A 120,572-nucleotide genomic window follows, 5' to 3' on the forward strand; every position below is an offset into this window, starting at 1 on the left:
TGACAGTTTGGGACGTCTCTACGTCATGAAATGGGTGGCCTGCCTCTCCCAGTCCCTGCCCGTAAGTGAGTGTCTCATTTCCAGAGTGACTCATCATTCACAGGAGTTTACACTCCCTTTCTGAGCCTCTTGCCCACTCTTTAGCACTTTATGCAGTGGGTGGTGTTAGGCTTGGAACCTGTCAGGGAGAGGTCATTTTTGGTGCATTGTATCATAGTATTTCTGCTTTATTACAAGCTATGTTCTTATCGACAAGCATGATGTAGATGTGAAATGTAGTGATTACATTTGATATACGTAAAAAGGTAAGTGAAATAAGTCATCTTGATTTATTAACCATAGGGCTACATCAGCCCCGCCACTGAGGACAAATAGACTCTCTTACGGTCCCATAAACTACTTTGAACATATCTCTCCAAACCTTATCACAGTATGGGCCACACCCTTGGTCACTGGCACTAAACCTACCCTGTATTTTATCATGGTACAGACATGCTCGCCTCAACCTGCACTCTGCACACTGCACGGGGGTACAGTAGTAGCATTATAGGCTATGTCAAATGCAATTCTGCTTTATAGGCAGCGCACAGCGAGACATGAATGTGTAAGGACATGAACACAGGAATGTGTAAGGAAGGTGAAGTCAAATGAAATACTATTGGTTAATGGTTAAAGCCATTGCTTCCCATTTTTTGATTCCTTTATAGCACCACCTATTGGATACAGGAAGTTGGTCCTATTTAACTACTGTGAGATGTAAAATGTGAAACATCTTCTATTGAGTCCTCCATAGATTGGCACATTTATTGCTGCTTGCAACTGTGTTTTATAAATGGAATCATTCAGATATTTTTTTTGTCAACTGTTTTATCAAAAACATGCTCAGAGCATTTGAACTGTTTGTAGATGGAAATTGAATAAAAATTGGAATCTTTCCCATTTCAGAAGTCTGTATTGTCTATATTTAACATATTGGGAACATTTAATTAGGATTTAGATCTGTGCATTTCCAGGGTTATGTGCAATTAGCAAAGAATACCTAGTGTGCAAGCAAGACTGTACAGGGCAGAGCAACTACCTATTATGACCACTAGTGTGGTCATTCATTTTGCAGTGGTTTAAATGGTTTGGTTATAAATGGTTTGCTGGATACAGCCAGCTTACATTTGGACTGTTTAATGGTATTTTCTGTTGTCGGATCACTTCCAACTACTGACCAACAAATCTAGGCGTCCATCAATTTCTGTCCAAACCACCTATGTTTAAAACAAGCACTATATTTAAGTATATGCATGACGTGTAAAAATGACAGGCCTTCACCCCTGCAAAAGAAGCTATAAAATGCATAAAGAGGGGGGCAATAAGACATGCAATAAATGACAAACAACTGCTATAGGAATTTTACTGTCAATATATCTCAATTTTGAAAGCACAACAATGGCAGGGATGTGTTTATTTCTCAGGCTTAAGATCCTACAATACAGCCAAGTAAGCCTAGAATCCTCACCAATACCTCACTGTGCAATTAAGGCACCTGTCTTCCAGATAGAAACTAAATTGAGTAAGACTCGATTTTTTTAAAATTTCTCTCTCTCTCACACACACACACACACACACACACACACACACACACAGAGACATAGTACACTGGTTTACAAATGTCCATGAGGTGAGGATTTCGATTCTACCTCATTGAAAAGTCTTTTAAAAACATTTGACCATTCCTGAAATATTAAGTATTAAATATTAAAGTAGACCATATGCCACCAACTCTGATCTCCATGTCAACCATTAACTCATATTGATATATTTTACCATAACCAGAAGAGTAAATATACAAAGTATTGATAATACCTAAGATTATGTAGTCTATATGTACCCTGTGTAGCCCACTGACTGATCTCACCCCAGTATAGTATTCAGGATAATGCAACAAACATATCCAGGTGTTCTTGCCAACAAAAATGCAAGCTGTCCCTTTCATTAGTACAGTTCACTCAATGGCAAGACAAATGTATAAAACATCTCAACAAATTATTACTTCATCAGTATTTAAACAGGATGCTCAATCATATTACAAAACAGTCAGAGGGAATACAAATCATACATCTTTTATTGAAAAGAACAAAAAAAAAATGTATAGGCTAGGCTTTACCAGTCTCAGGAATGAAGGTCTACAACATATTTACAAGATGCAACCGAGTCATACCAAAAAACTGACTGGGTACAGGTCATCACCTAAGAACATCACCACAAAAACACACGGCAGCGTAAAAAGGAAAGGAAATCTGGGCTTGATGTCCTTCAGGTTTTCTTTTTTCTTTTTACAGGCGGGCCCTGGTCAGAACTGCTGCTGGAGGAATCGGAATCAGATTCAGAGCTGCTGCTACTGCTGCTGCTGCTTGAGGAGGACGAGGAGCTGGAGCTGCCCTCGCTGTCACTGCTGCTGTCCTCCGATGAAGAGGAGCTTGACGACTCGCTGCTATCAGAGGAGGAGTCACTTGAGGAGCTGTCCGAGTCACTGCTGACACCAGTGGAGCTACTCTGGTCTTTATCCCTACAAAAACAAAAAGAGCAATGTCAAACATCAGGCTAGCCACATGATGCAGTTTTAGAATGATTTGTCAAATGAGAATATCTCCATTACTTTTTTCTCCTCTTCTTTTTTCTTTTATCTGTGACTTCTCCCCCATGAGGGCTGTGAGGAAGGACAAAGAGTAGCAGGGTGAATCACGATTGAACAAATCCAAGACCGTTACAACAATACAAGTCTCAAGACACACACACACACACACACACACAATATACTCACGTTATATTTACTTGTTTGTTTTCATTTTCCTTTAGAGTCTTTTTCATCTCTGCAGTCCTAGAGGGCCGGTACAGGTACTTCCGTTTCCCTTTGCACTCGTAGCTCCAGTGCCCAAGTTCTAGACACTTCTGACATTTAACGTTTTGCTTGTTTGCCTCTCTGTTTTAGAATTAACGGGGAATACATAAAAACATAACATATGTTGAATTGGTACCGTTAAAACCTCTATAGACGTTTGCTACACACCACGAGTTTTACCATCAATAATAGGATATCTCGGGTTGCAAAATTATTCACGTCTGTTAACTTTCAAAACATTTCACCAATATATTCAAAATAAATAATGCTAGCTTAAAAGCTAACACTTTCAGGGTAAGGCATTTGGCAAATTTACCAGTGCTTATAATAAATAGATCCTTAAGTAACGACGCACAAAGAGCGGTAACTGTGAGCTGTCCAACTGGTTAGCTAAGAGGCTATTAGCAGTTGGTCCAGTCTTTGAAACGCGGCAAGGTGTAGTATTTCCTTTACAACAAATGCGACACAATATTGCTTACAAAGTACAGAATAACACAGTTGACTACCTGACAAAGAAGGACGTTAGGATACTTTAAAATAGTATACTTACGCTAGCCTTCTAGCAATCAGCCGATGCATTGGGGTCGCCATGTTGACAAAGTTTCGTTTGTGATCCTAAAGATTGTAAAGTAATGAATGAAAATCTCTATATCGCCACCTACTGACTGGGATGAAACTGGCTTTCACACGCTAGTATTTGTAGTAAGTAACATTCTGTAATGTAAATCAGTAGCCTCTCTCCCGGTGTGGGACACCTTATTATAGAACATGAAAACTAAGACTTAAACTAAAACTGGCAGTGAAAAAATTATTTTGTTAACTGAAATAACAATAAAAACGACATTTCTCAAAAACACGAAAAAACTACAATGATCAATGCACCACAAACTAAAACGAAATAGAATTGCAGGTAAAATCAGATTCGTTTTTGTTTCTTCCCTGCAATTGCACTGTGGTTGCTATACCCTTTTGCTCTTTTCTGTTTATCCTATCTTTTTCAGCTTCTATTAATCAAGGCTTTCCTCATAATACCTGAAAAACTAAAACCAACTGTAAAACGAATTAAAAACTAAACAAGTTCCTCAAGGACCTCAAGTGGGAGCTGAACATCAGCTCCCTCACCAAAAGAGCTCAACAGAAGATGCACTTCCTGAGGCAGCTGAAGAAGTTCAACCTGCCAAAGACAATGATGGTGCACTTCTACACCTGCATCATCGAGTCCATCCTCACCTCCTCCATCACCATCTGGTACGCTGCTGCCACTGCCAATGACAAAGGCAGACTGCAGCGTATCATCCGTTCTGCTGTAGAAGGTGATTGGCTGCAATCTGCCATCTCTACCTGACCTGTTTGCCTCCAGGACCCTGAGGCATGCAGGTAAGATTGTGGCCAATCCCTCCCACCCGGGTCACAAACTCTTCGAGGTACTTCCCTCCGGCAGGAGGCTGCGGTCCATCAGGACCAAAACCTCACGCCACAAGACCAGCTTTTTCCCGGCTGCAGTTGGCCTTATCAACAAGGCCTGGGACCCCCACCTGACTTGGACTCTTATCCCGCCCCCACGCCCCCCCCATTAACACACATTACATTGCACATTGCATATTGCACATTACACATTGCACTCCTGTTTTGCATTTTGCATTTTACTTTACTTTTTTATATATCTTTTATTTTATATATTGTTTTTCTTATGTGTAGTACTTATTGTGCTTTTATGTTTTATGTTTATTGTATGCACCTATATACCAAAGCAAATTCCAGGTAGGTGTAAACCGGAAATTAAGATAAATTCTATTTATGCACTCGTGAAACTAAACTGAAATCAAAAACCGAACTGAAAGACTAAACAAAAATAAAAACTTGTGAAAATTTACAAACTACAATAGCCTAATTCTGGTCCGGGCCTCCAGTCCAATCCCTTGAGATGTATTTCAGGTCCACACCTATCAACAAGGACATGTATTGGTAAAAATGTATTTCCAGACCACCAGAATTAGTGAGACAGAACGTGACCTGGCTGTGCAAGGCTTTGCGTCCAGGCCTAAAACATATAGAAAGAAATTACAGGTTACTCCAACTTAGAAGCAGCAGACTAGGGGAGTACTGGAACCGAACAACTTCTGGTAGAAGAGGGTCCTTTGTTAACATTCAAATGAATGTAAGTGGCACCCACCCATAGATGCAGAAAAATGAACCACAGAGTTCTATGCCCAACACTCAATATCTTGTGCCTTGCATCTTACAGTGACTAAACATTGATACTATTTACACGGTCATTCAATTATTAGCTACAATACATAAAACTAGCTAAAATATATATATATAAGGTTTCATATAGGGAACCAAGGTGATATAATCTTACAACGGGACTCAATTTTGTCTTTAGAAAAAAGGGGTAGCACATGATACAAATCATTTTTATTTTTTTGTTCACATTAATGGTTGGTTTTTCTCTCCATGGTTGTTTCCCATTGATTGGACGTGTACCAATCACGAACGCAGATAAACTTGTTGTACCCCTGCTGGACCACTGAATACACTGTCGAAGCCGTGGTTCAGCACGTGGACCTATCGTTGTAGGTAATTTAGAAAGCAGGAGGCGGGCATCGCTTCCACAGGGCAACTGTCACTCGCGGAAGAGCGAGTCCAAAGGATCCAATGAGATCACGCCGCGTCCTGGGCCCAATGGTTAGGTTAGGAACAAGCCGGTGAATGCTAAGGAAAACGCAAGAAGTCCGTGCAGGGAACCTTCCAAGAATAGTGAACGAATGATATGTACCCAACAACACCGAGACTGGTTTTTACTTTAACACGATCGAGATATAACTGCTGAAGGGTATAACAAGGCTCGGACGTTATTCATCTGATTGTTCAGGAACATACAAAGCCAGAAATAACCGGAGTTCTGTAGTCAGTCAAAATCAAAATAACCTGGGTCTTTAAGGTAAGTTCCGACATGTCGGTGTAGTTTGAATGTACACTTCTTTACATAAGACTCATTCTCAATTGCACCATGTTCCTTTTCATTGCACGACTTAGTTGTGACAGCATTATGTGTGTGACAGTGTAGCTAGTTTGCTCATTTAGCAAGTCCGCTAGCTCGCTATCTAAATGAGTGACTGATCAGATGTGTCTAGCCTATTAGCATAGCTACCTAGCTGTAGCAAGAAGGATGGATGGTCTAGTTGTGAACTGGAAGTTATAACTTAAAACACTTTTCATGTGACTTGTAGACGTTAATAGACATGTTAGTGGTTAAAGTTAAATGACTTTGGCCTACCTATTAAGTTGGGTTTAGAATAATGCTGGGTAGTTAGAGGAAGCTAGCTATCTACAACGTCTCACGACGTGACTCTGGCAATCAACGATTCACACGTCGGTGCCGAGAGACTAGAAATTTCTATGCGCATCTGAAAGGCTGCACTGAAGCATCATTGTCTGAAAAAACGTTTTCATTTTATGAACCGAACATTCGAGTGGTTGCTTCAAACAGCTGTGTGACAACGTCGGATTTGCTACTACCAGAACATGATGTTACTGTTATGTCTGAGAACACCGGTAGTAATTTGCAGTGGTAGGTTTAATTGACTGCATCCTTGCAGATTGTTCAGTAATTACTGCCACGTGTATTCAAGCCTTTGTCCACGCTCATGGGCGGGATCATTCACCGTTACACATAAAGGGACTTGAACCTGATGGTGTACCTGTAATCAAGGTGAACTGTCCCCACCTACAGTAGAGGGATTGTACTACTGTCCCAAGGGTCCTGTGGGTACCACATGTATTATGATGGGACACGTCTTCTTGACATGGTTACTTCTATATTCCAACCAAAGGATATAAAGAATACTTTTGTTGAATGCTGTGTATGTTAACTGGCTGACCTTTTTCCGAGATTAGTTTCCAGTACAAGCTCATTGTGTGTGTTTACACATTCTTTCTTCCATAGGTCACCATGAGGAAGATGACACTATGGACCCTATTTTGCCTTGCACTAGCACTCTTGCCTTCTCAAACAGGTGAGATTTCCAAGTGCCAACTTGAAGCCAACGCACTGTCCATTTATATGGTATAGTGTAGCATGAGTATAGCGGTGGAGCCGGAAACCACTGTAACAAACCATATCTGAGAACAGTTTCACTTCCTATTTCTCTGAGTTTACTGTGTGTGTGGTGGTTTGATGCCATGTTTGCCTCACTCACCTGCAGACTCGGTAGCTGTGATGTCTATAGACCTGGGGAGTGAGTGGCTGAAGGTTGCTTTAGTCAAACCTGGTGTGCCAATGGAGATTGTCCTCAACAAGTAAGTTTGAACAGAATGAAGCCTTAATTCCTGATGGTTAAGCAGGAAAACTTTGAAACTGAACATTTTTAAACTGAGCTGTCAACTATTTTCTTTCACCCCAGGGAGTCGAGGAGGAAAACGCCGGTTGCTGTTTGCCTGAAGGACAACGAGCGTCTCTTTGGAGACGGTGCCGTTGGTGTAGTAAGTTTCACCATTCCACACATTTCAATCTCCTGGTTTGACATATCGGCTGTTTCGTTTCTCATTAGACAGTATAGAGATCACTGATGCAAACCCAAATTATTTGTGTGTTGACAGTCTGTGAAGAATCCTAAGGTAGTGTATAGATACATTCAAAACCTTTTGGGGAAGCGTGAGGACAACCCCCAGGTGGTGCAGTACCAGCAACACTTCCCTGAGCACCTATTGGAGAAGGACGAGGAGAGGGGCACTGTGCTTTTCAAGCACTCGGAGTAAGTTGCCCTTTTATGGATTACGCAAACAAACTGGTGTATGAGACAATTCACTTTGGAGAGGGGTTGCATAGTTGTGCTGAAAAAAATATTAGTTGACCAACTGGTTATATCAGTCAGTTTGGAGCTTCACAGTCAGACCTCAGGTACAGATAACTTAAGAAAAGACATGCTTAGATGATAGTTCTGTTCAGCTGGAATCTCACTAAACAGATTGTATGGGATGCGTAGAGAGTTAAAGCCATTCTGAATGGTCTTTCACTTGACTAATTTCTCCACCATGCCACCTAAAAACGCCAAAAAAGACGACGAGGGGTCAAACTTAACTTCACATGAATAACAAAATGACAAACACAGAGGGAATTGCACATGCCGCCATCAAGCTCTGTACGTTGCTGATATGAAGTAATTTGAGGCTGGTAACTAAATTTAAATGGCACAGCAATTTAAGGTATTGTCAGCGGTTTTGGTAGTCAGTTGTTTTGAAACTCAACAGTGACTACTGTATAAGACCAGTCGCGGAGTTTGAATTTTTAGACACAGGTATAGATGTTGAGTCTAAATGGTTCTCATGTACGTTCAGTGTCTAAATCTGATGAACCACAGGGAAGAGTTATCCACTCTTTTTGCATTATCCACTACATCCTTAACTGCAATTTACATTTTCTCAGTTATAGTAGCATACCATTTTTAAAGGCTAACAAACTATAGGTTAATATATTAAAATGTCAAAACATAGGATGCATTGAAGATAAAACTAATACTTTAATAAAGTAAAGACTATTCTATTAAATAAAAGCACTGAGGGTCCAGTATATACATGTAACAGTAATATACCTTTGGGAAAGTATATAATATATATTGTATAAGTAACCTAGCCATCAGAATGCATATTAGATGCTCTTCATGGCACTGGGGGATCTTTGCATATATTTTCCGATGGCCGCTGAGTGTCGAGTGCATACTGATGTTGATCTCTGCTGTCCCACAGGGGGATTGTGTACACGCCAGAGGAACTCCTTGCCATGGTGTTGAATGAATCTAGTGCTATCGCTCAGGACTTTGCAGGTTTGTTTGTGATGCATTTCCAGTGGTAACTGATCTTTACCGCCACTCTCTGGATATTTTAGATCTGACGTGGGACTCTTTGTTTGTTATTTTTACAGAGCAACCCGTTAAAGATGCAGTGATCACGGTTCCAGCCTTTTTCAATCAGGCAGAGAGAAGGGCAGTCCTGCAGGCCGCCCAGATAGCAGGCGTGAAGGTCCTTCAGCTCATCAATGACAACACAGCTGTGGCTTTGAACTATGGCGTGTTCAGGAGGAAGGACATCAACTCGACTGCACAGGTAAAGACTTGGTCAAACTCCTCTGAGTGAGAATACTCAGCAGGAATTGTGTTTGAGAAGAAATTTCAGTACTAAGCAGAAGTGTGTAGCGTACATATCCCACCCCTGTTTCCCTCACGTTACTCATATATGTGTGTGTGTTATCTCCGCACAGAATGTAATGTTCTATGACATGGGCTCTGGAAGCACGACAGCCACCATTGTCACGTACCAGACTGTGAAGACTAAAGAGTCCGGAACACAGCCCCAGCTGCAGATCAGAGGAATAGGGTGAGACCCCACATTAATCACTTTCTCATTTTTCACTTAATAGCTGAGACGGCAAAACACAATAGCTGGTGTTTTTGTCTGTTCTGTCTTTTTATTTATTTGAATAATCGATGTAAAAAATTGTTTTGTTTGTTCATTGATGTACATTTATTTTCTAATCAAGGTTTGATCGGACTCTGGGAGGTTTTGAAATGGAGCTTCGTCTGCGAGACCACTTGGCCAAGCTGTTTAACGAGCAGAAGAAGTCCAAGAAGGATGTGCGGGAGAACGTGCGGGCCATGGCTAAGCTCCTCAAGGAGTCCCAGAGGCTCAAGACTGTGCTCAGTGCCAACGCTGAACACTCGGCTCAGGTCAGATGACGGGCCGTGACACACTCGCACGTCGTAGAGGAACAAAACGTTTTGTACTGAATTAGGGAATTGATCTTGAAAACCATGATCTTGCTTAAGTTAATCCCCAGTGTATCTTCAAAATATTATTTCATATTGTTGTGAAATAACAAAAATCAACTCTGTGGTTTTTGCAGGTTGAGGGGCTCATGGATGATATTGACTTCAAGGCGAAGGTGACTCGGGTGGACTTTGAGGAGCTTTGCCAGGATCTGTTTGACAGGGTGCCAGGGCCCGTCCAGGACGCACTCACCTCAGCGGAGATGTCTCTGGTGAGTGCACCTTCACAGGAGCCCCGGCCATCCTGCCTGGAGGTGGATGTGTACATGCAAGTGGATGTACATGCTTAATTGCCTTTTTGTTGTGGTGCGGCAAGAGTTCGCTTTTGACAGATGAGACCTAGTTGTAGTGTTGACTTATTTAGTGCCAGCTATTGGAGTCCAGTTCCAAAAGGTTGTGATAATAGTGTCAAAGTAAAGCTGCTGATGTGTTTGGTCAGTTCAGCTGGAATAATACTAAATAGAGGGCCAGTTGAAGAGGGACACCCATGTCGTCTAAGCACTTCTGGGTAGGCTTACTTTATGGTGCTGGTCTTGCAGAGCTAAATGTTAAACATCTTTTATGTACAGGATGAACTTGAGCAGGTCATCCTTGTTGGAGGAGCAACTCGGGTGCCAAAGGTACAGGAGGCCCTGCTGAAGGCTGTACGCAAGTATGTCCTCATTGTCAAGGGTTTCAGAATGATTTCAGAATAATAATAATAAAATAATGAAAACAATCTGGATTGAAACTGTTAAAACATAAGAAAACGTGGAAAAACAAGTGTATGTAATGAGAATAATATTGTATTTATAAAGGGTTTATTCATATTTCCAGCATGTGATGTGTTCAGCACAGGTTCCGAACTGAATAAAGGACTCATGAAGTTGAAATGCGTGTTTATGTAACTGTAATACGCCCCGACTCTGTTTCAGAGAGGAGTTAGGGAAGAACATCAATGCTGACGAGGCTGCTGCTATGGGAGCCGTGTACCAGGCAGCGGCCCTCAGCAAAGCCTTCAAGGTCAAGCCATTCATCGTGCGAGACGCTGCCGTGTTCCCTATTCAGGTAGGGGTTTATTGTCACGTCCACATGAGTTGCTAATTGCAGTTTTGACCAGACACAGTAGCTGAAGCCCTCCAAGGGGTAGTTATGTGTGCAGTCAGAATGAAGGACATTCCAGGAAGATATGTTTTGTCTAGGATATTTGATCTTGGTTGAGGAAGCTGCAGACTTCATGCAGACCTATGAAAACGCTGAACATGCGACGGTGTTGCTTTTGATCTTCAGGTGGAGTTCAGCAGGGAGACGGAGGAAGAGGATGGGACGACGAGCGTGAAGCACAACAAGCGCGTCCTGTTCCAGCGCATGTCTCCCTACCCCCAGAGAAAGGTCATCACCTTCAACCGCTACACGGATGACTTTGTTTTCAACATCAATTACGGCGACCTCAGCTTCCTCAAAGAACAGGACCTGAGGTAAGCCGTTTTAACGGCATGCATGTGAACAACACAAGAGCACACAAAACCACGGCCAAACTTGATTTTTAAAGAAGTATTATGGAGTCTTTGTCTAAATCTAGCCAGCTACCTACCATGCATGAAAAAAACGTGCACCAAAAAACACCACCAGCAACACAGTTGGCACTGATGAAGGCTTTCTTACATGCTTACTGGCATCTTTTTGGTGATATTGTTGGCGATGTGCTGTGAAGGCTTTTCTTACATTTTCGCGGAGTGTTCCGACCCAAACCACTAAACTACATAGGGGACAGTTCGAGAGCATGACAGATGTGTTTATCTGTCCTTCACATGACCATATTCCATCAACATGAATGTGAAGATGATGCCAAAAGTAATTGATCATAAAAATAAAAACGATGTTCATGTAGTAAACACACATGGCTTTGACAAATTATGTATTTTTTTCTCCTTTAAATACTGTTTTGAGCCGTTGTAGTGTGGGCGTGAAAATGATGGTGTTTCTCTTGTGCAGTATGTTTGGCTCTGTCAACCTGACCACAGTGAGGTTGACCGGAGTGGGTACCAGCTTTCAGAAGCACGGCGACGCCGAGTCAAAGGGAATCAAGGCGCACTTCAACATGGACGAGAGCGGCGTGCTCATGCTGGACAGGGTGAGTTCCAAGAGCTCTCCAGCCAATCCGCTGCCATCTTAGTGTCTTATGGTGCCACACTCTACTTTCTACTCTAGTTTCCGCTGGGAAGGGTTTATGGCACAGATTTTATTATTATTATTTCTTAATTTTTTGGTTTGGTGATACTGGATCACAGTAAGAGTTATTGTATCAAAAATGACCACTAAATAAAATCAGATGAGTTATTTGTCAAATTTCAAAAACATGGAGAAGGAGGTCGTTATAATGGTGTTAATGACTGCTCTCTCAGGTGGAGTCTGTGTTTGAGACGATTGTGGAGGAGAAAGAAGAGGAATCCACTCTGACAAGTACGTTCTTTAATTCCTCACTGAATAAAATCGTAATACACCGTAATTCACCAGCCCTCTCATTCCTCTTTCTGAACAACGTAATTCACCAACCCCTCCAGGACTTTGTGATCTTGGCAGTTTTCTTCTATTACCACAATATTTCAATAAAATAACAGTAATGGAGTTTCTGCATTATTTGTGATTCGATTTTATCCAACTCAAAATAACCACATTTCTTGAGAATTTCCACTGCAAATTCAGTTACTTTTTGCCACAGCAATCACAACAAACCCCCTTCTGGAGGGATTGTGTAGTGCAGATATTGTAATGAAAGTGGGGTCTGAAGCTGGTGCACGTGTGCTTCTCTGAAAGAAGTGACTTTTTCAGCTCTGTACCTCTATAGCAATTATTACAGCAGTGTTGATAAGAGATGATGATGATGATATTGGAGAATAAGCCATGATCACAACTATTATGTTTTGCACACTTTTGTTTCAGAACTTGGTAACACAATTCAGAGTCTGTTTGGAGGCGGAGGCTCAGAAACCAGTCCAAATGTGACTGAACCCGTGCAGGTGAGGTCTCACATGGAACGTGTGTGTGTGTAACAATCAACCCCCAAATGTGACAGAACCCGTGCAGGTGTGTGTGTGTGTGTGTGACCATCTAACAATCAACCCCCTAATGTGGTTCCAGGACGAAGAGGAGGTTCCCCCTGAGGCCGGTAAAGAACCAGAGGAGCAGGATCAGAAGGAGCCCGTCGTGGAGGAGAAGCCGGAAGCTGGAGAGCAGACCACCGAGGAGCCCAAGACTGAGGAGAAGACCACCGAAGACGGGGCAGACAACGCCTCTGAGGTAGGCTTCTCCTCTGGGTCTGTCTTCGTCTTCTCTTAAGGGTGCAATGCCATGTTTTGTTCCATGGATAGTGAGGTTTTATAGCTTACATTTCTCCCCAAGGAATGACCCCAACCTTTTTTTAACTTGTGAGGGTGTGCAAATGCCAGACACCTGCCTTGTGACCTGAAAAAGTGTTGCTTTCATGTTGCATGACACTTCAGAGTGTATGCTTTTATTTTAATCTGTAAATCAATCATCACTGTTTATAAGCCCCTGTCGAGTACATTTCCTGTTTGAAATCATGCCGTGCTGCTCGTCGCTCCTTTAGTTAAGTTAACCACCGTAAAGTTTGACAAGGTCTGATGTCCGACACAGAAACCTCGTTAGTTAACAGCTTTAAAAGTTTCCAGGCGTATGACATTGGAACTTGTGTTGAACAGGCAGGCAAGACTGAAGAGACGGAGGAGAAGTCTGACAAGGCCCCCGAGGGAGAGCAAGCTGAACCTAAGGATGCTGAGGAGGACAAAAAGGCAAAATTGCAGAAAAAGAGCAAGATCTCTGTAGATGTTGGCGCAGATCTCCAGGTGAACGACGTATTGGACCCCAGCATAGATGCCATCGAGTCCTCCAAGAAGAAGTAGGTGTCTGTTGCTCTGCCTGTCTTCATTTCTCCCCTCTCACTGTAAAATGACCTGATCGTGCAAGATGGCGGATCTATTAAAGACCGATGCCATGTCAGATTGCAGGATCTGACTGATCGGGACCTGGAGAAACACGAGCGGGAGAAGTCTCTGAACAGCCTGGAGGCCTTCATCTTTGAGACGCAGGTATGGAGTGTGTGTCCCCCCCCCCCCCCCCCCTCAGTCTCCGTCTTTGGGTCACATGGTTGTTTGTTTGCACATGTTGAGTAGAGGCAAGTATGGAGAGAGGAAGTCTCCTCCTTACAATTACTTTGTTATTAAGCAGACAGTGTTGGGTTATTCTGTCATTTAAAATGTCTTGGTATTTGGCATTACATTTGTACTTGATCACTCACTACGGTGTTCTTCTTAGTGTTTGGCTTTAACTTTAAAAACATGAGCTTTCATGATGGGTACATGGTAATAAAACTCTTTCATTCAAGTTCAGTTTCGGTTAATAGGGAGAATGTGCCACGTCATATGACGTGACGTGTCTGTCCCCCCTCAGGACAAGCTGTACCAGGACGAGTACCAGGCCGTGGTGGCCGAGGAGGAGAAGGAGCAGCTCTCGGGCAAGCTGAGCGAGGCCTCCGGCTGGATGGACGAGGAGGGCTACACGGCCGGCACCAAGGAGCTGAAGGAGAAGCTGTCGGAGCTGAGAAAGGCGTGCAAGGCCATGTTCTTCAGGGTGGACGAGCGCAGGAAGTGGCCAGACCGCCTGGCCGCCCTCGACAGCAGGCTCAACCAGTCCACCTTCTTCCTCAAGTGAGTGGAGGACACGCGGATCTGGAGGCAGTGTTAATGCTGTGGCTCAGTTTTTCATTAGTGCTGTGGCTTGGGCTGTTTTAAATTGGTTTTGTAAACAAAAGCAACCGTTTGCTTTTAATCTCAGAGCCAGATAATCATCATGAAGGAAATTAATTACAGGCTCTTAACGGTTCAGACTCTGATGCATTTCATGAGTGTCCCTTGAGTAAATCTCTTTGTTACTCAACACCCATCATCACTGCTCTGTTGAGTCAGTCCATTAAGAGCAGTTCCTAGTAACTTGAGAGACTTATGCTAACGAGTTCACTTGGCAACATTACAGCTCTGTTGATAGACTTATGCGTTTTTCTTTTGGGTCCACGGTTGCTGAAACATTGGTTGCACAACAGGGAACAATATTTTTCTTCATAAAAAGTTGTTTTGGTCTTTTGGAAAATTGTATATTTTACGCCTAACCTCTAAAATCTTTTGGGATTCCTTCTGGTCTGACAATTGAAATGCTTTTTTTTCACAACACAATCACGCAAATGAAATGAAAAGTTTCTGGAAAGATGTTTTGGAGTAATCACTTTCCCTTGTCTTTCCTATTCAATCTCAGGTTCACCTTACACACACTTATTCTCCCATGCAGATTAAGCTTTATGCAGTTCTGCACCATCATGTCTGCCATGCAGTTTCCTTAACAGCTAGCCCAGAGCACAAAGCATGGTTTTCTAAATGCCGAAATTATTGTGTGTGTTTTTTTAATTTTTTTTATAGTTATTTTATATGTTTAGTTATTGCTCAAGCCTCAGGGTGGACCACATGAGGAAATGCACTAAGAAAAATAAATCTCTCACTTTCTTTCTTTCTTTTTTCTATTTTCTCCCCTGCAGAGGCGCTAAACTCATCCCTGAGATCGACCAAATCTTTACCGATGTGGAGCTGAAGACTCTGGAGAAAGTCATAAATGACACGACTGTAAGTTCTGACATGGCTGATGGTTAATAGTGTGACGTCGGAGCTTGTGCCATTTCATTGATCTGTACCACCTCCTTCAGGTTTGGAAGAATGAGACCGTAGCGGAGCAGGAGAAGCGGTCCCCCTCAGAGAGGCCTGTGCTGCTGTCCAAAGACATCGACGCCAAGATCGGCCTGCTGGACCGGGAGGTCAACTACCTGATCAATAAGATGAAGTTCACCAAGCCCAAGCCCAAGCCCAAACCCAAGGAGAAGAACGCCACCAGCTCCGAGAGCAGCAAAGCCAACAGCAGCTCAACGAGCACCGAGGATAAGCCAGGTGAATATATCTTTCTTTCTTTCTGTCTCTCCCTTGCTCTCTCTCACTCACCTACACACACACACACACACACATGCAGGATACGTTTTGGAAGATGGTGTTTGGCTTAACGCCTTGACTCTGTCTTGTGTTCCGTTCTGCTAGTAGAAGCTGAGGAAGTGGTGAAGCCCGCTGAAGAGCCGCCTACAGCAAAGAAGGAGGCGTCCACAACAGAAAAGGAACCGCACACGGCAGAAGAAACGACGACAACCGGTAGGTGTCAGGAAAATGGATTTACATCTTTTAACAAATGTTTGAGAAACACCAGGTTTTTCCTCTCACTACAAACACAGCACTGAATTGGCATGTAGTACATCACCATTTATTTAGTGACAGTGTCATTTTACTCTTAAGTATGGTGTTCCATATTGAGTGTCCGTGCCTAACAGGGCTTTGGTTACTCAGTAGTTACATAATGCGTGAACAATGTGTACTTGCTATGGGCACATATGCAAGTACATGTATACCCATGTATATACATGAAGAGGCTTAGTACAAACATTTGATCCTCTTAACTGGAGATTTTTTCGATATTTGATGCCACAGAATAAAAATATCCCTAGATCTAAACAAACACTTGAATCCAAGAAAGTACACGGCAAACAGAACCATACAGACAACTTCAATCATTTCAAATGGTTAAACAAAAGAATAACGGCTGATTGTTACCACAACTGTTCAAAATGATTGATCGGCCATGTTGGTGAAGGACCATACCTTTCACCTCCTCATGTCGGGTACTAAATGGTATGTGATGTGGTTCCGCTGTAACAAGGCTGCTTCGGGTGGTGCTGGGAGGGGGGGACTGCATGAACACGGGCCGAGGTGCAGGCACTCATGGGGAGGCTAATCAGAAAGGGACGTTTTTGATTCAATTGGCTAATGGAGAAGTTAGTGTCTTAGCCCTTTTTTTACTTTATCTCACTCTTCAGAGAAATATTTGCACAGCAGGAGAGATACGGAACAGTTGTAACACTTCTTACTCAATTGCACAAAAGGTAATGTGACCCAAAAGCTTTGACATTCTTATTGAATGAGCGTCCATGTGCTTCCACACTTTCAGTCTTGGGCTGCCTTTCCCAAAAGCTCCGTTGTGCCCCCGCCATTGAAACACTCTCTTTGGTTGAGATGGTCACAGCACAACGATACTTTGGAAAACACAAGCCTGACCTGGTTCTTGTGTTACAAGAGGTTCACAAGAACACAGCTTTTTGCATGCTGTCAGAAAATACCATTTTGCACTTTTATTTAATGGTATTTATTTATTTGTACTTTTTATTTATTTTTTTACTTTTACCTATGATTACTAATAGACTTTTTTTGCTTCCTCTTTCATTTACAGATAAACCAGAAGACAGCAATTCAAATCATACACCAGACGAGTTATAACAACTGGAACTAAAGTATCTCTTTGTATTTATTGACCGTGTAATGGTTCAGGTTTACTTTGTCAGCCCGTCATCGTTTTTTTTTTCTCTCTCTTTTGGCGTTCAGCAGAATGTGGTCACTGGGTCAGATTGGACGCTGTAGAGGTGTGCATTTTCCAGCGTCATCCGAGATGGCAGGGAATGCGGCAGAAACCGATCTGGCCCTGACCGGCCTCCTCTCCTCTCCTCTCCTCCCCTCTGCGCCGTATCAGGGCCAGATCCGCCTCCTCTGACTCCCGTGCCATCTGGGGTCCCCCTAAACCACTTTTGTTTCCCTCCCCTTCCTTAGTCCCTTTTTATGTTCACCAAGTTTGTGAACAGCAAGAACCCCCCCCCCCCCCCCACACACACACACACACACACACTGTCACCAAAAGAATGTAGAAACATTGAGAAATAGTTCCAGAACTGGGTGGAAAGAACGTGGAACCCTTGTAATGAGAGGCTATCATGGTTTCAGCTTATAAAAATAGTTCCACCGAATCTCTTCATTAGCACTCTGCATAGACATCAATGCTGTGCGTGCTGAGTATGTAAGATGCTGACGCGTCAGGCCATTTTATTAGCTGGAAAGGTTGATGGATCTTCAGTGTACAGTGGTTATGTTATTTTTATATAAATATATATACCGATGAAGCATGATTTCAATCAGTAGTGCCTAATTTAAAATGAGCTTGTTCTGTGAATTCTGTGTAATTTGGGGGGCATCCGGTTCCATGGCAAAAGAAACCTGAATCTGTTCAGCAAAGCGTTTTTGAATGTTCTCTGGACTGCTGTGGGACCTGTCTGATGTTCTTGCTGTTTACTCTCCTCACTGGTGTCCTGACCCCTTTGCATCTGGCGTGTGTTGTGTTGATGAGTAAATGAATATTTTTTTGCAGTATCAAGTACATGAAAATAGCCTGACACCGTGTGCTTTCTGCATCGTCTTGTCATTGACCACGTCTCATCGCACACAAAGTACTGCACTCTGTCCCCCCCCCCCCGCCCCGTCTCCCATGATTTGTTGTTTTGGTTGTACTCCCATTTCAGAACTGCTTACCTGGTCCGTTCTTTTCCTTTTTTTTTCTCAGAAAGCACTTGTTCCACACCATGAAATACACAGCCACCCTAACCCATTCATTTCATGTCCTGTTCGTCTGTTTTACATGAGTTTGGGTACTTCTGTGGAGGGGGAAACCGCGTTGGGCTTGGAAAGGGAGAACATTTTTTTTGTTTTATTTTTTTTTTTGTTTCTGAATTGTTAATAAAGTTTTTTTTTTTTAAAGAAACTTCTCTTTGACCCTTTTTTTCCATTTCCAGAAACCGGCTGGTTATTTATGAGGGTGGGAATGGTAAGTGGGTTGTGTGCAGTATTTTGGAGATTTCATCAGCCAGGTTTTAGGAGCCAACCTTGTGCCCAAGTTACTGCAGACTCCAGATGAGTCTAACTCACTTCTTATGCTTGTTGAAATTGCAGTGAAGTACCAGAATTAGTTTCAAGTTATTGACATTTAACACATATCCTGATGACCGCTTCACTGGTCTTGCAAAGACTGGATACCATGCTTAGAGTTGTTGCATTAGAATGGCAAATCAATTAGTTGTTTCACCCAAACCTTCTTGAAATTGTTTCTAAAAATCCTTACATTTGATGTTTCCAGAAGGGTCAGCAACCCTGGTGAAATCACCATTATCAATTCACAATAAAATCAAATTATTCTGGACAATAAAATGGTTCCCTTATATTTTAATAAAAACAATATTTAAAAACTATTATGTAGAAAATGGAGCCATATGTTGAAAATCAAGTATCATATGCCCCCCTCAAGCTTTTCAATGCAATACCATCTGTACGGATAATGAATTACACTACATGATGCATGAAAGTTTAAGCTGACACTACAAAGCTCGCTTAATTCCCTAAACTTCTGATTACTGATGAATAAGACATGCATTTCATTAATACAACCATGTAAACTGTAATCTCATTTAAACCACAAGAGCGGAAAGGAGAGTGTCTATGCAGGAGACTAGCACGCGTTGTATTTGATTGAGCACAGATATATGCTTGTATATGTTTATATATGATGCAAGTGGTTTTGTCCTTTGACCTCGACCTTGTCCTTTGACCCTGACTAATGTTGTCCGCTGTCCTGTCAGTCCACTTGCTTCAGGGGTTTCAGCGACCTCCGTTGGCCCTCTGTGGCAGAAGGCTGTCCTTGTTTTTAGTGAGACGGACCCAGTAAAAGATGGCCCCCAGGGTTGCCATGCCGATCACGCCAATCACTGCCGCGGCTACCGCCACTCCTAGCACTGGGCTCTGCCCACGGGACGGATTGGAATCTGAATGACAGTCACAAAGAGATCACCTGCTTTCACCTGTTATCATCTATCGCCTACTCAACTTGATAAAAAGTCTGAAATCCCTGACATTTTATTTCCATATGAACATATGTATACAGTCGTATCAGATGTGGTTAGGATTGTTTTTCATAGTTAGATGGTTCAACCATAAAACCTCAACACTACATGAACTTATATAAATACCTTCAGATAAATGTCCTGCAGCCACTTCACCTGAAAATGAAAAACACAAAAAAAAATTATCAGTAATTCATGCGATTAATTTCACCCAAATATTACGTTTTGTGTACTGGGAGTCTCTGTAACCATCTTGGTGCAGTACATTTGTTCTCGACTCTGACTTCCTTTCTATTTTCTCAAGAGAGGAATGAGGTCTTGAGGACTCCAGAAGCAATGTTATCAGAATAGACGTATGTACCTAAATAAAATTGAAATCATAATATTAAATAATTAAATATCAAGATACTTGGTGCTGCACGATAATATTGTGCCAAAACATATTGTGATACTACACTATCGATTTTTTTTACCTTTATCTTTACTTTAAGACTCCTTAAGATCCACTAAACATATACTTTTAACTCTATTATTTACTTTATCTACTTTATTTCATTAATCAGGAGAGCCATCTTACCAGTGTCAACTTTAGTGATGACTGGGCCGGAGCTAACCGTGGCCATGTCACTCACTGAGGTCCCCTGGGCCGTCATGACCTCCCTCTTCCTCCTCGAGCTACTCGAACAGTTCTAAAAGGCAGAAGGAAAGCACATGACCTCCCTCTTCCTCCTCGAGCTACTCGAACAGTTTTAAAGGGCAGAAGGAAAGCATATGACCTCCCTCTTCCTCCTCGAGCTTTGAACTTGAACTAAGTTGCTCTGTGTAAAGGCATCTTCTAAATGCATTTATGTTAATGTAATATTGGGGTTTCAATGCGATGGGCATATTACATTCTCAAAGTATATCCACTCATGACAAACAATTTAGACAAGATCCACAACGGTAACAAAGCTCTGCGTGTCCTGATGTTAAATGATCAATCCTACAGTAGCACCACCACAGACATCAAGTGAGGTGTCACCTGTTGCAGGGAGCTGCAGTACGTCCTCTCACAGAGTCTAGTCTCACAGTGCAAGTAGAAGGTGGACACCGTCTTATTCTTATGCTCCACGAAACGGAAAGCCTCAAAGGAGAAATGTGCTTCTTGTCCGTCCCCGTTCACTCCCATCACTGTCTGCCCGTCACGAGTACACCTAAAATCAGAGACTTAGAGGCTAAAAAATGGGGAAAATTGGTCTATTCACATTCTCGACTTCTCATATCAGGCCTGGTGTTTTTAGTTTACGGATGTACGTCCAGATGGAGCCACTCACCCAACGAAGAGGTCGTAGTAAGTGCTGTTCATTGGAGAAGGGCTGGTTGTGGCATAGCATCGATCCAGCAACACATTAAACCTTAATGAAGAGGAAAGATTCTAAGGTAAACTGAAGTCAAAACCAGTTTAGCGTGTGTGTCGTACTCTTAATTGTGTTCGTATGATCCACACAGTAGTCTCTTTGTGCCCACCATGTGCTTCATGGGACAATAGCTAATTCCACAACTGGGATATGTTATTTCATCTAGTTATTCTGCAAGTGTTTTGGTACTTATTCAGAAATGGCATTGTAGTCTTGTATGTCATTAGATATTATGCATATTCTCACCCATATGTTATTATATGACATGTAGGTTCATACCCATATGATATTATGTAACTATGTTCATACATATGACTAGTAAAGAGTGTTTTATAATCACTTCTTCATACTCATGTTATTGTGGTGATACCCAGATCCAAAATCCTGATTATTGAAGGTGTCATATCTAGTACCTTGCTGTGAGATTTGTAGCCTTAACTTGGACAAAGATTCGAGTTTTCAGACTCAGACCACTGTCAGGGACCATGAGCTGGGATGAGTACTCTGGATCCTTGGAATCACAAATTGTCCAAATGAATTACTCATCATAAGTATTGTCCATTGTCCATGTCCATTGTCTTCGTATGTGTTTTGTGTATGTGTGTGAGCTGAGGTCCTACCTGGAATAGACGCATACTTAATGTACTGATGAAACTCCCATTGTTGTCCTTGATTGCCAGGCTCACACCCGATCTGTTGCAAAAAAAATAAGCTAGGTGTGACCTTTGATTGCGCAATATCCTGACATGTTTATTCATGTTTAGACATGTTTATTCATGGTCTTCATACTGAGGACTGGTGCTCATTTACTGGGATGGAGAACTGCTTTAAAGCATAGCATATCTTTAGAAAGCTCTCTGGATATACATGATCTGTTCTGGAAAGTTCTGGAAAGGAGAAGAGAACCTATGCAGCACTTCCGTAAAGGGCAAGAGTTGCCTTCGTTTTCTCTCCTTTTTCTGAACTTTGAGCAGTACTGATATCCAGTGGCGGAACAGTTGATATTTCTCATAATTTTGTTCTGACGTTACTTTTGTTAACATAACAAATAAAAGCCAATTTTGTATTACCAATAACTCCTATGCAGTTACAAATGCTTTGCCTATATTCCTTTATTAGTTTATTCGTTTTTTAGAGTGACAGAAAATGAAGAAGCTGACTAACTCACACACTCATTTCTGTGTTGTTCACCAGGTACTGCAATGGATAGCGGCAAGAGAATAAATACATCATCTCTTTACGGTAGGTGATGGTGCCGGCACCGGGGTCCAGGGAGTTGATTATCCCCGAGATGTTGACAAACTGAATGTTGGAGTAGTCGGAGAAGACACCGGAACCCACTTGTTGAGTGATCTGTGAAGTTAAGAGCTTTTATGAGGGGCACCCTCAAACAAACATCCAAGTTAGGATTTCATCAAATGACATTCACTGTCCAGAGGAGGTCAGATCATGGGAAAGGGTTAGAGAGAGGGAGAAAGAAGAAGGGAGAGAGGGAGGGAGGGAGGGAGGGAGACAGACAGAATGAGGGAGGGAGGGAGGGAAGGAAGAAGGGAGGGGGAAAAGGAAGGAGGGAGGGGTTAGGGTGAAAATGGGACTGGGACAGGCAAGGAGAGAGAGAGAGAGAGACAGAGAGAGAGAGACTGAGAGAGAGACTGAAAGAGAGAGAGAAAGTGAGAGAGAGCGCGAGAGAGAGACAGAGAGAGACAGACAGAGAGAGAGAGAGAGACAGAGAGAGAGGGAGAGAGAGAGGGAGAGAGAGAGAGAGTGAGAGTGAGAGAGCAGACTGCCTGCTGATAATGTACCACTTCTCTGCGTGTTACCGTGAGTTTGTTGGAGCACTGGGACACAGCCTGCTCTGTGATGGAGAAGTTGAAGTTCAGCACAGGAGGGTCCGCGTTCAGGTCAGGGGTGCCACGGCAGTTGGGGTTGTCGTAGCGCGCATTGAGCGCCATCAGGGACTCGTTGTACCCTCCGTAGTACACAGGACAGAGCAGGATCTGGAGTTCCATTCTCTCCGTACCACACACTACAGTGATATCAGAGTTCCCTACCGAAAGCAATAGACAGTGGTAAAATAAAGAAGTCTATTAATGAATTTCTGTGACTAGCGTCACCACATCATTTTCCAAAGGTTTACATCAACTTGCTGTATATAGCAAATGCATCTATTTATACTCAAACATAATTAATATAGAAAATGCATTATTCCACAGCAAATGTGCGTATGTAAATAAGTAAGAAAGTAAAGTAAGATAAACGAGTTTACACATTTTAATCAGCATGACAGTTCACTGGGCCTTGGCCTTCTTAATTCCCTACCTCAAAATTGAGCTGCACACACACAAATAAAAACATTTGTCTAGGTGTAAACTGGGTGTCACAGGCTAACCGCATGCAAATAAGGTGTTTCTAGGGCATGAGTTATCATTTAATGCCTTTAAGGGAGAAACGCAGAGGCTCGCCGACTCATGTTGCTGGGTGTATGCAGCTGTGCTTTCTCAGGTGTGAGGAGGAGGAAAGGTGAGCTGCAGGTGCCGCGGTGGGAAAGACATAGTTGCCGCGGCGAGCTCGTCCACTCACCTGGCTCTCGGAAAGTGGAGTGGGAGCTGCATATGTTCTGGGCCTCGCCACGGAGGACGAGCACAGCAAACTGATACACAAGCAGGGACAGCCACATTGTCCTCGCGCTGCAAGGGGAAACCCGCCACAACCATAATCTCACCTTGACCTCATTTTGCGTGTAACACTGAAAAGCACTGCTTTGAAAGTTATAAAATTTGTTGTGAAATGTTGTAGATGTAGTAGTCTTGAGAAAGTGTTAATATTTTTTTTTCTAAATTAGAATTCAAAATTGTTCTAAATATTTTAACAACTTCAAGGATGTTTTATAAATTACAAATAAAATGTCTTACCACATTTTTGAGGTAATAATTTCAAACAAAACTAGTAACCCAGTAATAAACCCCCACATTCATAAAAAACAGAAAGCATAAAACATAAGAATCCAAGATTACTGTTTGAAAAGTTTAAAAATTAAATCATTGTTGGAATTATTCAACTGAGTTATTAGAAATGTACCTAAATCATACTAGTTTTCATGTAAAGAAACTCCAAAATGCCTTGATAATTCACATTTAAGGTTGCTAATTGACTGAAGTATTTTACCTTGTTTAAGTCTGCCTTCGGCTCTGGCTCCTGTTCTCTTTCTGTGCCTGATGTGGTGTGTGGACCCCACCTATTTATACCAGCCTCCTTTCTGATGAAAGGCGTGAAAGGACCTCCGCAAACAAAACAGAGCTTTAACAGGAGGGTGGGGGGTTGTGCAAGCAAAGAGAGCAACTTGAGTGTGTTTATCAGAAACGCTATATGCTTAAGAGCATCTGATACGTCTGGAAGTGACTGTTTTGCCCCTGGGTATGGACTGGATGGGTATGGATGGTTGGCTGTTGGTCCTCTCTTTTACCCAGATGTCAGATCACAAGAGATCAGATCACATTATGCATATGATGTTATGATGTATATGGAGTTTGGTAGGAAATCGGATTGAAGCTTTTACAGCTACCAGGACGTGATCGATTTGAATACCATGGCCATTCTCAGGCGGAGAGGACTCAGAGGCTCAAGCCCTCTTTACACAGCCATACCGTTGAAATCGACATGAATTTCATACATGACAAAAATTAGCTTCTAATATTTACTGAGGAATCATCAGCATAGATCTGAATGATAAACGCTACATGACATGGTGATCATCCATGTGGTTTGTTCATTCCCAGATTATCTTTACAGTTAAATACGACACCTCTTAAAATGTATCAGAATTCTAGCTGCAGTATTTGTGCACATTTAACATTAATTGGTACTGCACATAGCTATTGATAGGCTTCCCTTCAACGTTTTCAAGTCCACACTTTCATATTATGAGATAGATATATTTCTCCATATTAATGGACACTTCCATCTTTTTGTTTCCCTACCCCACTATTAAGGTGTTTGTGTTGTACTCTGTAATTGGTAATTGTAAGGAAAAGACGTACATGACATACGTGACAGACGTACAATAGGCTGCTAATATAATGCCTGAAGAGAATCCATTGAAACTAACCAAGGGCAATCAGACACTGCATTAGTGACATGCACATGAAACACTATGCCACTTATGTCGAAGCATACGTGTTACTAATCTTATCTCTAGGCATAGGGTCTTTGTGAGAAAATAGATCCCTACAAACACCCTGCCATTCCATAAGAATGGAATCACTCCAGCGTCAACAGCTCTCACGCCAGCGCTCAAACCCTGAAGAAACCTCACGACATGGGCCTGAACAATAGACTGTGTGTCATCTCGCAAACCTCTATTGTACAGGTGCGCTGCATCACTGCCTCCTGTAAGACATCAGTGATACCCCATTGCTCATAATTGCTTGTGGCACAGGTACAGATTGTTCAGTGTGGCTTTCTGGTTCACTGCAGGTGAACTGATATATTTCTATATTTTTATATTTTCTTTTTTAGTTAACACTTCATATGGCATGAAAGGAAGAAAGAAAGAAAAATTTGCATTTTTCACATTTCTTCATGCAAGTGCATCATTTTCTTTCTTCCTTGCAAAGTTTTGATTTTAATTTAGGCCTTGCACTCTAACAGACTGTGAACAATATTGAGTGCAGCCCGTTTCTCCACCTCTGAATACTTCATATGGTTACCAGTTTTTTTTTACTTGAAACATTTTAGAGGCTTAAGACCTTTCTGTAATGATATGTTGACATACTTATGAAGAAAAAACTTAGTCGTATTACTTGCATAATTACCTCTGATTGAATGCCCTATCTTTTTTCCTGATTTTCAGGTCAGATATAATGCTGAAACAGCGGAGACAATGTGAGACTTTGATACTCAGTTTCTGCATCCGATTGGAATGTTCCATTTGGTTTTGTTTTCATCTCCTGAGGGTAGGGAGTTCTTTAATAGTCTGCTTAGACATGATTAAGCCTAGTCCCCTGCATTGTATCTTTTCGTAACATTACCTTCTTAAAAATCACAGGGAACAACTTCTTTTTGTTAAGTACAATTGCCCTGATTTCAAAGACATCCGAGAAGAAACGTATCCACAATCGGATCACAGGTAGCGTACTGAAGAAGCAAAATAATGCATGCGTGTACAAGTGTTGTGCATGTTTCCGCCACACACTCCTGCCAAAACGAACATGATGTTGACAACCAGTTTATTTAAAGGCCCACTCAGGTTGTACAACACAACACGATATTTAATATGAAGACTTGCCCCGATACAGTGGACGGAATAAAAGCATATGTCAAATCTCTTGTCAAGCAGTCTGCAGTCAAATGACACCTGTCACAGGGCATCAAGGTAACGGCAACTACAACTGATGAGACACGAACTCCTCCCTTTCCCAGTGGAATAGGCTACAAATGAATTCAGACATCCAAGAAGCTACAGCAATTATATAAAGCGGTTTTTTTTTCATTTATGAGCCAGACAGTAACAGCCAGATAGTGAGCCAGATAGTAACACCAAATAATTAATTGATTGTTCGAACAGCCTTGAGTTTTTTTTGTACATTAACATCAATGTGGCACTGGTACTAACGCGTTATTTACGCCTTATATCCAGTCTGATGGGCAGGAATTGTGGCTGAGGCAACAGTTTGTCGATCAAGTGTCCAATCTTCTGGAAGAGAATCAAAAGTCTACATATGCTATCTTGAGCTCCTTGTCTTTGCCCGTTTCACTTGGAGCTTGTGTACTTCGTTACGGCTTTGGTACCTTCAGAGACGGCGTGCTTGGCCAACTCCCCGGGCAGAAGCAAGCGCACCGCAGTCTGAATTTCTCGGGATGTGATTGTCGAACGCTTGTTGTAATGGGCAAGACGTGAGGCTTCGCCTGCGATGCGTTCGAAGATGTCATTAACAAACGAATTCATAATGCCCATTGCCTTAGAGGAGATGCCCGTATCTGGATGGACCTGCTTTAACACTTTGTACACATAAATAGCATAGCTCTCCTTCCTTGGTTTGCGGCGCTTTTTATCTCCTTTCTTCTGCGTCTTTGTCACGACCTTTTTGGATCCCTTTTTGGGAGCAGGGGCAGATTTAGCTGGATCTGGCATCGCTTCAGCGTTGGGAACACGAACTGAAGCCCAGCTTCTTCAACTGCCACCCTATTATTTATAGTAACATCATGCAAATGTAGCTACACAAAATATGCCTTGCCATTGGCCATTGGGTTAACGTCATGCATTTGACACTCTATCATTGGTGAAAACTGTGCGATACGAAATTACCAATCAGAGAAATCTTAGCAGTATATATACCAATCCCAGTTTACATCATTGTTGGAGTTGTTGTGGGGAAGCTCTGTGTACCCGAACGTGAATGACCGTTAAATAGTCCAGTAACAGCAATGTCTGGGAGAGGTAAAACTGGGGGGAAAGCCCGGGCCAAGGCGAAATCACGATCGTCAAGAGCTGGTTTACAGTTCCCTGTTGGCCGTGTCCACAGACTGCTTCGTAAAGGTAACTATGCCGAACGCGTCGGCGCTGGAGCTCCAGTGTATCTGGCTGCTGTGCTAGAGTATTTGACAGCTGAGATCCTGGAATTGGCCGGCAACGCTGCCAGAGACAACAAGAAAACAAGGATAATTCCGCGCCATCTGCAACTAGCCGTGCGCAACGACGAAGAACTTAATAAACTCTTGGGTGGCGTGACCATCGCTCAGGGAGGAGTACTGCCAAATATTCAGGCCGTGCTTTTGCCCAAGAAAACGGAAAAGCCAGCAAAAAGCAAGTGATCGACACCACTGGGCATAAAGTCCTGCGCCTATGAGAGAAGACACACTTTGTTAATGTCTCCAAAAGAACATTTCATACGCTGTTTTGGGTCGTAAACGTTTTGTGTAATTTGTAAATTGTGTAAATTCATTTTCGTTTGCTCAAAACTCAAAAGAAGTGAAATTGTCTCGGTACTGTAGGCCCATTTGACGCACTCCATGAACAGCACCAGAGGTATGGAGCACAACGATGAACAGCCATTTTGGATCTCTGTGTATTGTAAAGTGAAGCAGGATTCTTGCCATGAACTTGTCACTCGCCACCAGTGACCGACAGTTTGGGATACAATGTATGGCTAGAAGCAAACTAATGTCAGAGGTTTTATTTTTGCTTCATTCATCGTGATGAAATGTGAGGAAATATGTTTTGAATAAATGTTTTGTTATGATATTTTTCTGTCAGCTTCTTCCCGCACATGCAAAGTAAACAGCACACAATCATCTGACACTTTTATGCACAGAGTAGTGAAATGATCTACAGATACAATGATATCCCAATGCAATACGGAATAGTCTGACATCCAGAGGACATTTTTTGTCATTGCAGCTACAACGTCTTTATCAAAGCGTTTTAAACGTATACCCCCAAAACAATTACATTAAGAGGTGACCATTTAAATAGTACGGGTAATTATACCGTCAGTATATAGTAGTTATACATAGTTGTGTCATAGTTATGCATGCATGTGTCAGTATGCAGGTATGCATTTACAGTTGATGAAGTTTATCAGATCTTTGTCAAGGATCATGTTAAATTAAGTGGAGATGCGTCAAGTTAAGACAGATCAGTTAGTAAGATATACTAGACTGTTAAACCATTAATTAGCTAATGAAAGACTAGTAAAGATTGGACCACACCGTTCACATGACATTGTGCACATGAATGTGGCATGTGTATGAAAGAGGTGAGTTTAATATTGCATTCCTTCAGATGTTGAATTCAGTGTAAAAGTTGCGACTCGGCCAATAAAATCCAGTGTTTTTCACTAATAATGTTGCAGAGCTAAAAAAGAGTTAAATAGTTAAAAAGTGGACCAAAATACATAAGCTAAAGAAGTTACAGTGAATGTGTCATGATCAGTAAAAAAACACATTTAATAAAGGGGAACATATTACAGCTCCCTTACTACATTATAGGTACGCCGTAATGAGTAACACTTTGATACACTGTAGTAACATAATCTTAGCCCCACATTTGATATAATTAGAAACTATCAATGAGCTACTACTTATCTGTTACTAATCTATTCTGTACATTTAGTGGTGCAGTTACACTGAAGTCAGTGCTTTGTAGTATAGTGGTAGAGGTGCTATCATCTGGGGCGGTTGTGATTTGGACAGTTTTCAGACAAAAAACAGTACATTATACCATTAGTTTAATAGATAAAACAAGATAGAAAACTGAAGATCTGAATAAATACCAAAACTAACAAATTTAGAAAAAAAACTTAAGAGACTCAAATCAGTATCATTGGGGCAGATTTTTAATAGTCTAGGATTCACAGTCAGGCTCAGTGTGTGTACAGTATTAGAGTCAGTGCTTCCAACATGGCATGACCTTTTAAGTATTTATCAGACATTGGATATACACTTAACGTGTTTTGGGGTACAGAGTATTAGCCTTTCTTGTTTAGTCGACCTCCTCGATGGTTGGTCCGGAGGATCCACCGCCACCCGGTGCAGCACCAGCTCCAGGGAAGCCGCCAGGCATGCCACCGGGCATTCCTCCTGGCATCCCGCCGGCACTCTGGTAGAGCTTGGTGATGATGGGGTTGCACACCTTCTCCAGCTCCTGCTGCTGATGCTCGTACTCGTCCCTTTCAGCAGTCTGGTAGTGTCAAAGGTTAAAGTACATTACTTTATTCTAAGCAGGATATTTGGAAACATTGAAAACTCACGCGTTGACTGTTAAAATGATTTCAACGCAAAATATTGCTTACCTGGTTCTTGTCAAGCCAGCTGATGACCTCGTTGCACTTGTCCATAATCTTCGTCTTGTCCTCATCACTGATCTTGCCCTGCAGCTTCTCATCCTCCACTGTGGACTTCATGTTGAAGGCGTAGGACTCTAGGGAGTTCTTAGAGGACACCTTATCACGCTGGACGTCGTCCTCGTTTTTGTATTTTTCAGCCTCTTGCACCATGCGCTCAATGTCCTCCTTGCTGAGACGACCTAATCAGGGGTTGACAGAGGTTAATTAAGCAGAGTGAAGAAAGGCAATCTCATGATGAAAAAACAAGCACTTCAACATTTTAATAAAGCTTGGCGAGCACACTCAGTTCACTAGTGTGGTATGAATAGAAAGTTACCTTTGTCGTTAGTGATGGTAATCTTGTTCTCCTTGCCAGTGCTCTTGTCAACAGCGGAGACATTCATGATGCCGTTGGCATCAATGTCAAAGGTCACCTCGATCTGAGGAACACCACGAGGAGCTGGAGGGATGCCGGTCAGCTCAAACTTGCCCAGCAGGTTATTGTCCTTGGTCATAGCACGCTCACCCTCGTACACCTGTGAAGATGACAAATGTTATTCATAACTGACATTATACATTCTGACAGCTGAGGAAGGTGAATACACAACCTCTGACCTTACGACCTCTGACCTTACAGTCTCCAGTATAAATCATCAACATCAAAGCGTGACAAGCCACTGTGGACAATTCCTGGTCCAACTATCCTCTTCAGTGACTATTTCAACTGACCTGAATGAGCACACCAGGCTGGTTATCGGAATAGGTGGTGAAGGTCTGGGTCTGCTTGGTTGGAATGGTGGTGTTGCGCTTGATGAGAACAGTCATGACGCCACCAGCGGTCTCGATACCCAGAGACAGAGGAGTGACGTCCAGAAGCAGCAGGTCCTGGACATTCTCTGATTTGTCACCAGAGAGGATGGCAGCCTGGACAGCTGAAAAGGAAAGAAAATGGTTGTATTCCTCTAGCCCTCCACTGAAGGTACAAAATAAAGCAAGTTAAAGTTCTCGCTCAGACATCCAAGGAAGGTACTTGTGCCATCATTGGTTTGCCAACCTCTGGTGGAAACTGCGAATGGCTGGACATCAACTTCATCACAGCGTTAACAACTATTATACTACATAGTATATATAATGTACTTACCAGCACCGTAAGCAACAGCCTCGTCAGGGTTGATGCTCTTGTTGAGTTCCTTGCCGTTGAAGAAATCTTGCAAAAGTTTCTGGATCTTGGGGATACGGGTGGAACCACCGACGAGGACGATGTCGTGGATCGCGGACTTGTCCATTTTGGCGTCACGGAGGGATTTCTCAACTGGGTCCAAAGTGCCACGGAAGAGGTCAGCGTTGAGCTCCTCGAAACGAGCCCTGGTGATTGAGGTGTAGAAGTCGATGCCCTCATACAGGGAGTCGATTTCAATACTGGCCTGAGTGCTTGATGACAGGGTGCGCTTGGCTCTCTCACAGGCGGTGCGGAGACGGCGGACGGCTCTCTTGTTGTCGCTGATGTCCTTCTTGTATTTGCGCTTGAACTCTGCAATGAAGTGGTTGACCATGCGGTTGTCAAAGTCTTCGCCACCCAAGTGAGTGTCTCCAGCAGTAGACTTCACTTCAAAGATTCCGTCCTCAATGGTCAGGATGGACACGTCAAAAGTGCCACCACCAAGATCGAAGATGAGGACATTCCTTTCAGCACCAACCTGTTGCAAATGAAGAACGTTTTGGTAACGTTATCTTCTAATGCAACCCCTCAAAGAAGAACGTTTTGGTAACGTTATCTTCTAATGCAATCCCCTCAAAGAACAAGCTGAATGAATAAGGAAAGATGCAATAAGCAATCCACAAGATATCAATCAGGGTAGACACTCTCCTCTTCCCTTCAATGAGCATTGCTGATGCTAAGTAAACGGCTGATAGGGATGCCAGTTTCTTTGGAAATCTTATTGCTTGCTTAGTTAATACGCCCTGACATATCAAGGGCTTATTTCAGAGCATCTATCTCCATGAGAGCTATCACAATAATAATAACAGCGAGCAAAGGCATCATTAACTGCATCTCAAATTAATTAAACTTAGAAAATTATGTTAAATGAATTAAGTCAAATTGCCAAATTAAAGGTCTCACTTTCTTATCGAGTCCATAAGCGATAGCTGCAGCTGTCGGTTCATTGATGATACGGAGAATGTTGAGACCTGAGATGGTTCCTGCATCCTTGGTAGCCTGACGCTGGGAGTCATTGAAGTAAGCCGGGACCGTAATTACAGCATTGGACACTGACTGCAAAACATTTGCAAGGTTGAAAACATTTTTTAAAAAGGCCACATTTGAGTGCTGGGAAAGAAATGTATTTGTTTCAGTTGTTTTCATGCGGATGTGTTCCCCCCCGAGACTCACTTTTCCCAGGTAGGCTTCAGCAATCTCCTTCATTTTGACCAAGACCATGGAGGAGATCTCCTCGGGATAGAAGCTTTTAGTCTCACCCTTGTATTCCACCTGGACCTTTGGGCGCGAGCTGTCACTGATGACGGTGAAGGGCCAGTGCTTCATGTCTGACTGGACAACCGCATCTTCGAACCTCCTGCCAATCAAACGCTTGGCATCTGAGGGGGAAAATTGGCATAAAGATATTCAATTTATTATTCATTGACGTAAAACAGTAATAAGTCAATGAAAGCTTTCTTTTCATTGGTCAAAACTGTACGTTACTGTAAGTAGTTATTTTGGCAAGTTCATTCAATATGTTTGAAACTTCATTCTTACCAAACACTGTATTTGTGGGGTTCATGGCAACCTGGTTCTTCGCGGCATCTCCAATGAGACGCTCCGAATCTGTGAAGGCAACATAACTGGGGGTGGTTCTGTTGCCCTGGTCGTTGGCAATGATTTCAACTTTGCCATGCTGGAACACTCCCACACAGGAGTATGTGGTCCCAAGGTCGATGCCGACTGCTGTTCCCTTGGACATGGTTGCTGTTGCAAGGAAGGGAAAAAAGTAATTTACAGGGAAATGATTTATTCAAAAATGAATAAAAAGAACTACATAGGGTATGAATTGGAAAATGTTTTAGATATCATGTCACTAGACTACTTAGGACATCATATAGAACGTTTATTTTTCCACAACAGCCTTGTTTGTTTGCTACAGCACAGGTGTGTATGTTCAAGTGCACAGTTCATTATCTGCCTGTGAATGTCTAGCCTGCTCTTATTTTATGAAACCGTTTTAAATACCTCATTGCCTAAAACTAGGTCAGCTGGCATCAATAATTTAACTGAGGTTAAGGTACTAATATATGTATCCCATTGAAGCACAGCAGGCTTGGGTGACAGGGTCAGAATATTCCTGTCCTTCCCACCATCTTGATCCTATAGATTCCGTACTATTTAATGCACATCGAAATATTCTTAATCAACGCCATGGCATCGGATGTGGGCTATCGTGCGCGTTTCGAGCCATAATGCGATTTGACAGGGATGATCCCATGCCATCTGGAACTGAACGCCTGCGCACTCCTCCAACTGCGCTTCTGAAGGACGAAGTGCTCACTGCGGTAGGGCTTGCGCTCTGTCTACATCCGAACGTCATCAGCTCCCGGCGCCAGCCATTTGCCCTGTACTGACTGCAGTGCTATACAGCATCTGGTTAAGCTGACATTAAGAATATTGACTATTTCATTGCTGATAAGTTGCAAAAATAAAATACTCTCTATGTACTGACTTAAGCAACATAATTGTCACTTTGTTCCATTTGGCCTAAAAATCACCAAATAGTAGGCTAGGATGTGATAATAATCTAGGTTACATGATGACTGGTAAACTGCTTATTGTTACTGATTACTAATGAAATTATATAAAGAAATGACAAGATGATGGCAAAAATCCTTTACCTGTATTTGGGAGGATGCCTCAGCTAAGAGAACCGTTCGCTGTCTCCGACACTGCAGCAGAGCGAGCGGTCGCTGAAATAGTCCCTTCCGGAGCTCCGCACTCTGCTGTAAACCAATCAGATTCCTCACTGCACAGAGGGCTCCTCTGCACCTGTCAGAGGAAATGTACAAGCCTTCGAGTACTTTCCAATGGGGTCTTTAAAATAACTCCTCGAATCATAAATTCGTATAATACGTCTGTTTTTTTGTGCTTCACGAATAAATAGCCACGTGAGCCTTGTTGATGCACAATTTTGGAAAAAGGGAAAAAAGAAAACAAAGAGGGTTACCTAAAGAGAGAGGTCAGGCAGAGATTAGACCAAAATAGCCTAAGACTATTCTACAGATGTCTTCACTTCCAGTTTACGTGATTTAAATAGCCAGTTTGGCCTGCTCTAGAATAGCCAGTGGAATATTCTAGATTATTACTCAGAAAAGCCGGCTACAATCAATGCATTTTTAATCATCATCGATGGCGATGAGAATGACGATGAGGATAATGGTAATGGTGAGTTATGCCCAGTGACCTGTGACAAGTTAACAGGCCAATAGGAGAGTTTATTGACCTACAGAGCAAGTTACACATTTAGCCTGTAGCCTAGTCCTATATCAGGAAACAGGCTATCTGATTTGTTTGATGCCAGGTTTTGGCAAATAATGTCAAAAACACAATTTATACAGCTTCTCTTGAGTCACATGTGTCCAGCCTCAAAGTGATGGCAGCATTACTGGTCACCACAAGATGGCACTGTGTAGCCTATCCTGTGTGCGAAAGAACCATGTCCTATGCTTTTTGTCATATTAGTCACATGGTAACAGTAGAGGGGTTCATGGTTTGGTCACCAAAAATCTTACTATATTATATTAGTATAGTATATTACGAACATGGGGCTCACCATGTATCTTGGAAAATTATAAACTTAAAGGGCAAATATCTGCTATCCATATTAGACCGACATGATCAAATCTGCAGCCATCTTCAGGCCATCACAGTCACGTCAGGATATCAGATTCTAAATCTCACAGCAATGTTACCAGACTGATTTATTTTATTGTTTATTAAATTTACTTGACAGAAGACCCTGTTTTAAACATTAGCTGATGCACTAGAGTAAACTGGACTTTTCTGGACAAAGCCGTTTGTGTGCTAGTGTTCTTAACATACTTGGATACTACAGGGCATCTAACCCTAGGACTGGTACAAGCAACGACAGGCATAAAAAAACACATGCCGACAGGAACCAGCATAACCACAATGTGACAACATTTAGACAGCACTGCCAAACAAACATGATTCAGGCCAAGCTAAACCATCTCATGTTAGTCAGTCTTTTGATCACCAGGCGGGTACAGTTTAAGGTGTCTGGTCCCCTTGAGCAGCGAAAATTAAAGTAAAAAGTCAGTGAAAGTAAAACTAAGACAAGACTCGGTGTTCCTTTATGTAAAAAATAACTATTTATAGTGTGCCAGTAGACTCATAAGCAAATCATGCATGGCTTTCCTCATAGGTTTCAGTTGTGAACATTGTGTCTAACTTCATCGTACAGTACGGTTAAGCGATGAACGCAGATCATGAAGTTCAAAGTTCAAAAACACGGATTGGTAATAGAACTGTAGCCCTGGACAATATGTGGATTCTCAAGGTTTGGCAGTGTAAACGTGATATCACCTGCAAATCAAACTGTACCAACAGATGTATGAGCATTACACATGAACAGACTAGGCATGTTATTGTGTTCATTTGAAAGATACACTATTTTGGCAGTAACGACTTTCAGGTAGTCAGCAACTGTGACAAGCTTAGTAAGATGGTACACTGTATCAAATGCAGCACTAAGATCAAATGGGCCTATTCAGAAATATGTTCTTAATTAGAGGCCAATAGAACATCATTTATAACTCCATTAGAGCAGCGTCTTTAGAGGCACACTTACACATTTACAGTGCCCTCCAGAATTATTGGCACCCTTAGTGAATATGAGCAAAACGGGCTATAAAATAAATTCTTTACTGTTTATCCTCTTGGTCTTTCACTCAAAAATTGTTGAAAGAAAAAAAGAATTTTGACATTGAATAAATATTTTTCTCCAAAACATGTGTGCCACAATTATTGGCACCCCTAGAATATCTTATAATTAAAATCTAACTGAAGTATATTTCCAGTCATGTTTTACATTTTTAAGGTCACCTGTTTGATTAGGAACTCTTAAGTGGTCAACCATGACTTGCTGTTTCACTGGGCTATAAATATGAGGTGACACAAGCCAAATTACCTTAGTCATTCAACACTATGGGAAAGACCCAAGAACACAGTGCAGATGTGCGACGAAAAGTTGTTGAGCTTCACAATCAGGAAATGGACATAAGAAAATGTCTAAATAGTTGAAAATACCCATTTCCACTATCAAATCATCAGAGATGTTAAGAGTCAGCCTGGAAGAGGACGTGTGTGAACATTGACCCCACGCACCGTGAGGAGGATGGTTCGACTGGCAAAAGAATCTCCAAAGATCACAGCTGGAGAATTACAGAGGTTATTTGAGTCTTGGGGTCAGAAAGTCTCCAAAACTACCATCAGACGCCACCTACATCACCACAAGTTGTTTGGGAGGGTTGCCAGAAAAAAGCCTCCCCTGTCAATCAGCAACAAACTAAAGTGCCTACAGTTTGCCAAATGTTACTGGGACTTTCAATAGGACCGGGTTATATAGTCAGATAAGACCAAAATAGACCTTTTGGCAACAAACATCAAAGGTGGGTTTGGCGTAGACAGAAAGATAGCCATACAGAAAAGCATCTCATACCCTCTGTGAAGTATGGTGGCGGATCTTTGATGTTGTGGGGCTGTTTTTCTTCCAAAGGCCCTGGACATCTTGTTAGGATACATGGTATCATGGATTCCATCAAATACCAGCAGATATTAAATTAAAACCTAACAGCCCTGCCAGGAAGCTTAAAATGGGCCGTGGTTGGACTTACCAGCAGGACAATGATCCAAAGCACACCTCAAAATTTACACAAAAATGGTTCACCGACCGCAGAATAAAGGTTTTGCTATGGTCATCACAGTCCCCCGACCTAAACCCCATAGAAAATCTGTGGGATGAGCTGAAGAGGAGAGTCTACAGGCATTGACCTCCGAATCTGAAGGATAATGTACGTATGTAGGAATGGTCTCAGATCCCGTGCCATGTGTTCACCAACCTCATCACGCATTATAGGAGAAGACTTAGAGCTGTTATCTTGGCAAAGGGAGGCTGCACAAAACATTAAATGTTCCATGATAAGAATGTAATGTTTCTTTCAATTATGTTACTTCAATTAAAAGTTAGATTTTTGTGAATATTTTGAATGAAAGATCATGAGAATAAACAATGAAGGGTACCAATACTTCTGGAGGGCACTGTAAGTTAAGTAAAATTTTAAGTTACGTTTTTGAGCTGTAAATGAAATGATGTGACGATACTGTGATCACAACATCAATGCAGGTGTTAATATTGGCAAAATTATAAAATTTTAATAAAAATGGTCATTTTATGGGTTGAAACTAGCCCAACATACTATCTACTGTTTAAGATCATCCTGAACCTTGCAAGGCTGATGCTGATGTAGAGTCAACCATTGTGGTAGTTCTCTGGGTCATGAAATGGGCGGCCCACCTCCCCCAGCCCCCACCTGTGAGAGTGTTGCTGATCAAGACTCATCACAATAGACATATATTAGACATATACAGTATGTCATCAGCTCAACCTCAATCAGGACTACCCCCTCCTCAGTCCCACGCACTCCCCCCCAACTCTCCTCAGTCCCATGATACCCCCCCCGGTCAGTCCCTTGGCCACTTTTTGGCCTTTCTTCAAATCTATGCAGTAGGTGGTGTTAGGCTCTGAGTTGGGGGGGTGAGAAAACGGAACAGGAAACCGCTCTAACACAGCTTCCTGTAATCTGGAGAGATAGAAGGGGACTCAGTGATGGCGGTACAGATAAAGACCGGGGGCCAAAGGCAGACGTCTTCTTTAGGGCCTAGACACAACCCGTTTTTAAACTATTTTAAACTCAGAGACACAGATAAAGCTACCTGGTCCTTACTTACCCTTTGACTTGCTTTAAGAGAAAACAAACACACATAAAAAACACAAAACTGACACTAAAAATAAACCATATAAAAAAAGACATTGGCTCTTTCATTTACAGCTTCAAGTCAGTGTGTAAGTCATCTATGCGCTACAAAGCCACACAGAGTAAAAATTTAAGCAAAATTGAAAGGATTTAGAATGCTACGATGACTTGACAATTATTAGTATTAAACTGGTAACGGTAAACAGTGTCAATGAGTTAATAATAGACAGAGAAGTAAGTGTCTGGATCGGATTCCCCATGTAAGGTTATATATTTAAGTGAGTGGAAAACCCAAAACCTTTTTATGATGTCATGGGAGGTAGGTCTAGTACGCTATAAAAAAGCCTCAGAGAGGAAGTGCTCACAGATCAAGAGCAACAGTATGAAGATGACAAGCGCGGCAGATTTCGGCATCATTGTTTTAATACTTTGTGGTGAGTAAAATCTCTTTTCAACATCAATTCTTTGATTCAAATCTGAACGTAGTGTATCCTCCAATGCACAGTGATGATACTGAAGTGTATTCAAAGTATAAAGAGCACAGAGAACCTTACCTACGGATCATATTCTAAAAGATTCTAGAATGGTGTGTCTTAAAGTGTAGGGTTTATTTTTTATGTTATATTTCTTTTGTATTTGCCTGTACTTTTTTCTTATCAGTTATTTGTAAATGTACTTCATTTATCTATGTCGAGATGTATTACATTCAAGAACTCTTCTGCTTCTGCTTCTGCTGTTTACTGTCAGAGTGTTTCTCTGAGAGGAATTCATGAGAAAATGTTTTCAACAAATTAAATTAGCTTGACTTTTCTTTGAAGATGAAGCAATTAAATCGATGAAATCAATAAGTCACAGGCCAAATTGACAAGGTGATGAAACAGATTATGATAGAATGTAACGTCAATGGTCACTGCTTTATTTACATTACAGCTGTTTAGTTAGCAGAAGTTTTTCTTCAAAGTGACTTGCTGTACATACATAGTACATTTAATCTGTGTACTCCCTGGGAATAAAACCCATGATCTTGGTGTTGTTGACACCTTACTCTAGCTGTTGAACCACAGTAACACAACAGATAGGGGTCTGATTGAGCAGAGCAAAACCATTGTCCACAGATCATGGCTGGTATGATTGAACGCGGATATCTGGTCTGTGATATGGCTCGCTAATTTTCATCTCAGATTAATTTAAACCATAGCATACACACTGTGATCAGTGTATCACACACTGTGTGCTCATAGACTAAAGAGGCATGAATGCAGAGGAAATGATTGCTTTAACACTCTATCCCCCCACCCCCACCCCAACACCCGCCCCCCCCACCCCAACAACTCGCCCCCTGTACTTTCACTTTATGCACTCTTTCTCACCACCATATTTCCTGTGGAGAGACCTTGTGCAGTTGTGCAGGTTGCAGGCGTAGACTATCATTACCACCACTCTGAGGGGCAGACTCACGTTCTCACACGGCCACCCCTACTTTCCTTTTCCACCCCCAGCCACGGAAACTTGCACCAGTTGAGTCAGAGTTGTGTGAAGAGTGGTCGTCTCTCCGCCATTGCATCTTTCCAGTGCCCCCTTCTTTACCTCTCCCGACCCCAGAGTTTAAATGAATTACTATTCACCCACCCTCACACATCCACACATACAGTATATTTGGCACAGAAACTTGGGTTGACCTATTTTTTTGTTTCACCCTTTGAGCGACCTCCTCACTCTTGTGCATGCATATCATTCTATGAGTGTAAAAACAATATAAAAAACAAAAACAAAGTGCGCACATCCAAACAAGCTTCGTTCCAGTCGGAAGAGATTAAAGGAAATTAATATTAGATGTACTAATACATATATATATGGTATCGACATGTTTATTGTGAAACATTTACAACCCATTAAGGCTTTCGTCAAGCGAATAAGGACAACTATCAGTGTGCAAATAACTACCGTGGTTCCCATTTTGAATTCTTGTGTATGATATTCATGTTATCGTCCTTTATTGTGTCCCTGTATCATAGGCATGGAGGTGTCTTTAGCTGTAAGACACGTCACTGTGATGGAGGGTGAAAGACTAACCTTGCAATGCCCGGAGGCCCCAGGCAATATGGACTGGCACCGAAAGCAAAATAATAAAGATGTTACACTGTTTTTCGACCACATTAAAGGTAGGATTCAAAGACAAAATCTGATGAGATACTGTAAGAAGACAGGTTACCATGTTGAATCAATAATAACCATCATAGCATCCTGTTGGGATATCCCCCCATCTGATTTGTACTGCTTAACATGTTTTTTAAACAAATAAAGCTGATGCTTTCTAGTATAAGAATAGTCACCACAAGGAAGGAAAAGGACAATATACAGTAGCAATGCCAGTTGTGATGAATGATATGATGAACGGTAGTTGTGCCATCCTGTAGCCATCCTAATGTGAACACATGTGGCAGGTGGGACAGCAATGTGGCCAAAGGGCAATGCATTAACAGTGTTTCTCTCATCTACATTTACAGCCTACAAGGACAGTAGATACAGCATCCACAACTTTTCCAGTTCAGACTACACTTTAATGGCGTCACCTGTTTCACTGAAAGATGAGGGCATGTATGAATGCCACCATTATCACAACACAGTCGCAAACGTCACAACAAAGCGATTCAATGTGACAGTTTTGGGTACGTTATTTTGTTCAGGTTATCCACAAAACGTCAAGATGGCCTCTTCTGTTTATTGGAATTTGGTTTATTTTTGGCATAATTATGGGATGTCTGATGTTGTCTTCGTTATGAACCCTACAGGAAAACCTAAAATTACGTACACCGAGCATGAAAACAGCACTATTGTCAAATGCTCAGTAAATGGAAGAACTCCACTCAAACTGTCCTGGCGGTATAAGGGTGGAATCGAGGTTGAAGGTAAGAGCCAAGCCATATCTTCTATTCTTGTCTCATTTCAGAGCTTGGTCTGGGGTCCCAATGCATTAAACTAGCATACATGTGAATTTGAATGGAGTTTTAATTATGAGCAGTTCTGAAGTTGGAAAACTCTCCACATATGAAATACTACTTATTTCATTTTTGTTTGTGCTACTTATGCTACAAACTCCATGAAAATATTGCTCTACACAAATAGAAGAACTAGATATTTTTTATGGAAATTCCCACCACAACGCTCTCACTTCCCACCTCAAAGCTCAAAGGTCAGGGAAGGACAGTGGCCAAACTCATGGTTCGCGCTTTGTTGTCATGAGTCGTCACACATGTGACTCAAGTTGCGGTGGTGTATCAGGCATGTCACCAAAATAACTTCTTTTCACTTAGCTCAACCACAGCACACCCAACAAGACAAAACGGGGAGATGGACCACGGAGGATGTCATTAGGATCAGAATCCTTAAGAGGAAAATTATAGTAAGATGCATCCTTCATCATCCTGGGCTGCCTCATGCTGGTGGAGTCACATTTGAGACCATAGAAAACAAAAGTAAGTATGATTACGTCTTTCACACCAGTGACTCCAGATGTAATGCTAATGTCAGAAGCAACAGGGCCATTGTGATAAAAACTATATAAAAGCACAAAACCGTAAAGGTGAGACTATAACTTGGTGCACTCCAGCCACTCTACCTGAGTGAAACTTGCTTTGCATTCCCACGGTGATCAGCCAATTAAAGATTGGAACCAAAGCCACTCCTCTTTTTGTAAGGGTGACACTACAAACTGATGCCAGGGCTTCTCCATTTTTGGCCAGTTGGTCTTTTTGAGAAAAACAGGAAATGATATATTTGTGTTCTGTAATCAGAAGAAACATTCAATGTGGACCCTTAGGTACTTTTCCAGTCGATCACAGGGAATCTTTGCGGGTCAACACGGGGCACTTAGGGAAAATAGCAGGCCATCTCCAGAAATGTACAAACCTATTAATTGACCCCACAGCACAGATATTGTAGAGAAAATTCAGAAAACTATCTGATGATCTAATGACTCTTTCTTAACCCACAGAATTCAAGCTATCTTCAACAACAACAAGCAGCACAGAGACGTCAACGTGGTCGACGTCGGCATCTCTCACCACAGATTCACCGCATTTCAAAATCACAGGTACAACCTTCAATAGTTATATTTATGTTACAACATCTCTCGAACAACATGAAACTTTACTTCCCTAATGGATGTGTTGTGCTAAACAAACAATGTGAATGCTCTTTCTTGTAACTACATTAATTGGTTGAAGAGGTATAAGCAGTGGTAAAGATTAATCAGAGAGGGGGCTTGTGAGAATTTGGCATTTGAATGGTGAGTTGGCTTTGACCTTGTGGTTTACACACTGCCCACACATAGGTGGTGGTGATGGTCACAGGGAACTTACTGAAAGTCACATGCTCTCTCATCAGATACAGTGTTTGTGTGAAAGAGGTAGTTGATACTTAATTTGTTAGAGCTCCATCTTGTGCTAACATGTTGTACTGCAAAGAAAATGTCACTTCAAGGAAAACTTTAGATAATGAGTAACTGAAACTGAAACTTACACCACAGAAACTGTTGAAACAATAATTTTCAGTTTTTCACAGTTCAGTCATTTACAGTTATTGAAGTAAACAGACACAGGTCTATCTCTGTAGAGATCCCTACCATGTCGTCAGACACTTATTACATTACATTACGAGCATGTCAGTGGCGAAAACACGTTTACTTTGTGGCAGATGCTTGCCCCATGGGATTACATTATATAGTCGTTTTGTGGTTCCCGGTCACAGTATTCAAACTCAATATTGGACCAATTTTAATCGTTAATAAAAGTGTGGACCAAAAAGGTTCCCCTTTAACCTAAGCTTGAAACATTGTGATGATTTCATTCGGTTGCGCTTGTTGTGTGAGTACTAATATTTATATTTTACGTTATCTTATCTGTACAGGAGAGACGGACTACACAGAGATAACTAGCATGACAACAAGTCAGTCCACCGATACAAACATCAATACGACTTCCACGCAAAAGAGCACCAATTCATTGCTGGTCAACACCAGCTCCACATCAGACAACACCACTTCTATAACCGAAAATGGCATTGGAAATTACACTAAAGGTACAATTACAACCTATACAGTATCTATCTATCTATCTATCTATCTATCTATCTATCTATCTATCTATCTCATCTTATTTCTTATATATATATATATATATATAACATTCTCACTGACTAAACATAATATAAATATATATAAACATATATATATATATACTTATATATATATATACACAACATTCTCCCTGACTAAACAATTACACACAAACACATTGGAAGATTTTCATCTTTTCATTCTCGCCCCCTTATCCCAGGAGTCTATGAGAAACCCTCCTCAGAAAGCCGAGAGGGTGGGAGCGCATCGCTGTTCATCTCCTCGGTGACAGCTCTAATTATCTGCCTGATGATAGTAGTCACGTTCCTCCTTGTCAAGATGAGGAGAGCCCACCAGAAGTACAAATCAGGTAGGTGTCAACACCAGTACACACTGATATGTTTATATCATCCTAAATGTACACCTGGCGCATCAGAGACCTATTCAAACCAAATATTTGTATGATTTTTCCATGTAGAAAAAGAAGAATCAGATCAGTCTGTGGAGAGTGGCAAATCAAAATCGAGTGGGGAGGAGAGCAAGCCTAAAGTATCCCTGGGTATGCTACATCATCAAACAACTAACACATTCCAATTCCAGTTTCCTACTCTCACTGTGTTTAATTTGTATTGTTGTGTAACGTGTTTGAAATTAAATATATATCCTCCTATTCCACAGGTTTCCTGAAGAGCAATTTCAGAAAATATAAGGTCGATGTTCTGGGTAAACAAACTTCAGCTTCAACCTCAGCGTCCACTCTAGCATCGAGTTCAGCTTCAGCTTCAGTTACACCGTCACATTCCACATCACACACAGTAGAGGTGACTGTTGAAAATCACTTGAGAAATGCCATCCTGAAAACTCAAGACCATAGCGCCACACCAAGTCCAGTTAAAGAGACTGAACTGTGAAGTTACCTTTCATGTATGATAAGCTTGAAATAATTATGGACTGTTGGTGCCGAATCTCAATATGTCAATTTTTGATGGATGTAAACATGTCAGTAATGCCATTATGTCAGTTGTTAAAATATGAAAAAAAATATTATGTAAATTATCTTAACTGTATGCTGTGTATTGAATATATGTACCACACAAAAGTAGCTACACACACATAAGCTGAATGAAAGTGTGATTGAAAGGCCGTGAGACTTTGTTCAAATAAAGATATATTTTTAACACATTATCATTGTCATCATGGTGATTAAAAGGTGTCCTACAATGTGAACAATGTAACAGAATTAAAGTCCTATCATGAGCCTGTGCGTGGCCTAGGGGGTATATAAACCGACACAGTCGGCGCAGGAGGGAGGGAAACGGGCACTCCTAGTTTGTGGTTACACAACTACACAAGTGGGCCAGACATCAAGGCTCATTTGCTTCAGCAGCGTGCATGTGTCACGCTTCCTTCACTCCCATTGGAAGTCACTGTGACTCATCGCTTAGTGTTTGCACCATGTGTTCGCCTGTTTCACAATGAACTACACATGCCTGAAGCTGACACAAAGTTATAATGTGGGAGATAGCAAGATGATATTGATTTTCCATCTGAAAGCATCACCATTACATAGGCCTACAGATTATTAACCGACATATTGAAGACAGTGACACAGAAATAGTATTGATTTATAATTTATTTAAAGGCAAATGTAGCATTGAAATAGGTTATATGTCACAATAACATTAGCTGCAGGATAAACTTCCAACAATCTAACTTGATTGTTATGTTATGCTTTCATGGCAGGGGACACTGAGGGGGCCAAAGCTGTTCAAAAGGAGCTGAAGAAGGAGCTGAGGGTGGCCACAAAGACAAAGTGGAGGGTAGGTTACAGGCCAACAGCTCTAGGGAGGTGTGTGTGTGTGGGGTGGGGGGGGGGGGAGTCAAGCACTGCCGTTGAAAGGACCCCTGGAACATGCTAACGAGCTGAACCAGTTTTTCAACAGGTTTGACCTCCCAACGCCCATCAGCTCAGCAGGGCGCATCACCTCTACCAGTGCCCCCATTCACACTTCGCCTCCCGCCACCCCCAGCCCCCTACCCCAGGAGGCAGTAGCATGCCCCCCCCCCCCCTATTCCTATTACATTACTGCTACTACACCCAATCTATCTATGTCAAACAAACTCAAAACAACAGAAGGCCTGCAAAGAAGGTTGATGAAGTCTCTGATATTACGTGCATCTTCAGACAAAACCTATGCCCTTGAGGCTACTAAACAAGTTTTTGACGTATAGTTTTCTGTTTTAGATGCCGTTTCCCTACTTTTGACTCAGCAAATTGGGATGGGTGCAGACAGTCTCAGATGAGTGGGTGGTGCTTGAATACCAGACATGAAGTACACCAGTGAATTAGTGAATTGCTAAATTAACTTTTTTCCCCAACTAATGTAAAGTTGTTCATGGCCATTTTGTATGCTATAGCCTATGTAGGCCATATTGTAAAAGGCTGATATATAAATCATGTTTTAATTTATCCTGGCTATAGATAAAGGAGGAAATGATTTTCACAATATTTTGCTCAATTTGGCTAATATCAATTGCTGTGGTTCAATGAAATACCGTTGCTTCAGTATTAAGGGTGCAAAATGATGAATCAACATCTGAATTTGACGTTGATGCAATGGAATTAACATAGACAGCGGAATGTTGATTTAACTTTGTATGTTTTTATACTCAAGATTCGCCATATCTCACAAATTAAGGAAATATGCTTGACCATCAGAATAAAACGGATAATGATCTGATAATGAATGAGATGGATGTTCAAGTTGTAAAAATACGAAGAACCTTCCATGTTGAAGAGAGCAAAAGCAAACTATTTAAGTTTGTGTGCCTTTTTTCTACTAAGACAGCCTGTAGGCGACTCGAAGAGTATATTTTTTAAAGCGTTAAAGTGAGGCGTGTAACAATGGTGAAACCTTCAGGGGTCTTCAATAAGATTATGAGTTTTGCAACTTTAAAGCAAAAATAGTGACACCAGACAGTAATTTTCCACCTTTATGTAGCCTAGAATATTCTTAACGATTTCGGATGTACCAACATATATAGGACACTGTTCCGCTTTGGCTCTTTGGGGTTGGGCTACGTTCTAATACTCCTAACGTGATTGGTCGAATGGGTTCTTATAAATTGTTTCCTCACCGGTATTTCTTTCTCTCTCTCTCCAGGCGGAGCAGTGAACTTTGGCAGCAGTACGGCTCCAGGATCAATTACACAACCCTCCCCAAATTTAAGAAGGTATGTTTTTCCATGATGTTTCTCGTATCTGTTTAATTCTATTGAGATACCTCTGTTAGTAGAAAATAAAACATTTAAACATTAGCGACATGTATGAAAGGACGGGCAGCTAGATCGCTAGTTGGCTAACATTAGCGAGCTACCGGTTGTTCACCAATGCAAGTAGAGCTAGCCTGCCTAAATGGGCTAGCTGTTGTGTAGATACATGACTGTACATGACTCAAGTGTTATTTATTATGGCTTTTTAGATTACGATATCGTCTACGTTGGCAGATTTAATTTCGGTAAACGTCAACTAAAAGTCGCTGGCTAACATACCAGACCAGCACTATGGCTAGCTTCGAATGGGTGTTCATTCGGAGCAGGTCTCTGCTTTGATTACTTGGCGGGAATATTTATTTAATGGCACCAAGTGAAATTGTCTACAGTCCATACTTCTGTCTTAATTGAACGATTGGATTCTAGTTAGGTTTTACTTGGTAACGAGCCAGCTGGGTCAAGGGCCACGAGGAAATAAAGGCTACTTGGCTAACAAGCTAGCTAGCAAACGCGTTCCCCTAACAATGAGTATTGTCGGTAATGTTGCCGACTACATTTATTAAACGTAATAGCCGGAGGGCATTCTCTGGAAGACGTGGTGTTTATTTTTAAGGCAAGCCTTTAATTGTGGGCCACTCGGTTTTTTTTTTTTTTTTAAAGAGGATTATATGCTCCGAGGTTAATAGCACGTGCCCGTGCAAAGGGAACGAGCGGAAGTGAAGGTTCCAGAATAGAAGGTTCTCGAAATGTGACGTAGGCAGCATATGCCGCAAACACAACTGGCAGGGTCGCCACATATATTTGACGTCACTTTTCGTTGGTATTGGTTGTATTACTGTTACCATTACAGCCTGATGTATTAAATTCTTAATCACTTTAATTCATCTTTAGCAACCATGTCTAAAGGACCAGCTATAGGCATCGACCTTGGGACCACATACTCCTGTGTTGGAGTGTTCCAGCATGGCAAAGTTGAAATCATTGCCAACGACCAGGGCAACAGAACCACCCCCAGTTATGTTGCCTTCACTGATTCGGAGCGTCTCATTGGAGATGCTGCGAAGAACCAGGTTGCCATGAACCCCACAAACACAGTCTTTGGTATGTATGTGAGTGAATAACAACTTGAATCTCACTGTGTAGCGATAGAAATGTGATTTTTAAATTGTAGACAGATAGAATGTTTTTATATTGTAAACCTTCCTCTGCGTTCTCTTATTGTATTAATGTTGTTTCTTGTAGATGCCAAAAGACTCATTGGACGCAAATTTGAAGATGGGGTTGTTCAGTCAGACATGAAACACTGGCCATTCACCGTCATCGATGATTCCACACGCCCCAAAGTCCAGGTTGACTACAAGGGTGAAACAAAGAGCTTCTACCCAGAAGAGATCTCTTCCATGGTCCTAGTAAAAATGAAGGAAATTGCTGAAGCCTATCTTGGAAAGGTAATGTAACTTGTTGATCAGTGGATAAACATTACCTTTGTACTCTGTTTGGTCTTGTTAGGGGTGGAATGATGTGGCAAATTTAAATTTCAGTTTTATAATAGTAATAATAAACAATACATCATATTTATATAGTGCTTTTCACAGTTCTAAGACTCTTATGATTAAAGGCTTTTTTGTCTCATGATCTCGAAAGACAAAACATAAATTAAACATGGTATTCTAAAAAGACTAAGGCCATATGGGCTCCAATTTACCAGATTAATAAGTTACTTTCACTTTGCAGCTTTCCAGCAGTTGATGTGGATGCAAAGCCTAGGCTATTTTTGTAAATGTGTGTAAGCCCACTGATAACGTGCCTGTGATCGCTCGACCTCAAGTGTATTTCGGTTGCTATTAATCTAGGGATTAGCAGCAGAATTAATGTGACGCAACATTGAAAACGAGCACCTGTTTGCCAACTATCATGAAAGTGACCGCAGAGAAAGCGGGAAGCTCTTTTTGTGATTTGGTAGTTTTTCACAATAGTCGTCTTATTTTTTTCATTTTTTCCCCCCCAATACAGACTGTTAACAACGCAGTTGTCACCGTACCTGCCTACTTCAATGACTCCCAGCGCCAAGCCACCAAGGATGCCGGCACAATCTCTGGCTTGAATGTTCTGCGTATCATCAATGAGCCAACGGCTGCAGCCATTGCCTATGGGCTGGACAAGAAGGTAACTACATGTAAATGTGACTAATGAGCGCTACAAGTTGTGTTGGGTTATTTCTTTTACCATCCATCATTTAATATGGATTTTAAGATGGGAGTGTTGTGTTTTTGTATTAGTACGATTTCTTAGTGTGGATTTTTCTTTTCTAGGTTGGTGCTGAAAGGAATGTCCTCATCTTCGATCTTGGTGGTGGCACTTTTGACGTGTCCATCCTGACCATTGAGGACGGAATCTTTGAAGTGAAGTCTACTGCTGGAGACACTCACTTGGGCGGCGAAGACTTTGACAACCGCATGGTCAACCACTTCATTGCCGAGTTCAAGCGCAAGTTCAAGAAAGACATCAGCGACAACAAAAGAGCCGTCCGCCGTCTCCGCACCGCCTGTGAGAGAGCCAAGCGCACCCTGTCATCAAGCACTCAGGCCAGTATTGAAATCGACTCCCTATATGAGGGAGTCGACTTCTACACCTCCATCACCAGGGCTCGTTTTGAGGAGCTCAACGCTGACCTCTTCCGTGGCACATTGGACCCAGTTGAGAAGTCCCTCCGTGACGCCAAAATGGACAAGGCCGCGATCCACGACATCGTCCTCGTCGGTGGTTCCACCCGTATCCCCAAGATCCAGAAACTTTTGCAAGATTTCTTCAACGGCAAGGAACTCAACAAGAGCATCAACCCCGACGAGGCTGTTGCTTACGGTGCTGGTAAGTGTCAAGGTGTACTCATAGTACTCACTTTAGTGGCATATTTGACAACGCAGTGATGACAGTCTTTCCATGCCATTCGTAGTTTCCACCAGAGGTTGAAAAACCAAAGATGGCCCCAAATACCTTCCTTGGATGTCTGAGCGAGAACTCTAACTTGCTTTATTTTGTACCTTCGATGGAGGGCAAGAGGAATAAAACTACTTTCTTTCCTTTTCAGCTGTCCAGGCTGCCATCCTCTCTGGTGACAAATCAGAGAATGTCCAGGACCTGCTGCTTCTGGACGTCACTCCTCTGTCTCTGGGTATCGAGACCGCTGGTGGCGTCATGACTGTTCTCATCAAGCGCAACACCACCATTCCAACCAAGCAGACCCAGACCTTCACCACCTACTCCGATAACCAGCCTGGTGTGCTCATTCAGGTCAGTTCAATTGTTTTTGCCAATATCAATTACAGATGTTTGTAGGTGACCAATGAGAAGTTTTTAATGGTCCCTGTACATGGCGAGCTGTGTGTTCTGCAATGCGGACTGAATCGCAAAAATAGCTGAATTTGACATTTTCAAATAAAATTGAAACAATTTAGAAAAAATAAAATGGAAGACAAATGCAATTGACACTTTTTGCCTCAAATGTCTACATTTTAGAATGTGTTACTAGCTGATGCCAGACATTATGCCGTCTTAATATGTCTCCATGAAGTAGCTTACTCATCTTGTTATGTCTTAACAGGTGTACGAGGGTGAGCGTGCCATGACCAAGGACAATAACCTGCTGGGCAAGTTCGAACTGACCGGTATCCCTCCAGCTCCTCGTGGTGTTCCTCAGATTGAGGTGACCTTTGACATTGATGCCAACGGTATCCTGAATGTCTCCGCTGTTGACAAGAGCACTGGCAAGGAGAACAAGATTACCATCACTAACGACAAAGGTAACTTTCTATTCATACCACACTAGTGAACTGAGTGTGCTCGCCAAGCTTTATTAAAATGTTGAAGTGCTTGTTTTTTCATCATGAGATTGCCTTTCTTTACTCTGCTTAATTAACCTGTGTCAACCCCCTAATTAGGTCGTCTCAGCAAGGAGGACATTGAGCGCATGGTGCAAGAGGCTGAAAAATACAAAGCCGAGGACGACAGCCAGCGTGATAAGGTGTCCTCTAAGAACTCCCTAGAGTCCTACGCCTTCAACATGAAGTCCACAGTGGAGGATGAGAAGCTGCAGGGCAAGATCAGTGATGAGGACAAGACGAAGATTATGGACAAGTGCAACGAGGTCATCGGCTGGCTTGACAAGAACCAGGTATGTTTGGGCATACTATGCAATGGATTTGTGGCACATTTGTTTTATTACAAAAGATGACTCCAGTCGGGGTTGTCCACGTGTACACCCACACAATACCATATCAAACATTTTGCCTACCTCTTTGTGCTTTTGTTGAACTTTGTTTGTGGTTTGCTGTTGCAACACTGCAATATCCCCTTTTAGGGGTCAAAGTACCTTCTTTAATTGAGCATTTCCACCTTGCCATTTTTCTCCCAGACTGCTGAGAAGGAAGAGTACGAACATCACCAGAAAGAGCTGGAGAAGGTGTGCAACCCCATCATCACCAAACTGTACCAGGGCGCCGGTGGGATGCCAGGAGGAATGCCCGGTGGCATGCCCGGCGGCTTCCCTGGAGCGGGTGCTGCACCAGGCGGCGGAAGTGGTGGTGGGTCCTCCGGACCAACCATTGAGGAGGTCGACTAACAACAATCCTGTTACCTCTACAACAGTAATGTTTACAGAGAAACCTCTGGAGGAGGATAATGTTTTTCCCAACCTCATGGCTGTAAGGGATCACTTGAATATTTCACAACTGGTTTTGTAGTTGTTGCACAAAGATGTATGTCAGGAGCCTTTGACTATATGCCTTTTTATACCTCTGAACCATTTTGAATAAAGCCTGCTGGCCTTCAGCCTCTTACACTTGTTGGTTTGTCCATTTTTATTCAGTGTACATTTAAAAAATATTTACTATTAGTGTTGACTGTTTCAAATGGGTTTATTTGCCTTTGCTATTTATTTGAAGTATTAGCGGTGCTGTCACTGGGTGCGACTCCCATAGTCTTTGTGGGTGTACCACATTCATAGACATGGGAATTCCTTTCTGTGAAGATCCATGAAGTTCCTGTCTATGGCAACTTCCAAGGCTGGGATGTTGCTTCATATATTCATGGCTCGTATGCGTCACGGCTACCAGTGCAAGTAGGCCTACCCATGAGCAACTAAAGGCAAAAAAATAAGTAAAGCTTTCACAGCACGAGGCATGCTAAAATCTTGCACAATCACAGTTCTACATACGATTTACATAGGCAATGTGGTGTCTTGACATTTAATTAATATTTTTTTTGTCAATGCAATGTCCTATTAAGCCTGCACTTACAACTTAAAACAAAAAAGAACCGCTAATGTAAGCACCAAGGAGTTTTGGTCGGACACTAGTGAGCTAGCTATTTAAATGGCATGCAAAAAAATCTTGCATACACCAACAAAAGCCTATTTAGCACTGATGAAAGCTTGCAAACATGCTCACTGGTGTCTTGGCAATACAGTGGGCATTGTGCTGTGAAAGCTTTTTGCAGGGTGTTCCAACCCTGAACACAACCACATATCCTAGGATGGTAATCATCTCTTCACCCTGCTACCCTCTGGCAGGCGCTACCGGGTCACTACAGCCCGCTCCTCCAGACTGCTGAACAGTTTCATCCCCAGGGCCATCACAGAACTAATCACACTACCCTCCTACCCTCCACCCAGCACCACTGCCCTTTTTTTTTAGTGGTTGCACAAACAAATTTCGTTGTGTATCTAATGCACAATGACAAATAGTCTATTCTATTCTAATGGGAACAGCACATGTCATTGTCATCATGGTCACCTACCATCAAAATGATTTTGGAGGTGATACCAAAACTAGTTGCCTATGAAAACATCCCTCAAGAAGTGGCTGATTGTTAGTAATTATTGCATAGTTTTGCTTTAAGACTTTGTCACTGAACGAACATTGGTGTTACCTATTGGCAACAAGGAATGTTCTATGGCCAGTGTAAAGAAAATGAGCGGTCTCAACGCAAAGATTGCTATAACTTTTGCTAATAGACTATCATAATTTAGAGGAGCTCATGTTTTTTTTTCACACATTTAGTTTTTGCAAATACTGAAAACGTAGGAGGCCTTGGATTTCATCAAATATTAACAGCATGTAACCTAGCGCAGGTTCATTTGTGGCACAAAGCGTCACGTCTCACCCTCAGCGTCCATGTATCCATGGAAACATTTGTGTAGAGTTAAGAACAGACCTAGCCTAGTTTGGTGAGTAGCATTCAGCAGGTTCGCGCGTAGACGTTTTGCTTAGGTTTTTATGCTTTCGCTGTTATGATACGGTTGTAAAATGGAAGTATTAAAACCAGGTGACTGCATTATGAACCAGTAATTCTGAATAACGTTTTTGTTTTTATTGACAAAGTTAACGCATGGTAGCAAGCTGTTTGACAATGCTATCTTCGGCCGTAGGTCATGATTCGAATCATACTGCGACGTGTGACTACATTTTGGCAAAAGATATTTAAAATAGGAAAATGTAATGTTAGAATATGCAAAGATGTCCTTCAGTCTGTTGGACTCTCTTGATTCGGACACAGACACCTTGGTCCGGGAAAGGGCCTATCAGCTGGAGCTTCAGAAGCGTATTGGCAGTAACGTTAACATTCAAATCGAGGAAAATGGTTCCGATAGTCTGGAGAAGACACCTGTTACTATCGTGGACCACCAAACTACCAGGACTGATGAGGAAGTGACAAGGTAAATGTAGATGCACACTTACTTATTGCATAGGTCAGTTTAATCTCAGCACAGGCTCATAGTCTATTGACATCCAGCCATCTGCCCAGTTCCTGCTATTAATCATGCTGTTGTCAAATCCCACCCTCTGATGGCCTTCACCTACCCTTTTCCGACGTCATTAGTACCACTTGAATACTTAATAGAAATAGACGGGTGATTTTCAAGCTCTTAATATTATGTGTTAAGTTTATCTTGGTTTTGTTTTATAACTTAACTGTGTTACAAAACAAAATGTTTAGCCTAGGCTAAACTCTTAATTTGTGATATTAACAAACAAATCAGCAAACTTATCGATTGCATATACAACAACGAAAACCAACCAACAAACAAACATGTTTAGCCATTCAACAGAAAAAGGCAGGACATGCTCTGTCCATTCCATCGTCCTTTCCTTATTTAATGGCAACCAAAACAAATGTGTGAGTGTGTCCCTAGTTACATGAGATGATTAGAATTGTACCTGCAAACATCCTACCCATGGGAGTATGTCTGTTCTTGACTTGCACATGGGGTAATGACAAAGCCTGCCAAATAAAGACAACACTGAATTGCAGGCAACATTTACAACAGCAGTCCTCAATAAATGTAGGCCAACAAAGAATAGCCTTTGAAAAGGTTGGTGATGCATATATAATTACGCAAACAGCAACATGTAATAGGCCTTGACTGAGATTAGGTTTAGGGCACATTACATTTATGAGCACTTACATATTTAAATCCTTCAAATCTTTTTTTAGTTTGTTTTATTGAATATAACCTAATGGTAGATAAAGAAATAATAAGCTCCGCTTTTATTCAATTCCCTTGAAAATGGATAATGAAAGCCTTTTGAATGAGACGTGCTCATCTCTAATTGGCCTTAAAGACCCTAATTTTATCACTTTCCATGTAACTGCCCCCATTTGAGTGAAATTAGATTTCTGTTTTGTCTGAGGTCATCACAATGAGGGCCCATTGTGTACACTGTTAAAAAGCAGTTGCTTTGTTGTCGTGAAATGGACGACCCTTTATCCTCCTCAAACACAGATGTAGGAATCTGGAGTGTGAATGCCCACATCTGTTCCGGGCGCTATCCTGTTACCACCACAACTGTTGCTCATTGGCCCTACTAATTTTTTTTTTGTGTCAGTTTAAAGAGAGACATTCTCTTGTTTTTGTGGTCATTGATGAACATGCTGTGAAGTGGTGCTTCACCCATATATTGTTGCGGCGCAACGACTGTGGCAAGTCCCCACAAAAGATTCTTGTGTGAATGCAGAGACTAAATAGATCACGGCCCTGCGCTCATCATATTCTCTCCGTTTACAATGAATGACATCCAGAGCGTTATCTGTCGGTGATGCATAGAGAACAACTTATATCGTACGTCGTAGAAATCCTTATTTAACTCAAAGAAATCTCGTTTCACAAAGAAAGACCGATGATGGGTTAGGAAGCTGTCCCTCAGCTTAACTTTCAGCAGTTGTGTGTGAACCGTATGCTCTCAAGCGTGTCTCTGTTCATAACCTGACCTAATTATCCCTGCCCTTTTGCTCTCAATGGTGTGAAGTGCTGTAGCCTACAGATAGCACTGCATAAGGCACAATGACATTAGTAATGCATCTCATGGCATTGAGAATCCCATAATGACATCCTTCAGCTTATTCTAACAAGGTCTTTTCATTTGTGTGACAAAGACCATGTAGTGATTTAAAGCTGTTTAATTTGTATCCTGCTTTTTTTTTTAATTGGGGAAAACTCGTTTCTATTCGGCTGTATTCAGGAGCTCTCAAGGGGTGACAAAATTGCTTAGATAATCTGTGCTATGCACATAATGCCTTGCAATCGAGGAGCTGTGTCAACCTTGATCATCATGGGATATGGAGTAGAGACTTGCAGTCGGAATGGTAATAGGATGTGGTGGTGAACCAAAATGGTACTTTTTAAAAACTATTCTCAGATAATTTGTTGAACATTCCTACTTGATTGGAAGGCATTTTACGCCTGGATGCGCCTGGCCTTTGTACATTTTAGTTTGCATGGGAATCATTTGTTTACTGCATCCTTTTTGCATGCAGTCTCATTGTGTCAGTGCATCATTGTATTTAAGTCTAACAAGAAATATTTGGCCAAAGATTTCTTTTTAGTCTTTTCAACAGTGAAAGGACAAACAAATGGAAGCATTTAAAGGGAAGCATATCTCTTTTTTATCAGCAATCACACCACAAATTTGACAAAATGCTCAGCAGCAGAAATTAAATGTAATGTAATGTAATCTTAAATCATACTGTTGTACTGGCAGGCTGGAGAAACAATACTAACTTTTTGTATGTTTCTTTTCAAACCTATATTAATTTAATTCAAATTAACTTTATCCTTCTCAGTGATGACAGTGACGAATATGCGGACCTACGGTACGACCCTGACTGGAGGAGGAATTTCAAGGAGGTGCGCCTGTTCCATGAACTGCGGACACAGCTCTCGCTGGAGCAGGGCATCCATGATGTGTATGACGGGCCAGAGGAAAACCTTGGGCAAGTCCGGACCCTGCCGAAGAGGAGAGGTCAAGAGAATGTCAACGCTATCGGTCACAGGGTAGTGCGATCTGGTGGACCCACCGAGGACCACATCACAGTAGAGAAAATGAGTGGAGTTCAGCTTGATCTCCCAGCATCCTCTTTCCATCTGCATCCCCCAGAACATCAGGTAGAGTGTGACTCCTCAACAACATCCAGTCAGACACAATCCCCGCCTGCATCAGCGGCGATGGCAGGAAGCCGTCTGAATCGCGCCCTGAAGGAGACCAGTCTAGCCAGGCCACAGAGGCAACATCACAGAGCGATTCCTGAGGGACACGACCAAACACGTGAACCCCCAGAGCAAGGTGAAGAAGCTCCTGGCAGAGTGAAAGACAGTCACGGTGCCTTCCCCCTCGATCAAAAGAGCTCTTCTCACAGGCGGTCAAACGCAAGGCCAGCCAAACCCAGGGGTGACGTGGTCGATCAGAACAAGAAGACACTGGGTGTGAACCCATCCAAGCAGGGCTCATACCTGAGGATGCATGGGAAGAAGAGAGACCCACCTGAGCAAACACATGAGGTAAACACCTGAGCAAACACATGAGGTAAACACCTGAGCAAACACATGAGGTATGTGTTGGACTGTCTCTTACTTCGGCATTGATCATGGTTAATTAGGTGAAGAGATAAGATAAGATCATCTCACAAGATAAGAGAAGGAGCTCATGAGATAAGATAAGATAAGATTAGATAATGTAAGATAACATCATCTTATCAACTGTTATTTAAGAGCACACAGTGGCTCCAGAACAGATACATTATGATTATTATTGCAGGTGTATTTACAGGTTGTACTGTCATTACAGCTTTAGACATTATTGAATAAACACATGAAATATGGCAAGTGTTTCATAGTGTGTGGCCTGTACTGAAATGTAAATAGAGGAAGTCTTTCCCCCCCAGCTGACAATGATTTCCTCTGAATGGACTTAGAGGCTCACAGATGATATCAAACAACGAGGTGACTTTTGCTTAATTTTAACAGGATAATTGAATTGAATTGAATAACTGAATGATCTGTATAAATATACGGAATCAGGTGGATCTTCAGTTACATTGATGCTCATTGGGATTGCATTTTCCAAAAGATCCACCAGGGGTCGCACTAACATTGCAGTAATGCATTGTCCCTCAAGTCCAACCTGTTGGCTGTCACCCTTTAAAATGGACCGCTCAAATGACATGGCCATAAGAGGATGAGGGTAAGGAATCTGGGCCTACTTGCCAAAATCAGTGCAAAATCCAGTTTATTTGTGAATCTATTGTTTATGTTATACCAGGTGTGTGATAACATAGCTATTTTAATGTTTTTTTTATGTGACCTTTAATGTGATTTTTATGTGATTAATTACAGAATTAGCAATGCTGCTATGTCTGTGTTTAAAAAAAAAAAATGAAGTTTGCGGTTCGGTTTTTGGCTTTTACTAGTCACTACCTGAATACATGAAGTTCTATATTGGCTTCCTGTTTGAATTTTTCCTACCAGCATATATTACCATGCCTGGTTTTTGGCTTGCCCTTACAATAGACCAGGCCAATAAAACAGCACCATTTTCTTTCTTTCTTTCTTTTTTAAATGGAGATTTAATTTGTCGAATCTAGTCTTCAATTGCAGTGTACTCCAAGAAGTAAAAAAAAAAAAAAAAAAGACAAAACAGAAACATGGGGAGCATGTCTGCCTATGTAGAGCCTATTATGGTTTGATCTGTGCAACAGTGCCCATTAAGGACATCAGAGAGAGGCACTGTTAGCAATAGCCTCTTAGATATCAGTGCACCTGACCCAGAGGCTATAATTGGCTTTGGCGAACTGTGTGCACACTCCTTCATGTGCCCGTCTGCTGCATTTCTAACCTTTCCTTGTCCATCTGAGCCCTAGTTCCCCCTTAATGTCTCACATCAGGTGCATTTGCATACTGAAGAGCCGTTACCATTGTGAGATTGTAAACAGAGCTAGCCCCGTTCCCCCTTCTTCTCAACGAAGCTGTGTGTGTCTGTGTGTTATGGGTTATGATTGGGCCGGGTAGTTTTCTATTACGAGTTCCTTGCGGTGTCTTTCCAGATGGGGTTTGGAAGGGGTGGGGGTGGTGGGGGGGGTATTTTGGATAGGGGCTGAAGTGATCTTTGAGTGAATGCTGTTTTAAAAGTGTAGGCCTAGTATTTTGAGTTTGCCTTTGCGCCCCTAAATTATAGAGCCTGCACCTCATATCAGTGTTGAAATAGATCTGAGGAGTATCAGATCCGAGAGGTGAAGATGCTTTTCTGACTCGTGAAATACATCTTAATCTGACTGATTTGCTTGTAGACTATATATTTTTTCCACATTAGGACTTCATATTAGGAGTCGTATATAGGGCCTGTTTGTACTCAGGCTTGTCTTTGTAAACTGAATGCTAAGACATTTTAGCATTAATTCTGAAACAGTCAGTTTATCAACAATCCCCACTTCTTGTAGGCCTGGTTTTAATACTACTTTTAAAGTCCTCTAAGATAGCAACAATGATGTGAAATATAAGGCATCGCTGCTTATCCTGAGAACTAATGTGGGCCCATGGGGTTAGTCCTGCCATCTTATCTGAGCAGCCTGTATTACTTACTTAAATTGTAAAATGGAGTTCATAGTGATTTACAGCTCGTTGTGTAAATAATAATATGATGTTCTGTACCTTAGCAGGGAGGTGGGTTGTGTGGCATGTAGATAGTGTCTAGGTTAGCCTACACATGCAAATTATCATGGAAGTTCATGTGAGATCAAGTGCAGAAACCTGACTTGCAGCAAAACTTGGCTGGTCGTTGCATAGTAGGCCTACATCATACAGATTATTTAAAGACACAGTTATAGCAACAACAACAACAACAACAACAACAAGGCTGGAGGCTGAAGGTTGAATCTTGCTAAAGAGATTGTACTGAAATACTTTCACAGGAAATGTATTGAAGGTTCTAAAACTGAAGTTATAAGACCAAGGTCCACAAGATACATGGAAATGATAGATGTTATCATATGTCAAAGAATAACATTGTTTTTTTTATATCAGTTATATGCCTACTGTCAGCTTATGATCTGGTCTGCCCTCTAGGTTATGAAGTTTTATGATATTATTTGAGTTAGGCCTAGGTTCGCAAGATCTTCCCTTGCCTCAGTTACCCTATATGATTTATCCCAAATCTAATGCTATACCATGTGTTTTTTGTCTAAAACAAATCAGCTGAGATGTCATCCTCCTCTGTAAATAGGCAGGCTATCAGTATTTTCCAAATGTGCTGTTTGGCCTCCGACCGAACCCTAAGTATCGATAATTAGCGACGTTATTAAACGTACACAATCTCATAATGCGCCAACTTTTTCCTTTTTGCCCGGCGAATGGCAGCTGGATGATGAGATCCAGCAGAGGTCCCTTTGATAAAGACAGAAGTAGCGGAGCAATCTTCCACCACTGCACTCAGCCCGAGTCTCTCGTCCTCCCTCAGGCCCTCACTTCAAAGCCAGGGAACATAATGTACAATCTCTTAATAGCTCTAGACCATGGCTCCAGGCCTCTCTGCCACTGTATACCCTACCTCAGTGTAAACACCTAATCAAGATTGCCTGGGCGGCCACAATAGCAACCAAATGCAATTCAAGATTCCGTGCTCCTTTGAAGTCTTCATCGCGAAAGCTGTGTACCCTAGTCTCGGAAAATGGCAAGGTCCGATTGTCTGACTTTGTTGTGGCTCGTCCCCTAGAGAGGCAATTACATGGCCCAATTTAACAGAATAGATATTACGGAGCTTACGATGCTCCAAATGCTATTTTGGTTGATCATTCTGCCAATGTGATTATTAAAATAGTTCACAAAAGGCAATGGCAGAGGCACAGGCCCGAGGTTGTGCCCCGCATCGCCACAAAGGACATAAGGAGCAGATATGTGTTGTCCATGGCTGAATCATTGGCACCTGTTCTCCGCCACAATGGCTGCTCGAATCAGACCGAGGGATGCGATCCGCGCCCCGAGACATGGGTAGCGAGTAACACTTGCATCCCAGTGTGTGTCAAGTTGCCCCGCAGTAACTCGGAAGATTTAAGACAAAAACAATGGAAAAGGAAGTGAATGGCATATTTTCATCGTAGAACCCTCCTTACATTATTATTTTGCCATTAATAAAGGTGGGTCTGCAATTCTAATCAAATTATTTTTGCCAAAATACGGCTCTCTAGCTGTTCATTCTGTGTGCGCACTCAAACTGAGCCAATCAACACTTGCTTCAGGAGTATGGAAGGTAAAGGTGTAATTTGATTGGAAATAAATACTCTAAATAATCTGTATGATGTAGGCCTACTATGCAGTTGGAAATATCAATGACCTTTTGCCAGAATCGAGGACTGTACCTGTAAGTGTGTAGTAATTTGATATTCTGTGTTTACATAATCACCCTACCCTTGCCTTAATGCTGACACTCACCTTAATCCTCATTTGATGGCATTACAAAGTAATGGTATGCAGCTCCTCTGCAATACTTGTAATCAAGTCAGAACTACACTGGAACAGGGGTTATATTATATGTCGTGTTTGTTGTGTTGTACAGTCATTTCTATGCTCCGCTTCAAAACTCTGTGGCGTGCATGAAAAAAAAAAAAAAAGCCACCTGCTGTTTAAAAAGCAACGTTTTGTTAAACAAAGCAGAGCTTTGTTTCTTTGGTCCAGCTCAACAATGGAGAGGACAGGTCCCTGCGATGTAGGGCAACATTTCATTATCAATGGCCACTCACTTGTACACAACTACAGAGCCCCCTTTTTCTAGGTTCTAAAACCCACTTTTTTGCGTGCATCGTAACAATCATCTGCCAGTGACAGATCTGGCGCCAACAGTGGGAGTCAGGCCGCGCGATCACCTCCGCGGCTACCTGGCCTTTGGGTAAATAGATAGACCAGCGTGGCGGCGTGCTTATTGATGGATATATTACAACTCGGGCCACTCACGGCAGCTTGGTTTGCCGTGACCTTAGCCTATTCACACTTTTTAGAATTAGTTGCATTCATTGAGGGGCTCTTCAAGCCGTCAATACCATTGATCACGCTCAAATTGTCCCCAGTTGTGAAAGGGGGCCTGAAGTTAACTAAATGATTTTCATTACAGCATTAGCAGTAGGTACTCTCCTTGAACTAGTGCATTAAGAAGAATTGAAAGAGTGCATTCGATACGACGTGAGCTTATATAGACACTTACTTTGACATGGGTATGAATTGATTCATGTGTGTAGGATCGATTAGGCCTTAAATCTGTAGCCAGAGATCCGCTTCCATGCATTACACTGTGATATGACATGGGAAAAAAAATACATGTACATGTCTTTGTGTAACTTGCCCAATCTCTTGTGACATATATCCTCGGCTAATCAATGTTTAGAATGCTATGCATATTTGCAGGCCACACCATGTTTAACATACAGTGCATTTGTTCAAGTGTTTTTTTTTTTTTTTGTGAGTATGTTTGATATGCTTCTGCATTTGCTAGGAGAGTCTGTCCTTGCATGTATGTAATGTATTAGTAGTACCTTTTGCGTTTCCACAGAGTGCCTGATGGTGTCTGATTGTCTAAAGGTAACTGTGTGTCTAAAGGTGACTAAGTGTGTGTGTGTGCTTTTTTGTCTTAAGGTCCAGGAGTCGCCGGAAGATTCCAGCACAGACAGCCAGGAGAGCCAAGAGGATGAGAGTCTGGACTCGGAGCACCTGTGGCATCAGAAGACCCAGAGGCTGAGGGTAAGACCCCCTCCACCTATGTTTTCCTTATTGATCGGCTTCATTTCCCCCCCCACGCTTCACAGAGTTAGGGGCTCTGCTCGACCCAAATGTGTAAACTGTCACCAAAGGGCTTTCTCTCCGCATGAAAGAAACATCTGCACAACGGCGTAACCCACGGGATTTCATTTTCCTCCCGCACGACAGACACAATTTCTCATCGAGATTTTCCAGCCACAATAGCGCTTGGGAGGCATCGTCCAGAGGAGTCTGGGGCTCCAGATTTAAAAAAGAGGCACACACACACACACATACACACGCACACACACAGAGAAGCATCATTATTTTGAGCACTTGAGTGGCCACCCTAATGCTGGGAGGGAGAGCAGTGTAAATATTTTCCCATTAGAATGGTGAAAGCTGGTGTTTGGTAGATCAGGTGCATTAGATGCAGAGGCACAGCTGCAGTCCTTACTGCATAATATATCTCTCTTTTTTTCTTTGTGTGTGTGTGTCTGTGTATATTTGTGTGCATATGATCGTATGTGTTCGGTGTGTGTGTGTAAGAGAGAATGAGTGTGTGTGTGTGTGTGTGTGAGAGAGAAACAGAGTGAGTGTGTGTGCGTGTGTGTGTGTGTGTACTGTCTTCTTTGTATACTGTGATTTGAGCACAAAAACATATATAAATGTCAACTGGGTCTGGATGTAGCTTCTACGGAAGTGATGAAGCAAATGTTTTACAAAGAAAGAGCTAATCTATTATAAATGTTTGAAATATTTATGCTATTGTTAAAATATGAAACAAATTAAAAGACAAGGACACTTCAAAATGCATAGTCATGATGATTAGATTTTATTATATTAGTCATTTGACTGTCATTATTTGGCTTTTGTAGAGAATTATTTTCAAATTTTTTAAAAGATTACCCCAATAAAATATAACCTCTCAAGCATTCTGATTTGTAATATCCCAGCATGCTTCAGGACATGCGTAACCTCATTCTAATTGAAATTGCAGGTCACTCAGTGCCAGAGAGAAAGGAGACTTCAACCTAAGGGGGGAAATTGGAAACCTCTCCGGCAGAACCGACCCAAAAGGACTCACGCAGCCCAGACCAGGAGCAGGTTCAGCGCGCCGACCGACGGGCCTTTGGCTGGAGGGGATTCCCACCCCCTGGCCGATATCCTGGTCATCGACGACGCTGGCTCTTCCAGTTACGCCTCGGACACCTCACCACAGCCGCCACGGCCGCACAGACGCTCCCCTCCTCCTGCATCTCTCTCTTCCCCGAGCAGGACCCCCACGGTCAACCTGAACATAAACCTCAACACGTCCACGGCAAGGGGACACTCACCCCACGTCATCAGAGACCAGCAGGACGGCCTCCTAGCGCTGGCCTCTCCCAAGGCCTCGCAGTGGATGCTGAGGCCTCAGTTCTACCCCACGCCTTTCACTGGCTCCGACTCCAGTCCCAGCCTCCCGTCTCCTCACGCAGCTGCCACTGCTGATGCTGGTCAGTTGCAGTGGGCATTGGTGATGGCCTCTCCCAGTGCTGCTATTCCTGACTCTGGGCACAAGGGCCTGGACACGCTAGCGCCCCCAGGTGGCAGAAAGAGGAACAACACAGAGGCTCATTTCTGGGGTCAGAGCCAAAATGGTGAAAGGTCAGTGAGATCACTGGTTATGTTGTTGATGTTGTTGTTGTCATGGTGGTGGTGTGTGTGTGTGTGTGTGTGTGTTTGTCTGTGTGGTTGTTTCACTGTTCTTTGTTTGCAAATGAAAGAGCGATGTACTGTGGCAAAATATTCTAAGATGTGACAAAAGTCCCATATTTTAAAAACCCAATAAATCCTTATTCTTGTCGGAAGGAATGGCAAACAATGCCAGACAACCCAAAGCCTCAGATACCAACAACATCCTCAACATCTCCCGGCCCAAGGGATTAGACATGGGTCTAAAATGATACATAGAAGGCAAGATCAAGACCCATTATCTTTAGAATGAATTTGACTACTACTAGTTTCCCATGTGAAGGGGACAGGTCCAGTCACATGATAAGGCCCTGGTCCAAAGGCCTAGTGGACTGATGGAGGGCTGAGCTGAACAGCTGGGCCAGGCCTTTGGCTAGCAGGTGGAAGAGAACGGTGGGAGCAGATGGGAGCCTTACAGCCTGCTGATCACTTTGGTCACAGAGTTTAAGTTAACAGAGTGTAAAAAGAGATGGAGTCACTCGGAATTAGGTTTTTTTTGTAAGCAACAGGGACTGATGCTGAACATAGCTTAAGGGTGAGTTGTAGGCTTTTAGACTTTCAGGCTCCCTCTTTTAGTATTTATTTTTTTAATTGGCTAATTGTTTTTTTTTATACCATCAATCATGGCATGACGTCCAGGAAATGACTGCATAGCTCAGGAGGGACTTGGGTTGCTGTGGTCAGGAGATTAGATGACCCCTTTAAGGATTAGGTTGATTTTTTTTGTCAGCACTAATCAAGCTGGAATGTTAGCTTTGAGAGAGGACCATCAAACAATAGACAAGAACATCCCATTTTCTTTATTTCTGTCACTGATGCACTAAATATCAAAGGCTACTAAGCGAAACTGTGGTATAAACCATTGAAAGGGTGCATGAAAAGAAGGTTCTGGCTTTGCCTGCCAAGGGCATACAAGCATCTGCTGTACTGCATTGGAACAGGTTAACAAGTTCAGGTGTGGTGAAAATCAGAGGGAAAGACAGCAGAGAGAAGGAAGGCGCGTGTATTACGCCGTGGGCAACCTGCTGTCACCATAACTTTTGCCTTTATTGTGCCACTCTGCATGTTTTCAGATGATTTGGAGACTAACATGTTGGACTGTGTGTTTTCAGAGTGAGTCTGTGGCAGTCTAACACAGAGCCGACCCCGGAGCCTGTTGTGCAGATGCACGATCACGCTCTCAGATCCAGACATTCTATAGGAAGCCCGGCGCCCTACTTTGTGCTGCCCCCTATTGGTAGAACGGTGGCAGAGGACCGTGAGCGTGTGGCTGACCGCGCTCAGAACAGCTTGATGATGATTGGCCCCAGGAGCTGCTCGGATGGGTACCTGGCTCAGATGGAGAAGCAGAGGCAGACAAAAGCACAGACGGTGTATAAGGTGTGTGTATATGTCTCTCTCTCTGTGTGTGTGTGTGTGTGTGTGTGTGTGTGTGTGTGTGTGTGTGTGTGTATGGGTGAGAGAGAGAGAAACAGAGAGAGAGAACCTGAGAACACACACAATATATGGGGATGAATGAGTATCAATTTATTGTAAGTAGTATTTGTGTGTGTGAGCTTGTGTGTGCATTTGAGAGAGGGATACAGGGGAAAGAAAGGCAAAGAAAGAATGAAAGAGAAAGCAAGAGAGAGAGGATGGGGATGGGGATGGGGGCGAGGGCGAGGGGGAGGGGAAGACAGCATCTATAATGACCTCAAAAGAGCTCCTTTACAGGTGTTCAGAGGACGGGAGCTATTTGTCTAGATGCAACCATCAGGTTAATTGTATAAGTAATTGAGAATGTGCTTAATTGCAATGAGATGATGACACAAGACTGGGCCACAAAAGACATTTTGAAAGGTATTAGGAGCTAAGGTGATTAAGTGAAAGCCCTTTGTGCGGGATAGCCGGCCGGTAAGATGGCAATTTGCATTTAATGATGGAGCCCTTTTTATTGGTTGTCCGCTTGAGCTCCACAGGTGTGACCCTCTAAAGACTAACCTACCACCATGCCAGTGAATCTGCTTGCATAGGACACTAGAGACATGAATAAACACGTGTGGTAGGAGAACGTATGTTAACAAAAAAAGCTGCCCTTACTGAGTAGAATGTAGAATGAGCTTGGAGATGATGATTACAACAACATGCATTTCCGCGCACACACACACACGGACACACAAATACACACGGACACACACAAACACACACGGACACACACACACACGGACACACACACTCACGCATCACATCACATCACATCCACAAGGACAGCCTCTTACCTCAGTCTGGTTGTACCCAGAACTCATCGGATTAGCGGGGCGAATTTGTAAAACACCCAGCGCGGGGACCCAAGGGAAGCAGATCAGAGCAGAGTGGAAAAAGCCTGTCCTGTCCTGCAGTGTCCATGACCAATGGCTAATTCACAAGTGGCCCCGGGCCCTTAAGGATCCTGTCTGATCTGGAGTGATTAGTCCTCTTTTGTCTGGGGGCCGGCCTGTGGATTGCTGCTCTGCGTTATATGATGGATTAAGCGCTTACTCCCTATGCCATGGGAGGCCTGGGTCTCCTGGCCCCGCTGCAGATGTTTATTCCAAAGGAGAAACTCATGATTTTTCTATTACAAGATTAGTATCCACAAAGCCTCTGACAAATCTATCTATTTATTTATCTATTTGTATATTTTGTGTGTGTGTGTGTGTGTGTGTGTGTGTGTGTGTGTGTGTTTGTGCATATTTGCAGGCATACACACTCAAGGATTATAAAAGTCTTGAACAGGATGTGAAGCTCGGAGGTCTCGGACCCAGTAGCGCTGTAACTGAAACAACTGTAAGTTGAAATTGTTATTGGTATTTTGGAGTTCTATCAACAAATCAGATGGCATTGGTTGGTTAAATGTTTCAATGTATAATAGATTGCATTTGTAAAAAAGAAATGTAATTAATTAATGAATTTGCGTATGCACAAATCACATTATCAAAGGATATATTCACCCCCTTGAAATAGAATCCTTTGAGGTATCATAGCATTAATCCTTAGCTGTAATTTCCTGTTCTACCTTTGTGTGGTGAAGCACTTGTTTATTCTGTTCATTTAGCCCTTAGATGTTAATTGGTCTAAGAGATTCAGATTGAATCGATGGACAGTTAGTGTGGAAAGTGGAAGTTTAATAGTTATTTAGTGTGAATGCTACTCCTGATCTCTGCATGTGAAATCACAGCCAATGGGAAAGCGTGTCTTTGTGCACAATAGCCAGTTAGTTACCAAGGTAAATACAGAGATTTTAAATCATATGATTTGTTCTGTTTTTTGTTTTTTTTTAATATCGTACTTTATTGTTTGATAGGTCAGACAAGGTCCAGTGTGCTTTGTAACAAAGAGAACAACCTAAAGGCCTAAATGGCTCAGTTAATTAAACCCCTCTTTTGTAATCTGTCCTCTTCTCTCTCCCTTTCAACATTGTCAGGCAGAGAAAATTAGACGACAGAAGCTGTATTCAGATGTGATCCGGCAGCAGAACAAGAAGATAAGTAGGATTCCCTTTCTGCCGGCTCAGGCTCAGGCTCAGGCACAGGCCCCGCTGAACACTAACAAGGACGCGGCTCCCAGGAGAAAGGTACTGGAGATCCAGGCTTGCCTGGGCTCTCTTCCTTTTGTCTCTGTCACCAACAGAAAGACATGGTGGTGATGAGCTCACATGGTCCAGTTCTTTAGCCTTAGAATGCAATGGGTTTGTGGGGCTCTCTTCTTCTATGATATCATCAATCACACTCAAGCAGCTGAAGAGTTAGCATGCTATTGATATCAGTCATCATCAGAAGAAGACACACTTATCGTTCTGTTTTGTCTCAGGCTTTGGAATACGCCAGAACCATCGCGAAGCCGAGCGTGTCACCGCGGTTGAAGAAAGAGGCACAGGAGATGACGGCTGCCCCTGACCAGGCGAGGTATTTGAGTGGGGTGGACATGGGCCAGCTGACTATCCTGGAGAGCCTGCGCAAGCGCCACGAGCTGGAGAAGCAGGCGGTCGCTCAGTTCAAAGCCGTTCAGGCCATTTAACCCTCCCAGAGATCGACTTCAGTTTGACACAGTCACAGTCCTACTGCACAAGACACGGGCTGCATAAGGAAACCTCTGAGCACTTTCTTTTCTCGAGGAGTTTATTCTTTTACTCATTGCAATTAAAATGCTTTTGAAAGTCATGGCTGTGCAATCTGCCATATTGGAGGGTCTCTGTCAGAACTCAGTTCTTCCAGTTGACTTATAGTTGATTTTAGATCTTGACTGATTTTTGAATGAGTTATCAGTTAGGAGTGATGGATAGACGTCCTGTCATAATGTCTGTTCATGACCATGTTCATGACCAAATGAACATGCATTTGTTGTACAGTCTGGTTTATGAATAGAGACTTTGCAGATAACTAGACTAACGTGAGAAACAAGATGGAGCTCTTAGAAATCCAACATCTAATACTAATGGTGTAGTGGTTCAAACAAGATACAAAAACAGGTTGTATATGTCCTTAAAATGCACCAATGTATCCATGTAAGTTACAAATTGTTTGTGTATGTGTGTATATATATATATATATATATATATATATATATATGGCATGTATTATGATTTTTTTTCAGTCTCACACAATACCTCATTTTTTCATAAAATCCACTCAGAGACAGAATTTAAATGAAATAAACTTTAAAAATATATATTTTATTTCTGAGCTATTTCTTTTTTCAGCCTTCCCCCAGCACTTCAGTCCAGCTAAAAAGGGTGTCCAAAAATGGTACTTTGAAGCTAACCTGATCAGAACCTAGAAACTTGTTCTCCGTATTTTAAAGTGATAATTTTCTCCCGCAAAACAAGCTCAAGCACCTATTTCTTTAATGGAGCCTTTAGATCATTATCAAAGCGCTATTTGCTGCCATGTAATATTTTAATTAGATTATAGTCTCTATTTAACCCATCATTGCCTCTTTGATGCTCTGTGTTTTTGGTATTAAGCCTCAGATGCAGGGGTAATAAATAGTGGACCTTTTTGAATTAATGAGAAATGCTGCCTTTCCAGACCTCCTCCTTTTATACCTTTCCCCCCTCCCCTCTTTCCACCCATAGAAATCAGTTAATTGAAGGAGTCTCTCTCAACCACACATGAAGGAGCTGAATTAGCATCCCTTTCTACAAATTGGAAAGCACAGGCAGACACTCCGGCTTTGATCTGAGCACCACACTGAAGTAGTCGACGGGCCTCTGAAAATGAGCTGATGGGTCTGCTATTAGGCCGAAATGCAGATGCGTCCATGTGTTGCAAAACGCTTAATCTTTTAATTGATCACCTTCCACACTGCCTATTCTCCCCTCGCTTTTTTATTTTCTCAGCAAATCTGAATCACGTTTTGAAAACGACATGAATTGCTTTTCAAAGAGGGGGTGGAGTGGGGGTGGGGGGCGGAGGAGTGGCACATATCCTGTTATAATAAAAAAACATCCCAATTAACATACGCCATCTAAATGGGCAACGTTAGATAGACCACACATCTGATTGTCCGAAGACACCGAAACGGTAACAGTGGCAAAGGACCATGAATGGAAAATGCGTACGACACAAATGAGGTATAGAACTAACGAATTGATGTTGAAAGAAAATGTAACCTTTAACAAATTGCTGATGTGTGAGATGTTTGCAAAATGAGTTTATTCAAAGTAACAGCCTTTGACCATGCTTAAACATCCATTTATCAAAAGATGTGTTGCTCGACATCAAACTATCCAAATAACAATAAATTCATATTGTGTGTTAAAAAAGGCCTGCGCAATTCCATTGTTTTATTTCTGTAAACACTGAGAAACGCTGAAATATCAGCAAGGCAACAAGGTTTTCGTCTTAGACAAACGCTTTGCTATGCTACACGCTCACTTGTATGTCTTATCCTCCACAAAAATACGCGTCAATGGTGTATAACGTTTTTGAATTATCGAGAATCTTTTAAAGAGGGCCTTTAGCGTTCTTAACTCTAGCAAACAACCCCTATATATTTTAATTAACAAATCTTAAATCTTTAGATCAGCAGCATAAACAGCTAGACTGCAGATGTCCTGTTGGCACGGCCTCGCCGTGTGTCCCTTAAATTAAAAGATTCGTGAAACTATAGGATGAATGGAACATAGGATAACCCCTACTGCGTCTAACTCCCATCCTGTACAACGTGACCCCGTGACTAAGAGGCTACGCCGCTGGCTGCATTTTGTTAAAGTAAACGGACACAGTGCAAGGCACAAGTGAACAGATTTGGCAGACCGACTTTCACAAACGGAGCAAGTGGAATGAACTGAAAAAAATAGACTTGGAGCTACATTTAGAAATGAAACGGCTCGGAAACTAGTATGGATAAAACCTTCTAAACATAGATGGCCAAATAATGATAACTTTTTCGATAGCGGCCACATGCATGTAATCAGATATCCAGAAAACCACAATAAAATGAAGAGGCTCCATGAGAGTTGAAATAGCAAGCTTGGTAATAACAGGAACCATTTACCATTTAATCTCAAATTGCATACACAAGTATACAGCAATGGATATTATCAAAGCAAAGTGCTACATGCACTTAAGGTAACATGATGGGGACTATAAACAAAAGGGGAAAATAATTTACAATAGGCATCTTCGAAGCATTTGTCCAGTAAAAAGAACTATTTTACAGATTGCCTTTACATTGTTTGTATTTGTACATTATTATTATTATTATTGTTATTATTATTATTATCATCATCATCATACATTAGCATTTTTCATCATAAGCAATTTCTTGGACCTATCTTTTTTTTAACATTACTTGACATACATAATTTTGACAACCACTCCAATAAATATTAACAATTTGAAGCAAGAACCCATTATAAAAAAGTATATAATTTTCTCTAAAAGACATGAACTATGTACATTGCAGTTAGTTATATTGTTTCAAAAAAAATCACTTGCATTAGGCTATAGTAGATGCTCAGGAGAACACATCTCATCTTCGATATCAACGTCGTCTTCGTTTTCGTCCAGTATGTAAGTGTCTGGACTCATCCCATTTTTTATGTCATCAGTGCACTTTTCGTTCATTTCACTTTCACATGAGTTTTCTAATTCGCTTGAGTTTTTCTGGTCGTCTTGGGTTTTCCTCAGTTGTTTTTTATGCTTCATTCTTCTGTTCTGAAACCAAGTTTTCACCTGTGTGATAAAAGAAACCGTTTTATGAACAAATTCATTAACATTATTTTAGGCGCATTATTCTTGTTATTTTTTTGTATTAACTAGCCTTTTCCTCACCTGTGTCTCCGAGAGACTTAGCGCTGTGGCTAACTCTACGCGTTCGGGCGTGGACAGGTAGCGCTGTACCTCAAACCTCTTCTCCAGCCCTGATAGCTGAGAATCGGAAAACACGGTTCGGGCTTTCCTGCGTCTGCAGTGTTTTCCAGGTAATTCAGGATGGTGCTGAAACAAGGCTGGCATTTGCATACCTGCGCAATTAAAAGTCGTGGTTTTAAAGAATGTATACGAAAATAAAGCTGATTTGACAAAGTATTCCTTGGGATTTTACAATAAAAGCAAACCGACGGTGGAAACAAAAATAGTGATGTCTGCTAACTTTTGTCATATGTTTTATATATCTCTGTATTTTAGCAAGAACAATAACTACATCAACTGGGTGAGAAATAATGATAATAATAGTAATAATAATAATTATTATAATAATAATAATAATAATAATACATTTTTACATGAATCATTTTAGGATGTAACTGCACAAAATTGAAGGGCTCACTGTGCCATCGTAGCCTCTATAACCCAATGTTTGTTTTATCTATGCAATCAGGTAGAAGGAATGGCATAGACTTAAATCATAATCTCTTGCTTTATAGTCTGAGAGAAGAGGCCTGGCGTTGCCGTCCGTAAGGATGGAGTTGCCTACCATAAACCGATTCTTTTAGTACTCACCTGATGTAAAAAAGTATGGATGATGCTCCGGCTTGTGAAGGGGATGATGCGGATGGGGCGCCAAAATTGGCGTCGGCATCAGTGGGTATCCATAATCCAGAAGAGGCATCCGAGACGCAAAGGTGTTGGGAAAGGGCGAGTGAAAGACCTCTCGGAGAGGTTTTGGTTTGTGCAACAAAATATCTTCAATAAAGAACGACGTAGATCGTTGTGGGACAGCAGACGTGTAGTTGAGATTCATCTTAAATATTTGAAAAGGGCAGCTATAAACGAGTCCTGAGTGACAGGGAACTGCCTTGAAGTAACACAGTCTAAATATCCACACAATCGGACAAGTCACCCGTTTTCCGAAAGTTGAAACACTAAGACGTAATCTTTGTGACAAATAGGTTTGTAGCCCTCTGACAGCTAGATTACTATTTATTGAGGCAGAATGACAGCAACAAACTCCGGCCTGCATTTGTGCTCAGCCAATGGTGCGACTGAGGGGCGGAGGATTGAATTAGTTCTTTATGGATTAATTAGACTGACGGCAACGAGAGGGAGGGTCGCTCGCCATGGTGCTGAAACAGTCTTCCGACAAAAGCCTGTAGTTTGGTGATGGCTGTTAGGAGCCATTTACGCCAGTATCACGTTTTAAAGGAAACTTTTATCAGTGTAAAATAAAACAAAACAACCTATTTGTTAGCCTAGAGGACCTGCGACAATTGTAGGTTTAGAAAAGGATTGTTAAAATACATTTGTCAACTATGTTTCCCGGATAGATTTTCAAAATTCAAACTACCAATCAAACTGAGTTTGCCTGGTTTTTAAAACTGCATATGCTACCGTTTCTATGACCTAAAATATCTGCACATATGAATGATATCTTATGCTTCTTCATCAATCGCTATCAGTTTCAGTATCGGCAGAGTAAACGGAATGTTTGTTTTGGTGAGGATTTTTATCTGAACATTAATCTAGAAATAGTGAAAAAAAAAATCAGCATCACTTGAAAATGCTTGCAGGAACTCACTATAAATAGCATAAACGTAGAGGGTTTATGTGTCGTATTTCTGCAATTATTACTACAAACGTACTGTCCTGTCATATTAGAATTAGGATAAGCAGCACAAGAGGGTGCTCCTCGTCCACCTCCTCTGTGGCCGCAGTAATTTGTTGTTATCATGTTGTCGTCACATTTCCAATCATGGTACTTAATGTTAAAAGTGTCTTAATATACCCAGAATTCTTGCAGCAATGCTATTAGATAATTAGAGAGGATGTTTAAACGGAAATAATAATCCTTCCACGCAGGAGAGGATTTCTGTTTGATCAGGTGGACGCAACAAATTAAGTGCCGTGTTCAATTAGTCTTGAAAATACATTACTCTAGCAAATGCAAGACATGCGCTACATATGCATGAGCTTGTAAGAGCAAAATGAATTGGGACATTATTCATTGCAAATTGACAATATAGCCCAACTTTAATTATTACCAAAATGGGACTTCAAGTGACTTTTCTTGTTTTATTCTCAGCTATGAGGTCCCAATATCGAGTCGCCACTTTTTAACGAGTTGGCCTAGGCTTGGTAAACTTGGCTACGCAGTTACACAAGACCTCTGCACAAGAGAGGGGCGGTTTTACTAGACTGTTTCATACTATCACCAGCAACAACAAAACGTCAAACGTCTTTTAATTTTTATGATGTCTAACTGAGACTTCTCTGTGATAAGACCCACCTGCGCCCCATGCCTGATTACTTGAACAACATGGTAACTACTTGCTTTTAGAGGAAAATGAGAAAGTAAATGAATTAATGGTGATGAAATCGTCTTTAGGTGGGTAGTCAATAGAATCCGTTCGAAGGGGGAGCTAAGCGGCTTTTAACAGCCATTTCATCAAGTGAAATTCGGAGCCGGCTGAGGGGGAGGCAGCACTGCCTCGCTTTAACGTGATGCATCTTTAAGAGGCTTGCGTTAGTACACCTGGAATGCAGGATCTGTTTATCTTGAAAGTATACCCCATGGTGTAGTTTACCTTCAAATGTTTTATTGTCCTGATAGGGGGGCCATATTGGTTCGTTGAAGTACACCCCCCCCCCCCTCTCTCTCTCACACACACACACAATTCTCTCTCTCTCTCTCTCTATCTCTCTTTTTTTTCTCTGTTTTATTATATTTGTTCATGACTGTGGCTCACAGTAGTACACAGACTATAGTTTTCCTCCCATCTCATCTGAAAAAGCATCTGTTGCATGTTTTGTCCACTAGGCGCATTTGTGCAAAAGCAGGTGTTTCATCAGCTTCATCAATAAAGTCAAAATTCTCAGTTTTCCTTTGTCCACATTAGTGACATAAAATAATGTTAGTAGATTGTTTTGAAATGTTCAGACAACTGTGATATTCTAGAGAATCACCAGGACACAATTTTCTATGAAACTGATTGTTAGATACAATAACACATGACCAAATGACAGTGAGCTACACTAGAATGAAGAGACCTGAGTGGCGGTTCATATGCAAACATTGTGTAGAAAATAAAGAATGATGATTTATTTTTTCTCCATCCTTTATTGAAATAACCTAGTGTCTTGCTCCACAGTGGCACACTGCACCAGTGATGCTCTTAAGATGCTGGTGTTGAGTCCTTGAAGCAAACTGGGGTGATTCCTAAGTCCTCTGTGTGTTTGAACTTCTTGGGCACTCATGCATCCGATATGCACACATGTAGAATATACCTAGAAATCAATCAAATTAATTAAATATAGCTGTACCTGGCATAGTCCAAAATCAATGCAACAAGAAACCAATGCACAAACACACACACCCACACACACGTTGGTTATTGCTACTTATGTACAGTGTGTTACAGCTTGTGTTACAGCACCTTGGTCAACGCGAGTTGTTTTTAAATGTGCTATATAAATACATTTGACTTGACTTGACTTATGTACCTGAAAAGAACGTGAGCACCACTGCCACCCAGCCGATGATATAGGACCAGGAGAACCTCCAGTTGCCATAGCGTTTCCCATAGTAGTTTACCGTCACTCCAGTGTACACAGCCATCGCCAGAAATACAAAAAAGCCTACGGAGCAGAAGTGGAAAGGGCATTTACATCTGGTTAACATTTTCACACTATATGATATGAATTACCTTTCAAGTACTGGTTAGAAAATGTGCTTGTTTGTTCATCTTAACCTGGCTGAACTGAATTTAAATCAGTTGAATGGAATTGAACTGAATATGCATATTATTAGTTCTCTGCCATTTTAGGGTAAGGTTTTAGATTTTTTTTACCCTAATATTACTGCTGCTGGTCTTTAGGGAAATGCCTTGTGGTTCTCCCAAAGCAAATACTTCAGTGAAAGTGAATTCCTAGTCCATAAGCATGTGTAGTTGACAAGGAAAATGACTTACATGAGATGAAGAACAGAACGCCTGCAGCAAAGGTTTTATCGAATCTGTCGAAGGACGAGTAGTGGATGAAGGCCATGATGCCGATGATTATGCCTATGAAGCAGGCTAGCAGGGACAGGATCATGCATGCTCGAGTGGCATCCCAGTAAGCTATGGGGAATGAATGAATGAATGAACAGATGCATGGATGAATGAATGCATGGATGAATGAATAAATGAATGGATGAAAGAAACAATATTAAATGAAAAAAAAATGAATTAATATATAAATAAATTAATGTATAAGTATACAAATACATGAACAAATGAATGAATGAATGAATGAATGCAAGTTCACACTTTCACACTATAGTGTTTCTCTTGATACCCAAAGCACCAGTCTTAGCACCACCTCCAAAGCGTATCGCCCTCTTGGATGATGCGATGATGGGTGATAGCCACTGTGCCCCAGCATCAGACACAACACCAGCTGGCTGTGTGATGCAGAGGGTGGCCGGCAGGAAACCAGACTCTTACATTATTGGTTTTATAGTGTTGGTCTGGGGCCAGCACAGATCATCAGTGTTGTGATTAACCAAGAATGGGACCACTCCAATGGAATCAAATGAACATTACCATAGGTGTTTAATAATACTTTAATATAATACTTTAATAATACTTTGTAATATTCTAATCCACATTAGGTAAATCTTAAAGATTATTTATTATCTGCTTATGTTGTTATGTTATCTATTTATCTTATCTACTGTTATTTTTGCTATCCACTATTATGTGGATATTATTAACACCTAAAATAATAATATCATTAATACAATATTCCTGTTTGCCTGTTTTAAGTGTGCATGGTTACAGTACCATAAGACGCTTGGTGTGAATACAGTTCTTGAGAAATAAACATAGCATAGTGAACTTCATAAGTAAAGTAAGTAATGTTCTATCGTTGCCATTACCTGGATTATGTTCCAGTTATTCGGACCATAATGAAAACCATAACAAAGTAAAAGTCTCACCAATACTGTCCGTGTGTGTGAAGCATTTGGATGGTGTGCAGTACCGCCAGAGGCCCTGATGCATGTAGTTGTTTGAGTGTCGGTACTGCATCCAATAATCTGTTGCTGTGGAAACAATAAGGAGTATGTTCCCTACGCCAGCGCAGAACAGCCCGCCTCCCATGAAGCTGTACATCCTGCACCTGCACAGGCTCAACACACACACACACACACGCGCGCGCACACACACACACACACACACACACACACACACACACACACACAGAGCACAGAGCATAGAGAGAGAGACAATCAGGCGCGCGCACACACACACACACACACACACACAGAGCATAGAGAGAGAGAGAGAGAGAGATAGACAGACAGGCACACACACACATCACAGAGAGAGAGACAGACAGACAGACAGGCACACACACACAGACCCATGCAAGCACACACACACAAAGCACACACAGAGAGAGAGAGAGAGAGAGAGAGAAAGAGAGACACCGTTAGAGAGAGGGAGAGAAAGAGAAAGAGGGAGAGAGAGAGGGGGGGGGAGAAAGAGAAAGAGGGAGAGCGAGAGCAGTTCAGAGCATCGAGGGCCAGCGGCTCTCCTCTCATCTGAGCGGCTCTTCAGTCAGAGAGGTCTAAGTGTCCGTAATTGCATTGTAATGAAGACATTATTTCCACCGGATTGAACTGCGGGGTCAGTATCATGAATTCGCAGGCATACTCAGCTCTTCCACAAGATCAGTCAGCGTGTTGGCAAAACACAGCTGCGAGATGTGTTGACTTTTCAAAGGCTATTACAGAAAGATGGCCTGCAAGCATAATGGCTTAAAAACACTATTCTATGATCATGCACACACACAATGGTAATGCCCGAAACCCATAACTAATGACACAAAACACATCATCTAGTTGAACCATGTCAACATTAGAAGAATTGGTATACATACACAGTTGCATATATTGTTTTCTCCATTTTTAAGCATATGGAAGTATACAGTTTTACAAAGTGTATTTTCTTGTTTTTATTATATATATTATTAAAATTGTAAAGGAGAATAGTTTGAAAGATATTGAACTGATAAAAATGTATGCAGCGAGACAGTTATTTTCCCAATCATTACGTGTCAATGTCTTTTGCCTGGGACAGAGAATGTTTTTAATCATGTCAATAGGAAACCAGATTCCCAGATGGATGTATTAACCATGATGTCTCTTTAGTGCCCATTTCTCCTGGCTAACGGAGAAATGTGTAAAAGCAGTTTGGAGTCGAATGGCTTCATACTTATCAAGTACATGGATTTCACTTCATTGTTATAGTTACATTGTTACAACATGGATTCCAGCATTAAAGATCTAGTGGTCTTTCCATTTGGATCTATCAGGCTGCCACATATTGATTGATTCTCGACCCCTTGCAATCAATATAAAGTGACACCAGATGGACCCATCACGACCCATCACGTCTCTCTTTATCACACATGAATAAATATCTCTTACTTACCTTTATTCACTTCTTTGATGAAGACTGAATGACTCTTAACCACGGCAGGATATAGCAAGGCCCTACAGGGGTAGGACAGGCTGGTGCTAGCAGCGTTAACGTGTCGCTGGTGAATAGGGGAAACGTTGGAAAGAGCAAAAGAAGCGACCGGAAAACAAAAAGGCAGACGCAAAGTGATAGCCAATGAGAAAAGGACTAGTTTTTGTGGTTTGGGAATCTGCTGAAAAAACAAAACTATGCGGGAGGGCCGACGGGTTGAAGTGATACTGATGACTGGATGTTTTCCATTGAAAGCCGCGGCGTAACATCTCTCTATAGAGCAGAGGAGGCCAACCGTGAAAAGATCGGAGCCCTCGCTAGGGCTGAGAACTATGATTTTACTATCAAAACAAAGTAAAAACACAAAGACTGCTATTTTAATACATCTCCACACATATCAATGAACCACACCTCCAGATCACTGCAGGAAGAAAGTGAATCACTGAATTTGGATCAGAGGGGGGAATAATTCACACACACGACACCCCCATATCACTAGTTACCAGCCAAAATGATGAAGGGAAATGGTGCATTACTACCTGTGAGCTACGGGCCACAGCACAAGAGGAGAGAGTAATGGGACCAAAGTGGCGGGCTCTCAGAGGCCGGTCAGATGCGCTACACCCAGCATCCTGTTGGAGATGGCACCCCGTGACAGAGCGCACAGCTCTGAAGCCTCACCACCCAGGCACCACAACATTTCCTTTTTTCTTTTTGTGATACCATGTGGGCACAGAATGGGTGTTGAATGGACGGCCCACATGCCAAATCACATGCCACATCAGTGCAGCTCGGGCCCCTGCACCCAGACATAGCCCCCTTGGCATACCTGTTACATGTACAAATCAGCACAACTCCATCCTTATCATCATCATCATCACCATCATCATCATCATCATTATCATCCTCGTCATCATTATGATTTGTTATTATTATTATTATTATTATTATTGTTGTTGTTATTATCATTGTTTTTATTATTATTATTATTCGGCCTGTTGCTGTCAATACTCTGTGAATTGCAAATCTCAACACCACCCTCATCACCATCATCATCCGCATTATGATATATTATTATTCTTCCGCAGCCTGTTGCTGTCCACACACTATGCATTCAAAAAAACTAGGCAGAAGTTAACGCTCTTCTTGTAAAAAAAAATTAAGGTTGGGTTTTTTACTTGCCCTTCCGGCCGTTATGGATTATTGTCCTCTCCAGGGAGAGATTCTGTGGCCAAGAACATAGCAACCTGAAGATGAAAGGACGAGAGTGACTCCATTACATGCATTAGAGCTCAGGCCAATTGATGACTACAAACTACAGTGGGAGAGGACTTTTTTTTCAGGGATGTGAGTGCTGTACTTACTTCTAACTTGATTTTTATAGACCACCGCCTATTTTCTTCCATTTCAGCCGCTGCGCCAGGAGGGCATTTGATATCGTCCTCTGCTATCAAAGTGGACGATATTTCCCAGCAATGGAGGAGCAATTCTTCTGCAAATACATCTGGCTTTTCAAAGATGAATTTTGTTGTGGAAAGTACACATTTAAGTCTTTACTAGGGAGAACTGTGTGCAAACTGGTAATAAAGAGGCCTTTTTGTAATTGGAGTTTGGGTTATTTGTTGTGCAACAAATGTAATAATGTTTATGAAAGATTAAGGGCAGCATCGCAGTCTTGCACTCTCTCCTTTCACTGATGCAATAGTAGTTATTTTGATTTGTCTTTCACCTCTTTCAATTACATTACACTGTTTAGAGATGCCATTGAACAACACCATCCAATTGTTGCTGATTATACATTCACCATTTTAGGAAATAATATCTGTGACAACAATATCCCAAACTATTTGGGCCTAAACTGTATGGATATTGAAGTCATGTACTACTGAGTTAATGGTAGATTGTCCTTAGAATAATCACTAAACTGAAAAGAGGACAAAGGAAAAGACTGACTGTCATGTTCACAACTCCATTTTAATCTGTTTGCCTATAATCTGCATTGCTATAATGTGGCTCTTAAATATTTGCCAGATATTCACCAGACGCTCATTCTACAGCAGTGGGGAGAATAACTTCAATGCAGGACGCTGGTAAGGATGACAAAATCAGGGTTCAGTCATAATTGGACAACATTACAGATTTATTTAAAAGGTTGCTGCTCTTTCAGACATTTATATGGGATTCGTCTATTTGAGAATACGGAGGTCAAACTACACATTAAACACACATGTGTTTTTATTTGTTTAATTTCGTTTTCCAGCGTATTTCAAGAGGGCTTTTTCTCTTTGGTAATGGCGCGTCTCACACATTCTATTTCAGCCGTGACCTCTCAAATGTATTGACTGCAGCCCAGCAAAATGTCTTTGAATCCTTTGAGTTGCCAGTCGCATTCCCCCTAAATGCTTAAATCAACTCTTTAGGAGTTCGTTTCGGTGCCCGCGGTTGGCTAATTTACAGACTAAGTGCTTCTAGCGTTTTCTCAGCATTTAGGCAGTGCCCTTAATCAAAAGAGCATGCAGACAGCACTTCCGCCCGTTCGAGCCAGACATTGTCGCGAATGTGGCATAAAACCCATCCACTTAACCACTTAAATGAATATATCAAGAAACTAATTTGCCATTGTAATTGCATGATTTATCAAGACGCACGCTTACTTTGCCTGTTCCATTTTGGTTGATTTCCAATGTGAGCAAACATTAGATTGATCTATGAAAGCCCGGAGAAATCACAACACTTAAGTCTTTTCATTTTCCCCCATAATTAAATAATTGAAATTCCTGTCACTGTCTGCTCTTAAGTGATACACAAACACTACACACACCAGGGACTCAAGGTTTTTTTTTCTTCTTCCCCGGTACCCTTTTCTTCAGTTGTTGTCTTCCTTTCTCCTCCTTCAGTGCCAAGATTCGTTCCATTTGGCAAACCTGAAAAGAGGTCAGTGCATGTCCATTTTGTTGAGATTTACTGGTCCCATTAAGTGATTGCTTGTAGCAATGACAGGGGGGACATTTCTCCTGATACATTTTCTGAAACACTGCTGCCGCACATTAAGGACACATTATTGGGTCCTATTTTCTCCCAGCTGCAAGGATATCCATTAGGGAGCCTCAGAGCCCTAATTTTTTCCATTTTCTCTCTCACTAAACTTGACTTCCCATATTACTCTCAGCTCTGTTTTGTAATTTTGAGCAACAAATTATGTGAGGGAAAAGCTATCTCTCTCCGAATGTTCCTCCTCGCTGTACTTATTTGCTGTGACTGATTCTGAAGTGTCAAAATGGACGTATCATTACCTCTAATGATGATTGATGGATAGATCCTTAAAAGTTTTTGCGGGAGTCTGAAAACAAAGTCTGGCAGCAGTGTTAAATTGCTATTTCGAGTTTGGCTCATAAAGATCATAATGTATGCTATGGGGGATTTTATATTTCTACAGTGATCTCTGAAGTAAAATATGTATTACTGACATTTACGTTTGCTTTGGTATGTAATACAAATGATTTAGTCATCAGAGGAGGTGTAATATAGGCAAATACATACATAAGTTTGATTCATTCATTTCACATTCCTTCCTTTTGTCATACGCACACCAACCACAAAGAAAGAAAAAAAAAGTGAATAAATGTCATAACACTAACAAATGATCAAATGAATTAGATGAACAAAAGAACACATTTGTTCAAAAGAACAAATCATTTTCTAAAAACAGTCGATTTTCGCTGGTGGAAAACCCACGGTTAACTCTACCCTGCAATCAGTCAAGTAAATGAAAACCAAATGTACAAACACACACACACACACACACACACACACACACACACACACACACACGGATGCAAAAAGACGTGGAAATTGCTGAGGAACACAATCGCCCGGGCAACAGAGGTCACACGGCACGAGCCCCCTGCGACTCTGACATTCTCATTGCGCCTCGCCCGTTAATTCAGCCATTGTTGTTTCCGTGGTCTCATGGGGTCCTATCAAGGACTCAATATCCACTGCTTAACCAGTGGCCTCTGTCACTTCACCCTGCCCAACGCCGCCGCCTCCACTGCTTACAGTGGGAACCGTACTGCAGGCGCTGGAGCCTCTCCCACCACACACCCAGTCAAAGAGGGCATTATTACCCTGTAATTGTGGAAGTCAAACCCAATTAGGCAAATACGGGGGCAGATGCCTGCCTCTCTCTCTCTCTGTCTCTCCTCCCTCCTCTCTCCTCCCTCCCTCCCTCCCAGGCACTCTGCATCACAAGGCCGCAGCGGTGAGCAAGCAAGGACCCCCTGTCTGGGGAGACATGTTGGTAATTGAGTTCTCACTGATCATTTGATCCTCCTAAGTGAACAAGAAGAAAAAAAAACAAGGTGTCTGGGCCTCATCTGTAGTAACTGTGTTGTGTGTGTGTGTGTGTGTGTGTGTTGGAGGGGTAAGGCAGGGAATAAGGAGTTTCCCAGCCTCCTGAGAGTGAGCAGCACTTAATCCACAGGGATGAGGATGAAGGGGCGAAACAGGAAAGGAATAAAATAAAACACGGAGAGCCGAGGCTTAGACAGGCGCACCCACCGCTGGCTTTTCCGCCCAGGCACCATGCAAAGATGGATGACCTTTGCGTGTGTTCGTTCCACACGACCCGGCTCGCTCTGCTACTGTGAAAGTACTGGGGGCTTTTTGTTATCCATTGTTGTTGACAGGTCTGATGTGGATATGCACTATAGAATTCATAAAGAAAATGTCAGCAAGCCAACCTCAGTGGAACCATCCATTTGGAAGAGCTATGAGATGGTGCTTAAAATGACCACTGCCACAGTTAGGAAGCAGAGTTTGAAGAGAAGAAAAGAAACCTTTTCATTGCTGGCATTATGATCATCCCACTGGTTAACACCAGCACAGCAAATGCACATTCCCCTAATTAGCCATGTCAGACTTTGAGAAAGAGGACACTTGCTCTGTTTGTTTAAATGTGCGCCAACCAATGTCTTTAGCAGAAAGGCAAGGTCCTCACGGGTCAGTGGAGGTGGTAACATGGGTGCCTGTGTGTGTGTGTGTGGGGGGCATGCTTTTGTGCGTGTGTATTCCTGTGTGTGTGTGTGTGTGTTTGGGGGTGGGGGGGTGTAGTAGGGGGTGGGAGGGCATGCTTTTGTGCATATGTGTTCCTGTGTGTGTGTGTGTGTGTGTTTGTATGTGTCCATTCATTTATGTGTGTGTGTGTGTGTGTGTGTGTGTGTGTGTGTGTGTGTGAAAGGGACAGAGAGAGAAAGAGAGTATATTCCTGTGTGTGTGTGTGTGTGACAGTGTTTTCTGTGCCCCTATACTCCTGACTGGGACCCCCCCCCCCAAACACACACACACACATCGCTCCCCCCCATTCCCCCCACCTCCCCCAGGATGTATACAGAAGCCGATTCAGACTAAACCCAGCTCCCCCTGCCCTCCTCATTCAGCAGGCAGGCTGGGTGAGACCCGGGCCTCACGTGGTGTGGATTACCCGGCCCGAGAGCAGTCAGGCAGGGGGATCAGTGCGCCTGTGGCCCTCCTTCCTGTCTCCCAGGCAGCAGCCCACGGCCTCCACTAAACCCCCAGTCTCAATCACTTGTGGATCTGGAGCAGGTGACCGCGTTGTGTATAGTGATGGAAATGGGATGGTTCTGTGGAGTTTTTTTTTTTTTAATTAAGTAAGTTTATTGTGTCACTAGAAGTCTTGGAGAGGTTTAAGTAACAAGCTGGGTTCACAGACCTGGTCAGGGCTATGTTGTTGCTCAGGGCATTGTATAGTTTGAAAATGTGTTGTAGTATCCATCAATCATTTCTGTTTATAACATATAACATTTCTGTTTATAACATTTCATGTTAATAAAGAACATATAAAGTATGCTGTTTTGATTACATCTCTAATTTTATTTGTGCTTTATTGGAGTTATTCTGTAATTTGTCATTTTATTGCTTTCTCACATGTTCTGAATTGGGTCCATTTTAAGTGCTTGTCTGTACATCTGTTTAGTTCACCAATGTTAAGTGACCTCTAAGCGGGCATTTAATTATCGTCTCCATTAACGGCCGACTTGTTTCCCATTTGTACCTCTAGCTGTGCGAGCGAGGCTTAATGGATTGTGCAGTCCTGCATCATCTAGAAGCTTCTCCCTGGATACAGGGCTGAGCCTCGCGTCGAACGGTACAGAAACAAACCTGGCCCTGTGCTGGCATGGTTCCATAACGTCATCAGTGCCTATTTGTCTCCGCCAATCGCAAAATTATGACTGATAGAAAACACATTTCTGTCAGTCGTTAGCCTGTTCAGGTGGGGCAGTCTCGTTAATCATGCCCTCCACTGCAAACCACACAGTCCGTACTTCCTGGTTTCATGCCTATTGACTCTGAATTGAATGACGACATGCTTTTTTGCTTTTGCCTTTTTTCCCAACCTTCTAATGGATCTTGAGAAAGGAGTCATTTACAAATGTGGGGCTGCTTTATGAAGCTGAAGTGCTTGTGGGCACATTTAAATGCTGCAGGGAGGACCATTTTATCTGCCATTTGAAGTTGTCATTCAGGCTGTTTGGTGGAGGTCATCTGGTCTTAGCATCATTAGCCACACTTTCTCAGCCCTAATGGCTTTAAATGTCTTATGCGCCTGTAGGACTTTGTTGTGTCGACCAATTTTCCTTAAGTGTCAACAACAAAAACAAAAGCAATACTATTAGTACTATACCTAACAACAACAACAACAACAATAAAAATAATAAGCACCATCATCCTTCACCTCATAATCCTATTTATAGTTGTCACAATTATCATCATTATCAGCAACAGCAAGTAGTATATTACCTCTGGTATGGTTTTGATTTAGTCTTTGGTCCAAGAATATCTGGTTTAGTAATGAATCTAATAATGAAAAGAACCTCACTCTCCAGCATATACTCATTCTTATTAATTTATTGGGACCATATTGAATGACTGGTACATTTTGGCCCTAAGACATCTTCAGCATCTGGCAACAAGACGGTGAAGATGGCTCAATGTCAAAACGTGTCCGTCTGCTTGAGAGTGCGGTTCTTTTCCTTCTTATCAAAGTCGTTCCTAACTGGCACTCAAATACCCAGTTAACTTGGATTGAGCATGCATGCGTCCTTGTTGATAATGACTTAATAATGTATTAGTCTTCTTTTTTGAGTGATGTCTTTTAGCCACAGGTGTCACACTACACGTGTACTCTCAGCAGAATCATATCCATAGAAGGAAAAATGTGGGAGGAATATGTGTGATTATTAAATAAGGCCTCACACTGCGTATGACAGTGACTCAATTCACCACACTGGTCTTTTTGTTTCATTGTCAGATATTCCAAATTGTAAAAAGTATTTAATTACATTTACATTGTTCCTCTTTTGAGACTTTCCTCAATTATCAAAAACGGTTCACTAAGCTGCTTAACACAGGCGATCGGTAATGCAATTATACCCAGAAATGACTCCGTGCACAACTGCCACAGTTGGCCAGGTTGCCCGTGGAACAAACAGGACAATCTCCCATGCTATTCTCCTAATAGAATACAAATTAACTACTCAATGTTGATAGGCTATAACAATGTAGCCTTCCTCATGATTTGCACTCAATAAGTTCACCAGGGATGAATCGCAGAAGTATATTCCATAACCTCCTCAGGCGAGGTAAGTGCAAACGCAAGTGCTTCACATATGCGTCATAAAACATAAAGTTAAATTACCTTCCAATTTAGAAATCACTCACATGGGTTCCATATCTATCCCTCGGTTCTACAGGCCTATCCTGGAGGATGCGTACTACCATTGCTACACAACTCTTCACATGTGATAGCATACTACCACGGCTACACAACTCTTCACATGCATGTGTGATAGCATACTACCACGGCTACACAACTCTTCACATGCATGTGTGATAGCATACTACCACGGCTACACAACTCTTCACATGCATGTGTGATAGCATACTACCACGGCTACACAACTCTTCACATGCATGTGTGATAGCATACTACCACGGCTACACAACTCTTCACATGCATGTGTGATAGCATACTACCACGGCTACACAACTCTTCACATGCATGTGTGATAGCATACTACCACTGCTACACAACTCTTCACATGCATGTGTGATAGCATACTACCACGGCTACACAACTCTTCACATGCATGTGTGATAGCATACTACCACGGCTACACAACTCTTCACATGCATGTGTGATGATTGCATGATGGCAGCCCTGTAAACGGCACTGAGGCTGATGAGTTATAAGAGGCACTAAAGGGAGACTCCATCACTGAACTCCTGTGTGTGGGCCTCCAGGCCACATCTAAAATGAGAAGTGATTAGGTTTTTACAGTTTGCTAATTACTGTATCACTTACAATAATGTCTGCGCAATTATCGTCATGACTATTATTCTAAATAGCATCCGGAGAAGTCTAAGCTGATTTAGTCAGTATATCATCACAAAATTACTACCCACTTACAAGCAATTGATATTGTGAGTGCAATAACTCATTTAATTTGTAAATAACTGAAATGTGGGTCTTTTGTAAAAAGATAATTACGATTGTTAACCCTATTGCCCATGGCTGTCATCCACTTCTCATGGGCTATGATGAGAAATCCTACTAAGCTCTTTATGGACTGTCTTTACTTGACCTCACAGTGTAATGTTAGTGAGCATCACATGCACACTATTCACAGAGAGTGGCTTTTTCCCTTTTTTTGTGTGTCATTATTGATTGTGTTTTGTCGGTTCTTGCTATTTTGATTGTACAGCACTTTGGTCAACAGCTGATGTTGTTCTTAAATGTGCTCTATAAACAAACATGACATGACCTGTCCTGACCTGACACCACAAAGAGAAGAGTGGGGGAAATGGAGCTGGATTAGGCATAATAAAGCGATGATATACCTACATAGGAGGCGGGTTGTCTTCCGTTTCTTAAAGGTCGTGAGGGACACTACACTGTGTCTAGACTGATACTTTCTGCAGTGCAGGTCTGTCTCCATGTGGCACTCACTCGCCAGGCGCAGTGGAAGGTGTGGGGGAGGTGTAGGGGAGGTGTAGGGGGAGGTGTAAGGGGAGGTGTAGGGGGAGGTGTAGGGGGAGGTGTAGGGGAGGTGTAGGGGGAGGTGTAGGGGGAGGTGTAGGGGGAGGTGTAAGGGGGAGGTGTAGGGGGAGGTGTAAGGGGAGGTGTAAGGGGAGGTGTAGGGGGAGGTGTAGGGGAGGTGTAGGGGGAGGTGTAGGGGGAGGTGTAAGGGGAGGTGTAGGGGGAGGTGTAGGGGAGGTGTAAGGGGAGGTGTAGGGGGAGGTGTAAGGGGAGGTGTAGGGGGAGGTGTAGGGGGAGGTGTAAGGGGAGGTGTAGGGGGAGGTGTAGGGGGAGGTGTAGGGGGAGGTGTAGGGGAGGTGTAGGGGAGGTGTAAGGGGAGGTGTAGGGGGGGGGGTAGGGGGAGGTGTAAGGGGAGGTGTAGGGGGAGGTGTAGGGGGAGGTGTAGGGGGAGGTGTAAGGGGAGGTGTAGGGGGAGGTGTAGGGGAGGTGTAGGGGAGGTGTAGGGGGAGGTGTAGGGGAGGTGTAGGGGGAGGTGTAGGGGGAGGTGTAAGGGGAGGTGTAGGGGGAGGTGTAGGGGGAGGTGTAGGGGAGGTGTAGGGGAGGTGTAGGAGGTGCGATGGGGAATGATGGCTCACAGCAGGTGTATGGCGTTTCAGAGGCTGCTCCAAAACCAGGCGTTCATTATCCTAACTCTATGCAAATAAAATGAGTCAGAGGTGAGGTGAATAGGGGCATACATGACCTCAGTTCTGTCAGACAACAACCTGAATTAATGAGTAATCATCACCTGGAAGATGAGAGGTTGGATGATTAATGGACTGATGGATTAATTGATTGGTTGGTTGATTGATATGACCTTCTTCTTCGTCATCATCTGTTACTACAATGGGAAATCCTGATGAGCTTCCCTCAGGTCTATTGAAGATACATTCTCAGACCCTGAGAGATATTTCACTGGCCTGAGTCAGCATGCTTTGGCACCGAGGGAACTGGTATTATATCATCCAATGGGGCTTTGGAATCACCCAACCCCAGGTCCAACTCTAGGTCATAGAGTCATACCTGGAGAGGACAGAAATCAGCACAGCTAAATGCCCTGCCTCCATGCCCAGTGAGATAATTACAGTCATGTCAGATCCTTGCCCACATGCTTGTGAAGGGTGAGGATCACCCACTGGCACCCTCTGTCTGTCTCAGTCTAATCGCCCCAATCTGCAAACCTCCACACTCAACACACTGGACTCGCCTCTCTTAGTTACGGGTGAATCTCACTGGTAGACAAGTGGCATGGATGACCACCTGTCCCTGACTCCAGCCACATCATGGTGTGTTCAGGTGGTTTGGTGGCGCTTGGTTTAGACTAGAGCATATCAAAAAGCGTGTTCACATACAATTGTAGGGAAAATGAGATTATTTATGTAGCTTCACTGCTACTGTGGGCATCATCCTATGAAGCACTGCAGTCACTATGACAGTAGCCTCCAGGTTGGGAAATACTTCGACTCAAACTACAAAAGTGTCAGTCGGTTTATAGTTTATTGGTATTGCAGAGCAAACCACCATTCCTTCCTTCATATATTGAAGGGGCAATTTTGAAGATGAGAAAGGTTAGCAAAACATCCTTCCCATGTGCCTGGATTGCTTAACAGGCGAGAACAGCATGCCTGCCAGGCAGCATAGTGAGGGGCAGAGAGCCTGAGTCACACTTCATGCCAGGATTGAGCGCTACTATATCTCCCTTGGCCAAACACACAAAAACAAGCGTATGAGTGCGTGTGTGTATGTGTCTGTGTGTGTGTCTGTGTGTGTGTGTGTGTGTGTGTGTGCGTGTGTGTGTGTGTGTGTGTGTGTGTGTGTGTGTGTCTGTGTGTCTCTGTGTGTGTGTGTGTGTACATATGTGTTATTCTGTGTTTGTAGTAGGGGTGGGGGTGGTCGGGGGTCAGAAAAAAAGCAGAAAAAAGGAACATCAGGAATTGAATCTTCAGGAATTCCTGGAATACTGAGAGCTGTGTAGGTGAGCTGTTAAGTTCTGTTGCCCAATCACGTATTGTTCTTAAAGTTAATTCCGTTTTTTGGAGCCATTTCAACTCCCACAGTTTTCACGACATCGTTTCCATTGCAGCACCAACAGGTTCGTCCTGAATCAGAATCAGAATTGTTTTTATTGCCAAGTAAGTTTACACCTATTGCAAGGTAGACTACTTTGCATCCTTGCCAGCAAGCCAATATAAGCAAACTAACCTAGCTTGCAAAGGACAGTACATTATACCCATATTTTGCATAACTGATTACTGATTTTATATGAAATTTCATTTGTATATCATGATGGTTTTGGCTTGTCATCAGCAAACAGACAAAATAGTCACACTGCATTGTACATAGTTGGCAAACTTTGGTAAAGTAGCTCTAACGCTTACTAGCATGCCAACATAAACTGCAGCTTGCAAAGATTAGTAAAGTTAATTCTGCCCATATTTTGTGTATTTGATTACAGCACAAGCCAGTTATGAAATTTAATTTGCCTTTCGCCGTTGTTTTAGTTTGTAATCAGCGAATTGCTGATCAACCTTTAGCAGTTGCCTTGGGTATGCAGCCTAGTGTCATGAACCACATCACTTGTGGATATAATCTCAACATATTTCAATGCAAAACACGGCTGGTTCAAATGAACACAATGTATGGATGTGTAATGCCCATGCCTCTGTTTTCCTTATACCTACACTGTTAAAACCACATCTTCAGGCTGTTGTGATATAGAGAGCTACATTAATTTCTATTCCAGTACATGACTAGCACTAGGAGTATGATGAGTCTGTCCATGTTGTTTACACTTTAAGGTCATTTTGATTTGAGAGGCAAGTCACTGCTTTCCCAGCCATGTTATACAGTAAATAACCTCACGTTATGAGGTGTAAAATTGTCTATTTCTATTTTATCTTGATCAATGAATAGTTAATTACATTGAATATACAGCGTATCAAACCTGTTATTCATAATGATCCTCTCCATATTCCAAATGCGCCCCTAACTTTACAACCTTAAACGAAGCAAGCGTTGCTTAAACGTTGAGCATTAGGACTTTATTCTTAAAAAAAACTGTGCCCAGAGATTCCACACATTCCATACACAAAATCTGATACTTCCAATCCATGAAAATGCACAACTTTTAGCACACATGTTAACTGTAATGTAAATTAAATGCAAGTAAATGCAATGTCTAAAAATGTAATTTTCTCTGATTTATAGCTATCTTCTATTCAGCTAAAAGCACAACACATATGAATCACATTTATTACAGTTTATATAGAATAGAATAGAATAGAATAGAATAGACTTTATTTGTCATTGTGCATTAGATACACAACGAAATTTGTTTGTGCAACCACTAAAAAAATATATATATATTATATATTACATCACTAATATTCTTTACAAGTGGCATAGTAAGGCATCACATTACTGCTCATAAAGTTTAACCTGCACAAAACCTTTAGACATTGAGCATTGAAACCTAGGACCCCCTCGAAAACGAGATGCTGCATCTCAAGGGGTTATCCTCCAAACAATACATTTCAAACCAACATACCAAATTACTGGGTTCTGCTTATACGACCACCTTACACAAAAACTGATACTTCTAATGTTTGAAAACTCATGACCTTTACCATACTTGTCTAAAGCGACCATACATGCAAATATATCAAATCACATTTATATAGAATTCACCCTGCATGATGTATGCATGGTCGAGAATCTAAACTTTTGATATGTGAAATGTTAGCCTAAAATACCTCAGGTATGTAGTCTACTGCAGTATAAGTGTGTAGAGGTGGAACAATGAAGGGGGATGGTTTGAAGGCCAAATCAGTTTCGAATTTGCAATGCTGTTCATTCCAGTAATATCAGTCAGCTCACATGCCAGCAATGCCGTCATTAGTATCCATCTACAGAATACAGACATACACACACAGTTTAATCCATGACAATACACCAATAGATAGCTCTCAAGCCTTCATAAATACTTGTATTATTTAACTAGCAGGTACGACACAGTAAGCAGCTGATTTATACTCCCAGAAATAGATATGCTCCCAAACAAGTTATGCTCCTTCATCCAACGGATGCAGCGTTCAACACCCTGTTATGTACCATAACCCTGGCAACTGATGCAGCGTTCAACACCCTGTTATGTACCATAACCCTGGCAACTGATGCAGCGTTCAACACCCTGTTATGTACCATAACCCTGGCAACGGATGCAGCGTTCAACACCCTGTTATGTACCATAACCCTGGCAACAGACTGTATGTGTTTAACTTTGTGTGCAGACATTTGCGTTAGCCTTGACAGAAAAGCTGGCCAGTGGTTCTTACATGGTACAAGGTCATCTCCCAGGAAACCCTTATGCACCATAATGGCCATGTCAGGGGGAAGAGGAGGAGGAATGATTCCTGACTGTCTGAACAGCTCTCTGTCACTAACAGAGCCACCAGCATAGAGTACAGGCATAAACGTTATTCACATCAAGGCCTTGAAGGTGCAGTGAGACGTGAAGTTGGAAATGACCTCACTCTGTAATAGCAGGGATGATAAGGTGTTTGGCAGCAGAGTACAATCCGGGGTAACCTGGGTTTCATAGCAATTCTCAAACTCCTCTGGCGGGTGGGCTTGTATTCTTCTCTTTGGGTATCCAAATGCACACAGAACCCCAGAAACAATAGGGGAAGTTGACCCAGGATGGCATGATGTGGTTCCCAGGGATCAGATGTGTATGAAAGCGATGAGCCAGATCTCTTTGCGTGAGGTCCAAATCAAGACGCATCATAAATGCATGATGAAGAAATAACCATCTTAGAATAACATGGAAAAATAGCCATTTTGTCAGAGACATAGACAATAGAAAAGCAGAACTGTGGTGTACGGGCAATTCACAGAAACAATAGATTGACTGGATAAAAAAGCTTTTATTTACTGTCAAATGTGAGATACCCTGTGTGACACACGTTTATACAATGTCCTCAAAGTGTTACGTTTAATTACAGTATTTGGAACTGTGTGTCTTAGGGGACTTGTGTCTGAGCAGGTGGTTAGCAGCACAGGAGCACTGCAGGGGACTGGACTCTCACCTTTCCTCTTCACCCTGTAGGCCTCAGACTTCCAATACTCGGAGTCCTGGCATCAATTTTCAATTTTCAGATGACTCTGCAGTTGTGGGGTGTGTCAGGGGTGGACAGGAGACTAAGCACAGGGAACTGGTGGACCGCTTTGCGGCATGGTGTGGGAACAACCACCTGTCAACAGGAAGGGACAAAGCAGACTCTCTTTGAGGGAGCTCAGGTCATTCAATGTGTGCAGCAAGATATTACACATCTTCTACTCGTCTGTTGTGGCAAGTACAGTTTTCTTTGTAGCCTGTATCTGTTGGGGCTGCAGCATCAGAGCCAGCCCCAACTCTAAGAAACTGACTGCTAGAGAAGGCTGACTTTGTGCTGGGAACTGCTCTGCGCTGGGGACTGCTCTGCGCTGGGGACTGCTCTGGGCTGAGGGCTGCTCTGTGCTGGGGACTGCTCTGGGCTGAGGGCTGCTCTGTGCTGGGGACTGCTCTGCGCTGGGGACTGCTCTGGGCTGAGGGCTGCTCTGTGCTGGGGACTGCTCTGGGCTGAGGGCTGCTCTGTGCTGGGGACTGCTCTGCGCTGGGGACTGCTCTGGGCTGAGGGCTGCTCTGTGCTGGGGACTGCTCTGGGCTGAGGGCTGCTCTGTGCTGGGGACTGCTCTGTGATGGGGACTGCTCTGTGCTGGGGACTGCTCTGTGCTGGGGACTGCTCTATGCTGGGGACTGCTCTGTGATGGGAACTGCTCTGGGCTGGGGGCTGCTCTGTAATGGGGACTGCTCTGTGCTCTGTAATGGGGACTGCTCTGTGCTGGGGACTGCTCTGTGCTCTGTAATGGGGACTGCTCTGTGCTGGGGACTGCTCTGTGCTGGGGACTGCTCTGTGCTGGGGACTGCTCTGGGCTGGGGACTGCCCTGTGATGGGGACTGCTCTGTGCTGGGGACTGCTCTGTGCTCTGGAGCCCCTAGAGCTGGCTGTGGAGAGAAGGCTCAGCATAATGGTCAACACTACATACCCCCTACACAACTTACTGGTAAGACAACAGTGTTCAGTCTGAGGCTCTTTCAGCTCCGCTGCAGTATGGACCGTTACAGGAGGTCATTCCTGCTCCGCTGCAGTATGGACCGTTACAGGAGGTCATTCCTGCTCGCTGCAGTATGGACCGTTACAGGAGGTCATTCCTGCTCGCTGCAATAGGGACCGTTACAGGAGGTCATTCCTGCTCGCTGCAATAGGGACCGTTACAGGAGGTCATTGCTGCTCCGCTGCAGTATGGACCGTTACAGGAGGTCATTCCTGTCCACCCAAACAGCCACCTCCTATGACTGCTCTCTGTGCGGGGAGAGGAGACTCCTCCTCTGAGTGGCAATGCTCAATGCACATTTTACATTTCACTTGCTCATTTCATTTGCAATATGTTGCCTTAAATTAAACATAAATAGAATAAAAATAAAATGCATCTAGTATAGTAGTAGTTATATATTTATTTATTTATTTATTCTGTGTTCTGTATTTTTACCCACCTCATCGTGTGTTTTTGTCATTTATGTGAATTGCTGCTGCAACATGGAAATTACCCTTAGGTGATAAAAAAACTCTATCTATCTATTTATCTATCTATCTATCTATCTATCTATCTATCTATCTATCTCTATTTATCTACTGTGGTTCTTTGACAGAATTTACTAATATGTACTATTTGACTGTGGAGCAGAATCAAACCTCAGTCTATTTTTTTTCACAGGTACTTACCCAGGTCTTGGGGACGAATGTATTAGCAAACCCCTAAGAGCTGAAATCCTCAATAATTAAAGCAGGTATTATTCTAAATGGAGCAGCCCGAGGCAACGTTAAGTGTAAGCGCACCGGAGACTCCTCAGCCCTTATTGAGTCGCCCAGCATGGCGCTCAACGCAAATAATGAAGAAATGGAAAATGGAGCCCAAATTGACCCTTTCACAGCATGTTAGGTCTGTTTGTATGGGTACCTGCCGAGGCTATCCCACTTCCCATCAATAAAATAATTTAAGAACACATTATACTCCTTTAAAAGGGCCCATTTGTCCGACCAGGTGATTTATGAAAGACTCTTTGGATTAAAGACGCCCTGCTACAGGTGCTTTTAAATCAATACAACTTACAAGTCCTTGCATTGGTGAATATTAAAGAGTAGTTATGTTGCTTGTTTTTGGAGTAACTGTTTCTATTTTATTCATATATGGAAAGGAATGTGCTTGAAGTGTTCTACTGCTGTTTTTCACTGAGGTGGAAGAACTATACTGGAACCACCGGGCACATTATTGTCTAAAAATCCTTAACCTTTGAGAATGAACTGACCTACTGACTACTGTGTGCTAGTTCATGGCTTAACGTTCCCTGTTGCATACACGCTCTTTCCAGCGTTAATATTTTGTATCTCTATCTATAAAAAAAAAAAAATTGTAAATTATTACATCATTTGTGTCTTTGCTATGTGTCCAAGGAGACCATCTCATCTCCTGTTACAAATACAATTCCCCTTTGTATGTCGAGGAGTACATTTGGAACAGGCTATGCAGCTTGTGATTGTGCTTGTGCTTGGCTCCAAACGTGATGTTTGAAAATTAAGGCAAAAAGAAAACACTTCTAACGTTTGAAAGTTATATAAACGCAGGGATAAAGCATCAATAGAGTGTCTGAAACACAGATTGATGTACACAAACACACAAGCACACCAGAGGTATAAGGGGGCATGCACATTCTTTCTGTTTTTTTTCTTCCTTCTTTCCCAGGGCTCAACTCTGGATGCTAAAATGAAGCAGTGATTTGGCATGTTAGCGAGTGTGTTGAAGCTAATCAGACAGAGGGCCAACAGTAATGGATAGAATATTGGCAGAATCACAGATAGTCAGCCTGCAGCCGGGAGCAAGTAATACAACTAATTTCTCTTCTGTCTCTGTTACCGGGCTGACGGAGATGGGGTCAAGGGAGGAGCAGGCAGCACCAAATGAACAGCTGTTGCCTTCTCTCAGCAAGCGGCGGAGGAATAGGATCATTCCGCTGCACAGTCTTCTTCGTCGGCGTCGCCAATAAATGCAAAAGTATGTATGTTCAAATGAGGGGCAAGACCTCTGTATATTTCTCTCATTCTTCCTTTAATCATTTCTAAAGTCTAGTTGTCACCAGGAGGCACTCAATATAGGAAAGCAATGAAATGTATGCCTGGCCTTAGCGGATTGCCTTTTCCAATCCATTGTTTGTTTGTGGTGATGTATACGCAATGATGCATTAGAAAGGTGCCACTTGCAGGCAAATGAAGGACTAGTACGTAGACCGAAAGTACTTGAGGATTCATGCCCTGGCAATAAAAAATATACATACAGGTGGAGTTTAATATTGTAATGAAAGTGACTATTGGAGATGCCCACTGCCCACAATGCACAGGGTTGTCCTTGATTGAAACTTATTACACGGTGTGATGCATTTCTTTGTCTTTTAGAAGGTGATTGCATTTTAATGTAGTGAGACACAGACACACATCTGGGGAAAAAATAGACTGAGATCATTGATGGAGAAAATAAATATATATTTGCCATGAATATGAAAAGACATTCATGCATTCATGCATTTTGACAGCTAAAAGACATGGCCTTGTCTGTTTGTGGGGAAGCTAGCCAAAACTGCCTTAAGAAGCAGTGCTCTAAGGCTGATTATTTCAATGTTTTGGTTGGAACCATGCCTTTCATTTTCATGTGTGAAACCAGACAAGCTCGGCCGAATTTAGGAGCAATCACTCAAGGATAGCAGACGTCCTATACAGCCCTGCTGCTATAGCGGCCACAGGTTTAAGTGAAGAGACGGGGAAATGAAAGAGAAGGCGCGCAATGCAAATGCCATCGAAGATGGAGATGCATTAAGCCCTCCCCGTCAGGAACAATAATGGATTAAAGGCCACAGTTGCTCCACAGTTTGCCAGTCAATGTTCTTTATTTTCAGCATCACCCCAATTTCATCTCTTTCCCGTTTCGTCGGAAAGAGTCGATTTGCCGTCGATTGCCTTCTCAGGCAGCGGCATTAATGCGCGCCCACAAAAGGATGACACACTGTATTATCACCTCGCTTGCTTTCAAATTAGAGAGGACCGCTGCCTCCGCGCAGCTTGTGACTTGTTAACACTATCAGCTATTTGTTGTGATTGGCCCTAATTCGCAGTGTCTAAAGATTTCATCAGGCATTTGATGACAGAAATAAACCACTGCCCACAGGGAAATGGCGCTGATTAATAGAATTAGGCGTTGGAGGGGAATCAATAAGGGAGGCCAGTCACGTGGGGATCAGCCAGGCCTGCCAGTCATCCCGGGGACTTATTTAGCCGCCCGAAGAAACGCGGCGCACCGGCACATGGCACATTCCCGTTAATGGGGTCTGGGCTCAGTGTGTGACTTAAAAAGCCAAGGATTAGTGCGCGCTGTCTCCGCTTGCAGAGCGCAATCTGTTCAGTAAATGGCCGAACCATATGGGTCCCATTGGATGTGGATTATTTCAATACAATGCAATCCATATCTGAAGTATGTAGTGTAAAGCTTTCAAAGTCGGGGACAACAGCTAGGTCCACAGGCCTGTTACTCGTCTTTGTGCGTCTCAGCCTTTCTCCGGACGGCGGCCCGGCCTCCTTCCTGCATTCTTAGCCAGTTAAGTGCTCTTAGTGAAGGCCCCTCCGGTTAATGCACCTCTACCCCGACCCAAAAATCCCGTCGACCTCTCCGTTCCATTTGGCTTTTGTGTGCCGTTCCAGTCCCTTGCATTAACTGCTGCTTGCCGGTAAGCGATGTGAAATGCAGGTTGGATAAGACTGAATTGGGCTGAATTGTTGGGTCGGGAGAGTGTCCGGAAGCTTGACAGGGATGGGGGGAGAGGGAGCGGGGAGGGACGTGAGGTAAACTTCCACTGCCCACTTACTAAAGTGATGCAAAGGCTATTGAGAAACCATTTTAGACGACCCAAACAGCTTTCAGCGAAAGGTTTTCGGAAGGTTGTAGTCATTCAACTAATTTTCATTACGATATGTTCCCAGTTTCCATTAACTATTAATTCTTAAGACTGGAGTTGCATGTAACGGCTTTTCTAAAATTATATCACATCAGTCCCACAAAGAGTTTGTGCACTTGTAAAATCATTTGTAGGTTTTAGCTGAAATTTCTATGACTGCAGCTTCAAAATTATATTCGGACCTTGTCTCAATACACATCCATCTTATATCTCTCAGATGGAAGACAGTGTTTTATTCAACCTTTATTGAGTTAATTAACAAACAAACAAAACAAAAATTTCCGGTTCAAATACTTAAATACCTGGTATTTTTGTTCAAAATGATACAAACATGTATTGCGTACTTTTATTATGACAACTTTGAATGAGATCACAGTATCAGTCGTTATAAAAACTGTAGGTTATTGCAAACACATCCCTTGCTATTTCACTGGTGCATCTTGTCGGAAAACGATGGCTGATGATTTCTTTAGAATGTAGCTTGGTTGCCCTCTGGTGTCAGGACAGTGGTATTACACGTCTTCATCTATGTACATTTGTTATACTAACAGTTTTAATTGATATTTAACAATCTTACATCTAATCTTGTTTTATAGTCAGTTTAGACAGTATCTTAAATAGTGATTGGCCAGCTAAGTTTATGGACATACTAGCTATAACAACTCAATGTTATATCTTAGGTCAAAGACACATATATACTGCCACCTGGTGGTTGAATGGAAATAGAAGTTTTGTGATAAGTTTGATTAGTTCTCAACATTAAGGCATATTGTACTCTGTTGTAATACTTGTTCAAACATAAGGAACATAATGGAAACCCAGGCAGGATTCATGGTTAACCTTATCTTGGTCTGAAGATAAGCGTAAGGCCTTTAAAAATGTTCAAAGGGGCCTTTTAATTCTGTGTTGTCAGGGTGACAGTGTGACCCCCTTTCCCTGGATAGGGAGGCCTCACTCATCTCCTCACAACACAAAAAGGCAGAGAGATTTCAGTCCCTTTAATGCTATTACATTTTGTATCCAAATTTTACAGCCTCTTGAGAGAGGGGGCGAACCCGACTGAGTCACTTAACTAATCTGGAATTAATGGCTGAGGTGTGTGTGTGTGTGTGTGTGTGTGTGTGTGTGTGTGTCTGTGTGTGTGTGTGTGTGTGTGTGTGTGTGTGTGTGTGTGTGTGAGTGTGTGTATATGTGTGTGTGTGTGTGTGTGTGTGTGTGTGTGTGTGTGTGTGTGTGTGTGTGTGTGTGTGCGTGTGTGTGTGTGTGTGTGTGTGTGTGAGTGTGTGTATATGTGTGTGTGTGTGTGTGTGTTGTGTGTGTGTGTGTGTGTGTGTGTGTGTGTGTGTGTGTGTGTGTGTGTGTGTGTGTGTGTGCGTGTGTGTGTGTGTGTGTGAGTGTGTATATGTGTGTGTGTGTGTGTGTGTGTGTTTGTGTGTGTGTGTGTGTGTGTGTGTGTGTGTGTGTGTGTGAGCGTGTGTGTGTGTGTGTGTGTGTGTGTGTGTGTGTGTGCGTGTGTGTGTGCGTGTGTGTGTGTGTGTGTGTGTGTGCTCATACATATGTGGGTTGGGAGTGTGGGCTGGGACAGGGGACAGCCTTGTGGGAGTTGCTAGCAGGTGCTTTGCCATGACTACGAGATAATCACCACAGATTTGTTCCTCAGCCTTTCATCTTTTCTGTGGATCGGAGCCATACAGTCTAATGGCGTCTACCCACCAAATTCACAGAAGTAGAACAAAGAGGGCCGGCTGAAAGGAACGGTACAAAGAGACTTAACATTTGGCCTGGGTTATTTGACCTGAATTATCCAAAAGCACCAAGCATATTACTTGGGTAAAAAAACAACAGCAACAAAAAAAAAATGAATGTATAAAAAGCCAGAGTAATTGCACAGTAATAGCACATAACACAGTTAGGTAAGCATACAAAAGACTATCAGATTCTTGAAAAAGTAATTTACCTGTTTAGAATTTCTCTATTTAGACAAATGGGGTTGTTGGTTTTGTGTGTGTCACAGATGCAAAGGGAGAGTGATGACGAAAAGAAAGCTTTACTGATAATATACAAAGTCACAGCAAGGGGAAAATATGTGATAATATAATACCCTGATAATATATATAGTCACAGCAAGGGTAAATTTGTGTTCAGATGAAAAGAGATATGACACTCGAATCTGCTTCAGAACTTCAAATTTCATTCTTCCACAAGGAATTTACTTAATGTAAAAACTAAAGTCACCAGACATCATATAACATGTCCACTGACTGGTTTAACATGACCAGTGGTGTTCGACAAGGCTGCATAATGTCACCTATTCTCTTTCTTGTGGCAATTTACTGGGTAATGCATAATCCTTTTGGTAATCAGACGAGAGGCATAAGGTGGACCCTCTACTCAACCCTGGAAGCTCTTGAGTTCACAGAGGATATTGCATTTCTAGCTAGCTCAACTAATCATCTACAGAGCAAAACGGATAATCTCTCTGCAAAACTTTCAAATAGAGCACATCCTATACACCTTGGAAATTAATGTATCAAAGAAGTTAACCAGTTTTTGTATTTGGGTAGACAATGCCATGGAAAAAGACATCACAAGTAGACTCCAGAAGGCAAGATCAGCGTTTGTGCAACTTCACAAAGTATGGAAATCAAGGAGAAAACCAAAGTTAAGATCTTCAACAGCAATGTATTATCTGTGTTATTGTACAGATCAGAATGTTGGAGGATTACTAAAGCAGACAGTCATAGACTGTCAAACATCATGCCTGAGAACATTTTGTAAGCTCTACTGGCCCGCACGAATATCCAACCAAGCCTTATTAGAAAGAACAAAGCAAGATGCCATACTAACAACTATCAAGAGTAGAAGATGGAGATGGTTAGGACATAAGGAAACATCCAAATAACATCACTAGAACATCAGCAAGGTGGACTCCCGACAGCGGCAAGAGACGAAGGGGACGGCCTAAGGAAACATGGAGAAGTAAATCTATGGTCTTATTATAAGGAAACATGCCTTTTAATGCACCCTGTTCTCCCAAACTTGATACAAATGGTAGGTTTTTTTTATTTTCTTATTGGGAGTTACACTTCAGAACAAAGGAAGAAAATTGAGTTTAACATCCATACTCCCAAAACAACAACAAAATGGTTGGTTCTAAAAGACTATATAGTGGGAAACATTTGTTGTGTTCTGTGAAGTGTGGAATTGACCACTAGAGTGCACTGTAGAGCAAAAGTGTTCTCTGAGACATAGTTTGAAGTGTGCTGGCTGAACGCTGGATTGTTGGCTTGTTTTCCTGCAAGTCAGAGATAAATTATGTGGTTTTAACAGTACCGCACAAAACAACCATTTTTTTTAGGTATGAATCCATCTCACAGTGTTTAGTTAGTCTGAAGGATACACAGTCTAATGTTTGCAATCATTGGATAGCTCAAGGCCAGCACGAATACATCTTCTAAAAGCTCTCACACACACACACGCACACACACACACACACACACACACACACACACACACACACACACACACACACACACACACACACACACACAGATACACACACACACACACACACACAGACTACAAACAGACACACACACACACACACACACACACACACACACACACACACACACACACACACACACACACACACACACACATTACAAACAGACACACACACACACACACGCACACACGCAAACACACACTAACACACACACACACACTACAAACACACTTCGTAGGCTGCTCAGTTTGTCCAGCTGAGGAGCAGCAGAGTAACATTAACAGGCTGTGCTGTTATGACTGTCATTCACTAATGTCCCTTAAGGCAACATGCATTTAGCAATGTGTTCAGCACTGTGCTTAGTGATGCTCATTTTATCCTTATATCCATGTAGCCAATAAAAACAAAAGAAGGAACCAGTATGTTACTGTAAAGACATTGCAAAACAGATCTCTTATGTTTCACATCTTAAACAGCGTTAATTTGTCAAGGGAAAATAATGACTTTTGGGCCTGAACTCTCTTTCTCCTCCTTTACCAGTGAAATGACTCCAGAACCATCCACTGTAAAAAAAAACCTGAATTATGCTTTAAAGTAGCCCACGGTCCTGGGGTTAATCATGAAGTTATAAGTTGCACTCACACTGTGCTGTGGGTCCCTGTGGAGAGGACAAGGGAATCGCCGGGGTGCATACTGATGGCTGGCAAACAGGAGGGTTGAGAGAGCAACACTTAATGTGTTTTGCCTAGAGGAATACAACTGGATTTAATGGCAGCCCCTGTCAGCTTGTTAGCTTGTTGCTTGTTCGATATTACTGGCTTGGCTAACTTGTTAACGTGTTACTGTGAACTCCACACGCTTTAGAAACGATGTCTGACTCAAGAGGCCAGTATGAAATGTATCACACACTGGCTAAATATTTCTACACACACAGGCTTAATATTTCCCCTGCCACCCTTCCTACCAAACTAATGTTTGACTGGAAACCTGCAAGCCTTCTATCATGTTGTCATTAACTGGAATGTGTATCAGAAACCCATGGCGATCTGTAGGTGTGTGTTAACTGGTATGTATATCAGAAACCCATGGAGATCTGTAGGTGTGTGTTAACTGGTATATCAGAAACGCATGGCGATCTGTAGGTGTGTGTTAACTGGTATATCAGAAACGCATGGCGATCTGTAGGTGTGTGTTAACTGGTATGCATATCAGAGACGCATGGCGATCTGTAGGTGTGTGTTAACTGGTATGTATATCAGAAACGCATGGCGATCTGTAGGTGTGTGTTAACGGGTATGTATATCAGAAACCCATGGAGATCTGTAGGTGTGTGTTAACTGGTATGCATATCAGAAACCCATGGAGATCTGTAGGTGTGTGTTAACTGGTATGCATATCAGAAACCCATGGAGATCTGTAGGTGTGTGTTCTGTTCTCAGATATAAATGCAACTTCATGAGGGCATGCTAAGTCTGCTTTTTATTTGTATTTGTTTCAGTTTGTTCTGCAGATTGTGGTTTGTTGGCCTGGTGAATGTGAGTGTTCCTGCTGAAACCTTGTGCTATTTTGGAAATGACACCTGTGTCTATTATGTGAGGAGTGAATCAGAGCTTGAGAGGGCAGTGATGTCATTTCAGGCAACAGGTTTTCTTTTGTTCAGGCTCAAGCATACCTACAGTCCTTGAGTATTGTTGTGGAAACCTCTATCTATGCTAAGTTATCTATCTATGCTAAGTTCACCAACATGTGCAGTCGCTTTGTTGTTTCAGTTTTTTTCACGTTTTTTTTCCCCCTCATCACTTGGTCCACAGGACATAAGACAGTGGCTGCTTCCTCCTTCAAAGGGCCGTAAGAACCTTGTGTAAAGTCTGCAGACTTCGATACAAGGTGGTGCACCTGTTTAAATAATTACCTGCTATTCAACTTATGATTTTTTTATAACCTCTGTAACAATTGTTTATAACATGTTTGTCTTTGGTCAGTATCATACTTTTTTAGTTGCCATTTGAAATCAACATTTTGCTGCGTTTTGTTGTGGCAGAACGCAGCCCAGGTTGCCGCATCTGCCCTAGTGCTATTCTTATTCTGACTATTAAAAACCAACGGACCAATGGAAATACGAGACATTATCTCAGTATGTGGGATGTGGGACAAAGGGTCAAAATGCTGTGAAGTACAACGCAAAGCGGGACACTTCTCCCTACTCCCAGTTATGGTATTCATCCTGATATAAATGGTTTGTTGGGATGTGAAAGTAGGACATATCCCTGGAAAACGTCTCGGTTACTTACGTAACCTCGGTTCCTTAAGCAGGAAACAGATATAACACAATGGTACATGACGTCAAGTCATGGCTACAAATCGAAGCATTTATCTATTCACGCCTGAAAGGCCGCGAGATCTGTCAGCGCGCGCTCCTGGCCCCGCCTTCCAGGAGCTCTATAATACCATTACGCGCCCTCAGATCTTCCTCGGAAAGAAACTGAGCAAGACAATCAATCCAAGGTAACACTGTACACGCCAACCTTGTTATATCTGGTTCCTGCTTAAGGAACCGAGGTTACGTAAGTAACCGAGACGTTCCTTATCGCAGTTCACTGCGATATAACACAATGGGACCCTATACATTCCCGCGTGATAATACAGTGGCAGCCAATTACACACACCAGCTCTACTGAAGCCTTTGCCCTCATAGAGGTTCATACGGCCGCTGGCGGTGAACATATTAACAGGGCAACCTTTGTCATAGGCGGCAAGGATCGCGATCCTGCGCCTGTAGGAAACCACCCTGGAGTGTTTCATGTGCAACAAACATGTAGACACCGATGAACACACTTATCATATACATCGTTCTCAGGTCAGGGGATTCAGAGATCGCTCGCCTGCAGAACACCAAGAATTTAACAGGGCCACCTTTATCATAGGCGACAGGGATCCGTGATCCTGCGCCCGTAAGAAAACCCTGGGATGTTTCATGTGCAACATAACATGTAGACACTAATGAACACACTTATCATATCTATCGTTCTCAGGCCAAGGGATTCAGAGATCGCTTGCCCGCAGAACGCTATGAAGAAAACTAGGTTCAGCCACATCTAACATATAGAATCTAATGAAAGTGTGGCGAGAACTCCAGCTTGCAGCTTTGCAAATATCTTCCACTGAGACGCCCTTTAGTAAGGCCCAGGAAGACGAGACCCCCCGCGTAGAGTGCGCATGCAACTTCTCCGGGGGATCTAAAGACAAGCTCTTATAAGACAACACGATAGCCTCTACTATCCAACGGGAGAGGCTCGGTTTTGATAGAGGTCTGCCTTTTGCGCGTGCACCGAAGCACACGAATAGCTGATCTGACTGTCTGAAAGCTCTAGTGCGCTCTGCGTAACAGCGGAGAGCGCGCACTGGACAGAGTTTATTCAAACGTTCCTCCTCTGCTGACGCAAAAGGAGGAGGCGAGAAAACTGCTAATTCAATCACCTGATTGCGGAATGGGGTTACCACCACTTTAGGTGTGTAAGCAGCATTAGGTCGCATAACCACTCTGTCACCAGCGATCGAGAACTGAAGGCACGATGGACTGACTGACAGGGCTTGCATGTCACCAACGCGTTTTGCTGACGTTAACGCCAGCAGCAGCGCGGTCTTTAAAGAGACAAACTTTATGTCCACTGTCTCCAGGGGCTCGAACGGAGGCCCTGTGAGAGCACGTAACACCACTAGCAGATCCCAAGAGGGTATGAGGTGTCTCTCTGGCACCCTGAGCCGTCTCACCCCCGCCATAAAGCGTGACGCTAGCGGGTGACTGCCAGGAGAACTGCCATTAATGCCTGCGTGGCAGGCTGAAATGGCAGCCATGTACACTTTGAGAGTAGAAGCCGCCTTCCCCTCATCAAACAACTGCTGTAGGAATTCGAGAATAACGCCCAGCGCGCAGTTAACGGGGTCGTGCTGACGCGCAGCACACCACCGCTCAAAACTGCGCCACTTCAGCGTATACAGAGCCCGTGTTGATACAGCTCGGGCACTCTGTATTGTAGCCACCACCGCGTCCGACAAGCCTGACGCTATGAGCCTGCACCTTTCAGGTGCCAGGCTCTGAGACGCCACCACTCCGGATGGGGGTGCCACACTGTCCTGTGCGCCTGCGTTAGGAGGTCTCTCCGTAGAGGCAGCTCCCAAGGCTGCTGCACTGACATATTGACCAGATCTGCCACCCACGGCTGGTTGGGCCAGTGGGGGGCTATCAATATCAATTCCCTGCCCTCGTCCGCAATCCTGCACAGCACCTGCTGGAGGAGCGGGATCGGGGGAAAAGCATATAGGGGTAGGGCTGGCCACTGGTGGCCCAGCGCGTCTATGCCTAGTGGGGGATCGTCGCCCCTAGCGAGAACCAGAGCGGGCAGCAGGTGTTCTGCCTGTTCGCGAACAGGTCCACCTGCGCCTTGAAAAAACGCACCCAGATCTGACCTATCACTTGTGGGTGAAGGCACCAGTCTGCTGCTCGAGGATCGCCCCTCGATAACAGGTCCGCACCGTAGTTGAGGTGACCTGGTATATGAACTGCCCTGAGGGACAGGACGTGCCTCGCTGCCCACAGGAGCAGGCGAGTCGCCCAATGGTGTAATGACGGGGAGCGCACTCCGCCCTGGCGATTTATATACGCCAAGGTCGCAGTGTTGTCCGTCCTCACTAGTACATGCTGACCACTCAGCCTGGGCAGAAAGTGTTGTAGAGCTAGGACTACTGTTCGCAGCTCTAACACATTTATGTGAGACGCGGCTTCTGTCACAGACCAGAGACCGTTCACGCCTCTCCCTTCGCAGACCGCTCCCCAGCCTTTGGTGGAAGCGTCTGTGGTCACCACCACGCGACGCGACACTATGCCCATAGTGCCTGACGCGGCGAGAAACCAGGGGGTTCTCCAGATCGCCAGGGCTTTCCTGCATCTGGAGGACACCACTACTCTGCGATGCCTGTCTGTGACTGCGTTGAGCTTCATAGACAGGTACCATATTTGGAATGGCCGCATACGCAACATCCCTAACGGGAGCGCTATAGCGGCCGACGCCATCATTCCTAACAGGCGTTGGCAGCGCAGCGACGAGACTGACTGTCCCCGTCGGAACTGGCGCACGCATGCTTTGATGGCACTTATCCGTTCTTGAGACAGCCTGACCTCCATGGAGGTGGAGTCTAAGATCATACCCAGAAAATGCGTAACTTGCCTGGGGCAGAGAACGCTTTTTTCTCTGTTTACAACAAAACCCAGTCGATACAGGTGCGCCACCACTAGATGGCCATCCTGCACTGCTGCAGCTTTTGAATGGGAAGCAATTAACCAGTCGTCCAAATAATTGTAAACGCGTAAGCCGCGTAGACGTAATGGGGCGATAGCTGCCTCTACGCACTTTGTGAATACCCTCGGCGCTAGGGACAGGCCGAATGGGAGTGCGTTGAATTGGTACGCTATTCCTCCGAACGCAAACCTCAGATATTTCCGATGTCTGTGGTGGATCGGAATGTGGAAATAAGCGTCTTTTAAGTCTATCGTGATAAACCAATCGTTTGGCCTTATAAACTGCACAAGCCTGCGTGGGGGCAACATTCTGAACCGTAGCGGCATGAGTGCTTTGTTTAACACACGTAGATCTAATATAGGCCGATAATTCCCGTCTCTTTTGGGTACGAGGAAGTAACGGCTGTAGAAGCCTGCATTCCTTTCCTTGAGAGGAACTCTGCTTATGGCCTTTTTTCTGAGCAGGGAGATAATTTCTTCCTGTAGGAAGTGAGACTGTTCTCGCTGTATCACAGACTGTATTACTCTGCTGAAAGGCGGAGGGGAACGGGCGAATTGCAGCACGTAACCCTTTGAGACCGTCTTTAGCACCCATGGTGACACTGCGCATGCGCGCCAACTTTCCGCACAACCAGGGAGGTTGTGCTCTGAGTTGAATTTGTCGGGGACTAACCCGCTCATGGTCAATGAGTCTAAGCCTAGATCTACACCCACTCCGCCTAGGGAGGGAGACGAGATCTGGGGCTGCCCCCTCATGTTTTTGAAAAAAATTTGGGGGTGCGATTGCACTGTGTGCATCGCGGGGGGAGTTGCACAAGCATGCCTGGGCACTGCGCCATCTGGGACAGGAGTTAGGACATATGATTGTGGTGCTTGTGAAAACCTGCTTACCGTGCTGGACATGATTTCCACATGTGAGCGACGGGCTGATTTCTTGTGGAGGCGGTGTGGACTCCACCGCTCCCCCCTGTGTGACGAGTGGCTGACTGTCACGATCAGGAAGCCTGAGGTCTCCCTCTGCCTCGCCCCCGGCGAGCGGAGTGCTGCCGCGGAGCCTGGGCTGCGCCCTGGGCAGGGCGCGCAGCTGGTTGTTGTGCTGCAGGCTGCGCTGGAGGGCGGAAGGGATGTCTCTGCCAGCCTCGCCCGGTGGATACCTTTGCTGGAGGCGCTGGCGAGCGGAACCCGCTTCTCTTCCGGCCGGTGCGGGTGTGGTGTGTCCTGAGGAGGACGTCTCACCCGTGCCACTAGAGCGAGGCATCCAAGCCTGGAATACCTCTCTGCTCTTCTGCTGTTCTTCGAACTTGGCAGCCATTGTGACCACTGCCTCCCCGAAGGCGCCCTGGACAGAGACCGGGGCGTCGAGGAGTGGTGCCTTTTCTCTGTCTGACAGCTTAGCCAGTGATAGCCACAGAGACCTCTGGGTAGCCACCGCGGCACCCATCACCCTTCCCAGTGCCTGTGCCGTGCACCGAGTTAGTCTGAGCGACAGATCCGTCGCGCGACGGAGTTCTGCCACAGACGGGTGATCTTCCCCCAGCGACAAGGCAAGCTCAGTCAGGAGCTTTGCCTGGTAGCGCTGTAGCAATGCAGCCGTATTGGTCGTGCAGGCAGCCTGCCCTGCAGCCAAGTAGGACTTCTCTGCCAGCTGAGCCTGGTGTCTGCTCACCCGCGTGGGCAGGAGAGGCTTCTGGCCGAGACGCATCGTGGGGGATGCGGGCGAGAGGTAGCCCGCTACTGCATCCTCCACCTGAGGAAAGGAGAGCTAGCCCCTCTCCTTAGCCATGTGGAGCTGCATGTAGGGCGCGAACCCCGGCACCGGGGCTCGGCCCGAGTAGGGTATCGCCCATGTCGCCTGCAGTTCCTCGTGCACCTCCTCAAAGAAGGGGATGCTGGAGGGAACTGACGTGGCGGGGCCAGCATAGAACTCCCCGTCCAGCAGCGAGGACCGCACACTGGGAGGGGGAGGGAGAGGGAGCCCGAGGCAGCTGGCTGCTCTCAGCGCAACCTCGTGGAGCTGCTGGCCCAGGAGCCGAGACGAGGTAGGAGGTGTCTCCACCCGCAACCTGACGTCATGGCTCGTCTGCATTGCTTCCGCGATTGAGCTGTGCCCATCGGAGAAGTCTAGCAGACTATCATCATCCAGGCTGATGTCCAGCTCGAGCGCATCGTGGGGGATTGCCTGGACACCGCTTGGTTGAAGCTCCTCCGCCTCGCTGCCCGCAGCCCCAGGGCTGACAGGCGGCGGAGACGGGGAGAGACCCGGGAGCGGAGCTGCCGCCGCAAGGCGACTGCTCACGCTCACCAAGTCCAAGGCTGAAGACGCACTCATTCCTACGGGGGCGTCAGCCCCGGATGGAACTAGTGCAGTCTCCTCGGCGTCCTTGCGCTTCCAGAACGCAAGGCGCCTGGTAGCCTTAGCTAGCGGGAGGCTAGCACAGATGGGACAGACAGGGGCTTCGCCTGAGAAGGCGCCCTCCGCGTGGTCCCTGCCTAGGCAGGTCACGCACCGACGGTGGCGGTCGCCCTTGGGACGGACGTGACCGCAGTCGGGGTAGTGTCTGGCCATCTTTTATCAATCTGAAAGTAGAGAAGAATGTTAAAACACAAGCACACTATCTGCAACGAACACGTTGTTAGCAAGCTAGCAGGCTAGTCAGAGACTTAGCCAGCCAGGCAGCAAGGATAGCAGCAACTACTTTCAAAATGAAATTAAGCCAATGAATTTCGTAGCGCCCTGAGCTAGTGAGGGTTAAGGAACCCGATAACTCACCAACCCGTAGAGAGCGAAAGCACACAAAACTCTTTTGACTGTGGTAAAGCGTTTGAGATATACTCAGAGATGTTCACTCCGTCTTGCGAAGTTTCAAAAGAGGAAGATCTGAGGGCGCGTAATGGTATTATAGAGCTCCTGGAAGGCGGGGCCAGGAGCGCGCGCTGACAGATCTCGCGGCCTTTCAGGCGTGAATAGATAAATGCTTCGATTTGTAGCCATGACTTGACGTCATGTACCATTGTGTTATATCGCAGTGAACTGCGATAAGGAACAGCAGCTGTTGAGCCCACTAACCTGCTGCTTAATGTTTCCACAAAAGGCTCCTTATAAATAATGCTCTTTAATGACATATGAATCACTGCAATTGTTAGGTACACAATAAATACACTGTGAAAATTGAACTAATCCTTTTTGATCACATGAAGGTTTTCAAGTTAATCTGACTCAGAAACAAAAAAGCTTTGCCTTTTGCAACTATCAAAAATGTATCTGTTCTTATAAGATAAATGTATTTTCAAAACAGTATGAGGATTTTTGAGTTTGAATTATGGCAGACTTATTTTCCTTGATGAAAAACCTGTAGATTTGTGATTTTTGTCTCATGTGATTTATGAAGGTGACCGTCCATTGTGGCCATACCAATCTCGGCCTATCTCGGAAACTAAGCAGTGCCGGGCCTGTTTGGTACTTGGATGGGAGATCCTCTGGGAATGGAGGAATAGTTTTAATTAGGTGGAGAAGAAGATCCAAGTTAGCAGATCTCTTGTCTAAACTTGTAAACCTTCAAAAAATCAGTAGTCAAAAGTTGAGAAAACTCAAAAATCTATTTCCCCTGAATCCAAAAAGCTTTCATGTTTGCCTTGCCTTTCTTTTTCAAAGAGCATTTCTGTTTTTTTTTTACAGTGTACCGAATAAAAATGTGGTATCAGTTTGACATCAGTGAAGTCAGCCTTCAACATTAACCCTTTTCTCTGCAAAGCGCTCTAGGTGCCTTATCTGACCCTCCAGGTCCCGTGGCAGCACTGTAGTTTTATAACAGTGTTTTCTCTCAGATTGCACCGCAAAAGAATTGTTAAACACACCCACTAGGCACAGAGGCGCACCTGAAGTTGACCTCTTGACCCCAAACCAGATATACCTTTGTGTGTGTCTAGTGTACGTCCAGGCACCCCCCCCCCCTTGTTGAACTCTACCTCCCAGCCTCCACAGCTCCACAAGGCGGACGCCCCACTGCTGTGGAGAAATGAGCCTAGCAGGCCTTCTCTCAAACATACACTTTTACACCCCCCCCCCCCCCCCAAAAAAGGCCTTTGTTGAATTCAATAAAATTGCTGTGAATGTCGACCACCCCAGGCGCCTTCTCAGCAGCGGCATATTTCTCGGCCATTCTTTTTTTTCTTCCCCTGGCTACAGAGGGAACATGATTTCCATAGTTATCTTGACGCACATTTGAATACAACCGTCCCTCGGGTGTAAAGACATACAAGGGCATCGCCAGTCGCGGTCGAGACTGTCATGGGCTTTTCTTGCTTCTTCAGCATCTGGTTGGTGAGAAAGCATTCACCAGCACACCAGGTTACACAATTACTGTGAATCACAGGTGTGTTGTGTCAGCAGCAGGGCTATCCGCAGGTCTGTAGAGATGGTACATTTCACATCAAATTCCCCCCCCAGCGCGCAGTATATGGGATTTATTGTTTTTATTTTCGTTATCAGCTCATTTTTTCGGAGGAAACTCATTGAGATAACAAACAGCTCTTTCAAATGATTATGCACAAAGTCTTAAACAGAAGAAAATTTAATATTTGAAGAACGCCATCTCCTTATTCAAAAACAAACAGAATAGAAAGCTCAGCACCAACACGAGCTCAGACTCATTTCAGTATGCATGTAAACAGCATTATCTCACTGCACACACACACATACACACACACACACACACACACACACACACACACACACACACACACACTCCACTTTATCTGTACTGAATACTGTATCACCCAATATGTCTGAAAACTTTTCAAGGGAATTCTGAAAAGTCCTGTAAACAGCGTAATTGAGAAATGGGGCCAATTCATTCCTGTCTGCACAGAATAGAAAAGTGGTACTTTAGATGATTTAAATTTAACACCAGCTTACAGTGTGACGAATAGCCCCGAGTTAGATATTGCTGCCCCATTACTTCCCTGGCCACTGGTGTGTAACGAATGCCTATTAATATGACTAGGAGGGCCAGATTCATTTTCTCTTGAGGAATATTTGCTCATTTACTCACAGTATATCAACATGTTTGTTAATCTTTAAGGAAGTGACTTACTTTCTGTTTTCAAAAATCAATAACTCCAAGTTTTAGGGTGTTTTTTTTGGCTGAAGTTATGCTCAGCACTTTTATAAGACCGTATCAGAAGTATCTATGATGAATAGTAATTCTGAATAATGTAGTCGATATATGTTGTCAAACCCGGTGGATACTCCACAGGGGTCTTGGTGGCATTAGCCAGACATATGTCAGACATTTCAGTCAGATCCTGAAGTCAGTATTTCTCTAACATTCATCACTGTAGTTCTTTTCATTCCAGTTCCAGTGGTATGAGCTGAACTGGTTGACTGGTTGAAGACACAATGCATCCTTAGGGCCAGAACATAGTTCCCTTTGACTGGTTGAAGACACAATGCATCCTTAGGGCCAGAACATAGTTCCCTTTGACTGGTTGAAGACACAATGCATCCTTAGGGCCAGGCGGCCATCATGGTCTGCTCCGACATCCACCCCCCTCAGACTTCCACCCCCCCCAGACTTCCACCCCCTCTCCTCCTATCTCAAGGTCTGTTGAATAATAGAGGCAAAGTTCAGTGAGTGACACACACAGGCATTGACTATGAGCCTTGGAGCTCTGTAGAGTTTGATGCCAACCCCCCCCCCCCCCCCCCACACACACACACACACATGCTCCGACCAGAGCATGGTGACAGTAGCAAGTAACAACTTCTCCCTTTTTTCCTTTTCTTTCTCTTCCTGTCTTTCAGCCTTCCTCCTCTGTTGTGAGGCCCCCTGCATTCCCCTGCCTCCCCCTTCCCATCATTAGACCTCTATACACGGGAAATCTTACATAGATGTCAACCCCCCCCCACACACACACACACACACACACACACACCACTCACACACACACACACACACACACACACACACACACACACACACACACACACACACACACACACATATACATACACACACACACACATATATACACACACATATACACACACACACACACACACACACACACCACACACACACACACACACACACACACACACACATATATACACACACACACACACACACACATATACACACACATACACACACACACACACACACACCACACACACACACACACACACACCACACACACACACACCACACACACACACACACACACACACACACACACACACACACACACGTGTGAAGTACATGTGTCAAAACAAAATGATACAATCAACAGGAAGATCAGAAAGAACTGGCACAGACACAAATGTTAGAGAATATAAATGCAAAGAGGTCAAATAGTTCCATTCAGTCAGCGGACACAAGGCCATGGAACATTCCGGACCCTCCTGATGCTCTGGATGCACCTTCGTAGCTTTTCAATGTGATTTATTCTCTCTGTCGGTTCATTCGATCTCTGGCTGTAAGACCAGTGAAGTGAAGGTTCACTGGATGGATTCATCATGTTTCATGTGGTCCACAGGCATCCAGCAACAGCTGCTTTTCAGAAGTGTTTGTAAATATGAACAAATATTGACTCTCTCTGTAGAGATGTCAGATCTGACTCATACAAGACCGCAGCGATATCCTAAGTAAGGCCAGTTGATCAGACTTTGATCAACATTTTGGCTTCAATTTGAGCTGTTAGTAGGCCTACACATGGGCATATTCATCTGGGGCTACAATAAGGCCCTCTTCAAATCCCTTTATTCTGTGACAGTCCACCATGGTTGGAAAAGTAGTGGTCTTGTCACACTTAGGTGGTTAGGAACTTTATTGTCATGACAACAACAATAACATGCCTGACCAGTGCTTTGCTTCCTTAGCTTTAGAACACTCGGAAACGGGGAGCAGTTGTGCACATTCTTTTGGTGTGTGGCCATTATGACAAATCGCTTGACGGGGATGTTTTCAGTGCACTGGCTGAATGGGCACTTTCATAATAATAATAATAATAATAATACTCTAAACTTATAAAGTGCTTTTCTAGGTACCCAATTATATCGACAGCCTGAAGATACAATGGACAGTGAGACCCCTGGAACAGCCAAAGTGAGTACAGAGTAAATTAAACATGCTAGCCCAGTCAAAAAAGAAAAATGGAAAGAAAGAAAGAAAGAAAGAAGGAAAGAAAGGTGCTGGACAGGGTTGTGTTGCAGGTAGAAGAAAAATGGATACTCAACCTCCAGGGAGCCGTATGCAGAGCTATACTCTAGAATATCTTGCCTAGACAAAGCTCAAGTGTCCCCGGTTACATTTTTGCTGGGATTCCAGTATGTAATATGAGCAGCAGGGGACTACCTGTCTAGACGGTTGTTGCTTTCTACCAATCAGTGGGAAGTGAGAATGATTCAGGTTATGATAGCGAGGCCAAAGAGCTGAGGTCAGCATGAAACTGCTGCGACTGCTGAAAAGTGCTGAAAACTACTGTAACTGGCTCAGTTTGATCAGGTGTTATATTGATGGAGTGGTTTAGGTGATGACAAAGAGGTCCTAGAGACCACTTCAGTACGGATGCTGTCAAGGAGGGTTAGAAAACTGCTGTGCTTGAATCTGTTTTATCAGGTGTTATGGGAAAGGTCATGCAAAGACTGGACTGATCAGGGAGGCTAAAGGCTGATTTAAATTATGCTGTGTTCCATCTTCCTAGGTTCGGTACACTTGATTCAGTAATTGTCTCTTGTATCGCCAGCTCTGCGTCAGTGATCTCAGTGTTGGTCATGTGAGCCTCCCTGCTGACCCAATCATTGTCCATATAATTTGGATCAATACGCATTAGTCACACTTGAGCCTGATTTAAATCCACTGGATGAGTTCCAGACCACAATGCACACTGTGAATGCATGAGAGTTCTAGAATATTATGACAAGAGGTTTTCCAAAAGGGTACTAATGGACTATGTGACTTAAAGATTTAAAGTCTAATCACGGTGGTCAAGTCATGATGGCCTTGCTAAGACCACCTTCAATAAGACCATCTTGTTGCTTAATCTGAGGTATCCTTGACATCTGCGTATCCTTATGTTAAAGTAAGTAAATAAGTAAGTAAGACTTTATTTATATAGCACATTTCTTACAAGAGTTGCAGTTCAAAGTGCTTTACATAAAATCAATAAAAGCAAGCAGCAAGAGCAATACATGGAATAAAATAATGATCAACATCGCATTAGAACCTGATGTTCCGATAGGCTTCTTGGATTACTAAAATCATGATAAAAGGTATAAAAGTAATACAAGTAATACAAGTAATAAAAGTAATAAAACCCTTCTGCCTGGTCTTTAGCTCAGTCGGAACCATAGTCCTGCTTCATAGATTCCGCCTTACCCTGTTAAATATTTTCCCTAGTTATGTTTCCGCCCAGAGGCGGAAAGTAATCAGAGTTACCATAGATTTGATGTGTGGAGGTCTGAACTGAATTGAACTCATATCAGGAATACTAAAACACATGGATGTTAACCATCTTTTCGGATTTTTCCTTTTAATGGCATTTCTGCATGTGTGTGTGTGGGTGTGTGATTGTGTGTGTGAGTGTACATTCATCTAGCAAAGGAATTACATTCTAATTAAAATTCAAAATCATGTTTAATCTCAAAATTAAATTAATTTAGTCCGTACCATCAGTAACAAACAGAAACAGATGCTTATTAGAGTTAAAACATGCATCATTGTTGCCATGGTGAGCAGGAAATTATTTATTCTTTGAATAATTCTCAAAGAGGAAAACAATGTGCCTCAGGGCAAAGGAAGGAGCTGCATTTACATTCTTCTGGAAGCAATACAAAAACCTCAAGCCTCATGTGTGAGGACCTATGAGACATCAGGTTTATGCAAGTGTCTTCAAACCCCTTCCAAATGACAAACTGGAGGAACATACTCAGTTTATTCTTCGAGACGTGCTATAGCATATTAAACTATTATTGCACTTTGCACACTGTCACTACCTCTTTGACAGTACCTTCTGCAATTGACAAGCTTAGAAAAAATAACTCAGCATTGACATATTCAATCAAACACCTTTTAATGTACTATATTCGGGCAGAATTATCACCTGGCTAAAGAAAAGCAACTTTAAAGTATCTGCCTCTCTTGCCACGCAGTTAATCTTGGCATGGGGGAGACAGACAGTTATGCACATTATTCCGCCTCCAAGCGCACCTTCGCAGGTGTCTCGCTGACAGGCCGCTCCGGCGCCAGCCAAACCAGGCGCCGCAGGGACGTGAATTATGATCAGGGCAGGGGAACGCACGTCTCCAGCACAGGATAACAAAGGCTTCCTATTTATATAGAGTCACTGGGCGCTACTGATGTAGAGCTGCTTATTTACATTTCTTTTCAGCTCTTTTGACACTAACAAACAGTATCCAGAATTTGTTCTTGTTTTATTGGTACCCGCTGGGATTTCTGTGTTTTTCTTATTTTTTGCTCTTCTCTTAGGTAAGCGAAAATGTTAGGAGGGGGTGAGAGCACTCTTACCAAGATAAGGAAAAGAACATCCCGTTGAATGCATGAATGTAATTTATTTCATTATTATAGGCTATGTTTTAGAGTAATTATAATGATTGGATTATTACATTTGTGGGCCTTTTTGGTGGCATCTCATCTGTTTGGGCATGTGCCAGAGTATTTGCATACGGCACAACACCTGGCCTTAAACACTGTTTAGGGGGCGTTACCTGTGGGGGCGTTACCTGTGATAATAACCAACAATCAGAAATGTGCCTTCAGTTCATGGTCATGTGGGAGACATCATTCAACACGCCAGGGTAAGAGCAGATTTGGATGGTTAAGAACATCTGGAGTTGACTTTACTTATTTTGTTTTTATTCATTAAAAGATTGTTTTAAATATAGGTGAAATGAGAGCTGCATGGGTTTCTGGCGTGTTCTCAAACAACTTGGGTTCCTGGCGTGTTCTCAAACAACCTGTCCCCCTGACTTGCTTATTGCGTCCTGCTGAGGGAGCTAAATAGCCACAGATCACATCCACCTCCCTGTACCTGCCTTTGCACTTCACCCCTCCATGCTTTATGTTAAGGCTCCTTTAAGTAATGTTAAACAAGTTCAGTTGTTAACAGTATATTATAAAACTTGAATTAATGCATTTATTTGTTTCATGTTTGTTGATGTTGCAGTGGTTGTGGTTGTGGTTGTGTTTATGAACTGAGTAAAGCTTCTCCAGAAATCCAAACTCATTATTAAATACTGGACTTAAAGGTCAACTTACAATATTACGAATGATTTAGGAAATCTGTAGTTAATGGCCTGTTCGTGTTACTAACTAATGCATTAACTAATGTTAGCTACATGAGTCTAACCGTGAAGCATTTCACAAATCTTTATCTCAGTAATGACTTTTCTCTGCTTTTTCCTGGTTGGTGTTCATGACTTCTAACTTAACCCCCGCAGAATTCCCAGCCAGTATCTGTCGATATCTAATTCCTTCCCCATGCAGTTCAAGGCTTCTGCTCCGTTTGATCTCTCTTAAATGTGGAGTGGATCGCAGTGTTTGGGAGTGTGGGCTGAGGGAGTGGGTATGCCACTGATCCATCATTTCCCGAATGGCTGTTGAGTCTGTGCGCTGTGCAGTTCATGCAAAACTTTTAGTTTAAACGGATTTTTGATATGGTTTAAATTCATCCCCCGTTTAATTACAGTAATTTATTAGAAATATGCCATCTTTATGTTTGCTTATTCATCTGCATAATTGTCCATCTCCTCCATAGGGACATACATCATTTGGTGATCAAACTCCTTCAAACTACAAAGTACATCACCAAGTTTTGGCTTTTTTAAAGCCCATTTTTGATAGGTTGGTGCTGTCAAACATGCACAGATAGCACGCACAGACCGCTTTGGAAGTGCTGCCTTTGAAGTGGTGATGACAACCTCTCTCTTCTTTCAATCAAAACCTGGCCATGGTCTCAAATCACTCCTTGCCGGCAATAACAATGTGGACAATGTAAGAGAGGCTGTGAATATTTAGGTACAGAACAATCTTTCTATGTGCTCGATCAAATTCAAACACCACATTTCCCATAGTTAGTGCAGTGTATTGTATAGTAGTATTACTACAGTACAGCACAGTAGCCTATAGTATAGTGTAGTTTAGTATAGTATAGTGTAGTACAGCACAGTAGCCTATAGTATAGTGTAGTATAGTATAGTGTAGTACAGCACAGTAGCCTATAGTATAGTGTAGTTTAGTATAGTATAGTGTAGTACAGCACAGTAGCCTATATTATAGTGTAGTTTAGTATAGTAAAGTATAGTATAGGGCAGTACAGCACAGTAGCCTATAGTGTAGTATAGTAAAGTATAGTATAGGGCAGTACAGCACAGCAGCCTATAGTGTAGTATAGTTTAGGGCAGTACAGCACAGCAGCCTATAGTGTAGTATAGTATAGTATAGGGCAGTACAGCACAGCAGCCTATAGTGTAGTATAGTAAAGTATAGTATAGGGCAGTACAGCACAGCAGCCTATAGTGTAGTATAGTATAGGGCAGTACAGCACAGCAGCCTATAGTGTAGTATAGTATAGTGTAGTATAGTACTGCACAGCAGCCTATAGTGTAGTATAGTACTGCACAGTAGTTTATCCTTTAGTATAGTACTGTGCAGTAGTTTATCATTTAGTATAGTACTGCACAGTAGTTCATCCTTTAGTATAGTACTGCACAGTAGTTTATCCTTTAGTATAGTACTGTGCAGTAGTTTATCATTTAGTATAGTACTGCAGAGTAGTTTATTCTTTAGTATAGTTCTGCACAGTAGTTTATTGTGTAGTATAGTATAGTTTAGTATAGCACAATATAGTGTGAAATGCTGCAGTATAGTAGCCTATGGCAGACAGAGGACTCCAAAGTCACCCCGTGGTCCATAATCAGAGTTCTTAACACCTCCTAGTACTTAACAAAATGGATCTTTCTGTTTTGAAGGCCATGCTTTTATTATGGCTGTGCAAAATCATTAGTCACATAATTTTTCTCCGTTTGTGGGGGAGTTTTTAGGGAGAGGGGGTGGTGTTCGTGTCCATTGAGTGGAGAACATATCTGTCTGAAGAACTGCAGAATAGATGTAAGATAGTGTCGAAAGCAGCACATCGTTTAGTTTAATGCAGCCATTATTCTCTCTCGCACAGACACATCTGAAAATGGCAAAAACAGTTGATGGTATCATATGATTTAGGCCTACCTGAGAGGCTTCTTACTGATCAATGGTTTTATACCTTAGCCATCCCTCTGTAGCAGATGTGTATGCATTTCAAATACGGTATCTTTCCTTCTATGTCTACAAATGGCTTTCATTCAGATCTTTACTCAAAGAGCACACATTTGTTACATTTAGGGGAGTTTAATCTCAGCCTCCTCTTCAGCCAGGCACCATGAATGTCCAAACTAATGGCTCGCCTCTACTCCCTAAAGGATTAATGTGCGTGTTGTCATAATATCAGCCTTTCATTACCATTCCCCAGCTTATTATCACGGCGAAAACCCCGCACAAACAAATGTCAGAAATGTCAGGAAACTCATTGCTCTGTCCCTGAGCAGAAACGCTGTGTCATTTACCATGAAAATGATTAATAATGACTGAGACCAGGGAGTGTGTGAGTGTGTGTGTGTGTGTGTGTGTGTGTGTGTGTGTGTGTGTGTGTGCGGCCGTGGCTAGTGCCCGTCAGCCACCCCACTCTCCCCCGACGTGAATTAAAGATTCATCTAAATTCTGAGGGCTTCCCTACCACAGAAACAGTGTCCAAGAAGCAGATAGTGAGTGCATGGTAGCAAGCCTCAATGGCTTCCCAGCTCTCTCTCTTTTTCTGTCTCTTTATCTCTCTGTCTCTCTCTCTCTCTTCTCCCTCTCTCCATCTCTCTATCTCTTCTCTTCTTAATCTCCCACTCTCTCTTTCTGTCTCTCTATCTCTCTCTCTCTTCTCTCTCTCTCATCTCTCTATCTCTTCTCTTCTTAATCCCCCACTCTCTTCCTCTTTCTCCTCTCTCTCTCTCTCTCCCTATCTCCCTCTTTCTCTCTCTCTCCCTCTTTCTCTGTGATCTGTCTGGTCTTCAGCAGACTCTGGCACAGATAGGGCATAGGGTCTGGCTCTGATCCAGCCTGGCTCCCTCATAACCAGATCAGGACCACATTGAGCCAGATCAGGACCACATTGAGCCAGATCAGGACCACATCGAGCCAGATCAGGACCACATTGAGCCAGATCAGGACCACATTGAGCTAGATCACGACTACATAGAGTCAGCAGGTGCTTCCGTACTTTTTCTCTCTTTCGCTTTTTGACTTTCTTTTTTACCCTCTTTTTTTTTTGGTGCACATACCCCACGGGGCACTCTGCTTCCTCCACCTCCACATCACACACCACATACTCCTCCTAGAGGGTATGCAATCCCCTTTTCTTGCATCAGTGAAATAGAACTGACACAGGAATTTAAATGTGGATTAATAAACCTCCCAGGCTTTTGTATGCAATATTTTCTATGCATATGTTGAATGTAAATGACGTTGAGTAGCCCTGCTCTCTCTCTCTCTCTTGCCTTTTCTCCCTTGCAGCCCCTTCCAGGTGTGTACATTAGGTGTAGAGTCTCACAACGTGGCAGAGAACAAGTATGAAATCTAGGAACTCCACAATACACAACTTGTGACTATTCATAGAAAACACAGTGTGTGCCCAAACGGAAGATAAATTGGCTTGTGTAGAAATACATTACCCCCCTGCTGCACCCCAAACACTTGAATAGGTTATGTACTCCTAAGAAACAGTTTAAAGCAGTTTGCGAAATTATGGACTTGAATTATGCCTGATTTTACCTGTGGCTTTGGAGGTCATGAGGTTGTTTGCATATTTTCACTATAATTCATAAAGCAATAATCTTCTTTGCCAAGGGTGCTGCATAACGTAGATTAGACAGCGGTGGTCTGGTCTAATGTACCAATAAGTCAAGCCAAGAAGAAATTCACACATGCTATACGGTTAGATTATTGGACAGAATTTCAATTTTTGACATGGCCCCGTGAGAATACGTAAGTGTATTCTGTGGGTGAATATCAACCACGACAGGGCAACGGGCTGCTGAGCTTGTGTTGACGTTGATATAGTAAATGATCTAATGCTGATGCTTAGGTAGGCTACTCCCAGACAAATCATTGGGGGAATCGACTGTGTGGCAGAGGTTAGCGACTGTTTGCACTCTGCGTCGCACCGAACCCATCCACCTAATGTTCCACCTGTGATGAAACCTCTGGAAACCCCCCTCCTCCCCGCTGACTACATCCATAGAGTGGGACCACGGGACTGCCAGAGGTCCGTTACACACAGACCTGCAGACGGAGCATTTGTGTCAGGGGATGTCAATAAATATTATCATCGGTATTGCCTACCTTGACACAGGCAGTTAAACTGGATTGGTAAGAGATCAATGTCCTCCGTGGGGCCTGATTGGCCACGAACAGAAGGTCTAAAGCTGCTACTAGGATGCGGTGAGCGGCTGAGCTTGGAGGTGGATCTGGCCCCATTCTAGTCCAGGTTTGGCATGCCAGATTACAGACAGGTTTGTTCAGGGCCGACACTAGCCTTCCTGGGGACCTGGTGTTTTTGTTTTAATTGTTTGTTTGTTTGTTTTTTTGCCGGGTGTCCCCATCAAGGGGGCACATAACAGTATCTGGTTGTGTGGGCAAGCACAGTCTTGCACTGGACTTGAGCTCACGACCTTGGGCGTAGGAGGCGGGCGTGCTAGCAAGGACACTAAAACCCCTGGGTGCTAGCGTCTGTCACTAGCACGGATAAGGTGTCAGACAATGAAGTTTACTTACTGCACTGCTCTGTCCCCGGTGGCTACTCTTACAGTGACATGCCGAAAGAAAACCCTGAACCAAAAATGTAAATAATACCACTTGGGTGGACCCTGGGTAGCCACGGAGCCCTAGGCCATGGGCTAGCTCAACTATGCCATGGGCCGCCCCCAGGTTAATCTCACAGTCATAGGTTATCTAGAAGTGGGATAAAACTCCTTCAAAATGTTACTGACACCGGAGGAGACATGTCAGACATGTCACTGTGATGCTATTTACCTTTTTATACATTAACCCATACATGAAAAACACACAAAATGTACACCATAAACATCCATGAAGGTATCTGAAGGCATCATATATATGTATAAATACAATGCACAGTTGACTTGTTAGGCAGCATCTGGTTTAATTTGTCTGCATATGCTTCAGTTTGTTTTATTATGACTATGTATTTGTCAGCCACAATCTTAACCACTTTCTAAATCTGACAAAGACTATTATTCCTATCCAGTTTGTGTGTGTGTCTGTCTGTGTGTCTGAGGGGGGGGTGTTGTCGTTATTTAAAGCTGTAATTCATCCATATACCTACAGTTGTACAACTGAGCAGATTTAATATTCCACACAGTCGTGGTGCGGCTGAAAGTTTCCCCTGAGGACTGTGTTTTATCTCCGGGTTGACATAGTTGTTGTGCGCCTTGGGCAAGGAGCTCTCTTTCTTTTGCTCATTTATATGTAACCATTGTACAATCTACTGGATGGAGTTCACCACTCTCTGGGCCTATTGGTGTTACTACTGAT

At 42.9% G+C, this 120,572-nt stretch overlaps 11 protein-coding genes and 1 non-coding gene across 15 annotated transcripts; 6 read left to right on the forward strand and 6 right to left on the reverse strand.

The window, feature by feature from the left end:
* Positions 1 to 1,388: 1,388 nt before the first annotated feature.
* Positions 1,389 to 3,544, reverse strand: zcchc10 (zinc finger, CCHC domain containing 10). Its single transcript, XM_012827653.3, has 4 exons — positions 3,441 to 3,544; positions 2,813 to 2,971; positions 2,648 to 2,698; positions 1,389 to 2,557 (listed from the first exon to the last, which is right to left on the reverse strand). The coding sequence occupies exons 1-4, from the start codon at positions 3,479 to 3,481 to the stop codon at positions 2,305 to 2,307; spliced, it is 504 nt and encodes a 167-aa protein (XP_012683107.1). The 5' UTR covers positions 3,482 to 3,544; the 3' UTR covers positions 1,389 to 2,304.
* Positions 3,545 to 5,518: 1,974 nt separating this feature from the next.
* hyou1 (hypoxia up-regulated 1) lies at positions 5,519 to 18,881 on the forward strand. Of its 4 annotated transcripts, none has more exons than XM_042708490.1 (25): positions 5,519 to 5,834; positions 6,840 to 6,909; positions 7,099 to 7,192; positions 7,297 to 7,375; positions 7,493 to 7,647; positions 8,639 to 8,715; positions 8,814 to 8,995; positions 9,150 to 9,265; positions 9,429 to 9,615; positions 9,792 to 9,926; positions 10,284 to 10,366; positions 10,629 to 10,761; positions 10,984 to 11,171; positions 11,689 to 11,827; positions 12,099 to 12,156; positions 12,637 to 12,713; positions 12,835 to 12,993; positions 13,416 to 13,612; positions 13,715 to 13,802; positions 14,164 to 14,420; positions 15,299 to 15,383; positions 15,464 to 15,701; positions 15,849 to 15,953; positions 16,673 to 16,738; positions 17,083 to 18,881. In XM_042708490.1, the coding sequence occupies exons 2-24, from the start codon at positions 6,846 to 6,848 to the stop codon at positions 16,711 to 16,713; spliced, it is 2,937 nt and encodes a 978-aa protein (XP_042564424.1). In that variant the 5' UTR covers positions 5,519 to 5,834; positions 6,840 to 6,845; the 3' UTR covers positions 16,714 to 16,738; positions 17,083 to 18,881. The 4 variants fall into 4 exon arrangements, with proteins under 4 accessions (XP_042564424.1, XP_012683105.2, XP_012683104.2 ...); XM_012827651.3 differs by having other exon boundaries at positions 5,520 to 5,834; positions 15,846 to 15,953; XM_012827650.3 differs by lacking the exon at positions 16,673 to 16,738 and having other exon boundaries at positions 5,524 to 5,834; positions 15,846 to 15,953.
* Positions 18,882 to 19,328: 447 nt separating this feature from the next.
* On the reverse strand, positions 19,329 to 23,644 carry si:ch73-261i21.5 (zona pellucida-like domain-containing protein 1). Its single transcript, XM_042708497.1, has 9 exons — positions 23,548 to 23,644; positions 22,788 to 23,014; positions 22,136 to 22,320; positions 21,588 to 21,660; positions 21,381 to 21,478; positions 20,884 to 20,964; positions 20,592 to 20,763; positions 19,697 to 19,726; positions 19,329 to 19,469 (listed from the first exon to the last, which is right to left on the reverse strand). Exons 1-9 carry the CDS (start codon positions 23,642 to 23,644, stop codon positions 19,329 to 19,331), a joined length of 1,104 nt encoding a protein of 367 aa, XP_042564431.1.
* A 2,531-nt stretch (positions 23,645 to 26,175) lies between these two features.
* LOC105900366 (histone H2B 3) lies at positions 26,176 to 27,272 on the reverse strand. The gene has a single exon (XM_012827656.3). The coding sequence runs from the start codon at positions 27,095 to 27,097 to the stop codon at positions 26,717 to 26,719; it is 381 nt and encodes a 126-aa protein (XP_012683110.1). The 5' UTR covers positions 27,098 to 27,272; the 3' UTR covers positions 26,176 to 26,716.
* Positions 27,273 to 27,309: 37 nt separating this feature from the next.
* LOC105900365 (histone H2A) lies at positions 27,310 to 28,207 on the forward strand. Its single transcript, XM_012827654.3, has one exon. The coding sequence runs from the start codon at positions 27,391 to 27,393 to the stop codon at positions 27,775 to 27,777; it is 387 nt and encodes a 128-aa protein (XP_012683108.1). The 5' UTR covers positions 27,310 to 27,390; the 3' UTR covers positions 27,778 to 28,207.
* A 1,075-nt stretch (positions 28,208 to 29,282) lies between these two features.
* LOC105900363 (heat shock cognate 70 kDa protein) lies at positions 29,283 to 33,771 on the reverse strand. The gene is made up of 9 exons (XM_012827652.3): positions 33,675 to 33,771; positions 32,548 to 32,757; positions 32,182 to 32,387; positions 31,912 to 32,064; positions 30,931 to 31,486; positions 30,519 to 30,721; positions 30,127 to 30,325; positions 29,757 to 29,989; positions 29,283 to 29,644 (listed from the first exon to the last, which is right to left on the reverse strand). The coding sequence occupies exons 2-9, from the start codon at positions 32,750 to 32,752 to the stop codon at positions 29,447 to 29,449; spliced, it is 1,953 nt and encodes a 650-aa protein (XP_012683106.2). The 5' UTR covers positions 32,753 to 32,757; positions 33,675 to 33,771; the 3' UTR covers positions 29,283 to 29,446.
* Positions 33,772 to 37,999: 4,228 nt separating this feature from the next.
* LOC105900329 (cytotoxic and regulatory T cell molecule) lies at positions 38,000 to 44,130 on the forward strand. The gene is made up of 10 exons (XM_031572173.2): positions 38,000 to 38,266; positions 39,848 to 39,994; positions 40,340 to 40,501; positions 40,625 to 40,741; positions 41,147 to 41,308; positions 41,827 to 41,925; positions 42,741 to 42,911; positions 43,169 to 43,318; positions 43,427 to 43,507; positions 43,627 to 44,130. The coding sequence occupies exons 1-10, from the start codon at positions 38,137 to 38,139 to the stop codon at positions 43,857 to 43,859; spliced, it is 1,452 nt and encodes a 483-aa protein (XP_031428033.1). The 5' UTR covers positions 38,000 to 38,136; the 3' UTR covers positions 43,860 to 44,130.
* A 1,912-nt stretch (positions 44,131 to 46,042) lies between these two features.
* LOC105900380 (heat shock cognate 70 kDa protein-like) lies at positions 46,043 to 51,056 on the forward strand. Its single transcript, XM_012827671.3, has 9 exons — positions 46,043 to 46,182; positions 47,113 to 47,322; positions 47,464 to 47,669; positions 48,235 to 48,387; positions 48,534 to 49,089; positions 49,310 to 49,512; positions 49,823 to 50,021; positions 50,160 to 50,392; positions 50,633 to 51,056. The coding sequence occupies exons 2-9, from the start codon at positions 47,118 to 47,120 to the stop codon at positions 50,837 to 50,839; spliced, it is 1,962 nt and encodes a 653-aa protein (XP_012683125.1). The 5' UTR covers positions 46,043 to 46,182; positions 47,113 to 47,117; the 3' UTR covers positions 50,840 to 51,056.
* LOC116221621 lies at positions 49,140 to 49,236 on the forward strand. The gene has a single exon (XR_004164217.1). It is a non-coding gene; the product is annotated as a small nucleolar RNA SNORD14 (small nucleolar RNA).
* A 1,098-nt stretch (positions 51,057 to 52,154) lies between the features above and the next one.
* Positions 52,155 to 67,690, forward strand: jhy (junctional cadherin complex regulator). Its single transcript, XM_031572171.1, has 8 exons — positions 52,155 to 52,933; positions 55,339 to 56,053; positions 61,169 to 61,273; positions 62,271 to 62,917; positions 64,117 to 64,384; positions 65,723 to 65,809; positions 66,447 to 66,596; positions 66,833 to 67,690. Exons 1-8 carry the CDS (start codon positions 52,716 to 52,718, stop codon positions 67,037 to 67,039), a joined length of 2,397 nt encoding a protein of 798 aa, XP_031428031.1. The 5' UTR covers positions 52,155 to 52,715; the 3' UTR covers positions 67,040 to 67,690.
* Positions 67,691 to 69,969: 2,279 nt separating this feature from the next.
* On the reverse strand, positions 69,970 to 71,209 carry bsx (brain-specific homeobox). Its single transcript, XM_012827630.2, has 3 exons — positions 70,969 to 71,209; positions 70,300 to 70,490; positions 69,970 to 70,200 (listed from the first exon to the last, which is right to left on the reverse strand). The coding sequence occupies exons 1-3, from the start codon at positions 71,207 to 71,209 to the stop codon at positions 69,970 to 69,972; spliced, it is 663 nt and encodes a 220-aa protein (XP_012683084.1).
* Positions 71,210 to 73,527: 2,318 nt separating this feature from the next.
* Positions 73,528 to 75,557, reverse strand: lim2.1 (lens intrinsic membrane protein 2.1). Its single transcript, XM_012827617.2, has 4 exons — positions 75,383 to 75,557; positions 74,373 to 74,522; positions 73,906 to 74,040; positions 73,528 to 73,689 (listed from the first exon to the last, which is right to left on the reverse strand). Exons 1-4 carry the CDS (start codon positions 75,555 to 75,557, stop codon positions 73,622 to 73,624), a joined length of 528 nt encoding a protein of 175 aa, XP_012683071.1. The 3' UTR covers positions 73,528 to 73,621.
* Between the last annotated feature and the right edge of the window lie 45,015 nt (positions 75,558 to 120,572).

The sequence above is a fragment of the Clupea harengus genome, chromosome 8 (genome assembly GCF_900700415.2).
Source record: "Clupea harengus chromosome 8, Ch_v2.0.2, whole genome shotgun sequence".
NCBI classification, from domain to species: domain Eukaryota; kingdom Metazoa; phylum Chordata; class Actinopteri; order Clupeiformes; family Clupeidae; genus Clupea; species Clupea harengus.

Bases quoted from the DNA above. Each gene is read 5' to 3' on its own strand.
- si:ch73-261i21.5 (XM_042708497.1), bottom strand. From the start codon at position 23,644: ATGTGGCTGTCCCTGCTTGTGTATCAGTTTGCTGTGCTCGTCCTCCGT. The intron at 21,661-22,135 runs GTGAGTTAGTCA...TTTTTGCAACAG, and splicing joins AACAACACAGAAATGAGTGT to ATCGGGTGTGAGCCTGGCAA. The intron at 19,727-20,591 runs GTGACACCTCAC...TTTCATTTTCAG, and splicing joins ACTGCAGCTCCCTGCAACAG to GTGAAGTGGCTGCAGGACAT.
- bsx (XM_012827630.2), bottom strand. From the start codon at position 71,209: ATGAATCTCAACTACACGTCTGCTGTCCCACAACGATCTACGTCGTTC. The intron at 70,491-70,968 runs GTGAGTACTAAA...TTAATTGCGCAG, and splicing joins TCCATACTTTTTTACATCAG to GTATGCAAATGCCAGCCTTG. The intron at 70,201-70,299 runs GTGAGGAAAAGG...TTTATCACACAG, and splicing joins TAAGTCTCTCGGAGACACAG to GTGAAAACTTGGTTTCAGAA.
- hyou1 (XM_012827650.3), top strand. From the start codon at position 6,846: ATGAGGAAGATGACACTATGGACCCTATTTTGCCTTGCACTAGCACTC. The intron at 13,803-14,163 runs GTATGGAGTGTG...GTCCCCCCTCAG, and splicing joins CCTTCATCTTTGAGACGCAG to GACAAGCTGTACCAGGACGA. The intron at 15,954-17,082 runs GTAGGTGTCAGG...TTTCATTTACAG, and splicing joins AGAAGAAACGACGACAACCG to ATAAACCAGAAGACAGCAAT.
- LOC105900380 (XM_012827671.3), top strand. From the start codon at position 47,118: ATGTCTAAAGGACCAGCTATAGGCATCGACCTTGGGACCACATACTCC. The intron at 50,022-50,159 runs GTAACTTTCTAT...CCCCCTAATTAG, and splicing joins TACCATCACTAACGACAAAG to GTCGTCTCAGCAAGGAGGAC. The intron at 50,393-50,632 runs GTATGTTTGGGC...TTTTTCTCCCAG, and splicing joins GCTGGCTTGACAAGAACCAG to ACTGCTGAGAAGGAAGAGTA.
- LOC105900366 (XM_012827656.3), bottom strand. From the start codon at position 27,097: ATGCCAGATCCAGCTAAATCTGCCCCTGCTCCCAAAAAGGGATCCAAA.
- LOC105900363 (XM_012827652.3), bottom strand. From the start codon at position 32,752: ATGTCCAAGGGAACAGCAGTCGGCATCGACCTTGGGACCACATACTCC. The intron at 32,065-32,181 runs GTGAGTCTCGGG...AATGTTTTGCAG, and splicing joins CTGAAGCCTACCTGGGAAAA to TCAGTGTCCAATGCTGTAAT. The intron at 31,487-31,911 runs GTGAGACCTTTA...CATTTGCAACAG, and splicing joins CTTATGGACTCGATAAGAAA to GTTGGTGCTGAAAGGAATGT.
- jhy (XM_031572171.1), top strand. From the start codon at position 52,716: ATGTTAGAATATGCAAAGATGTCCTTCAGTCTGTTGGACTCTCTTGAT. The intron at 56,054-61,168 runs GTAAACACCTGA...TTTTGTCTTAAG, and splicing joins CACCTGAGCAAACACATGAG to GTCCAGGAGTCGCCGGAAGA. The intron at 61,274-62,270 runs GTAAGACCCCCT...TTGAAATTGCAG, and splicing joins AGAAGACCCAGAGGCTGAGG to GTCACTCAGTGCCAGAGAGA.
- zcchc10 (XM_012827653.3), bottom strand. From the start codon at position 3,481: ATGGCGACCCCAATGCATCGGCTGATTGCTAGAAGGCTAGC. The intron at 2,699-2,812 runs GTGAGTATATTG...CCTTCCTCACAG, and splicing joins AACAAACAAGTAAATATAAC to CCCTCATGGGGGAGAAGTCA. The intron at 2,558-2,647 runs GTAATGGAGATA...TTGTTTTTGTAG, and splicing joins AAAAAGAAGAGGAGAAAAAA to GGATAAAGACCAGAGTAGCT.
- lim2.1 (XM_012827617.2), bottom strand. From the start codon at position 75,557: ATGTACAGCTTCATGGGAGGCGGGCTGTTCTGCGCTGGCGTAGGGAAC. The intron at 74,523-75,382 runs GTGAGACTTTTA...CATTCCCCATAG, and splicing joins CACACACACGGACAGTATTG to CTTACTGGGATGCCACTCGA. The intron at 74,041-74,372 runs GTAAGTCATTTT...TCTGCTCCGTAG, and splicing joins CGTTCTGTTCTTCATCTCAT to GCTTTTTTGTATTTCTGGCG.
- LOC105900365 (XM_012827654.3), top strand. From the start codon at position 27,391: ATGTCTGGGAGAGGTAAAACTGGGGGGAAAGCCCGGGCCAAGGCGAAA.
- LOC105900329 (XM_031572173.2), top strand. From the start codon at position 38,137: ATGATGTCATGGGAGGTAGGTCTAGTACGCTATAAAAAAGCCTCAGAG. The intron at 40,742-41,146 runs GTAAGAGCCAAG...CTTTTCACTTAG, and splicing joins GGGTGGAATCGAGGTTGAAG to CTCAACCACAGCACACCCAA. The intron at 43,319-43,426 runs GTAGGTGTCAAC...TTTTCCATGTAG, and splicing joins CCACCAGAAGTACAAATCAG to AAAAAGAAGAATCAGATCAG.